Source organism: Acipenser ruthenus, chromosome 26, assembly GCF_902713425.1.
Source record: "Acipenser ruthenus chromosome 26, fAciRut3.2 maternal haplotype, whole genome shotgun sequence".
Lineage (NCBI taxonomy): Eukaryota > Metazoa > Chordata > Actinopteri > Acipenseriformes > Acipenseridae > Acipenser > Acipenser ruthenus.
This window is the reverse complement of record NC_081214.1, coordinates 25,823,700-25,967,878: the sequence shown is the minus strand read 5'-3', so window position 1 is coordinate 25,967,878 and position 144,179 is coordinate 25,823,700. Positions and strand designations below refer to the sequence as shown.

Below are 144,179 nucleotides of genomic sequence, written 5' to 3'. Positions count from 1 at the left end.
ATGCACTTTAGACACTCTTAATCCGACCTGCTGTTTATACTCTATATATCCTGGGGACTTGTGTAAAATTACCATCATTGCTGCATTCTTTTTCCACATTACCAAAGAGAAGACATAGACGTAGGAGTGCTTCACCAGCTCCTCTGAGAATACCCTAATCAATCATGCTCATCAGGGTTATTGGAGCAGCACCATCAACAGGGCTTTGGAGCACCACAGGCTCCTTGCACAGTGCATAGTTGTCCAACAGGTGGCTAAGAATGTGGTTATAGCAGCCTGCTGGTCAGTCCTAATATCATTTAATTTCCAACAAACACAGTGCAACTGCATTATTTATTATCCCCACAGCTGCTGCACAGTATATAAAACGCAACACATGTGTTATCTCACAGTGCTCTCTCGGGAGAGCTGCTCTGCGTGTGAATGGCATGTCTGAAGCAGATCCACACACCTCATGCCTTGTTTCTCTTCACTGGTGATGTCTTGTTTTGTGCTAAGGGATTCCTCCATCTACCTGCACTTAGGGGAAAGCACTTTGCACTGTCTTTTCTTATCGCCCAATCAAAGAGGTGCAATGTAAAGAAGCACGTGTCAATTTCACCACATAATGAGGAATGTAAGGCTGTGGTTTCCCCCTGGTGTTTCAACACAGAACTGCAAGTCTCCTTACCTTTCTTGTCAACTATAGTCTTGTGCAAACTACTGCACAGAGGCAGATTTACTAAGTTAAGAGCAGGGTTTTATTCAATGCACAAAGCCTGGCAGTATGAGTGAGGTTGGTTAGCAGCTTACCTCCAGGATTTTGAACTGGATTATTCAGCTGAAATGATGATGGGTAACTCTTTTCCCTCTTCTGATTTTCAGCATGAAATAAAAGCCGTATTTTGTTCCCTCGACGGCTTGCATTTCAGTTAAAGATTGTAAATGTTCCTGCTCATGATTCCCTTTCATTTTGAAAGACCTGTCAACAAGGTTTCATGTGAATAAACAAACAGCTTCTGTCATCTACTGAAAAAACCTCAATAGCATTTGCGTGCCAAGCCTATATGAATCCTGTATTTGCAAGTGTCTTGTTTTTCACAGTCTTACATTTTCAATATAAAAGAGCAGAATCACTGATACCCCTCCACAGTAATTATTAATGACACCACTGCAAAACGGGCTGCAAAATTATTTTTCACAAATCAAAGCAAACAAACAGCTGGTTGCTCAGAATAATACAAAATGAAGCTTAATGAGTCAAGTGCATAGCAGGCTTCATGAATAATAGCTGTTTCCACCACAGTAACTGAATTGAGGTTTCTTTTAGTGTTTCTTGGTTTATGATTAATACAGAGTTCAGGTGTAATATGTGCAGTGTCCCCTGGTTATTGGCATATTATCACTACCAACACATTACATGCATGTGTAACACTCATAGTCCTTATTTAAGAAACTGGAACAGCATAAACACAGCATGCAATGCATATTGATTAGTGTAGCATGCTAAATATTTAGTATCTAGTACCCTCTAGTGTTGCTTACAGAGATTGCAATCATTTTGGATGAAATGCTGTAAGTACAGTATGTTGATAAAGAAACGGGATACCAATTCATCCCCAGATACAGTACTTTTGCTTCAGCTACACGTTTAAACAGATATATCTGTGAAGTACTGGGTCTCTTTTTAAATGATATGTAAAGCACATCAAAGGTACAGTAGCTAGGCGATGCTCAGAAGCTTAACACCTTCCAATTAGACTTTTTTCAGTAGGTTAGACACGCCACAGGTTTCCATGGAGACCGTGCAAACAATGTATTTCTGAAGGAATGAGTAAACGCAGTGTGCTGTTTGCTTAGGTCTATTACTGCATGGCATGGATCATTTACTCCATAAAACAAATGTCCATGAAAGACTTGCCTGCTAGATTACTGTAGCATTCGTTACTGTAACAATGCTGAAGTTCCCTTAACTCAAATACAGCCGTATGTTAATGCAGCACAACACACGCCTTGTTGTGTGTTATCCCTTTCAAACAAAAGGTCACTTTGTAGTAAGACTATATTATTCTTCTACTTTTCAGATTTCACTACAAATGCCAGCTCCTTTTTAGATTTAGCAGATGCTGTTCACTGAAGACAATGGCCTAAAAAGAGCTGCAAATTTGAATTCATACAAAAGCCAGTGTGTGTGTGTGTGTCAGTGTGTGTGTGTCTGTGTGTGTGTGTGTGCGTGCGTGCGTGCGTGCGTGTGTGTGATAAAATGCTAAAAGAAGAAGAAACAAAAGAATAATAAGCAAGTGCTTTTAAATCTCCACAAAGGTGTGATTATTACTTGCTATGCAACAACGATCCACTAGGTGGGTGTGTAGTGCTTTGGTACAAGTTTTATTTGCAACCTTTTGAGGTAGAAGAACACAAAGTAACTCCAGCTGCTGGATTAACGCATTAAAAGTCATACACACACACAAACACACACACATATATGAAGGGTCCTTTTATCTACAGGCTAAACATCTGTATAAAACCAAACAGTTATCATATTATACCCACATGCAATTGTCTGTTTTCGGCCCATCACACTGTATGTATAATTGTAATAGCCAGGTGCATTTCCTGGCATTTACAGTCTTTTTGGAATACTGCAGCTGCAGTGTGTTGGGGATAGTAGATTATCCAGCCCTTACCAGTGCTATTATATTCCACATGAAATACAAACGCCATGCTGTTTCACTGCTGGTAGTGTCAAGAACAGACCCAGCCAACACACTGAAAGCCACTATTGTATTAGCATGCCATCTTCCTCTAATATTTCATCCCACACCCTCATGACCTTGGGACGGGAGTTTGCAATGAAACACTTGATTTTTTGGCCTCTGAACAATAAGAACACTGTAGTGCACCTTTTCACCTTTTTTTTTGCAGTTTCTCCAGCAACCCATATTGCAGACAAGCAGCTTTTCAAAACCTCTTCGCCACATGAAAGGAAATGTTGCCGACACAAACATAACCTGCACCTTTTTCCAAGGGTGGGTTCATTTGTACATTCCGCAGTCGAAACAGCAAGGAAGGACTGAAGGTAGTTGTGGTTGTGGATCATTTTTCACGTAGAAAGCGCCTCTCTCTCTCTCTCTCTCTCTCTCTCGCTGTGTCTCCTTTCTGACAGCAGAGCTAACGGTTTTTAAAACTTTCACAATGGCTACAGTATCAACTGTATGTGCATAGCCCAGAGTTGTGCACAGCTATGACCAAAGGTTTTGCATCACCCTATAGAATTAAATAAGCTTGCTTCATAAAGTCAAATTAAACCTGCTGAATAATGTTACGTTAACATATTGTATTACACACTGCTTAGTAGTTTTCCATATACTTAACAAAAAACAGACTTTTGCCCGATCATTGTGTAGTTTCTTTGATTACATACTACAGTAAATGAAGTGTTTCCTCTTCAGGTTATTTACACATTAGAAGCTTCATACATCATTCTTGATGGGGCAGGTTAAGTGCATACAGCCTGTGGTTTATTTCAAATAAAGTCCTGGAAATGACTAAGCCTGACTATACTGTGTGTCCTTCATGGAAAATAACATGCTTGCCTACTGAAATAAAATTGCCTGTACAACATTGCTTTCCCGCTTCTTTGGGGATGGATTGCATATCTTTGAGCTGATTTTCAATGATATTTCAGCAGGCTGTAGACTGTGTTCAAATGAAATGACACTTAATTTACTTCGCTACATTTTTAATTTCCCAAATGATCATGAGCCATCCACCCCTGTGCATTCTGGTTATTTCAATATTGCATTATGGAGAAAATTGCTGTTATCATTTTTTTGTCATGACAACCTGTGGGAAAGTCATACAATTGGAATATAAAGTATCAGACTCAGAATATCCAGACTCACATGGGAAGTTAGCTACATTGTATTAACTTGAGGGAATGTTAAGAGCGTGGTTGGCATGAATGCATTGGAAGCATGTGCATGTCTTTAGGCAGAAGGGACAGCTGCCTCCTATTGTCTGAGCTCACTGTGAGAGCACCTCTCTTCAGACACAGAGACGGCAGTGCCTGTATGGCCCTGAGCTGGCTGATTATGAGGAGACTGGCTGACCTTCCCTTACGGGATGCATTCTTTAGTTACAGGAGATCGCTTTCTAGACACGCCTCTCAGTGTAAAGACTCACCACTCTGACCATTAAGGTGTCAGAGTCTGCCCATTAGCACCGTCCAGGCGATACACTTTGCCAAAGGTGGGGATTTAAAGCGCACTGCCTGGGAGGCATCTGGCTTAGGTCAGCTCTGATTTCAATCACAGAGACGGGGGCGCCAGGGAGCTTTTTTAAACTGGATTAAAAGAAAATAAAATACCCACAATTTAAATTCTAAAAGGAAAATTGCTAAAAGGCAAATATATCAATATCTATGTATATCAGTTGAAAAGCATAGATGGTTTATGGAAAAGGAATTGCAAGGGACGTTGTCCATATTTTAAATTGAGTAAAACAACTCAAACAAAACAGTTATTTTAATTAAGGTTTATCGTTTAAGTAAATAATTGACTTTCCTCGATAAGTAATATAACTTCTTAACAGTGTTTATGTATTAAATTCTGATTGAAAGTAGAGAAAACTTCTGCTCTTCTGCTGAATGAAATGACTAAATGACTTTCAGCATCTATTAACTAAAAATTAGTTTGGCCCATTTCACCTTTTTTATGCCATATTAAAACACACACATTGACTTCCTATATAATACATTACTCCTAACATTGAGCTAAACCATGAAATATCATGAATAATATAAGATATAGGGTTATTAAGCAAATTGTATCTTTTATTTGTAAGAAATAGATTTTCCATATGTTCCTACATTGTAGCTTTTCTAGGAGTGAATATCATTGTGAGGACATTTTAAAAATAAAACATTTCCGACCCCACACAAATACAAGAACAAGCCCCACCCATCCACCACACACAATCTCCACCTCTATTTTTAGTTTTACATGTGGTTTTATTAAGTTCTTTAAACATTTGTTCTGAGATTAGATTATCAGTAAAAATCAGTATTTACCTAAATATCACGTCATCGAAACCCCCATTTTCATGCTGACTCATACAGCAGATTGTCTGTATTTTGGCTACCTGGTAACGAAGAAAGAAAAATAATGGTAAAGTATGAGTTGAAGGGAAACCTGAACTTTCAGGAGGAGTCAGAGACTGTAACACAGTTACAACTGACAAGGTCTTTGTGTCTCAGCTCATGTTCCGGCTCTTGGGCAGAAGAATCATGACCAGCCCCAGAGCTTCTCAATCAATACTACCGCACTGACAGCTACACAATCAGCCTGAAAGAGAGTGTCAGGGGTTAAACATGACTGGAGGGAGAGGGGTCGATACCAGGGGCTCAGCTCCGGCTGCAATCACCCCCTAAGCTGTTAACGACAGCACAAAGCCCCTGGTCCTCCAAGACTGTTTGTGCATCAGTGGAGCAGAGTCCGTGTCCTTGGATAAGCCAGGCCCTGTCCTGTCCAATAATTACATCTCTGAGTCAGGTGTGGGATAAGATAAGAACACCCCCTCTGAACAACCATGTTACCATACCTGTGGAATGCGATCTGGCAAAGTGCTGCTTCAAGAGAGAAAAGTGGATTTGGATATAGACTCAGTGTTGTATTAACCGTGGTTTCATGCTATGTATAATTAGTTTTATTTGATAATCTGAAATCATCATAGCATCATGGATGTTATAGCAAACACAAACCAAATACAAGCCTTGTATCACTTATATAAATTTACGGTGATATTCCATGGCAGAAGAATCAACAGTTGTAAAGCATAGTTAAAGCACAGGAACAAACCCCATTGATTAGATTAGCTATTGATTGTAGATTAGTGCTGTGGAGGATTATTTATTTCAGAAGGGTGAATTTGTAACTTCTAGGAAAGTACTCTTTCTATATGAAATATTTATTGCTTACAGATGCTTACTTAATACATACATGCTTAATACCCACATCAAGTATTATTATTATTATTAGGTCTCATGTTTCTGTCATATCTACTATTCCTGATAGTTCACCAGGTAGCAACTAATACTACCCTGACATTTATTAGGAAGGTGGATAAACTGTAGCTTGTCAGGGGCTGAGGAGCCTGTTGCATGAGATCACTAGAAGCAGAAAGCAATGTCCCAACTCAAAGACAATGAAGGAGTACAGTAGCTAACACAAAGCGGGAAGAATGTTGCCCATTTACTATCCAATCTAAAAAAAAAAATCAGTGGATTGCTTGTTAACTAAATAAAGTTTTTGTATTGCCTTTTTTGAGATTTCTAAGCTGTGTAAGAGCTCTCATTAAAAGCACACAATGGGGTGTTGCTAAGAAGCATAAGCTGCACAGCCCCGAAGTGAACTCTGCTGTTCGGTTGATAAATAGACAAATACCAGCGCAGTCACATTTGGCACTCGGGTGCATAAATATTCACTCCCCGATCAAGCATATGCAAGTTACAGATTGATAAATGGGTTCTGCTCTTAGCCCCCTATAATGCACAGAAAGACAGAATGAATCACTTTGAGAGTTCCTGCAGATGTGTTTGCGTAGGGTCATGATCCATGTGTGACTCATTTATTTGAACACTTTAGCAAACTCTAGTGAGTGATGTGAGGTGCTTGGTACGATGGCACGGAGTCTGTGAGAAACAATAGGTTTCGGTGGTAAGAGCCGTGATAGCTGGCATTCTGGAGCCCACGGGAAGGTAGAATCAGCAACAGCAGGTGTGGAAGAAAACCTGCCCATTACACTGCGCTAATCCGACCAGAAATACTGGTCATCAGGTGGCCAGCTGGGTAAATACTGGCTTCAAAGTGAAATCATCCAGGAGTGCAGAAGAGGAATATTATGCAGTCTTTATTGGGGGCCTGCGTGCGATTCAGATGCCTACAGCATGCATTGATGGATCCCATTGGTTCATTCATACCTTTTGAGTTGAGTGTTTGTCGGTTAATAGAAGATCATACGGCTTGTACCGTATGCTTTGCAAATCGAATCGATTTTGAATTCACACAGGAGTAAACATCTGCTTGAGGAAGACTGAACTGCACCAGCATGCATGGCAGTGGTGGCTCTCGGTTCTGGCCAGGCACTGTGGCTTTTTATTCTGCAGATCCTGGACTTTTAAAACTTAGCAGAGATGTGGTTGACCCTGGCAGTCGCTGCTCACATATAATTCAGCTCCCAGCAGAAGGTGTGCCACCATGGCAATCACAGCTGAATTAACCCCAGTTTCTTGTTCTTACCTGTAGCTGTCCCTTGGCTTTACATACTAATGACCTGGCATCTAATTCTTACAAAGCAAAAATAATAAAAAAAGCATTATCCTCTAAGAATAATAAACAGAAAAAGAAATAACTACCATGAGGGGCACTGACGTATACTGTAAGCTTTGAAGACGTTTGAATACTGCTGATACCTTATCTGAGGCAACTACAAGAAAGATTTATCTCCATGTCATTGTCTGATAAATGTATCTAGACTGACTGATTCTGTGACACATTACAAGGTCTGCTAGATAATAGGTACTCATCCCTAGATACAATCTAGAGCCTGTGACTGCACAGAACAAATACAAACACACTGGCACTGAGGCATGATAACTTATTTCTAACAGCAATACATTGAAAAAATAGTGCAAATATGGACTAATATTATTACCATATATTATGGGTCACCAAATATAATATATGATCTATAGTATGTAAACGTAAGCATAGATAAAACACTGCACTGATTAAACAACTAACACTGAACATTTAAACTACAGGATTTTTATCGCTTACACCCCAGTTTGTAAACCGCTGTACTAAAGGTATACAATTGCATTACCTTTAGCAATGGCTAGATGGAGCCAGAAACACATGCTACAAGCTGCTGCAGCTACTTCCAGTTGTTCCAGTCCAGTTGTTATTTCTTCAGATATGAAGGTAAAGTTGTAAGTGTGAGGAAATCGATACAAGCGTATATATGTAGTCTTCTACTGATCTGCTTCAAACGAACACCAAATTCTGCAAAGTATTTGAAAAGTAGCAGTGTTTCCTGTTCAGCCTAACTAAGATAGTTCTGCCTGAGGGTGGATGACATTTTTCATGAGATTTCAAGTATAACATTTTAGGGATGTTTTTCAGAATAATTGAATATTACCTGTGCAGGATAGTCTCTCTCAGACTTCTATTTGCTAATTGTTCAATATGTCTCGCTGTGTTTTATCATGTAGCTTACATTATGAAAGAGGGGGATTAATGTAGTGATGGAGAAGGGAGCCCCATCAATGGACTTTATCCTGAAGAATTCACAAATAAAAATCAGTTTTCAGCTCACAGGGCAGACTCATACCTTGTACAGAGTGCTTCTTTATTGGATTCTGCACATTAACCCCAAGATGCCCAGCCCTCTCCCTTGCTAGTCCTGAGTGCATTCTGCCTGCTAGGAAACCAGAATATGGTCTGAGAACAAACTATTTCTTATCTGAAGCAGCGGATTCACTGAGAAGCAGCTGGATATTTACATTCTCTGCTTTATTATTACCTTGTGTTTTAATGTTTAGATTGAGGGCAGCGGTTCTGGCAACCAAGATACATTTAAAGCTGAGTGTGCTTTTTATGAGACCAAAGTTAGGATCAGGATTGAATTATTTTCCAAAACTGAACTGTATATACCCTGTATGTACCATCTGTATTTTACTGATCTTAATAGCACTGCCTGTTATTCTATTCTGGAAAAGGGTTCAAAAGAATACATAAAGGGTTCATATACGGGTCTCCAATTTTCTTTTTTTTTTATGTGCGAACTTTTCTCTAGGTACAGCTTTTTTTTGAGGAACAAAAATCTTTTAATATCCTAAACCCTTTTAGTGGATGTATTGATGATCACAAAAAAAAAATACAATCTCTTGCCTCCTAGGAATTTTAAGCCATTCTGAAGCAGTGGAAGGCTGAACCAGAGGAATGCAGTCTTTGTTATGATGGCACCCAGACCTTCATGAGGGCACCCAGACCTTCATGAGGGCACCAAGACCTTCATGAGGGCTCTTAAGGAGTTGTTGCTAAACCTCCGAAGTCATCCTGTGAAGAGGTTCCCATCAGTGGACCATTTCGGGATTCAACGGAGCTGCTTTTGAAAGCACAAGCCTGGTTGACTGTTCTCCCCTGAGAAGGACATTTGCTCCTATTGGGTTTATAAAACAGGAGCCTATGTGTCACACATCAGTTAACCCAATAATGCCACAACTTAGCTTTGGTAGAGATGCAATCCGCAACACAATTTGAAATCGAATATCCGACAACAAATACTCAACCATAATCATGCATTGAGAGCACTTTATTATTCAAAAGAATGTGGGCACTCTTCAAAAAAGCTTGCAAGTACAAATGAAAATAACATGTGCACATTATACACAGCAATAGAATATATGCATTAAGAAGATTCTGCCATTCTGCCTCATCACAAAATAAATACAACTGGAGAAGCTTTAGTCGAGCACGAGGGCAATTAATAGATCAATGCATGTTTCATTGAGGCTTGCAAATTAAAAGCCAAGACGATCAATGATCAATTAATCTGTTAATGAATTTCTAATACCAGGAGGGTCAAGAAGCAACTATTTGTTCTGACCTCTAGCAGATCCAAGACCCTTTTCAATCCATTTTTTTCTCATTTGATTAACACACATCATCAGTCACTATTCAGTCGAAATAAAGTGTTCTTCTTTCAGTCAAGTGATATTGTTGTCAGCTACTGAACAGAGTCAGCCCTTTTAAAAGTGCTGGTTGAAGAATCTTCCATGAGCTGCAGTGCCCGCAGAGCTGCGGATACTGTTCCTCAGTCCGTGGATGGAAACTGGAAGGGACAGCAGCCAACGCCTGCTGAGCGGCCCTCCCTTCCTGGAGTGTTGGCTGATGCTCAGCTGTCCGACCGGGCTGCAGCTGTGGATGTGTGGGACCCACCGCGGGGGACCTCACAAGATCTAAGCAACATGGTGAGTGGACATGGGCGAGGCCCTGGAACTGCGCCGCCAACGAGGGAGGCAAGGGATCCGCAGGAGAGATGTTTGCTGTTTCTCTCTGAAAGCCAAGCCTGTGTTCCCAATCCTCTGTACTCTCCTTCCTTTATTAATGCACAGGCTGTTGAAATCACTGCTAAAGCTTTGATTGCATTCAGGGGGCTGCTTCAGCAGTATCTTCTGGTAAGTCGCCCTGGATAAGGGCGTCTGCTAAGAAATAAATAATAATAATAATAATAATATCTCTCTTGAGAGGATAACCAACTGTCTGTTCAAGAGCCAGTGATGATGCTACCAGGAAACATGTAGATGTGACCTACGGTATGTTTGCTCTGCTAGCTCAACCGAACCATTACAAACTTATTCATGGGGCTATTCTGAGGACTTCCGCCTGTGTGGCGTCACCTCTTATTCTTGGGGTACACAGTACTGAAACAGGTATGGAAATAAGAGACTCCTATCCCATTGTCTTATTTTTACTATGAATAGGACACATCTGAGCTTGTTACATACACACTGTGGCTAATCAGGCTCATAGTAAAACCTGGAATGGGTGAAACTGCTGTGCAGTAGGAGTCTTATTTTCAACCCTGCTGAAAGTCAAGCATTCTGAAGCAGTCACAAGAATAACACAAAAGACTTGCTCAGATGCCTTACCCCATATGTAATCATTAACCACAAGAAGGAAACGCTAGTCATTTAGTTGATTTAGTTTCAGTATATCGACCCAAATTTGAATTCCGCCTGGACACTGTCTTAACAGCTGTACCTGTCTTTGAATGGTATGGATTCTCAAATGTCTACTAAGCATATTGGAAAGGACAGGCTTAATGACTGCTGGAGCTAAAGGAACAGATCCAGAACACTCTAGTACGGTAAATGTCCTAACCCTGTTTAACTTGATATTTACACTCCAAGCCACATGGGTGTGGGGAGGTATTAACAGACAAACTCCCAGATAAAGATGAATTGTTGAGACACCATTACTGTATTATAGTGTAACCAGAGTCTGAATGTTACAGTTGGAGCCATGGAGCCTTCAACGGGGGATATCGGCACAGTGAAAACCAGACTGAAAACCTGCTGACGTTTCCATTTGCCCACTACTGATGACAGATTAATCACAACTGTTCATTTTTTTCATGATGTTAACACCTTTTGTTATTGCAGATATGACTAAAATGACTATTTACAGGTTTGGTTTCTTATTAAAATACTATTATGTTGTATGATTATTATGGAGTAAGGAGCAGTGTAATTAGTTGTGATTAGTCAAAAACTGTTTTACTCGATAATTGTATTCTACTGGCAATGGTAGAGAATGGTTCAGACCATGATAAAAGCAGTCCAGCTGGAATGGCCTGCAAGCTATGAGAGGGAATGGCCGCATTGGCCAAGTCAACAAACACAGATTTCCTTTCAAAACATAAATTCCTGATTTGCTTTGATTAGCACGGCCAAACTAATAACTTTGCCTAATGTAAATACAGTGAGAGTCAAGGATATTTAGAGAAGTGTGGTTCAACAGTTATATTTCTAACTCTGCCTGAACCGCCTCCTGAATCTCCAGAGCCTTGGTGGTAGAAACTTGAGAAGCATAAAGAGCCATCTCGTGCAGAAAGCCCAGCACCCATGGAAAGCTTTTAAGAGAGTCATTGCGTATGGATATTTTTTTTACAGCTGAGAGGGGAAACTTGTTTATTTGAATAACTGGTAGGATTCTTGACATAATCCTATACAATTGAAACTCTCTTCTGTTTCGAGGAAGTTTATATTGAAATGATCCCTGTAATGTACTGTAAAGAATCTCAAAATTAGTTTGTATTTAACAAAGAAATCTTTATTGTTCGGTGGTAGGGTACTTAAAAAAAAAACTCTCTCTCCCTCTCTCTCTCTCTCTCTCTCTCTCTCTCTCTCTCTCTCTCTCTCTCTCTCTCTCTCTCTTTATATATATATATATATATAAATTGCCACAGATGTCAGAAAGTAGCCTTTACCAAGGTTCCCATGAGGCCTATGGGCCTAGCCCTTCATACCCACACTGGAAGTGAGGATTATGGACCAGGCCCTGCCAATGTAAACAAGGGCAAAATGAAACGCAAACAAAACTATAGCCTTTCAATTGCGATGGGGATAAATCTCATCTTTACCTAAACAAAAGAAAATAGTAACACTTGACTAATGGCCTGCAAGGGATGATTACCGACAGCATGGCCTGCCTCCTTGAGCAGAAAGCAGGTCCTGGAAAGGAATGAAATAAAGAAATGGGATGCTCCGTTGGTTTTGTTTAAAATAATCAACCTCTTTTACCGCTCTGTTTACAGTAGGAGCTGAAGCTTCAGGCAGCAGGAAAAAGTGATTCGGCTTCACAGTAAAGATCTGCAACGAATACGATCAGTGAACCTGATTAGTGCAAGGCTTTTGAAGAACTGGAATTTTCCGTGACAAATATAAAAGGCATAACTTGCACGTTTTACAAGTATTGCCATACACAGTGAATACAGCATATACATTACCAGTCAAAAGCATTCCACTGTACAATCAGTCAAGACCAGCTCGAATAAAAGAGATAAGTAACAGAGAAAAGTCAAACAAGACTGGGAAACCCAGCAGTTGTTGCATGTCAGTATATTTACACACATAAACATACAAGGGAAAAAAGTTTGAAACATTTAAGGCATTCAATAAATTAACCACAAGCTGCTTCAGTTTGGTTGTGTTTCTCTCTTTCTAGTGCCTTTAATGCATTTATTTTGGTTTAGCTATGCCAATATTTAGTTTTTTGAGACAATGCCATCGCAATGGGAAGCAACAGCAATGTAAACACTTCTTAAGTGAATAATAAGTCATTGTTCGGAATTTATAAACATCCCAGATAAACAAGGAACTTTACATCTGGGCCATGAACTGAACCAAGGTCTCCTGTGTGTATCAGCCAGCCAGACCTCGGCTCTTCTCTCGCTGTTGTCAGCAGCCTCTTTGCTTAAACAGGCTCCTTTTTCCCCCAGAAGTTTAAGGACACAATCAAATTACCTTTTGAGCCAGAGGGAACAGTTAGCAATTTGTTGCTCTCCGAATCGCCCCCAAAAAGCAATTAAATTAGTTTTGTTTATTGCACAAATTAACAATTGCCCTCCCTCTGGCTAAAAAAGTAATTTGAATCAGGCAAGATAATTAATTTCTATACTTACAACGTATATCATTTAGGATGTGTTTTTGAAGGTTCCCTGGCATGCTGTATATGTTTTAGATTTTTAGAAACGACTACTTATACTATTGAGTTACACCCAAGAAATAATTTCATCCCAAACATGCCTGCTCATCAATAATCTCAGTTTTACTGCTGTTGCTTTTGTTGTGATATAGAATAGGTTTGATTGCACAAGCTGATTACAAAATAAAAGCTTTCTAACATATACTAACAGGTCTTTATTTTTCTGTCACTTTTTTAAGACCCTGCATTATCCAGCAACATTCATACAACGAAGACACCAACAAAACACAGTACACTGTCCAACAGATGGAAACCCTGCTATACTGTAGAGTATAAATCAGAGCAAAGCATGCAGTGCTTAGTGCTTCTGAAATCCACGGGATTAGGGTCTCTGGACCCTGAAAGCCCTATCAATCCTGTAGTGTAAGCATGGGTGTTATGCGGAGGTAACCCACTCATTCCAGCAGTGCCCTTAGACTGACCTGGAGGCATGACCTCATACTGGAGTAAGCAAGGGAGTCAGTCACTGTTTTTATACTTCATCAATCTGAGGCCTGCACAGTGCTGAACATGAATCTGTATCTCATTGTGCAGTTGACATTTGCATATGAAGCCAACACTGATCTAATATATTGTATTATTACTATTATATTAGTTGTAATACTTTTTAAAATGTATTATTAGTTATTAATAACTAATAATTTATTGAATGCCTTAAATGTTTTTTTTAATAACTAATTAATAACGGGCAGCAGTGTGGAGTAGTGGTTAGGGCTCTGGACTCTTGACCGGAGGGTTGTGGGTTCAATCCCCAGTGGGGGACACTGCTGTTGTACCCTTGAGCAAGGTACTTTACCTAGATTGCGCCAGTAAAAACCCAACTGTATAAATGGGTAATTGTATGTAAAAATAATGTGATATCTAAATAATGTATAATGTGATATCTTGTAACAATTGTAAGTTGCCCTGGATAAGGGTGTCTGCTAAGAAATAAATAAATAAAATAAATAAGTTTTGGCATGTTTTCTGTATTGACAGAAGGTCATAATGACAGCTATTAAAATAGCAATACTTGGGAACGCAACAGAGGTATATTGGCTTGACAAATTGTGATTTTTACGGTACACTGAAGAACACGGCGCAAAGCGAAATGTCTGTCTACTTGACTCATCTACTTTCTCATAGTTATATCTTAGAATTGTAATTCTGAAGTTATTGAAAACAGTGATTCTTAAAATACAGTCTGCAGCCCTTTTCAAAGTGAGGCTGTTTGAATTTGCTTCCAGTGCAGCCATGGAGCACATGCGCTGCAGAGCAGTAGACTGTGTGCTGTGCTGCTTGCACTAAGTGCTAGGGTTCAGTGGAGTCACTTACGGCAGTAATAGGATTAAATACAGTTTAGCTATTGATTCGGCACATAAGTGAGCAGAAAGCTTTTGTCCTATAAGAAATGTAAATGATTTTTACAATGCCCTCGAGGCAGGGAAAGTCCCAGCTGTGCTTTTATCTGCTGACAGACGATCATTCTTGTGGTTAGGTCCTAGCTGTTGTCTGATGCTTACAATAAGTAGGTATGTTCCACGTGGCTAGATTAAAAAAGCTTTGAACAACATGATTGCAGCAGTGCACCCGTTCCTCGTACAAATAAACTGAGGAAATGAGCAGCAATATCAGAGGTTACGGGTTTGCTGTCTCTGTGACATAATATTACAAGCTTCTGAGGCAATGAATCACTGACAAACTGATAAAAAGGCTTTGGATATATATATTCTTTTTCATAGCACACAGTGCCACCGGTGACTAGATCTTGTAACTGCACATTATTCTATTGCTGTTTTCTGTACTGTACACAGTGCCATCGGGTAGCTAATTGTTATATTTGATGCATGGATTTTAAATTGAAAATCAGGAAATGTTCTGCACGGTACGTTTTGTTTATTTATTTTTTTTAGATAAATGCAACAGTTTTATTCATGTATTTACATTATGTGTCCAAATCCAGCAAAATAAATAATTTATGGACAGGTATTACACTTGCTGGTATTGCACTCTAAGGTTTTTTTTAAAAATTTTCTGCAGATCATTTTGACAGACTACTTTGCTTCAGCCGAGTTGGACATTATGATTTATTTTTCGTATAGCCTTTCCTGTTCTAAGGTATGTCTAGCTGCAGTTTGAAATAGACATTCCCTGGCCTCAAGGGAAACTGTGTCTTTCAGCTTGACATCTGTGTAAGTTTTTAGAATTTCACCATTCTAAATCAAATATTAAAAAAAAATAAAAAAAATAAAAAAAATTAGAAATGGAGACAGAAAACGTGTGTTCAAACCTAATAAAAAGCCGTTTTGCAGTCTTGTAAATGATTCCACTGACAATGCTCTCAATTGCATGGAAAATGACTCTTCTAGCAGGTATTTCATATGCTTAATGCATGTGTACTGGTGTGGCTTAGAAGAAATGCTGGTTGCAAAACTGAGCCACTAACTCAGCCTTAGTTCTCTGTTCTGTGGTTCAATCTAATTTCCAGGAATAATAGATGACGCCCCCAGAACCCCTTTTGAAATTCAGTAAGCCCTCAGCTGAAAGAAGACGCATACAGTCCAGATGGAACACAGGCACAGAACACGGAACAGGTCATAAAACAATTCCCTATTTTTTTTTTTTTTTTTTTTTTATGAAATCCACCCCTAAATCACTATAACACATGCCATTGGCCACCCAGATTTGGAACAGTGTATGCAAGCAGAATCATCTTGAATTGAGCTGTGCAATCTCACTTAGCTTATCCTGATTAATAATGTGATTTTTATTAAAACATCAACGGCATGCATTTCAGCATTTTAAAGAAGAAGAAGAAGAAGAACGCAAACACATGCTCGATCACAGGATGATCAGTGCCCACTCTTTCTTTCAATGAAGTTATGAGCGTTCACTTACTAGCAAGATGTTCTTTAAGTTTAGATTTCTGTTACCACAGATAAGAGGGGCTCTATTTAGAGTTTCTAGTGGACTCCAAGGCACCAAGAGAAGGACATTAAGATGAAACCTCTACAGGGACTGCAGTGCAATGTTACGTTTTAATATTGTAGTAACTGCAGATATTAAAAATGCAGTGGAATTCACCTAATGAAAACTCAGCTGCTCGCACTGAACCCCGAGTGATCTGGACTCCGGATGCAGAGTCTGACTCTTTCAAAGGGACCTGGGGTTTTGGAAGTATTGGAACTCAAGAGGGGGTACATTTTCTGCCTCTTTCCTCATGTTTGCTTAAGTATCAATGTTAAACCGATACCAAAAAAGCTCTTTTTGAAGGCAGGTCTTTCTGAGGGGAAAGGTATTGGAGAAGGTGACAAGCAGAGGATGGTCTGTGGGGTGGTTTAGCTCTCTTTGTGGGAGTCTCACATTCTTTCATCAGCAGTAAGTGCATATACTGACACCTCGGTAACAAGAAGCATCCTTACACACGAAACCTAACGGATCTTGTAAAAAGGCAATTTTCGTAAAATGAATTTAGGCTAAGCACAGTTTACTGTATGGGTCCACTTTTTTGACAATACAAAAAACAGACAAGAGTTGTAATAATGGTTTTACGAGTAAGGATATAATTCTGCTTTCACCGAGTGGCTCTTACATGTCACAGGTCAAGTTATTCCATTAGAGAAGAAGTTGATTTGGAACTACTAAACAATGCGTCTTAAATGCTAGTAGCCCTAACGTTTTCCTGTGTAAACACTATACATAAAAAAATGTACATTAATCACAAACAGTCACAGTACTTTTGAAAGGATAGTGTATGCAGGTTTTGCACATGGGCAAATTTGCTGAGTTACTGACGCTTTAGCTGTGAACATCAGGTTCTTGCTAATGAGGAGCGATGTGGTTTGAAGAGAGACTTGGGTGAAGAGGCCATGGTGCTATACTGTAACAGAATCAGGACCCCTCGGAGGCTGGGGAGAGGTGAGCTGCGAGTGGGTAAGGGCAGAAGCAGGAAACCAGGATGAGGGCCGGTGTGAGAACACAAAGCAGAGGCAGCTGGAGAGACGAGGTCAGTCAGACGCTTTGAGGCGAGAGCAAAGCGGCCGCCTCATGCAGCGCGAGAAGATAATAAACATCCCCTTTAAAATAGAAGAAGCACCTCTTTCATCTTCCCAGTGGGGTCGATTCTCAACAGTAATTATATTAACCAGCCCTGGAGCCACCAGTCATAGGCAAGTAGAATTGTTACAACACTGCAGCAATCAGTGCATGAGGAACAGTGTGTCTCTCCTCTCCCAATTGTTGTGCAAGTCTTTGAATAGGATCACAGCCACTTCTCTTCCTGTTCCAGGAACGTGAAGGAGCATATAGAGGGGGTGGTTAGCTCTTATATTAACTGGCAAAAATGTGTGTGAATCAAACAGGGTAACATTACATGGAGTGTCTAATTACACTGTAATTGCACATGTAGTTATCTGGTAATTACATTAAGCAAATGCACAGCACCATATACAGTGTAATTTCCTTGTATTTACAAAATTAGGTGATGACTGCCTAAAATTTCAATTGTATCATTAAACGTGTCGTTTGATTTCAACTACACCACCATCTATATAACTACTTGGTTATTACATTGAGATTAAATGCTCAGTGTTACCTAAAAAAAGACAATCAATCTTTAGAATGAAAGCTAGCAAACACAGTGCATAAAGGAAAGTGACTGTTAAAAAAAAAGTGTTACAATGAAAAGTACAATAAAGTCACAGGATTGCTATTATACAGGATATGTATACATATCAAGCTGTGTGATCTGTGACGCCTCAGCTTGTTTCAAATAGGGTTTGTGGATGGTACTGAAGCACAGGGGGCAAATACCTCTATCCTAGAAGACCCGCAGGAATAGACAGACTGAAAGGTTAGGAGGATGCTGTAACTAAGTACTGCACTTTGCATCTGATTTAGCATGCCCAAACTTACATTTAACATTCTCAGCTGAAGCACTTTAATAGGATCTTCGGGACATGAGAATGTCCTTAAGATCAAGCATGGGGAAGGGTGTATTCTTCACACAGGGAAGTTCCTGTCAAAGACACAGATACAGCGTTTCTCAGAGGGACTCAGGAAATGAGATGAGGGAAAACCCTAAACTTAGCAGTGCCACAGCATAGAAACAAAGCTGTCCTGTCCAGGTGGTAGAGAAAAAGCCTGGCGCCTCTGTACTTATATATAAATATATATACATATATATATATGTTACAATAAGCTCCTTGCTGGTAAATCTACCTGCGGGGTAATATAAACAAGAGAGTGCAGAGATGCAAATCTGTGGAAGAATTCCAGGAATGCTGTAAACAGATACCGGGCTCTATTCAATTGATTTAAAAGGTGACAGATCTAAACACCACCACCATATAAATCATCAAAAGAAAACATCTCGATCATGAGCCTCCTTAGTGTAAAATGACAGGTTTGGTTGAACTGTAATGTTAGACCGGTGGCTGCATGCAGATTTTGATTGGTTCAATAAAACCCACTGTTGAATAATGGACCCCACTATATTTTGGAATCTAATGGAACATGACTGTGTGGTACTGTAAAGGACAGTTGGTGGCGTTCTGCATTGACATAGATTTATATTTTTAAATAACAACAGCCTATAAACATTGAGCTTGGACAAAGTGCAGCACACAGCATTCGGTATCCTGCCAGTTGACAATAAATGAATGCATCATGGATGGCTGACTGGAAGCCGTTATACTAAGCATTCATGTTTCATTTATGGCCCTCTGCAGTTTTATCTAAGTTGTAAATAGTTGTAAACACATCACACATATTGATATATATCTTGACGTTAAACATTGTTTGTTAAACATGACTAGTCTGATTTTGTTTGGTTTGATCAACAGGACAAATGAAATGATATATTTGTGTACGTACTTTTCGGTTAAGTTTAGGGCATGTGAGAGAAGAAAGGACAATAGATCAGTTAGTGTCTCAGCAGACAAGACAAGAGATCTGACAGACGTTAGGAGTGGGCTAACAGTTATCAGTCTGTTACCAGGTGCTTCCGTAGCTAAGACTACACAAACTAATGATGTTTCATCAAGAAGAGGCTCAAAAGCGAGCAGACTTCACTGCAGAATACAAACTCGAACTTCCATGAAGGAATTTGAGATGACAAACATTTAAGTGTGGTCACATATCCCCCCAGAATAATTCATCTTTCACATTGCCTTGAATCTCTAGTGGAATTCACCGATCGCAAACGTTCCACAGGCAGCAACAGCAGAACAATTCCCATGGACTAATAGGCAACCTGCAATTCTGCTTCACTGATGGATTCCTAAACTGTTTACACAGCCTGTAATGGAACCAATAAACAGGCTTTACGGATGTGGTCTTGAATCAGGATGGAACAGAATAGCAACGCTTCCAGCTAGAAGACACAACGTGATATGGGAGTTCAAAGAGGGATACAAGTAGGAGCACATCCACAAAGTGTTTTCATTCTAAGTTAGCTGTTCTCTCTGTTAGGGGTGGCCAAAACAATATGAGTGTATTATGTAATGTTTATTTCATCCAATTTAGGATTCGACCACTTTAAAGGAAAACCAATACTCAAGTGTATTTTATGTTTTAATAACGCTCAAGACTAAAATGCTGACAAGCCTTTCTGTGGTTTGTGTCTAAGATCATTTCCGTCTGGGTCTGGCTTTACCCAGGACGCATATAAGAAGTAAGCTATGATCCAGATAAATGTGTCTGTGGAGAGGGATTTCTTCAGTCCATGTGGTGTCTAGAGTACAGACCACTGAGATCTAACACTGTGATACTATGTTTAAACTTTTCATCTGCAGAAACTTATCCCAGAAGACAAAGCAGTAAGCACTGGGGCAGTGTGGCCAAGGAGTTAGAATAAAGGCCAGAAGTTTATATCTCAGCTCTGCCTCTTACATCCCATGTGAGCACATGTTTTAGGGATCACACACATCTCACCCAGAATACAGAGAACACATATTACAGGTACAGTGCCAGCGCTATGATCTTCATCCACAGGGCGTGGAATAAGTTCAAAATAGAAAGCAGTGTGAACTGAAAATGATACGCTTGAAATACTGTCCAGTTAGCCAGCTGTAACCAATGACTATGGTTCTGTGCCTAAGGAAATAATTGAAATAATTCTCTGAAAATTGATTGAAATAATTCTCTGAAAATTGATTGAAATAATTCTCTGTATTAACTTAAGCTGGCCTTATGATTCATTTAATCTTTTGAAAAGCGGACCCCTGGTATGTCTCTGTGAAGTGCTCAGTGTTCATTTTCATTCACAGTGAAGCTACTCGGAAGCAGACACAGGGGTGTCTTGATGTGTTGCAGTAAACAGACCCCTGAGAAAACCCTGAAGAGCAGACGAGCCTCAGACCAGGTGCGGGTCAGAGTTCAACCTAACCCTTACGTATTGATGTTCCTGTTTATCTGTGCACTGGACAAGGCCTTTCTTGTACTCTGGCCCAGATGTGCTGCACCACAGCCCGGTTCTAATCCTCCATCGAAGCCGACACAATGTAAATCTCCCAAGACTTGAAATCCTGTTTTATTTATGTCCTCAACAGGACTTTGTTCTCATTTTAAAGCCTGTGTCTTAATACAAGCCATATATGATATGTATATCATTTTTTTTTAAAATCTTGCTGTTTGGGGGCTGAGATAAGATAAGATTGATGCAGGAGCAGAGGGCAGGGTAGCAATCACATACCCCTTTGATGCTTCCCCGCATGACAGCTGATCTGTCTCCCATGCACTCACAGCCTGTTAACAAGGAATCTGAAATATAATTACATTTATTATTTGTCACTTTATTTAGCATAGTTGTATTTATTGTGCCTGATATATATACACAGAACTGCAGTCTGGCAAATTATTTGCACATATAAAATATGAGCCATCGGAAGCTGTAAGCATAGGAGGTTTACAGGATATATAAATAATACATTAAAAAAAAAAATGTTTCTGCTCTTCTTAAAGATGTCAGCGCTTTCTCTGGTTGACACGGGACCAATTTGAAAATGATTCATATTTCTTTGCTTTAGACGTAAAGGCATGGATCCCTGTAATAATGTAAATAATATAAATCACTAAAGTTGTCCCTGTAGGAAAATGTAAAACCGACAGTCTTGCTTTGTCAGCTGCTGTTAAAAAAAATAAACTACTTTCACTGTAAAAGATCAAAATAATTCAAATTAGCATTGCATATATAGCATTTGTGAGCTCATTAAGGAGGTTCAGAACCTTTTTGATCTCTGTTTGCTGCTGATGGCAATGAACAAGGGGCAAAGGGAAATGTGTCACGGTGTTCAGTTATATCTGGTTTGTTCTTACAGGTGAATACGCTAATATGTTGGACCATTAAAACTATATTTAGGGGTTGCTTATCATCTAATTATAGAACTGGAATTGTTAGCTATGTTGCTCAGTATATAGAACCCTCTGGGACTCAAGATATAAAAAGGATCTTTATAGAACCTAAAATGAAGGTTCCAGATACAAGACTGAAAGTTCTTTACGGAACTCAGTCAGGAACAGAGATTTCTGAAGTACCCTGTTACCTCAGTGCTTTTACACTGCAGCCTGTGTCTTTACTAATATAACTATGAAACACTCAATAATGCTGAATTAAGAAATACTGAAACAAAAGAAAATTCAGTGACAAACCTTTCGACCAGAAGTATTTTTTCAGTCTTTGTTATTGAATGGTAGTTTCGTTTAGTATTTGTTAATCATAAATAAGCACACACTCCACAGAGCTCCACTGCGGGGCCCATGCAGTCCAGTTCTACAGGTATGACTGGTATACCTTCAGAAAGTGATGCTGGGTAAGGCCTGCTGGTTTGCTAATGGACTCATTATCCACAGTCAAAGGACTGAGATTTAGTTCTCAAACAGCCTGCAATTTACTGAACTCTGAAGGTGAAAGCTAGCTGTATATCTGTCAGTATTTATCACTTGAATCATCCCCTTTTATCTCCCTCACTTTATCCAGACAATTTGACAATCTTTCTCTTGCAAACCCATGAACTTTTTTTTAAAATTGGTTAAAGAAAAGGGCTTATAACCAGGAGGTCCCCGGTTCAAATCCCACCTCAGCCACTGACTCATTGTGTGACCCTGAGCAAGTCACTTAACCTCCTTGTGCTCCGTCTTTCAGGTGAGACGTATTTGTAAGTGACTCTGCAGCTGATGCATAGTTCACACACCCTAGTCTCTGTAAGTCACTTTGGGTAAAGGCGTCTGCTAAATAAATAAATAATAATTATAATAAATTGGCCTGCTTATCATCTCTCTCTCCCCCTCTCTGAAGAGATACTTCATTCCAATTTCTTATAACGTATCTAAGGAATCTAAAGAATTATCTTTTGCTTTATGAATATTTTAATGACCTGGGGGAATATGCTGAAGCCGTGGTGATTCATAGAGATTCATATCTTTGCTAAGAGACTCGTAAAAATAATAAGAAAACAAAAATGTTTAGATCACTTTCCTACATTTTCTTTCTTTTTTTTTGCTTTACCAGTAGAGAGCAGTAGGACTGTAGTGTTAAAAAAAAACCAAACAATAATGATCAAGAAATGAGCAGCAATCAAGTTTTACACTGGTCATGTGACCTCACATGCCATATCCCTTTATATTTTAACAAGAACAAAACAAAACAACAATTAAAGCAAACTTAGATTCAAACTGAAATATTTACAAGAATATTTATCCATACATATAACACACATTGAAGAAAAAATAATGCTGTTATTTGAAGTAAATAATACATATATATATATATATATATATATATATATATATATATATATATATATATATATATATATATATAGATAGATATATATCACACATGTTTTTTAAATTGAAAACATTAATAACTCAGATTGAATGTAGTGCTTGAGAGTAGTCTGGATTTGTTTGTATTCATTTTAGAATAATCAAATGGCTGGTTTCACAGCGGCCCATTAGCACTAGTCTCGGTTTTCTCAATGTTGCCTTAGGTAAGGTAATCCAAGACTAGTGCTAAACAGGGTCTGTGAAACCAGCCGGAATTATTTTTTCCAGATAAAAATAACCCTAATGACGATTTGGAGTAAATATCTTTGAGAATAACGCCTGTATTATATAGGGTTTAAAATTGAGGCTTGATTATTTTTCTCACTAGCCTTAAAAAAGTTGATTACAGTATTTTTGCAGTTGTATTACTTTTCCCCTGGTTATTCTATGCAGTTACTGTAGTTTACCCTAGTTTGCCATGTTTATTAATATAGTATGCATCACCATACTTTGCTATCCTTAACAATGCTTACCTATGCTTGATTGTACTTTGTTGTGCTTTTACTATGGCACACTACAAGGGTCATTCTGGTTATCTCCTGGTTTTCTCCTGGGTTTCCCAGACCCTTGTGTCTGCTGGTAGCTGCAGATCTTATATCTATTCCTTCGGACAATCGCAAGGGAATAAGCAGGGATAATCTTCTCATCTCGTTTCTTCATTTGCATCCGGTACAGTTATGCTCAGTATTTCCCGCTCAAGATTAGTGAGACTTTGGAAACGATAACTTATCAGCTCTCGACAGCATGAGTTATCTTATCACAAGAATACAACAAGGTAGGGCTAATCCTTAACATTGTGTTTTGTTTAAACAGGAGAGGTCTGACGTAGTTATTAAGTTAACAGCCTTCCTTTTATAGCAGCCCCCTTAAAAAAAAACAGTAAATATTATGACCGAATTCCAAGCCTTTGCCCAGTAAAATCCACACACAAATGTCAAGATTGTTAACGTTTCAGATTCAAGTCACATTCACTGTTTTTTTCCCCAATAACTAGGAAGTGAAGCCCAAGGAGGCCTTTTAACAAATCAGACTCCTCCATTAGCGCAAAGCAGATTCCTATACATAAGGTTATCACGGATTTCACAATTTCCGTGAAATGTACCCATTGCCATGTAATATGTCGTTCCTGGTGAAAATTCTCATTTGTGAATGTATAGTGTAAATATACAATAAATACAACATGTTTGCTTGATTGATGCACCACCAGTTGCACTGCATTTAGGAACCTGGCAGCCGGTTTTGTTTGCTTCCTGTAAATGATGGAACACACACTGCATAGAGCTGAACAATGTCTTTAAAATGTCTTCAACAAAATGGCTGCAACAAAGTGTGGAAATATTTCTGCTAAAGATAGCTCTGTCTAGTACAAGAAGAGCGCATTTCACGTGTCTGTTGTTATTTTTACATGTATTTATGTTTTCAATTTGTTTAATAATTCACTGATGGTGAATGTCTTTAAAAATGTGTAAATATAGCAATGACAGCATCATATCTCAAACAGGCTGCCTGCAGGATCAGGGAGTTGTCCCTGTTTTGACACGGTATTTTAGTCACCAAATGAAAGCTACTGTTACACAGAACTACATGGGCGTGAGAGGGGAATGCTTTTGCAACCGCATTTCTGTCTGCATGGGAACATCTTGTAACATTTATTAACTGAACAGCATAAGCAAGTTGAAACTGAAAAAAAGCTTCTGGTACTCTGTGTACTTCCTGTGAAATTCACCAAAAAGCCTTGCCTCAGATACCGTACCTTCAAATGTAATTCCTGTTGTCAGTTCTGCTCACATTTTAACCTGGAGCATTTGAAGTCCCAGCTGAATTGTGCAGAGGTATTGGTTGAAGATAACAGAAACTAAGCTGCAGTGAAACAACACTGAATCCAGACAGATAGATGCAAAGAGCAGTTACACTGCTATTGAAATGCACTAACTTTAGGGTACTCCTGTTTGTCATCTTAAATTGCATACCACATTGCTTGGTGGTTCCTGTGTGAACAGCATGTAAAGTTTACATTATACCTGTTGGTAACTGCTGAAATAAAACACATCATGAACTTCATATTGTGCATTCAAAGTTTTTCTTACATCCACTTTTAAGCAGCCTAAACAGTAGAGATTATAATGCACAATATTACCTTATCATGTTCATGATAGGGTTGACCCAACAGCAAGTGGAATTTACTATAAATCATTTAAGCAGAGTCAGTGCAAAGTCTGCTGAATGATAGATATACATTCCTCTGTGTGTGTGTGTGTGTGTGTGTGTGTGTGTGTGTGAGCGTATAGCACAAATTGTTTCAGTAATGATGCAACATTATTCAATCCAGTCCTACAATCCTCACACCCATTTCTCTAAGAATAGATTAACAGAGTGCAACGAGTTAGTGACACTTTTGGGAGGTTAGTTAGTTAATGTGTTTTTAGTTAGCTAGTTAATGTGTTTACCAGACTAGGCACTGCAGTTCTCTTATATTGCTAGATTCCACATTGTATAGTATTAGCAAAATTGAATTCCTTTAACAAAGTCAGCTCAACAGAGGCTACTGAGATCACAGGCTGTGGCCAAATCGTCAGCGTTTTAAAATAAAAATGTATTCTTCAAGCTGCAAGCTTAAATTAGGACGAGGGACAAGGGACTGCTCATCAGACAAGCTGCTTGTACTGCAGTCTACATTTGCATTTCGATATTTTTGGCATTAATTTGAACTGATTTTACTGTAGCTATTTAATCGCTAACTGTGAAGAGCACTGCAAGATGAAATGCTGTTTCTGAGTTTCTCCAACATCGCTGCAAAGAAGCGTTGCTTGTTACAATCTGGTGCACAAGATACATTTTCACAGCCGTTTCAAGTTGCTCTTTAATTCGTTTGGTTTCATTTTGTTGCTTTTATTTGCCGCGTAGCTTCCTAAATGAAAAGACCCTCTCTGTGCTTCACAGGGTTATAGCCCAAACAGGTGTTACAGGTGTAAACAAGAGAACACATCAGTATTAAGAACACTGTTAAAAACAATCCGAAGGTGTTCCTTTCTCTTTAGCACTCAGCTTGGAAGTAATAGATCCCTTGGGACCTGCTAGTGCTTAGTTCAGTTAGCATTGTATCAGCAGAGCCCTGCATAGCTACTGTTTAATTATGAAACTGGTTCCAAGTGAGTTTTTCCTCCTTTGGTGCCAGAGTTAGCTAGCTGGCCTCCTGATTCTCCTGCATCTCTGCGCCCTGGTATGAACGGAGAGATATTAGCATAGCTGAAGGGATTGGGATGCTGATTATTACAGCACAAAAACACTATGCAAAGCAGTCACTTATTCCTCTGTCTTTATTGAAAGCACCACATCATACAAGCAATTCAAAAGCACTTGGAAGCAATGACAGATTATCCCTGCTTTATCTTCTGTAAGGTTTGGAGTCATAACTGCAGACTTGATAAACGTGAGTCAGCTCTGAAGCAAGCCAACCTCGACAGCAAGGCTCCCCACCCCTGATTCGAGCTGCACCACTGGGATTCAGTACTGCTTTGACCTACATAAGTAACCAAATAGCTGCTTTTTTAAAAATAGAGTTCAGTGGAAAAAAAGTGCTATTTCCTAATTTTCTGACCACAATGTTATTTTTCTTATTTTTAATCAAAAAAGGAGAGCTTAAAACTCATACAAAAACATAATGAATTATAAACATAAAACTATACATTTTTTTAAAAAAAAACCTAGACTCAGTAAATACACACACTCATTTCATAAGAAAAGGGAGCAAAAATGAGTTGGAAAAAAACCCCACTTCCATTATTCCAAGATTTTCCAGACACATACCGCTGTTTGGCAGCATACTGATTTATACTGGTTTTGACAAGTAGCAAAGGAGCAGTAGAACTTCGGAAAAGGGGTGAAAAAGAATCTCTGATGAATTCCAGAAGCTAACAAGTACATCTCTTTTACATTTCAGTCATGAAAGCCAGAGTCACCACTAGCCTGGAATAATAATGGCAGAACTCCCGCTGTCAGGGGCCATGTGCGTGGAGCGGGCCGTTGTCACAGGAACCGGCTGCAGCTTTTAGGGAATCTTTCCCTTAACTTGGTCCCAGCGGGAGACGCAGGCTGATTGATTGTGGGACTGTCACACTCAGTGAAATATGGGCTGGCACCAGGTGGTAGTAGATAGGAATCTTCATTAGTGCCCATGTACGGCATGGTTCACAGCGGGTGCTGTAATATCTCAGTAAACAAGGTTGGCAGCTTGCAAGTGATAATATTTCTCTCTCGCTGGATGGCTGGAAATTAGACTTCTCACACATCAAAATGCATTTGTTGCAAACTTCATTCATTAAAACTCCTGGCAGAATTTTTCTTTCAAGCTGAGTTTTCGTCTTTCTGATTTCAGCGTGCAAGGAAGTGCCTCAGGGAATATGACACAGGCAGTCTTTCATTATTTTCTTTTCTGGTACAGCAGGTATTGGGTTTGATTCCTGCTGCCAGTGTTGGTCGTCCTTCATCAGTATATCACTCCTCCAGAACCACACTACTGGATGCATCTCTATGTTTTGTTTTGTCTAGTCTGGGGGAGCAATATGTACAGTACATGACAGTGTGGCTCTGAGGATGTGATATGATATATCCATCGTTCCATGCACATAAGCAAATTAAACCAATTAAAAATGAACACTAAATTACATTATATTTAAGCATCTCCAATTACAATGCAATCGCATTAACATAGGTAAATGTGGTTACATTGTACATACACAAACGAATGTGTGCATACAGAGTAAATACAAAAGACGCAAGCAATATGACTACACAGCATATGTGAAATGACTATCAAAACAATATAATTACAGTGTGATTAAATTTCCCCTTGTGTAAACTGTTAATTAGATCTTTGTAGGAATAGTGATATAGGAGCTAGGATTTTATGCTAATTCACGAGAGCCTTCATGTTTGTGTAGAAGACTGCGATGGAGGATGTTAAGGTGACTTCAGGAACTGGGATTTGCAGACACTTAAGGCAGTAGACAGCATGTCTAATGAAGTCTTTGAACTCTGGCAGATCTCCTTGGTTTCCTGCAGCGAGTTCTGAAAGAATAAGTGGGTGCCGCAGCAAATGGATAAGGACGCCATGGCTCTACAGATGTGGAGCGGAAATGATTCAGAGAAACTGGCGTGACAGGGGAGTGTCCAGGGCACCCAGTTAAACACATGACAGTGGTTCATGGACGGAGGATATGCAGGACTGGACTAATAGGGTGTGAGTTACATAACTTAGGACCTGCTTTTCAAAAGCTGATCTGAGAGTTTTACTATCTTAATGGAAATTAACTCATTTTAATTTTCATGGATTCAAATAAAAATCTGTATGTTCCTGTTTTCTCAGCAAAATAACGTTGCTCTTTGAAGGAGTAGTTAGCAAGGTGTTCAAATAAAATGTTTTGTTATTTAAAAGGACAAGCTACATTATCCCTGACACCCCTGTCTGTTCAAGATTTGGGCATTTTCTGTTTGAATTGGGAACATTCAGATATCAACGCTAAAGGAGCCTATAAAACAGTAATGAATTGTAAATCAGTAAATGTGGATCTGTTCTAGCGAGAGATAGATACAAATTGTTTAATGTCAGGGGATAAGTTCTAACACCACAGTGATGTGGAATGTCGTTGCCAAAAAAAAAAAAAAGCTAGCTATCCAAATGGAAGGAAGCCTTATCGGCAGGGGTCTGAAATGGTTAGCTTGCTTGAGTAATGCGCACTGGCCCATGTTGAGGGTCCATTCTTCATAGTGAACATTTGTTACTCACAAAGAGCCTGTACCCCACACCGCATGATCATAAATCTATCCATTGTATCTGGTTCTTGGCTGTTGGCTGTTTGGTTTACAAGAAAAGGTTAGGATGACTTGGCTGATTTATAGAGACTTGAAATTAAAATCTGGAGAGGAACATTACTACCTGTGATATGAACCAGATGTAGGTCCAGATGTTTCTCACAGAAATGAGGAACTGGATTGCTTTGGCCCATTTCATTTGGTTCAGAAATAAAAAAAAGGTACATAAATACATTTTACAAAGTTTATAAGGAAGAGGCACATTTTATAAATTTAAATTGTCCCTTGCTCTGGATTTCCATAGCAGAGCAATGGGTGTGCTGTGAATTGGTTTAAGCTGAGTGCAAAGTATGCTAGATCCTGGTTTTGAATACCTGTCGCAGGCAATGAGTTACAGAGTGTCCCTGAGTAAAATAATTCAAGCTCTTTCCTTTAGAATTTTTTAACCCAATAATAAAACACAACAAGCCAGCTCAATTAATAAAGGACCCCATTCCAAAGACACACTGTTTTATAAGCAGGCTTGACTGCAGTAGCAGACTAACAAAAGAAATGTTGTGGAACGGCAGGAGGCCGTTCGGCCATCAAGACTCCTCGGAAGCACTTCAGATTTGAATAGTCACGTCGTAGTCCTTCTCTTACACGCCAACTACTAGGGGGGATGTGATTCAGGATTCAATTATTTTACCTCGTTTATAATCAAATTCCACTAAAGGTAAACACATATCCTAACTTGGTCAGATATTGAATGCCTACTCCCAAGGGTGGATTAAGCCAGCAGGGTGTGCCAAAGGTACTTTGGCATGAGGCTGTTACTTTCAGAATGCCCTAAGACCTGTCAACACGTTCTTACATTTATGAAGACACTCGTTTAAAAGATTCTGCTCAGGAATTTCTTCCACTGGATGACTAGGACATTTAGGAGTAACTAACACGTGATTTTAAAAAGTTATTTTATTCATGTTGAATTCACATGACGTAAACATTATTAATACACTGAAGATAGAAGTTAGTGTAGTGGAATTAAGACATATGAATGATATTTTTACCGGTAACATTGTGGAATAATATCCCTGGAATAATACTGCTTTGAAGAACATGGTTTGTTCAACTCTTTCTTTTACCGGTAAACAGATTCTACACAAACAAACTACCCAATGAATAGCTACCAATATAATCCATTTGTTTGCACAAGCTTTCAGAGAAGGCAGGATTGAAAAGTTCAAAGGGAGAAGTTCATGAATTCCCTCTTGACAGTGATCGATGAGGGGAAGCTTGACGGGACAAGTTCATCCTCGGCCCCGCTCTCTCCCCCTTTGTGCTGATCTGTTGTTATTTTAGGAAATCTGAGCATGTGTAGTAGCAAGTGGTCTGGATCCCAGACAGGTCATCAGTGGTCTTAAAACAAAGACAGAAGGGAACCTTTTAGCCAGCATGAATTGAAGAAAGGATGAAAAATGGACAAGGGCAGAGAAAGCGAGCCCCAAGGACTCTGGGAAGAGTCCAGCCCTTGTCAAGTGGGTAACAGGAAGTGGAAACAGAGGCAGTGACCCTTGTGGTAACAGCTGCTTTGTCGATGAAGTGCCAGTCCAGTGAGGCCATCATTGATGGGCTGCTTTGCGACAGCAGGGGTCCACATTCCTGCCAGCACAGTCGAGACACACATTATTCCAGCCAGTCTCGGCTGGAAAAAGTTTATCTGTCAACCTTTAGTCTTTAATTCTTGCAGTTGTTAGAATCAGGTGTTCATAAGTTTGGGTTTTTCAGAATGTTTATGGTAGGGTGTTTTTATTTTGGTGAAATGTTCTTTTATGAGAGATAGCAATGTATTTGCCTGCACACTGAACAATGGAGCACACTGAGCATGGTTAGTGTTTAGATTAGAATTGGATCATTAGTTTATTCAAAATATTATATTGATGGTCAAAAGGTACATTTTGTTAATTAACACCATAGGCCCCTTTTTTGAACTGTAACTTCTATTGAAATAATTTGTTGCCTAATATTTGTTTTTCCCATTTTGAAATGCATGCTGACTTTACCCAGTAGCATGTATAATAATAATAATAATAATAATAATAATAATAATAATAATAATAATAATAATAATAATGTAACTGCACATTTTTATTTAGAATTCCAGTGAGTTCCTGGGATAAACTGAAACTAGACAGCACAGTAAATAAGGAGCAGAATCCCAGTGGGGTTTGTTTGTACAAATACGTCTACACAACACAAACCACTTGACCACCTGGCTAGGCAGTGGAGAATATGGAGCTCATAAAAATAGAGAGAAAGTGCATTAAACTGCAGAGACTGTTTACCAGCAACATGTAGATAGCACTGTGACTTACTTTTTTGTTTTTAATAACTAGAAATTTTGTTCTCAAATTTTCGCATTTGTTATTTCAGAGTTAATTAAGTTTAAATATCATATGTAATTATCAGATATACACATTAAAATGAGAATGCCTGGAAAGCAAAGTGTTCTCTTAGCCGAAGTGTTCTCTAAGACAGAGCTGACCACCGGACACAATATGAATCAATCAATCAATAAATATGTATTAATTGTCATGACACACATGCCTCAGCATATCAAATGAACAGAACAAGTAAGAGAAAAGCAATAGGCAAGTGTATGTAATAATAAAGTAACAGACAAACCAACGTTAATCAACTAACTGTCAAACTAAATTAACACAGCAGCCCCACACACGTTAAAAAAATGCAGCAGCAGCTCTAGATTAATTATGAATACATGTACAGGAGCAATATTCAAGCCACGCACACAATTATTTAACAAAATGGTGAAACAACTCCAGGGCTCGAACAATCTCCAAATGTTTGTAGCAAGAGAAACAGCAGCGCATTTCTTTGTTTGTTTACATGCCATTTTGTAATGATGAGGTGCAAAACGAGGCAGAATATGATCAGAATACAACACGAGGCAATATTAAATGATGGTGGTGCTAGAAAGATTGAACAAGCCAATCAGTGTGCCTCAAAACTCTTGCGATGACAAGTCACATTTGGAAAAATGTAATAAACCATTTTGAATTTAAGTTTGATGATGATGAGTTATCAGGTTGCAAAACAGTACTGTATCAGTTGTGAATGAATCGTTACTGGTGCCAAAAAGGTGTTCTTTTAATCGAAATTCCTGTTCCTTTAGACGGAGCATTTAAAATGGGAAAAATCTGTTTCACCACAAGGGTGTTCCCTTAGCCAATGTGTTCTCTTAGGAAGTGTTCCTATACACAGAGACTACTGTAGCATCATATTATAGTGCTTGTTACCTTTTTGTCAGAATATGCATGTTTTTTTTGGTTTTCTCTTTCTTTTCATGATCTTCTTTTCTCTTTATTTCCCATGTTTTCACGGCATATAAGTCACACCTCTTCTGTAAACTCCACCATTTAATTTCCTGTTCTGGGGAATGATAGGCCTCCGAAAGGTTACAACGCTGTTACAAAACTATTAAAATCTATGTATCATGCTTCTTACTCTTCAGATCAGATTTGGGGTAATTTTATTATTTTTTAAAAGCACTAGATCAGATTTTACTTCCTCAAAAACAATCCTGACAATGTTCCAGACGGAGGATAACATTAGACTTGTACCTGCAGCCTGAATCATTGCTGCAGAGCAGAAGGTCATATAAACAGGTAATTTTTTAGGCTCATTAGTGTTCGTTAAGGTGTAGGATGACAGCAGTGGAAAGATGAAAATACATTTGCAGGTCAGATATAAAGCAGTTTTTTAGTGACCCTGAGCTATTGTGTTGTAACCTCTCCTCCTTCAACCTCGCACATTCTCACATTTCTGTCTCTCTGTCTGAGGTTTGTCCTTTACAATACATTTAGAGCCTTCAATTATTTTACCATCGTTTCTCTACCCAATTTGGAATGTCAGGATATGTTCTCTCACTGAAGCAACTTCCCACAACAGCTTAGGATAACTGAAGGTCAGTGGGCGTCCTACAAACCCATGACCAAGCCAACCGCAACTTAACATCTAGAGTAGGAGTTCTGCAGTAGATGTCAGCAAGCTACCACCCCTGGAGCACCAGGACCGGGTCTGCAGGTGTCAGCCTGAGGTCACTGGGTTCCAGGCCAGTCAGGGCCTCTGTAGACACGAAGCAGACACTAGAGCACATTGCAAATGCAAATTTAACCCCTGATGTAATATTGAAACAAATTAAATCTGGATCTTGGGTCAGTTTCAACAGCTCAGACACACTGCGGGGGAAGGCTCAGAGCAGGTACTTTTTCCCATTTTATTTTAGATCCATGAAAAGCCGAACTGAACTGTACTGAACCGTATTGACGGTTAATGAGGCCAGTCCGGGACTAACCCTCAATGCAATGACCCGTGTGGAAACGAACAGATGCTGTGTAAATGGAGTACTCGTCTAGTCATTGAGTACTGCTATTATCACAGCAGGGTAGAGCATTCCTACCACCCAGTGTGGCTTCATTATTCTGACAGGTTGAGATGTCAGGCTCCTGCCTCCTGTGAAGGAGATGCCACGGAATGCTACTGGTTTCACAACCGAGGAAATGGGAGTGCTGAGCGAAACAGTCGAGCCATGCCTCTCCCTGTGGTGGCGATGCAGCTGGAATCCTGTGTAATGCAGTAGATCAAAGCATCGCACATTTTAACACAACATAGCATTGGAGGGGACAGGCTGGGTTTGTGACCATACCTGAACACAGTGGTATGGTTTTGTGGTAAGAAATTTTTAAAATGTTTTTAAAAATTCAACAATAAGCTGAATGTGTAAGTTACATGCCAGGGAATTCAGTACAAAGTATACATATATTAATTATATATATATTTATATAATTATAATATATAAATATATATGTATTATTAATAACCATCAACAAATCTAAACAAAGGAACAATAATATATATATATATATATATATAATCACGATGAATACACTTAATACCATTTTTACTGCCATTAAAATATATACACTTGCCATCACAATTTGTTATTAGCTTAGGGACATTTTAACAGTTAATATATATTTGTTAATAAATAGCAGCAATTACAAACGTAGCATTGAAAAGATCCTTGCAAGAATAAATCTATATAATTGGTAAGATGCAACATAAGAATTCATTGATACTGTGTTTCATCTGAGTTGCTTGTAGTGTTCTTAAGTTATGTAACTTTAATTAGTGTTTTTCTTTTTTAAAGTACCAGTAAAAAGCTTTTAGAAGCAATATATACAGCATGCATCTATGTTGTTGTTATAAATTGGAATACACAGATGCAGGCCTCGTCTATTATCCAGAGCAGCTTCAGCTAAATAGTACATTTTATTCACATGCTCTATGTAATGAGTTGCATTGAGCATCTGAATAATACAGTCGTCTGTCGTGCTGATACCAGAGCCTGGGTGTATTTAAGAGCAGCTCTGTGTATTCTTCCTATTTATAGCACATCCTTTCAATATGAAAACACGCCATGAGCCAGCACTGCTAATTACTCTCAAGTGCTATTGTCTCTGTGTCCTGGTATAAATAACAGTATGAAAGCCAATGCAAATGCAGAATGGATTTGTCTTACACACTGCTATTGAACAGGCAAAGTACTGAAAACTCAAAGTACACGAAGCAAAGCTTTTTTACTGACTATTTATGCATTGCAGTATTCAGTTTTTTGTTTTTTTAATGAACAAGCCCAAGGACACACTGGGGATTGGGTTATGGTTTTGTTTGTGCAGAATTCAACCTGAGAGATTTTTTTTGTTTGTTTTTTCCTATAGCCATGTAGTGTAGTTGTTTAATGGACTGGCTTTCACTGCTGGGAGGCAGAATTAAAATCTGGCTTCAGTCACAAGTGAAATTAATGTTTATGTGTCTCTTTAGAAATCCACCACATGACTTATGTAAAGAAAAAACGATTCGGTAGTTCCACAAGGTAGTAATCAAAAAGCAGTTAGTAGAACTGATTTCAATCACATAAACAGTGACATATCTTAACAGCAGTACCCTAACATACATAATAAACCCATAAACATTGAATTTGTGCATAGTGGTCTTAACCAGCATTGTATTACTAAAACATTACCCCCGGGATCACCCTTGGGAGAGCACACCAGCAGGGCTAATGCCAGTTAATATTGTCTTAACAAATAAAGTGAATTTCCTGCCATACTGGTTTTAAAAATAGCTTTTAGCTAATTCAGGAGGCACACAGGATCACGCTTGCGCACAAACACACACAGAAGCACCCTTCCATGCACAGGCGTTCAGTTTAAGATGCTGTCTAAATAATAGGATTTGAGTCTGCATTTTCAATTGACCCAGAAGCTCTAGTACTATGATGGGTCAGGAGGCTAAACTAGGGGATAGAAGAGAACCATCAGGATTAAGTGATTTCAGTCAGGACAACGTTGCGTTAAATAAACACCTCTATTATAATACAAAATCTTTTTCCAAAAACAATGGGTGAAGAAAATAAAAATAAAAATAGTTGGAGCACAGCCTCATCCCTTGGAACAAACAATAAAATAATAAATCTATGCAACATGAGAACAAAAAATATTAGGCAGAGGAGCATCGTATACTCCCCCCCTCAGGACGAGGCTGGGAGTGAGGTGGTGGTGGCTGAGTGTGCAAAATAGGTTTATATACCTATAGGTTAATTGGAACTTGCTGGTACTAGGCTTGTAGATTAACCAATGAATGTACCAGGCACTTGTACTACAGATTTCCTGCCTGAAAACTTTGCAAGCTTTATATTACTTTACTGCATGTCAAAAGACTGAAATAAAAAAAAAATCAGGAGAGTATAAATGTCACCTGACTCAGACAGTTGTGTGTACTTTCTTATTAAAGTAAGTGTAATTTTTTTAAATACTGGCATTAGAAAAAAAAAGAAACTCAGGCAAAGCAAGCTCCAAACAGCTAATATTCTCTGTCAGTCAAACTGATTTGAAACTTGCAAAACACATCCTGAAAAAGCTCAATTAAAAGAAATGAGCTGTGAATTACCTAGCACAGAGGGAATGGCTTTGATTACTTTCACATAATAAATGACAGCGACATATCCATGGATATGATTACAAGTGAACCCTCCGTTCTTCATTTACTGCATTGAAATGTGTATTTTTGGGAGAGATGTGATAGTGTGCGTTCACTGAATTCCATTAGCTTCCCTTGCGCTCCAGGCTGGAGGATAGTAAAGGTATCAACGGCTCCTGAGACTGTCTTGAGAATGCCCAGACCAGGCTGATCCTGTATGGGTTTGAGAGCGACCAATTCGTTTAGAATTGGACATCCTTTCTAACAATGTTTTGCTTTTAGAAGAAAAAAAATCACAGAAGAGGGTGTAAAGGCAAAAACATAACAAAAAAGAGAATATCAACCACAAACTTCTCATCAGTACAGCAATTATTTTAAATCCACAGGAAAAAACTTTTGTTACAGCAATTCTCTAAATACCATACAGAGATCTCACAATTGATATACCATATTTTTTCTTTAAAACGTTTACCAGGTTGGTCTTCGTAGATGGCAGACATGATTAAAACCCAGGCCAGACACAATGATGTTCTGGTAAAGACATTACCAGGTTGGGTAGGGCTCTTCAACCTATTCAGCAGGAATCCCCACACTTTATTGGAAATTGCATCTGTGTACAGGAAGCTGAAGAGCTCCCATCCTGTCCTGAATCACTCCTTCCACCTTTTGATTAAAGGCATCCTGATTGTCATATTGCCAGCGATAAGAACTGAAGACAGCTGAGAATAACCATGGGGGGGGTGCAGCATTATTAGGCAATCAGGTAGCCCCTGTGTAAAAAGCAATGTTGTAATTCCCTGCTGCTCTACCAATGAGGGAGAAGAGAGTGTCTTGTTGTGCACATGAAAATACCAGGACACAGACTACACGTAGGGACACTGCATTTTCTACATGCACATAGAACACATGCATTTATTACAGTGAGGATGGGACTCCATGCAATGACAACGTGTGATTATTTGATCATTTAGCTTTGTTGTATATGGTTTGCCATTATGATCATATCAGTAAGAATAATAAGAAGAAGAATCAAATGGTCAAACTGCTGTTAAAGTACAGTCCCCTACTGGGTGTCCATCACCAGCTTCATTATTAGCCACAATTTATACCAGTATTTTAATTACTGTATGTGTAACTCTTTCATTTGTAGAGTTCTTCAAATGTTCATCAGTCCTTAACAGGACACTGCAGATTTACCATGGTACAGTACACTTCTATAAGGATACGGAAAGAAACATGCCTAGCTATCCCCAAGCACCTGGAAATGACCATTGTTTTGACTGTAAAAGAGATGTTAACATTGAAGACACCGTCATGCTTGCATATAAATCAGTGTCTGACTGGCGGGGTGAAATGAAACTGTCAATGTGCAGCATTGGGGGGCTTTGTGGAAGATCACAAGACTTGACCCTGTCTAGGTACAGGTATATACAGTATCTACTTCTGTCCTGCATGGGAGAAGGCATTTGTATTTGTGGAGGTCATCCTGCCAGAGTGAAGAAGGGTAAGTGTGACCCTGAAGTTACACAAGAAGAACCTGATGAGAAGGGAGTAGTCTGTATTACCTGATTTATGTTCTGAAGTCCCATGTTTTGCACTTGACAGAAAAAAGTATCTCATTGTAAGGAAATATGTATTTAAAGAATAAAATAAGATTTCTTAACATGATTAGAGAATATCTTCACTATAAATCCTACTGCTGAGTAAGTACCTGGAAATAATGATAATGCCTAAATGAAGAACCTGAAGTAAGAATATGAATAGCACTCAATGTGCGCAACTGTTCACGTCCTGCACCCCCTCATCCATATCGAGGACTCTAAGAGAACCACAAGCCTTGACTTTAACGGATGAAGCAGAAAATGCTACAATCATCCGCAAAAGTTCCCTTTTATTCAGCAGGCAAATTGAGTTCATTGGGTTCAGAAATCCGACTGCCTTGTTATTAGGAAGGTTACCAAGTAAGATCCCATTGAGATGACTATCTTCCCATTTAATGGAGTTCTGGCCAAGTGACAGCCCTCTCCTATCCCAAGCTCTCTGTCAAACATTATTTATGTGGCGTTACACATTCCTTTACAGTGCTTCAGTTTATACAAACACAAGATATGTTTAAAATAAACAAGCCTTTTATCAAATACCAGCATCAACACTGTGACCTCCCAGAGATAAATTGTATCAAAATCTTTCAGACATTGCATACATAGCCACTAAAAACCACTACGTATATAATCAAAATCAGTCGTTCCTTACAGAAAAGTACCGTCTTATCATTTGAAAAAACCTTAGCAAAGACCACTTCCTTTCCTGAAATGACAGCTGTATTCCTATACGTTATGCATATAGTACTGGGATAAGGCAACACATTGGATTGCAGCTGGTTTTCTTAGTTGTTACCATTTGTACCAGTTTGTCACAATAAAAAAAAATATATTACCACTGGTTTATACCATTGCAGCTACCCTTCTTCTACCATTGCCTCAGTATACAGAACCATGCCTAGCCTTTAAAGAGGTATAACGTTGGCATTTGCAAATGCATTTTCCTCTAAGCCTGTTTCTCTTAAGCTTTTTATTGCACACCATATTACAGTAGCATCTGAGAGCATGCATGGCAGACGCTGACATGTCTATCTGCTGCAAGATTATTAGAACAAACAAAACACCCAAACAAAATAGCTTTTCTCACGAAATGTCACGGCAGCGTTGCTTTGAAAGTTTGATTCATTATATCTTTCTTGCACACTTCACTTCCAGACATCTCCAGTAGTGAAGAAGTCCTCTCTCTGCTACTCGTCTGGCATTATGTTGCACTGGGGCAGCCCCTTATCCCAGAGTGGGAGTTTCATTAGCATTCACAGGCAGAGTCGCAGGCTCAATGAAAACGGGGCCGCTTGTGCTGGGACTGTCAATCACATCTGAAATGAATGTAGCTTTAATTAAACTGGATTAAGCACCATTCTCTTGTTTGTCCCTAATCCCCCTTCATGAGCATTCTTTCTCTCCGGTGAAAGGGACGGTTGGTTACTACATCCTAGACAATTACCCAGTTTTTTCTAGATTTGAATGAAATGTTTGACCGAATGCTTGACAGACAAGTTGTGTGGCCCAAAAAGAAAAGGTTCGCGTAAAAGAAACTTGTAATTCTATTATTTACAAAATCTCCTCCCATAGCCCTCACCCCCCTCCAGACACACACACACACACACACACTCCCTGTTAATAGGTATTCTCATCTATAGAGTGTATTTATTCAAGGATTTACCTTTCGCAAATACTGCAGTAAGTACAGTAAGCTACTGTAGAGACAGTTATACATAGATACGCAGTATTTAATCAGAGACTGATTATCTGAATTTCAAGGATGAGGATTACTTTACTTACATTTGGCTGTGCCAATGTTTGTAGCTTGTTTTATGTTTTTGCAGGCTTTTATGGTATTATTAAATAATTAGAAGGGGCTGGTGATGAAAGGAATATTGGCTAAGAAGTGTTTTGCAAATTCACAGACCCCTTAGAAAGCTCCCAAGGAGATGTATCTGAGTTCATTTAAATGACTTTTACTGATTTATAAACTTTTCTTTAAAAGTCCAGCATCATTAACCGTGTCTACATTTTATACAGACGTTAACTGAAACCAGTTCCAGTTAATTCTGTGTCTAATTCCCTTCAGGTAGGTAGACTATGTGTTTACTCAAATTTGTCATTAGCAAAATAAAATGTCAAAAAGGAGATATGCACCCAATAATGTTACCAAACCAAAACTAAACCACTTCGACTTTTAATTCAGGGGCGTGAATGAAGTATGAAGTTGTTTCTTATTAGTTTTAGATGTTTAATCCATGTTTCGTCCATTCAGAAAGAAATGGTGTTATTGGCGAGTAAAATCTAGCCCTATGTGTTAAGCCTCTATTACCACGAATGAAATTTGCTTGTCCCTTTATATGTGTATATATATATATATATATATATATATATATATATATATATATATATATATATATATATACACATGGGACCTTTACAAAACCTACAACAAGCTGTGATGTATCATTCTGTATTACAGGCTTTGTATTTGCAACAGTAATGTCTACAGATCCGGGCATTATCGATAGGTAATGATCCTATTGGGTCTGCTGGGTTAAGTACCTTCAGATTAAGCTCAACACATTAAGCTTCCCAAGTGCAGCCATTACCTAATGATAATGCCTGCCTCTACAGATGTTGTCCAAATGGTGCTTTTTGGGAATCAGACTGACAGACTGAGCTAATGTGATCCGATGCTCTGTATACTTGATCTGATTACAATCATCAACTGAAAAGCAATGTGACAGCAGTTTTAAGAGATGAGTGATGAATGCATCATTTGCATAAAAAACAATGCCACATAAAGAATATGCAGGCACGTATTGTCTGTCACAGCATCTGCAATGGGATTCGAAACATTTAGCTTCTCGATCAGTTATGTAGCAGTTCACATCAGTATGTTAAAGTTATTCTGATCTGGGGAAATGTCATTGCTGTTGACGCTAAATGGACACTCTTCTTGGGGGTCTCTTTTAATAAGCCACAGATAATATATGCATGTTGGCGGAATTATAGTGCTCCCAGCAGAATAAAATACAGTAAATCAGGCTTAATAATTATTTAGCCCTTAATTCCTCCCTAGAGAGGTGTAGTTGCTGAACATCAGCAACACTGAAACTTATCATACAGGCAAAGGGTGGACTTTTGTCTATAGTAGCAATATGAGAGTTTATTATTTGAAAGTAAGAAACAAGTCTAAAACCGTCTTTTGAGCTTGGGGATAAGCAGCACCTGAATAACTGCTCCTAAGCCCTGACAGTATTTGACATCCCCTATTGATACCTGACTCCAGAACGAAGTCGGGGCTATGCTCACTGCTCTGTGTCCACGTCCTGAACACTGTGTCCTGTGCTGGTAAATATTGAAATGTCACTGCACCAAGCTCTGTGTTCATCTTAAAACTGGAGGTGGGGGGGGGGGGGGGGGGGGGGTGTAAAGCAATAGGATTTAGACCTTTAAAATACATGAAAATTTAAATGTGTACGTGTGTGTCATTCTCTCAGTGCCCACTCGATGCTCTTTGGACCCGGTGTGGTGATTAGCAATGGTTAAATGCAAATCAAATGGTGCTGCCTGCCAGTCTGACACAGAGAGAGAGGAATAGAGTACAGTATTGCTGGTGCCAACAAGAGTGATTCTACAGCAATTTGATTAAGATGCATTGACCTGCATCGTCTGAGCCATATATAGGAGTTTACTGGGTTTGCATGACTGCTCCAGCTGGATGTTGCCTGGAAGTCTTAGGTTTGGGTCTAGTTGTATTTTTCTTCTTTACATTGTATTAAAGTAAAAACAATAAACTGTCAGAGGGGGATATGAAAAATGACTAAGCAAGTAAAAGTCAGAAAGCTGGGTTGTGGCTGTCGTAAGAATACATGGCATCTACTTGTGTCAACAAAAGTCGTACTGGAAATGTTTCAAAGCCGCAACCCCAGAAATGTCCTGCTCCAAACTAAGTGCATCTCATTAAGTTGCAGTCCGGAAGGTCTGAGATAAACTTAAGTTCCCACCCCTGTGTTGCATGCATGCTTCCCTGAATCTGACTGAAAACCCTCCTTTTACCCCTAGTATCTCTTTCATTGATTTGTGCAACTTTCACAACTGCAGTCTGGTGTTTTTCCAATTGTAAAACACCAGACTGCAGTTGTGAAAGTTGCACAAATCAATCCCGGGGTAATGCTTTTAAGCTTAAGGAGACGCCAGTGCTTATCTGTTTACCAACCTAAAGCACAGTACTGTCCAGATCACGTAGCCTCCATCTGCCCTCTTTGATGTTGGACCTCCTCAGAAGATCAGGGGTTTGAAATCAGATCTATTTTGAGACAAATCAATGCTGCAAATTCAATAAAGGTCGGTTTGGTCTGAAAAAGGGGCTAATATGTTTGGAGAGCTGGTGTAAATGGTGGCAGAAGTCAAACTTGCAAAGCAGGTTTATTTATTAAGTCATGTCCTTCATTAAATACCCCTCTTGTACTGTACTCCCCTCCAACTGACAGCTGAGATCCAAGCACTGTGTATGATCTGAGATCTGCGGCTACTGTATAAGATGTATATTTTCTTTTGATTATTTTCTTGAATGGAAAAAAGATTGCAAACACATGTATTTAAGGAATGTCAATGGAGGTCAAGCAGGGAGGAGGATAGGATCCATCCTTCATGAATAATTCTTATCCTTGCCAACATGTTTCTCCTCCGGGATTTCATAGACACATCCACAAACATGTTTCAGAGCGGTGTTGTTTAATACAATGGATTAATAGGGCACGTGGGAGCGATGGTGGAACAGCAGATTGAGGATGTTAATACCATGTCCAGGGGTCACCCTGGGATTGACCTTTATGTAAAGCTCCACTCCTTCACATTACAAATGATAAAATAAAAACATAAAACTCTACAGGTTGCAAAAAATGTGATAGGTAGCTGATTTCAATGTGAAAACAATAAGGTTGTGAAAAATATACATCCTTATTCTCTATTATAAGAATGCACCTGAAGCTCTCCTTGAGGATGCATACCGATGAAATTCTACCTTCTATTTCATTGTTTATAACATCAATAAAGGCACCAGCTGTTTGTCAACTTGATTTTTGTAGTTTTTGTCAGAGTAAACCTGAAGCTGTGCTATAGACTTTGCATGGAAGGAAGGTTACTGTTTTCATGCAGAATGTATAGTCTCTAGAACATGCATATTGTGCTTCAATACCAAAATAATCTGGTAAATGTGTCAAACACCAGAATAACCACTCTCTGTCAACTACTTGTGTTTTCAGGCTTGAACAAGGAAGATAAAATATCCTTCGAGGGGGAAGAAAAATGTCTACCGAAAATACAACGTTACTAAATATTCTGATACAGAGAATTGCTGCCATTCTCATTGTCAGCCCCAGGACGAAGCCATTCAGTGTTAATGAGGAGGAGTGGAGCAGAGTGAAGTGGACACACACACACACACCAGACACTGTAATTCTACAGACTGACCGAAACAAGAACAACGAGGGCACATCTTTATCAGTGACACAAGGTCACCATGTCCTAGTAAATGTCATACAATCAGAGACACAGACAGGCCCTCCTCCCATTGTCAACCCATTCCTCTCTGAATGATTCATCACTTTCGGGGGCACTCTCAACTTATTTATAGGGGATGAGGCGGGGGCTGTATCACATCTGCTGTTCAAACGGGTAACCAGAGGCACCGTGCAGGGGCTAGTCTGTCCTATCTGCATACCCAATCAAGCAAAACATCATGAAGATGATTTAGATACAAAGGGTTATGTCCCTATGGCGTGTTCAGCTGACAAGCTTCTGCCTGTGGCTGACAATACTCCCCCGCCCCTTACTAGCCCAAGATGTTGTTTTAAGGAGCTTTAAAAGTAATTCCCTAAAGAGATACTGCAGGATTTATTGAATGCTCCTCTGCCGATGGGAACAGCAGAATGCACTTCCTAAGTTGCCCTTGCTGTCTGAGCCAACAGTAATCATTTTTGTTCTGAAGACAGCAGTGTGTGCTCAATAATGGGCAGCGGGCCAGGCCTCTGCCACTGGTCTCCAGACGTGGGTGACACTGAAGTGTACCATCTTAGAAACAACTGTCTGCTCTTCATTCATCAGTTATCTGTATATTACCCCATACTTGGTAGTGTTTTTAATGGCCTAACCAGTGGCCAATTTGAGTTCTGCTGCCCTGAAGCAATACAAAAATACTGTGGAAACACAGTCAGTATAAATATAATATGGGGACCCTGTGGCAGCATTTAGATCTGCTGCTGTTGTTTAGGTAATAACAACAGACCCCCATAACATCATATCATACCGTCCAGACATGACCATCTGTGGAGGGACGACTTGCCACTGTGTAGCACAGGGTGCGATATGTATATATATATATATATATATATATATATATATATATATATATATATATATATATATATATATATATATATTTATTGAGGAGGGAAGTACAAACTGCAAAGCCATGGAGATCAAATTACCACAGGCTCAAGAAGTAGAAGCTGTTTCTCTCTCTCTCTCTGTCTCCCCAGGTCAGGTTTCAGCAGGCGGGTGTTTACACAAAGCTATGTGATCCCGAACCTGTCCTGACTGTGTAAACAGCTTTCAATCTCCAACCAGTGCAAATAACTGGGAAAATGCATTTGCATATATAAACTTCAGAAGGGAACGCATCCCTCCGCAGTATCTTCAATGCAGGCAGCATTAGCGGGGCTGACGATTGCTAAATCCTTCATTTCCTTTTCCTTTTACCTACTCTAGCTCTGCCTCAAACTGAGGGACAGTCCTGATACCTCAGCCGACCAGAACAATTAGGAAAGCCTGTCTTCCATTGGTTTCCTGCTTCAAATCCAGGATTAAAGGAAATCCAGATTCATTTGCTCAGTACAAACATTTTAATCCTGGTTAATAAACTGGCCTTGGGACCCAGGGTGTCAGGTCTTGCCCCCTTCACTAGTGTTATACAAATGAGATAAGTATGTCTGGAGTGCGCACAGACTGTAACCATGCTATACAGCTACTGGTTTACTTGTGGTACCTAATGGATCAAGAAAATTAGATTAGTAAGGTGCACATGCTTTTAATTTGTTAAGAGTCTGTTTATCTCCCTGCTGGAACCAAGTGGTGCCCAATTACTGGGAAGTTTCTGTAACACAATACTGTGGTGAGTGAGCAGGGCAGTGTTGCCACAGTACAGCAGCAAGAAGATTCCTTTCCCTGCAGATTGCTGGCACAGTTTATATACACAGTTTAATGGTTAACTTCTGGTAGAGTTCAACTTATTTCAAGGGGAATCTTTGTGTTGTTTTTTGTTATCCTGCAGCTTTAAATAAAAAAATTAAAAATAGTTCTGCTGTCTTAAAGTGTTGAGTACTGCACGGTTAAAAATAAAAATGCCACTTTGCAGAATGCAAACCAAATGGATCTAATAGAATGATTCACTGAGCCACTTAACAATACTGCATACAATACAAAACAATAGTGAAATAAGGTTTTACTTTAGGGCAGTGGCCCACCACTGTTAAGATCATTAAAGCATAGCCCAGTGGTGTTTTGCATCCACAGTGTAAAATATGAACCACCACCTCCAGCTAGCTTGAAGCTAGGCAAGCCTCTGCCAAGTGATCTCCTGACACTCATAGGGGGAAATTCTGAACTTGATACACTGTAGTTCTGACATGCTTGCATACCAGCTAGACATTTAATATGGCTTGGCTTTACTGAACATCCATTAATACCAGCCCAGTACTGGAAAGGGTAATATCAGGGGGCAGGGATGACTGTTATCGACACGCGAGTAAGCAGTGGTGAACAGGTTAACATCCATACAATTCAGCTCAAGGGTTTGTAATTCACAGATACATTTATTATTGTTTTTTTTGTTTCCATCCATCTGTCTCACACTATCTATATTAACAGTTGAATTAGATCCCTTATGCTAATGAAATATTTTACACAGAGTCCGGATGCGTGACACGTAATCAGACAGTTATATGAGCAGCCAGAAATAAAATGAAAATGCTGCAAGATAGGACCAAATCATAACGAATACAAAGCGTAGGCTTGTGTGGATATGTTTTTCAGTCATATTTAAAAACAGACATCTGTTTGAACTGCAAACCAATTGCACTCTGAATAAAAATCATTATTTGACATGACATGCTGTTCGACAAATCACAATGGACCTTTTTAAAGGATTTTCTGGGGTTCCCCTTACATTGGTGTTGGAGCCTGATTCCTTGCACTGTGTGTGTGTATATATATATATATATATATATATATATATATATATATATATATATATATATATATATATATATATACTGTATATAAAGAAGAAAGTTTGTCTGTCGTCTGTCTGTCTGTTCCTTTATGCATTCAGACTCCGCAGGAGCAAGTGCAACCAAACTTTGCATGGCCTCCTCTCATCCAGGGGAAGGGGTCAAGGGCTGTGTTTGAATACAAAATTTTGACCCCAGGGGTACTTTATTTAGTAACCCCGTTGCTGGATCACTACAGTAGCCATGTGTCTCAAATTAAAGAAACCCACAAAACCAAAAAAAAAAAAAGTTAAAAAAAGGGAAAGGGGTCCGAGAGCATTGTGCTACACCCAAGATCACTAACTTATAGGAAACCATAAGGCTACCGTTCCCCAATTTGTCATGCATGAAATATTGAAATATTGAATTTCCCCGGTCAAAGCCGAGTACTTCAGCTATATATATATATATATATATATATATATATATATATATATATATATATATATATATATATATATATATATATATGTCCAACAGCATAAAAGAAATACCCAGCGTGTATTGATTTTTAACTGAATTCAATGAGGCGCTTTCATCAATCAACCATACACTTTTCAGTGGCGTGGCATTCCTTCAATTTCTCAATGAAATGTGCCAGGCCATATTGAAGCCATTGGTGATCAGCAGTTTTGAACGTTTCATTACACCAACGTGTCTGGTCCAGGAGGTTACACTTATTTTTTGATTGCTCTGAGCTGCTCTAATGGTATCATTCCCTCATGTTAAGCGTGATGGGATAGCAAAGGAAATGAAGGCTTTCTTATTGCCCTGGAGCCATGCCATCCCAAAGCTGTGAGCAAACATCTGAGGTATTTCTTAAGCTTTCACTCCTGTGCATGTAAACCAGACTGCTAGCATTCTACTCTCAGAGACAGAGGAGGGCCCTATGCAACTTTAACGACTGTTTTATGGAATGCTTTGTGTGTATATGATGATCCTTTCTGGGGTGCACAGCGGGAGAAAAATACTTTTTTAGTTTAGTTGTGGTTATACCCTACTTTTACTTAGTGAGATGTTTGTTCGAAATACAGAGCTACCCCGCCCCCCGCCCCGAATAGCTATAATTTAGTACTGTAACTGCAAAAATAAACTGTTCATAATTGTATCATGAAAAGTTAATGTATTTGTTTTTTGAATGAGCAGTCTCCATGGTAATGAACTTTTCATGAGATACAATTATGAGCAGTTTATTTTTGCAGTTACAGTACTAAAAGGATAGCTGATATGGCAGGAAACACAGAAACACAAATAGGAATATGCACTCATCACACTACGTTTGTGAAATACTTGATTAGAGGTAAAATAGTTTTATTTTAAAGCACACAATTATAGTATGTATTCCAGGATGTTTGGTGGCAAGACTGACGATTGGTGATTTAAATCTTATTTTTTGGGGGGAAGTGGGAGTTTTTGTATCCGTTCTTAAATTAGAGAGCAAATGTGTGTACTTTTAGACACTGCATCAGCCTCTACTCTATACCAAGGAAAACACAGTCTCAATTGTAGCACTGAATCATTTCTCAGGGAAAGCAAATGCTGCAATGAAGTGCCACAAACATTAATCAACACAACCCTTTGCGTATTGTGTCTATTCTGATTTGAGAACTGCTAGGTATGTTAAGCTTTGTAAACATTTGCTTTGCAGTTCTTTTGTAAAATGAAATCTCTTATATTAAGGCCAGTTTGCTTATTTTATATATATATATATATATATCAAACAAAAAATAGAAAGAAAGAAACTGGTGTTAAATTCTTTGTGAATATGGCACATTTTTTATAGCATACAATTGTAGGATTTTCATCTATGCTTTATGATAATAAATTAGGCAGTTGTGGATTACAAAATGAGCTCTATCCTACGAGAAAAAGGACAAAGACTTTAAACTATCTCATGCCATCTCTGCGGTTGCCAATTATTATTCCCTATGGAGAATAATTGATCTGTCACAGAGCTCTGCAATTTCATGCCTTCATGCCAGTGACTCAAGAACTGTTTTCACTGTACAATGGGCTGATTTGCTCTTCATTTGTACCAGCCACATGTGGCAAAGCCACACAACCCTGCCCGAAGCGACTGTATGCAGGGGATAGTCCTCCTAGAACACATGACAGGAATGATAAGAAACACAAACTGTGCAACGGTGTGACTGCTAATAGACATGATTGATGATCTTGCGGAACTGATTCAGCTTTTCTGGGAGTTCAGGGTTTCTCGTTCGGTGTGACAGAGATAAATTGGTCTTTTAGGAAATCCGAAACTTTGATTCGCGGGTCGAGTTCCTGTAAGACATGCGGCTATGACAGCCCTGGTGGAGGTGACACCATCAACCTGAATGGTGTTCTTCAGCTCCGCAGCTCTGCAGCACAGAGCAGGGGCTGAAACAATTCTGCAAAGGGCTGCATTCTACTGTGAAGACTTGCCAAAGGGATGCACTTGCAAGATCATTGAAAGAGAGCAGTAAATCCATCAGAGGCTCTTTATATGCTGCATTAGTGTTTTGTATACATCGGATCCCTTTATAAAGTCCTAATGGGTGTTGGTGGCTAAGCTGTGCACTCTCAGCAAGTCTCTTAGACATACTACATATACCAGCAGAAAAGCACCCTTTGTTAGGTTAATATTAGAACAGAAATGCGATGCACGTATAGCGGGATATTGACATGGCCAACATATCCAATTGTAAAATGACAGTAAAATGTAGTACAGTATAGTAAAAGCATGCATGGCACAGCAAATCTATAGCTGAGGCCAGGCATAGCCCTTGTGATTTAAACTGCAGACAGAAAACATGGCCGCTTTGCTCGCTTCTTAAAGAATTGCTCAATAGCAGGGAAGGATAGAACGATCCCAAGGGGGTGGTGAGGCACACCGCTAATCAAGTCATATCTTTGAAATGAGAAACTAAAAGAAAGAAATGACTCAAGTTGTCTTCCTGGTTCCTGCTGTAGTTTCCCACATGTTGCTATTCCAGATGGTCTATTGTTGGATAACTTTATGAACTTGGAACCCAACCAAACCCAATAGTATCAGTCAGCTAAAGGCTGGAGGGCAGCGCATTGTTAGTGGCACGCACTCCGGAGTAGGGAGTTATAAGTATTTGCAATTATAAAAAGACAGAGGGTGTGGTAGTATTACTGGGACTTGGAAAAGTAAGATAAACAATCAAGGACTTCCTTGTACTGTAATACCACTTACAGTTCGGATTTCATGCTGACTAACTCTTTACAGGGAAAAGATAAGTCCTTGGTGTGGCTCGTTGGGGCAGTATCAAAGCATAAAGCCGCTAATTAAAGTATTGAAATAAGAACACTGATGAAACTGAATATCCATTGTGGTCAAGAATATACTTACAATTTTGTAAGTACTGCAGTGGACTTTCACAGCTGAGCAGTGAAACACATACCACTATAGATCTGGTTCCTGTGAGGTTTTAGGACACTTACATTGTATAATGCGAATAAGAAATGGTGAGGGGTGAAGCAGGCTACCTGTGACACAGGATGTGGATGGGGAAGAGGAAACCCAATGCTACCATCAAACTATCTTTAAATGACAATTTTACCCCAAACCTTAATCTTAATCCTAACCTTACAGTCAGTATTGACTCACAATGCAGAATTGCTATTAAATCCACCTGTGGGACGACTGAAAAGTTATTCTCTTTATGACAATTGTTATTCAGAGCGTGTATGTTACTGGTACCAGACAAATCGATAACCTGCAACAATACAGGTTATAGGAACTATGTGTTCAGGTTTTTGGTTGTGTTTTAAGTTAATTTTCTTAACATTTTCCCTGCACCAGCTTCTTAAAAGGCAGTACATTTTTCCCATGCTGTTGTAATTTGATATTACTCTGTATCTCATCCTCAGATATTAAGTGGACTAATCCTAGGGTTATAAACTTGAGGCTAGATAAAGCACACATTACTGCAAGTCCAGAGAGATAGTCAGCGATATTGAGAGGTGTACCCCTTACAGCCATAATTACTGTAATCTAAGGAACCAAACTTAATCAAAGGAAAACAGTACCGGTGCAGACGCGGACAAATGGGAGGACCTATCTGCTTCTGAGCTTTACAGCTAGAGCTTTTATAGAGCAACAGCTGAATTGTCAGCCCAGGTTTTCTTCTATATTGACATTGTTGCAATGAGTGTTTCAAAAGAGAGAATCTTTTGCTTGTTCTAAACCTCTTGTTTTTCTTGTCTTTATTCTGTTTGTACTGTGTATTTTACTTTGTAAATGTTTGAAATTGATTCCAATCCATTTCACTCAAAATGACAAATAAGCAAAACAACAATGGGATTGTACAGACAGATAGACAGATAGATAGATAGACAGATAGAGACAGACAGACAGACAGATAGATAGACAGATACAGATAGACAGATACAGATAGATAGATAGATAGATCGATAGATAGATAGATAGATAGATAGATAGATAGATAGACAGACACACACACACACACACACACATACACACACACACACACACACACACACACACACACACACACACTGGCTTCACTTCTTCCATCATCATTACAATAGTTCCCCATTCAGAGCATTATTTTGCTTCATTAAACCAAATGAAATCCTATCTTGCTCCTTCTGGGTATTTGGTAATGAGTGATAAAGTCCTCCCTCAAAACAGGACAGGCGCTTGTGTAGAATTGTCTCTGATGCACACAATAGCTTTGGGAATACTGCACGTGGTTGCATCAAATCCCATTAAAAAAATATCCTATTATAAAATGGATTCTATTACGCTGCTGTCACGGTGTTGTTTCATCTTTTCGGGAGGACCAACACTAGATGCCTACAATGGCTTCCTTTCATGCTGCACATTACATAGCGGGCAGCTAAAGCAAGGGCTCAGTCCTTCCTTTGCAATTCTGTTTGAAAGGATTTACAAAATATCTTCTGCCCTTTAATTATATAAGCACCGGGCATAAAGGCAAATACTGTAATAAAGGAGGTTCATTCAGCTGTCATTGCCGCATATCTGAAAATTATAGTTATTTGGTTAAAGATCAATATATGTGTGTAATAGCTTGATTGGCATATGTTAATGCAAGCTCATCATTTTAAATTGGTGGTGGTTATACAAACAGGAAGGCTTTATGATATTATGATAAAACATGTTTACAAAGGCTTTTAAAATAGATTTTATATTTTAAGAAAGTTACTATGCCAATGTTGAAAATATCAGACTGCTTATATGAAAGAATGTAAGACATCAAGTAATTAGTTAGTGTTCAATTAGAGATAGTACTTTATGTTTAATTTAAGGAAAATAAGTGGTTTTTACAGATATTTCACGAAATTTAAATCAGATATTAAGCACAAGTTTTTCTTCTTTATTCCACTGCATTTTGAGTTATTTAACACATATATATGTTTTGCAAGTCCCTTGCCCTATTCATTCCAAAGTTGTGAAGTTTGTATACTTTCATGTTCACCCCATGAAAGAAACCTGTCTAGGTCAGATGGATTTCATAGCACAGCTGACCGGGACTACACAAACGCGCATGACAATGAGCTGTGCTGTTATAACCTAAATGAAATGACCAGCGAGTAATTAATCACAGAACATAACACACCCCCCCAGCCCGTTACAGAATCACCCTGCAATGAAACTTGCATTCTCAGAGGAAATCTCTCTTTTGTTGTTTGTAAGCCATACATTTTGAGCTCTGCTGAAAACGTGTAAGTGAAGCTTATTTCAGTCAAGGTCAGTTTCACCCAGTCATGTGAGGATGAATAATCTGCCTGTTTTATTGCCGCTATCTCTGCAGTTTATCAGGACTACATGAGCTTTTATTGAATGCTTTGTATTCGTTTTTTCCAATAAGCAGTCCTCTACAAAGTTTCAATAATGTTTATTACTGGAAAATTTGAATGGAGAAATGAATAATCCAAAATGTGTTTTAAACGTGGATGTTTTTTAAACCAGTTTTGTACCATAAACAGATTTATTTTCCTCGTAAAAATGCAAACTTCACATAAAGGGATAAAATTCCTGTTAACAACTTGAGAGTGCTTAAATTACTTATAATCAACTACAGTCATCAAGGAATAATATCAATTAGTTATTTGGTTTGTTTTAAAATTTGGTGTTTAAGAAAAAAATAAAAACCAGACCAAAAAATATCTTTCCTGTTTGTCCACGTAATATTTTCAGTCTACGATCTGTATGTTTAAGGTCACTACAATTTCATTTTTCTAATGTGTGATCTTATCAGGGTTCGGTTTTAATAATAAATATCAGATGATCTCTGTTGATAGAAGTCACGGTCTGAATCCTTTCAATTAAAAATAATGACGGCAGTTTTATTTCTGGGCACTTACACTTATAACAGAGAGAACAGTGTTGCAGAAATATTTTGGAACTCTATCGTTTGAACCTTTTCCATGCTTTAAAATAATGGGGCTGGGGTATCTATAATTGTGCAATGTTGACATGGCAACACAGGCTTTATTAAATATTGATTGCAGGTTCTGTAGCGTTAGTTCAGTGACCCAAACACTGCCATCCTATTGAGTGAGTACAGCACTAATAGGGAGCAGTGTGGAGTAGTGGTTAGGGCTCTGGGCTCTTGACTGGAGAGTCGTGGGTTCAATCCCCGGTGGGGGACACTGCTGCTGTACCCTTGAGCAAGGTACTTTACCTAGATTGCTCCAGTAAAAACCCAACTGTATAAATGGGTAATTGTATGTAAAAATAATGTAAAAAATAACATGATATCTTGTAACAATTGTAAGTCGCCCTGGATAAGGGCATCTGCCAAGAAATAAATAATAATAATAATACCAAATTCATATTTATGAATGTTAGCTGAAAACATATATATGTTGATATTCATACATATAATGATATACATCTAACCTTTATGCAACTTTAATAATGAATGTGGAATTCACCATCTCTTTCGTATCAACAGCTAACACTACGAATGTGGTGGAAAAGTAGACTCTGTTCGTCAGGTTTTAAAATGAGTGTGGATGATCACGTCTTAGGCAGTGGATTACACAAAGTGTATACTGACTCTTAAATGGATATAGGGTTCCTAGTGACCCACTGAAGTCATTGACCCACTGCTGACACTGTCAGATACTGCTGACCCGGGACTAGGTCCTGACAGACCATGACAGTGAGGGAGAACTGCAGCTGCCAGTCCTTCAGCTCTCCGCATGGCATTGCGATTAGGCAGGTTGCAGGGCACCACACAGTTTGTAATATAGTTGTGTGCACACCTGTAAACGTATAGGTCCGTCATGAAAATATCAGCTATCAAGTGCTGATAAAATGTGATGATCAGTATACAGTAATGCAAAAATAAAAGGTGATCCCCTGCTCTAATTCCGTCAAAGTTGATAGCTTTGGCAGCGCCATGGTTTTCATTTAATCCTCTATGTTTTTTGTTTTGCTTCCCATAAGTGACTCACATAGAAATGAACCTGGATTCAGCTTTGCATGCTGCTAATAGTATAGCATTGGGACCCAGGTGCTAGGTTCAGCACCCTTGACACTTCCCCACTGATGAAACGGATAACACATGGATCGAGTCGCCTGGGACATTTATACTGTGTCACCCAGGTGTGAAGCCTAGCATAGTGTAGCATATCACAATATAAGCATGGTGAAAGTGTAGCTGTGTGTGATCAAAAACCTTGTAATGATGCAGAATGAAAGCCTGCTGCGGTCTTGCAAAAGTGCAACATTATTCTGCTAAACGACCAGGATAAATCATTCACATTTTCATATTGCTGTGCACAAAAAAAAAAGTATTTCTCAATATCTCAAGTAACAAGTCTTTCCACTTGCAATGTGTTTGATTGCCCAAAGCAAAGTCATATAAATCCCTCTCACATTATTCTGGATACAATTCAACAGGCAGTATTTTCCGCTTCCATTTCCAATACCTTTCCCTACACCAGTATGTCATGCAAGAATTAGGTCTAACAATGCTGAAGAGCTCAGGGGCCAGCCCTGTGCAGTGTTTTACAATTCTGCAAAGCGAGGACGCTTTCAAAGTTCAGATTCCAGGAGACTCCAACACTTCTCACATGGAGTGGGATTCCAGTCCTAACCTGTCTGGGTAAAGTGATACCCCTCCCTTCTACAGGCACAGTGGAACAATAATACAGTGAGAACAAAGAGTAGGGTTTCTGACACCATTTACATGCATTTGGGGTGTGCTTCCTAAAGCCTAGCAAGGATTGTAAAAAGATGTACTGTAAAGACTTGTGTATTGCTTTTTAATGGTTCAGAGAGTAAGGGCTTATATTAGTTTTAAAATGTTACATTTATTAAATGTATTGATTTGACAAAGCTCTGGCATGAGATAATGCATGCCATTTAGTTAAACATCAACTTTCTTAGTAAACTGCCCTAGATAGTGTATTTCATTTTTTGACAACAGCACTAATAAAATAGTTTGGTGTAATTTGGCCTGTTAATGTGTGTCAGCTATTGATTATTTTCTGACAGGTAGGGTTGCTAGAGGAAGTTCTGCATTTTTCTCTTGCGGAGAAATACATTAGGTTTAAATAGACCATTCTCTCTGAAGAGGTGTAACACAAAGTGGTGATTCGTGTATTTATTATTAAATTATTCGCTTTTATATGTTTGTTCTTGACATTTCATACTTCTTTCTGTTTCAACTGACATGAAAAGCGCTTTGAGATACTGTGGTATGAAAGGCACTATGGTATATAAATTGGAATACATTGAAATAAAATTGAAATTATATATTAAATGAACTTAGTTAACTATCATCTTATACCAGTACATTGCTCCAGTAAAGTTTTCTACATCAATATTTCTTTTTTTTTTTCCTTCTGAAAAACTCTTAGTGAAATCCATGAATGCATTTAGCCAGATTAACAATGATGACAATAACCTTTGGGAATTATGCCCTACAGTTCATAGCCACAGGATAGAAATTGTGATAAAGGCAGTTATCCTTTTCAGAAGTGCTTCTAAGCTAGAAAAAATACCCTCACAATGTAATGGAATTTTAGGTGCTACATTACATGAAGATGTTCTCACTACATTATAATTACACTGTGATAATTAAGTAATTACACATGTTTATTAACCAAATGAAAAAAAGTTGGGAGTTAGTGTCTTATTTTTACACTGTATTTACATGTGTACTTGTGTTTTTTACAATTTGATTCCTATGCAACCACACATGCAATCACAGTGTAATTCTACCACAGTTAAAACAGTTTCATTCCTGTTATGTCTGGCCCTGAGTTCAATGTTAGTTTTATGATGCACATCACAACCTGGTATCCAAACCATGAAGACCACCAACAACATCCTGTGGCTAAAACCAACAGAAAGCTTTGCGCCTGGAAAGGTACTGAAAACAATCATCACAGCAAAAGGCTGGACAGCAAACGATTGGCAGTATGTCTATGGAGAAAGTTACAAGAAGAGAAATCAGAGAGTGCTCTACTAAATGCAAATAAAGAGCAAAGCATGCCATTTTTTTTTTACTTTGTGTGTTTTTAAAAATCAGTTATTTTTACTAACCTTTGGAGCAGCTTTGTTATAAGAAATCACATTGAGCTTCACCGCGGTGGCTGTAACTCAGAGACGGATAGCTGCTAATTATTCACTGGTATGGTGCGGAATCACAGCATTACCAGCAATCGCAGAACGGGCTCCAATGGTTTTGTTAGCAGCCTGCTTGTTTGTATCTAGTGTGGATCCTCAGAGTGTTGCAATAGAACACACAAGCAGTCATGCAGTCATCAAAGCCCAATATCATGAGAGGCTTAAAAACTGCTGATAACTTTCACATCAGACATGCAGATTGCACGACAAGGGTGTAAAACAATCTCAACATGTTAAATCTAGAGAATCTAAAGCTATGTGATTAAGCTTTTTTTGTGCTGTACATTCAATCGGGGAGTCTAAGCAGCAGTGAGTGTGTCACACCTTGTGGTTTGTTCCTGTTTATACTATGAGAATTCATTGATTTTTTCTGTTGTTAAATTTCTCCAGTAAGCTTCTTAGCTAATGTTAATTTAAATGTGCATTGTTGTCTATTCTGCAGTATCAGTATGCAAAGGGTATCATTATTTTTCTGGCAATGAAAATAAAAAAAATAAAAAAACAGCCCTCAGCATTTACTGAGACGCCTGTAAAGCCAGCAATTCAGCAGTTTTAAAGAAAACATGAAAAGACATGCTGTTATGGCTCATCAGACAAGCTCCAAATCAAAAACTCAATACAAACATAATATACTGTTCTGTATTAGCACTGCAGTAGGATTTACATACCACTGCTGTCTGTTACCACTCCACAAGTTAACAGATTCATTCTACAGGTGACCATTGCTGATGGGACGAGACAGGGAAAACAACCACCCTGGTTTAATGACAAGAGAAGTAACTAGTGGTCATGGGTCAGTCCACAGAGAGCTTCTTAAATCACAGGAACAAAACCCAATTCAGCACAAGGATGAACCAGCCTCAACTCTGCCCCCTAATTCTACAGAGGGAGGTCTTCCAGGCTAGGTGAAGGTTGCATAGAAAAGCAGTGGGGGAGCCCTGCTGTGCTTTTGATGTCAAACCTGGACTGCATTAGCACAGAGGGAGTCACTTTGAAGAACCGCACACATCCCAGAACTGCCATTACCGCAAACGGCAAGTGTGCAAGCAAGTCTTGCTTGTAATCAGCATTGATTGGGAGTGTGCACATCTAACAAGAACACACAGCAACCCCTTTTCAGTCTAGTAGGGAAAGTGATATTCTATTAAAAAGAAGTCACTGGAAAATACCCACCCCTCAAAATAATTGGGCAGTAAAGTATTTGCATTTTTTTGAGAAACCAATCCAAATGCATCGAATATTACCAGTGTAGTCTCATCATAAGGCTTTCTGTGTAAATTCAATTGGAAAACTCAGCACACCCCCTCGTCTGATAACCGAACAGATGCTCTTTTTAAAGATGTTGCTGAGACCTGTGTGCCTGCAGGAGAACTGCATGCCTCACTCAATGAACACAGTATGGCTGTTCAGCATTCCACACAATGCACAGCTGCACCACACAAAGCTGAGAAAAAACACATGTGATTCAATAACTAGTTCTCCTACCTAATTCAGTTATGATGCTGCAGCAGTTAAAGCTTTGTTGTCACCTCTCTATACACTGTATGCATTGAGGTAGAAATCTTCCTAAAACGCATTTAAAGAAACTTCAGCAACATGCAACACGGGACAGGACAAAAATAGCAATGGCTGTAAAAGCCCTCTATAGCCTGCGTATGGAAGCATATAGACGCGATCACAATGCTTATCGGAAATCTAAGCTGCCTTTGGCCCATTCACCCTGCAGCCTGTTTGTCAACAAGTATGATCACAGCTGTGAAATTAATCAGGAAGTGTGATTTTATTCCCATTATGGCAACATCTCACAGCGTTTACATCCAGTTCACCTGCTATGTGGTCATGATTACCAGGGACTACAGTTAAACATATGAATGATTAAAACCTTTGCTTCTGCGGTGGGAAATAATAGCAACAATGCCAGTTGTTGTTAGATTGTGGAAATGTTTTGATTGGTTATTTTAACATAAAATAATAGATACTAGAGATTACAATAAGATTTATCTGAGTTATTTAGTCTATGTAAAGGTATTTATTTTTTTTTAAATAATGGCTAAACCTGAACATTCTATATTTACAGACTAAACTAAATAACTACAGTAAATGCCCCTTTCTTGGTGTTATTCTTCCAGGATTCTTGTTATGCAGGTAATTGCTAAAGTTGTAATGGTACTGATCTTTTGTGTTTAATATTCTCTAAACCGTTTTACGCTTTCATCTTCTCAAACCTCAGACAATTCATTAGGGTAGAGCCTAGCTACTAAAACAAGTGGATTGACATCACATATTAGAAACTGTGGCTCAGAGATTAGCAGAGACCAACACTCTTACAAAGCGTTTAGGATTTCAGTTAGAGTGTTATCAGAGTGAAGTCCGTATGCGTGACGATCTTGTACTACAGAACTATCTGACAAAGAGATACTGTCCGTTATCATAAGACACACACACAGAGATAGATGAAGTGTTTTGTCAGTGCAAAGCTTTCATAAGGAAAAAAAGATAGGATATCTAACAAGAAGCTGCTGCATGATCCTGTCGAAGTTTATTGTATTTTTATTAACCGTTCACTTTTTCCAGCACAGAATGTCCATTATTGAGGGATTTTTTTTTTTTTTTAAAACCCTTACATGCATGGTGAATTCATGTGGGGACATACAGAAGACACAAATGCATGGTAGCCTCATATGTTTATATAATAACATATATTTATTATGTGTCCAAAACGACTTCAATTGCTTGTCATCTATTTTTAATATTTCATGCATGAAAGGGTTAAATAACAGGTTAGTGTTTGAATTGGTGTAATTTGAACTAAATGGTCCCTTTATTCAATGTTTTTTTTTCCATCCTGTAAAATTGTTGTAGTAACGAAGTCAAGTTAAAAAAATAATAATAATAAAATAAAAATAAAGCAAACCAGCTGCTTCTGTGGAAACAAACCCGGGACGTTTCACTGCACATTGCTCTTTTAATTCTATACGTCTCTTATTTTCTGTTCCCATAAGATACATATCTTAGATAATGTCTGTTCTGACACGCACATTGTAGTTGAGTTACCTCTCTCTTTATACAGTTGTGTTACTGATGTGATTAAACTGAAGCTGTTCTGTAATTACATTATAGCCCAAACAGTATTAAATATATAACACTTACTCACATGTCTTCACTTCCAAAAAACAGCAAATCAACTACAACATGTTTGTCCTCGTTTTATTAATAGCCTTAGGCAACAATAAATACTGCATAACAGTTGCATCTTATTAAATACATTCCTGTACCGACAAATCTAGATATACGGAAACATTAAAAACAGATTTTAGAGAACACATTCAGCAGGAAATGTAAAATAAACGGAGGGGATCCCCACAACATATTATAAGAGCATCACAATTATTAAAGCCGGGAAAACATTCAAATCATATAACAATGTGCAATATATAGCTCAGAACAAAATAATAATAATAATAATAATAATAATAATAATAATAATAATAATAATAATAATAACCATTGAGAATACTACTAAACCAGCTATACTATTGTGTGTATTAAAATAAGTAAATAAGTACATAAATAAAGTGCATTTCAATTCTGTTTCACTTGGGACGACATTTCCTAAACTTTTGCAAAACAATGCAAATGTTACAAAAAAGTAAAAAAAAAATGAAAAAGAAAATGATTCGCAAAAAAAAAAAAAGAAACTTGAATGAACATAGGTTTGGTTTAAAAACAATTCTGCGACATTGCAAACGTTCCGCTTGAACAGAAGCTTTGCAGTTCCGATCCTCTGAACACAATATAATTAACCACTGAGTGTATTTAGCCGTGCAGTCGCTTTTAATTGGAAAGTTTGTAAGAACGGGACGAGGTGGAACAGCGCTATAGTGATTTTAATTAAAAAATGAGAGCACAGCTATCGCACCACCGTCTATTGAAAAGAGAACGAGCACCCAAGAGAATCTAAAAACAATACTCGATTACCATCAGGTTACTTGCCCTTTCAATGTGTGCAATATTACTGGTATAAACAACTACGTCAGACATCCCGAAAACGTTGTACTGATGTCGTGTGTTTACTGGTTATGGAAGCAATACTAGCAGTCTTCTGTGTTGGCGATTTAGTTTAAGTAAGGAATCTGCCAGGTTTTATAAAGACGGCTTTTTGTATAACTTGGAGCTCTTGCGATAACAGAAGTACATTCGATTCCCACAGTGATGAATGCTACAGTACCAACGGCGACAGTCTGCGAACTGTTAACTAAATCAGGGAAAAGTGGGGACCTTGTGATTATTTTAAATTGTTCTGTATGCGCTTCACTGTGGCTGAGCTGACACAGAGTCAAGCGAGGCGCGGAGAAGATGATTTATCCATAAAACCACTTGGACGGAAGACCAAACCATGGGAATATCATGCTCTCGAGTTGGGACACAGCCTCATGAACTGGATGTTAATGGCACATTTTGAATTTGATATGGTTCCAGTAAGCTAATTACGAGCTTTATAAACTCATGAGGTTTTATATTGTTTATAGTAAAAGGCCCAAACTGTATGTAATCTTCCATGTTCCCATCTACCATCTTCCATCTACCATCAATACATGATTTGATTTAACTAAATGTTTTGCTCTTTACTTTTGCGTCTCTTTGTTACCCTTTTTATTTTAAAACAAATGCTTAGGTTAATAATCAAACAAACAAACAAACAGAAGACTTATGTCACAGTATTGTTTTTTCAAGATTCCAAAATAATAACAACTCCGAGTTTCAGCCTTGAGACTGCCAGTAGATGGCGATAGTGATTCACACACACAAAAAAAACAACTTTCAGAGATTCACTTCTCCAAGTTTGTGTGTGAGACAAGAGAAAAGCGTGAGGTATGCTTTTAAATGTATAGCTTAGATACATTTACAGTTTTAATGTTCCTTAATGTTGCTTATGGAAGAATATAAGAATATTATAGGTAAAACAAAAATACATATAACCATATTGTTTATGGTAGCCTATATATATGTATATATACACACAGTAAACAGGATTGTGGATTATTGTACTGTAGGCCGATACATGTGTCAGTACTGTTGTTGTTGGACACTATAGAACAAGTTGTGTTGAAATATACACAGTGTGGTTGGTTAAGACATGTAGTTCAACACCAATGCTCTTATCCGCCACAGGTGCCCTTAGAATGTATGATACCTGCATTCTAGGTACCTGTGAAAAAAAATTAAAAAACAACAAAAAAAGTATTACCAAAATACTACATTAGTTTAAAAGGACGCCTGGACTGATGTTCCCGGTGTTTAGAGACGCAGCGTAGTCTGTTCATACTCATTACTCATTTGAAGTGTTATTTAACAGGTTTAATCGGGGTGATTCGCTGAAAACAAAGCGAGTTTGTGTTCCTTGTGTACAGGAGTTACATTTCAATTCCAGATCAAAACGATTTCACCCCACATCCAAGAGATTCTGCCGTGGGTTTTAAAAAGACATTCCATTCTTAAACCCGTCCCATTTGAACTGTATTGCCATATTGCCATTATCAGTATACAGTACTTGCGCTTTTATGCATTTCACCTAACACACAAACACTTCAATAAATAACGTGGCTTCAATACAGCTAGTGCTTCATTAATATAGTAGTCACATGTAGCTACTGCATGCAGATTCACGCCTATATTTCTCTAACACGTTATTATTTAATTACTGCATTAAAACCGCAAACTATAAAGACGGGTTTCGGAGGTTATGAAAACGTTCCTGGACAAGATGCTGTTAAAATATGTTTTTCTATGTGGAAAATGTATTTACGTAAAGGAAAACACACACGCACACACAAGCGCCTGTTAGTGTAAATAAAATAACATTTAAATCAATACATTATATTTAGATCTCTACACAATCTATTTCTTATAATCATTTGTTTTCACAAAACTTTTGACATTGATATAACGGGCTTGGTCTTAAATCTTCCACTATTATTATTATTATTATTATTATTATTATTATTATTATTATTATTATTATAAAATAACATACTGCATTAGGTTATGCATTGGTTTTGGTATATGGTCCATTCGATTTCAGTATAACTGGGAACTTTAGTTTAAGCGAAGTGAGTTTTGAGTAAAACAGTAGACTATAACTGGAAAAGGGAATAACACAACATGTCTGTTTTTAAGGGCAGTCAGGTAAAAATATATCACATTATGAATGACAACTGAGAGAAAAAAAAACTGTTTTAAACTTAAATAAGTTACGTGTGATAGGTGGCGGGCTACCGATTTACAAAGATACCTTACTCCTGCAAATCTGGCAGAAAGTGCCAACCCTAAAATTAGAATCATATGCTGCTAATTAGCGGTATAGAAACACATTTACAGACCCTGGTTTAAAAATAATACCTCGCAGAATAAATAGGCTCTCCTCTACCGGGATAGCATGCACTACTCAATGTAGCTTTGGATTTGTAATGCTGGCTTTGGGATTAGGACCCTGAGAGCTATTTTTTGATTGGTCGGGAGGCTGAGGCTGCCCTTTGCTTGCCTGAGAATCACATTACACTAGCCGCTTAAGCGAGGAGGGGCGCAGTTTGAGAGATGCTGGAAAGTATGCAGTGAGTGTATCATATTCAAGGCACAGGAGAGCGAGCACTCACCGAAACGAGTCTGTAATCCGACTGTACTGCACATCAGACTGATACAACATACAACAACTCACCGTCAGCCTTCTTAAACTGGAAAAAAAGAAAACGAAACTACAACACGGTCACTTGGAATGATGAATTTAGAAGATTTCACACACGAGTAATGCACAAAACAAGACGGAGGTATTTTTTGAGACAAAATCCAACCATAGGAGTTTAATTACACGGGGATCTGCAAGGATCTGTTGAAAAGCATCGGGGCTGTTCTGGATAGGCAGAATAATTCAGGAGAATACCTCGTTGAAGGACTTTGGACTTTTAGGAAACAGAGTACATGGACTTTTCTTGACTTGTGCATTTGTGTGTGTGTCCCGTGCTTGACACAGCGGACTGGATGTTTACCAGTTTAAAAGGAACCAATACTGCTACTGGTAGCGCCCACGGAATAAAGACGCGTTTCTAAAGAAAAGAATAAGAAAGCTGAAAGCGAGAAAGTTGTTTTGTGGTCGAAAACACCACAACTAAAATTAACAGCACTAAGCGCCTAGATAGATTACATTACCTGGGCGCTCGACCGCAGTAAAGGGACTTACAAAGAACGCATCATCAGGTACATTGACTTCTTGTGTTTTGGTAATACACTAGTCAACCGGACAGTTTTTGTTTCTTTCAATGACAGATCGAAGAGAAAATAAAGGCGTTTGGAAGACCTGTATGTAATTGCATGGTGGTGAAAGATCGATTCTGCTTTCCATACCTCACCAATCTGATGGCATTAGCTATGCCCCGTAGTTTGAACACTGAGATGAGCGATTAACTGTCAGGAAAGTACACACATGCAAAACAAGGACGCTTGGAGGTTTACGAGCATTATTCGAGGAGATCGACATCCATTTGTGATTTCGGCTTCGACCCAGCTGGAGATTTAACCGAAACAAACAGCGGGATTAACGCGATATAACTTTGTGTATCCATTCGTCGAATCGCAGTCCATTTGGAAACACACCGCAGTGAGAATGGCCGATACGAAGTGTCTCTGGAGGTATTATCTGGGGCTTTTCATTACACTGTGCAGGGTGCCCATGCCTTTAGCAAAAACCTTGGATTCCGTGTCCTGGAGCTCGCAAAACCACAAGTAAGTAGCAGGCACCTTGTTTTACAAAACATCTTTACAACCCACATATAATACGTTTTTTTGTAACACTTTTGGTACCCCAACAATGCAAAGGAAAGCCCCAAAACATCTAATACAGAGTAGAAATTTCCATTATGTCCAGTTATAATAGTGTACGCCTAGGGGTCATATGTTCAAATGTATGGCATCGACGTTCACCTTAAGCGTGGTGGATTTATATTTGAAATTTACGAAAGCGAAATGTTGTATTATCGTGATATTGCTGTTGTATCGGCGCTTCAGTGTTAATTGTTGAAGTTTTAGAAACTAAAGCTGTCAGCGTGCGTTGTTAAATTAGCGCACTCCACACCGGCTGTTGTGTCACGGCAAGACAAACCCTCATTCGTTGCAGGTAAGCGCAAACCTAGTGTCGCAGCGAGCGAGCAGCAATCCGCGCTAATGAAGATCTGCCAGGTGTACCCGCAGGACCATTTTGAAGGCTCACGCCAGCGCTTTAACACACAGGACCGGTACGTGACGGTTGCGCTACAGCGCACTACGCGTTCCATTGCGTATGCTTCTTAGCACAATAATGTGACTCTAATGCAGATAAACCGAAAACGTAGCCTGTATGTAGCCCGCTGCCTTAGTGATGGTGAACAAGCTTACCATATCATGTCGAGGTATAGAAAGCTGTGGTGTGTTGGTTGTTAAAAACTTAAAATAAACGGAATAACTGGAGAATGATTAAATACGTACACGAATAAATACATAAATAAATGAGTTCTGCATCTTAATTAGTGTAGTTGTCAAATTGGATCTTCTTCACTAGCAAATCACACACACGTACACACACACACACACACGTACACACACACACACACACACACACACACACATCAATTATTATTTTGACTTTGATCATGTATAAATGAATCTAATTTCTGCGTTCACTATAATATGCAATATGTAATATATTATTAATGAGTAACGTATTAATTATTTCAACGCTAGAATATTTTGTTATAACGCGTAACAAAGCGCAACGGAGCCTCTTAAGAACTGAGCGAATAATGTGCTTGAGATGTCGTTTAGTTGGTAAGTCTTTTAGAAGATTTTAAAATATTCGTTATCCATTTCCCATAGTCCTGTCATTTTTCATATACAGATATTCTCCTACTCTAGATGCGGGCAGGAAAGTTAGCAAGTTGCGGATTTGCAAAATTAAATATATTATAGACAAGAATATATTTTTAGATCATTTATATATATATATATATATATATATATATATATATATATATATATATATATATATATATATAAATGATCTACAAATATTTTCTGTACTTGTTGTAATTTACAAAGCACTCATAATATAGCAGAGAGAAAGAGAGAGAAAGAAAGAAAGAAAGAGAAAAAGTTGTTAACCTACAAAATAGTTTTGTTTCTAATTGGATTTTTTTTTATAGGGCTAGCTAATAAATTAATATGACATATATTCTTGCACACATGTGTATATATATAGCGCCAATTATTAATTCCATGTTATTATTATTATTATTATTATTATTATTATTATTATTATTATTATTATTATTATTATTATTATTAATAATAATAATAATAATAAAGAATTTGTTCCTTATAATGTTAACCAAAAAAAAGTCGCCCATAAATGTAGTTTATTTGGTAATGTATACGTCAGTCCTCAATAATTATTCTAACATTTCTCAGATGACTGCCGTTTTTCTCTTATTATAGTTTTTGCTCATCCCGTTGTTTTTAGCGTGTTACAATCAGTTTATAACTGTGTAAGCCAGCTCAGCACAATCGTTATTATTAATGTGATATCTTGTGACAATTGTAAGTCGCCCTGGATAAGGGCGTCTGCTAAGAAATAATAATAATAAAAAAATACTATTCCTGATCCGCCACCTAGAACGACAGTTCTTTTCAATGAAATGACCATGCTATTCAGATATCTCTCAAAAAATTACTTTAGTAATGGAAACATATACGAAGAAAGAAAGAAAGAAAGAAAGAAAGAAAGAAAGAAAGAAAGAAAGAAAGACGTTGTGTAAATATGTTAACACACCTCATGAAATGAAATGCATTTCACAGTAGTTGTAATAGATTTTTATAGGGCTAGCTGTTAAATACATACCTATATTCTTGCACACACACACACACACACACACACACACACACACACACACACACACATATATATACACACACAATAATTAATTAATACATACACAAATGTGATATTTAACTTGACTTTTAACAGACTCATATTTCTTAAAAAGAGCAAGGATTATTCTGTAAAATAAATCCCCCCCCCCCCCCCTTTTTGTAAGACTAAAGGCCTGCTGTAAGGGACGATATGTACCATGCATGCAGTGTGTATACGCCAGTGAAGTCTGTGTATATCCAACACATCTTGAAAAGTGTGTGTCATAAGCCTTGACGAGCTTGACGGCGACTCTCTGTAGAATAAGGCACAATAACAGGTGTAAGGATCCCGGCTGCTGCTGTTATACAGCAGTTGCTGCTTGTTGTTTCAAGTAGACCAGCATTCTGTTTATTTATCCCACCCAGTGCTGTGCTCTACCACGTCTCCACTCCCAAATCATCTCTAATAGATTGCAGGCCTCCGGGTAGGTCCTTAATTACTGTGAAGCAGATTACAGGTCTCTGATGAGATCCCATGCACTGCGTCCTTTCCAATCTGATTTAGAATCAATCAGTTTGATCAGAAACTTGTGTACAGCTCGGAGATTGGCCATTGTGCTCCTGTTAATAATATCTTCAACAAACTAAATTCAGAAGCTTGGTATACTGTCTGTCTGTTTGTCTATATCTATATATAAACACACCCATCATTGACTGTATCTAGTATGTCTGTTACTATATTTTAAAAATGAAGCATCCTGCCTTCTTCTTCTTCTTCTTCTTCTTCTTCTTCTTCTTCTTCTTCTTCTTCTTCTTCTTCTTCTTCCTCCTTAGCAGCATTGGTTTTAAAGCTTTGATTTGGCCTGTTTGCGGTGTGCAGCAGAGCTGTTTTCTGGAGCTTGTTTAAACTCTGAAAGCCTCAGTGTATTTATGTAGGTGTCAAAGGCAGTGCAGAGGCAGCCCACTTCATAGTTCTGTGTACTTGAAATCAGGGTGTGAACTGAAGTTGTTCTTGGGGAAGCTAAGCAAAGATAATGGTGGGTTTCACATATACTAATGGGCCTTTGGAGGTGTGTGGGTCGACGCGCCAGCCGCCACTGTGTCGATCTGTGTCTCTGAACAGACACATGGAAAAACACTAGCCCAGGTCCAGGGCTGCTAAATCACTTTCTAAAGAGGCTTTCAGCCTAATGCCTTGCACATCAGCCCGTCACGTCTCTGTAAAATGTAAATTTATTTTTGTGGCAGATTTAGCCTGTGATTTTCTCATTCTCTTGATGCCTTGCTGTGCGGGTTCAAGGTTTAAGAGCCCAAATGTTTTTCTTTGCTGTTGAACTCTTCAGCCGTGGGTTTGAACATGTTATGCATGCCAAATGTGTAGCGGGCCAGTGATAAACCCGCACTTTCAATAGGCCAAGTTATTTGGGCCATTTAGCAGCCGTAGTTTAACAGCATTGATCTGAGTGAGCAGGTACGTGCATTTATTTATATTGTACAGCCTGTGCGATTCTGCTCTGCTGCTCTTTATGTGCTTGCAAGTCAATGAGCCCAACGTGTAGAGTATGCAGCTCTGAAACATGCTGCTCCAGTCCGTGTGCGGAGTTGTGTTTCTTACTCTGTGTCAAGGTTATACAGCCTCAACCCTGATCAGGTTCTCAAAGCTGTGCTAGTGAAACTTCACGCCTCCAGACTAGTGAGCCCAAGGCTTGGGTTGGGCCGTGGAAAGGAATTTCCATCTAAAACAAACAAAAATTCTGCACAGCATGTCTCTGGGCATGGCAAACTTGGCTAAAGGACTTGAAATGGAAATTCAGCAGAGAGTACACCCAAATCCGCCTGCCATTCTGCACATCCACAAAATTGCAGGGTGTAATAGAACGAGGCCAAGTGTTATTGCAAATGTACAGTGTTCCTGTTGCAATACATTTACAAATGGCGTGTGTTGGTTTATTTTTTATTTTTACTGTACAGTGGTTTGCGATAAGTAAATAGACACTTTTTATAATTAAATAGACAGAAGGGGTGGGGTATTTCCTTATGACAACTCTATCTTGAATAACATTTTTTTATATAACTTTTGAGGGGATTGACAGTCATCTATTGCTATGCTGTATCGGAAGTGGCACCGGACCCTAAGCCAAAATGTATCAGTCTGTCATGGAGATTTACTGGATGGTGTTTTTTTTTTTTTTTTTTTTGCTGCCATCTCTCCCTCCTGGGAACAAAAGCCAATAAACAATCCAATCCTTACCAAACTGTTCAAACTCTGTGCGAGGTGCCGAGCCGGTGCTGTGAGCCTTAGGGCTCCAAATGTTCCTTTTCAGACATTTAGCATATTTACTTTTCGCCCATTAAACAAAATATTAAGGTTTAATGAAGTATGAAGTATGAAAAATGCTTTTTATCCACCGGAACAAAGAAAGAAAGAAGGAGAGAAAAAAAACAAAAAAACACTTGATTGATTTGAAACTATTGCTTTGAAATTAAGCTCTTCATATGCTGGAGGCCTGATATTAAATATGAAAAGGAGCAGGAGATGGAATGAAAAGAGAAGCAGGGTTTCATTTCAATTAAGAATAAAAGACGAAGAAGAAAATAAATATTAGCGTGGAATTATTATCAGTGCTGATCCATATAGTTTTCTTTAAAACAAAATAGGAAAAATAATTATTTAAAACATATATCTATATATCTATATCTATATCTATATATATATATATATATATATATATATATATAATATCCCAAATGGATGACATTTTTAGAGTTGATTAGCGAGTGCAGTAATTATGCTGAGTAGGTAATGTAAATGGTTAGGTACATCACATGAGACTGATTACTGATCCCCCAATTTGAAGCAGCAAATGGCAACGCTAATGGTGGTAATTTCTCTATTTGGGATAATTGTTCAAGTTAAATCGTATATATTTTTCCCCATTAGCTGCCATAGCAACAACCGGGAACATTTGTTTTTATCTCCCAAAAATAAATCCAAAATAAAATGGCCAATGGAATTTCTCTCCTGGGGAAAATAAAGTGATGAGAGGCCATGGTTGGCTTCAGTTGCGCAAACCAAACTGATTAATAATCATTATTAATCAACGTATTAATAATAACAGGGGCTCCATTTCGGAGTGTGCGACTGCTATTGTATACTCTATCTCACAGTAATAAGGGAAACCAAGGGAGGGTAGTTTAGAGCATTGGGTTTGTTTTGAATTGTCTGTAACAGCACTATGGGATTCATAGCTCCTAGGCGTTCTTATTAAATGGACTGCCTCAGTTCGGATCTCACATCATGTATAATACGTTGCAGAGTTTATTGTAATAAAGCGAGCTGGAGAGGGAGGGAGAGAAAGAGAGGGAGACAGGGGAGAGACACGCTGGCTATGCCTTCCCGATCAATGTTCTGTGATTCAAACGGACAGTTCTGGGATTGACTTTGTCACAGTTTAAATAGGTAACGTCAACCTTCAGCTCTTTAATAACCCTTCTCAGAGCACAAGGGTTATCATGGTTTACTCTCCGCAAGGGGCTCCCTCAAGAAGAAGCAGAATGGTGCTTTTGTCCTGCAGTCGCCCACCTGCCCACTTTCATTATACAGGTTCTGATCACGTTTCACACATTTTATCACACACACACCGGAGCTTAAAAGCACATCTGAATGTCTTTTCCAGGAACCGATGGAAGAGAAAGAAGCAGGCCTCTTGGCTTAAACCCGCTGCTATCCTGCCACTGGGGAGCAACTGGTTTATCTGCATGAACAGTTCTTGTACCTTCGGCTTATAGTTTAGTTGAATTTTTTTATTTTTTATAAATTGACAGAGACTGGATGATAAGGTGCATACAAACTTGTTTACAGTGCAGTCATGTACTGTACCGCTGCAGCAGCAGGAGATAAAAAAGCAGTGCTGGAAAGGTTAGGTGCGCTGCTTGTCTGTGAGAGAGCATTCATTGACTGGAGAGAAGAAATAAATGGCTACAACCGCTAACTTGTTCAGCAGCAATTAGAAAAAGCTACTTCTAGATGTAAAGCCATTACTGGTCTGACTCCTTTCCCGATTATAACATTGATTACCTTCCACCAGCTGTGAGCAAACAGACCTGGCTATGTACGGTCAAAGAATAGTCTGTGCAACAGGGAGCAGCCACCTACTCACACACACGTTGCTTTTCAGCCTTGCACCTCCCAACATTCCGCAAACGGAACACGTCCCATTAAGACCACTCAAAGTTCCATTCCTCCTTTCACATTTCTAGGAACCTGAAGTATTGTCATAGAATAAAGAATGTTGATCCAGAAAGTGACGTCGTGGTGTTTTTAATGGATAGGTGGACAGTGTTTAATAGTAAGGGAGCTGAGTAGAAGGTTAAATCCAACATTTTCCCCACAAGAAGTTTTAAAAATCGTTCCAAACAAGACAAGAAAGTCATCATTGGAGGCTGTAAAGAACATTACGAGAGAACATTTCACTAACCCTGTTAAAGGGTAGGTTGAGACCTTCCTGCAATTCATTATCAAACAACTACCTATCCCTCCTTCTAACAGACATTTTATTTTTTACTGCCATTCCAAAACAGTGCCTGTTCTCGCTATAATCTAAAGAAAAAAGAGATATTTTGTAAGGATAAATGCTTAGCACCCGATTTACTGTGCGCTGAGCTAAAATCTGTAATTATTTCACATCAGGGGGCTTTAACTAATGGCAGCTAAACCCAGGAATTTATTGTAACCAGAAGACGCTCAAATTATTATTACAGAGTGAGTAAAATGAACACTAATTTGCTACTCGTGAGATCCACCGGTACTGAGACAATCCAGACGAGTGACAATTAAACAACACTAAATGGTTTGTAATGCATTTAGAGCACATTTTGCTCTCATTTAGGAATAATAGGAAATGTTGCTTTTGTCTTATGTTTTATTTTTAAAAGAAAGATGTTTCTTGTAATCAGAGCTACAAAGGTTTGGTCAGACATGTGCAATGCGGATGGTTTAAAATGACTTTACTGCTGATATCGCTGGGAGTATGTCTTGGTGTGCAAAGACAGATCTCATTGCCAGTGAGACGTGCAAGTAAAGATGCTTTTGTACACGTTGCAGGCGGTCAGTTCCTGCCGGCGTTATACAGTACATGCAAAACTAAATGGGGCTAAAACTTGCTTTCTGCTGTAAGATTTGCAAATTTGGAACACTGCGGTCTGTTTGAATTATGGGTTTGTTATGAAGTGTACTGTACAGTTCTGTTTTCATTTTATATGAACCCTTTAGGAACATTATTCCATACTGGCAATTCCCTACTAATTACCAGTATACAATAATGTTCCGAAAGCAATAGTGTTCCGACTGGGTTCAGCAGTGTTTTTAACAGGACAGAATAACCGGGATAATAGTAATGCACTGACAGTTGTTAAGACCTGTGCCCTCGAGTAACAGCTCATCCAGTTTATTTTAGAAATCAGTTCACAGTATTATAGCCGTTTCAGTCACACAATAAATTGTGTCTGTCACGCTCCCACGGCAGTAACTTTCACCCTTCTTTTAAGCCAGCCTTGGTGAAGGATCACAGATTACAAATGCTTGTGATTGCAAGAAATGGCAGATGCTCTTATAGTGGAGTTTCTAACAAAAGGTCAGATTCCAACATGCTTTTCTTCAACCAGCAGCACGGCTGCACATTTTTGAGCGACTTGTGTTTTTTTTAAATAGACTGCAGAATTTATCCACATCTGTTCAGCTTACCAGACAGACAGGACTGTTAAGTCGTTCATATTTTTGACAGTTCTAAGCAAGTGGTAGTTGTTTGATAAATAAATGAGTCGGCATGTCATTTTAGTTTAAAAAGCGATGCCCAAAGTAGTAGACCCAGAAACAGAACACAGATAATTTTAATGGGGCCTGACAGTTATAGGACTAATCTGCAGCATGCTTGAAATGGAACTCCCGGAGACAGTACATTGTGCCCAGAGCTTTTCTTCTTTTTATTAAAATTTTTTGTACTACTGTGGTTTAAGTAGCTGTTCGGATCTCTTATATTGCGGCATAACCAGCGATGTTGAGTGGAGCGGAAATCTAGTTTGAAAGCCTGACACAATGAAGGGAGCAGGGGTGAGACCAGAACAGGAGTAGACTTTGCTGTGTGTGCATTACATCACCCTGGCTGGGATTAGAATCTGTACAATATTTAAAAGTTATGGAGAAAAAAAAAGATGCATTTTGATGATCTAAATGAAGGAGACAAAAGCTGTTCGTAGGGTGTGCTCTGGAACGGATGAAGCTGACAGCCATTCCAAAACCCATTAGAACCCATTTCTGTGAACATTTGAAATGAATCAGTGATGCACTTTCCCGCTGGCTGGACTTTGCTGAAAGTGTGTCACAGAGACAGATGGGCTGTCCCTTTCAATCCCTATTATTAATTTAAAAAAGTATGTAGCATCAAAATCTTACAGGCGCTGTATGAACTACTGTCTCAGTGCAAAACAGCCAAAACACTGTCATCTGTAAAAATGGTTACTCACTTCTCGTTAATGTACTCACTACTGGTCTGATTTTTTTTATTAAATCATCTACTGTATGTGTCAGGTGGGAGTTAATAGATTGGCATGGTCTGCAAGAATAGTGTGTCCCGTTTCCCATAACTTACCCTGGCTCCATTATAAAGTCTGCACACCAGAAATAACAAAAGGCAGTTTGCTGCGATTCTTGAAGGCTCTGAGTTTCTTTTGCTGCCCCCTCCAGCAGGTTTGATGGGCGCGTTTGGCCATTGCTATGCAAATACATATAAAAATGGGCTAAAACCCGTAGCGATGGGCGACGAAAAGCCTGGATTAAAAGTCACGCTGTTAGCGTTCTAGCCCGACTCCAGAGGATCTCTCAGCTCAAACCCCTGACAGTTGTGGCAGCTGTGAAGGAGAGCTCAATAGTGGCACACCAGGAGTGCTGAAACTGAGCCGCACGTTTTCTTTAACTGAATTGAATGAAGAAAACACAATGCACAGCTCAAGGAAAAGTGAAAGCAGTACGTATAACTGTTAATTAATAAAGACTTTATTATTATTATTATTATTATTATTATTATTATTATTATTATTATTATTATTATTAATAATAATAATAATAATAATAATAATAATAATAATAATAATAATAATAATAATGCATTAATTAAGAATAGTTTTGTTGTGCCGATCCAGATACTTTGTTCCCTGTCCAGTCCAATACGCTAAGTGCAATTTAACTGGAGTGCAATGAGAGGAAATTGCAGTCGTTAATGTCATTGTTATACTTGGTGATACTTCAGTTTGTCTCTCAATTGAGTTAGTCACAAGGCAGATGTGCTCTGGAAGAAAGCCAGCGGTTTGGGTGTCCCGTAATTGAATTATTTTGATAGCCTGGATGAGTGATGGAGTCAGATGTTCACAGATTCCTCTTTTTTGTCTCTCTGTTATTCTTTGCTCCGATCCAGGCGTTTTTAGACAATCGAAAGGCAAAAGGGCTGTAAAAGCAATCAGAGATTAGGTCTGGAAACAAAGGGTTTTGTTTTGAAAAAGCTGCGAGCAACTGGGTTAAAGTTTCAGGAAACAGTTTACAGTCAGGTACTGCCAAAGCCATGTTGAATTTCCTTTCAGTCTATTCTGTTTTAGTTGAAATGACATACCTTGAAGAAACATTATCCCCATGGGGACCTGTAGATTACCAGCCCAGGCTCTGATGTACAAAGGTCACAGCAGAAGTGTCAAAAATTCTCTGTTGATGTATCGGGCTGATTGTGTAGGGTAGTATTATTTCCTGAACTTGAAAGTGCATTGACTAGTTATGCTAGGCACTAAGAAAATGAACGCCAAAACACTAACAGTATTAATCATTAACTAGTTTATTTTTTATTTTGTTGTAAAAAAAAAAAGAACCTTTAATCTGTACCGATTAAATGATAAGGCAGAACGTTCCTAACAGTTCACAAAATTATAACTACAAAAAAGTTATGCTGTCACTCATCCCCATTGCATTATATTAAATCAGCCTTGAAAAGAGGATCTCTAGGCCAACAAACTAGACTGGAATCCTTTATTTTGCTGCCGACCTTCCCAAACCATCCCGGTTTTATAACTCTTGCATTCCAGAAGCACACATTTTACAGCTCTGCTTCCCAGAAATGTGTGCTTATAATTGCCATTACTGTGACACAGTTCAGCTGCACTGCAAATCTCCCAGTCCCATCGAGTAATGTGTGAATTTAAATCTGGTCACACTGAAAATAGGGTTTGAAGTCCCATGGAAACGATAGGCATGCAGGAACTGCGGTATGTTCTTTAGGTTTCTGCTATAAAACCACAGAAGGTGCTGCTTCTGTGGGATACAAAGATAGAATCCTGGGCTGCTGTGGGATGTGGCTAATTGTGGACAAGGAGAGACCACACAATTTGACAGAGATTAGAAATTGCGCTGGCTTGCTACAGCCCTTAGTAAAGAACTTGGATGTATTTAAAAAAAAAAAAAAAATTCTACAAAGAAATAATTGTTTTAAAGGTCTTGACTGGAATGCAGTGAAGCGAACAGACTTTTAGCTGACCATTCAGATCACATTACTGCACCTAACAATTATTTACAAAGAATTGCTCTACACTAAGCTATTTTAATCAAACACGCGCTGCCCATGGCTCGATTGATTATGGTTTTTGTTTGATTTACTGTACCTTAAAAATCAACCCCTCTGCCCTAAAACCAGATATGAGTTTCAAAAATCTAATGGGTAAGACACAATAGCACTCTGTTTTTAATACATCATTCCACAGCAGAACATGTGATATAGTTGATGAATTTGTGTTGTTTAGCTAGATTCCAGTTAAATTTGAAACATCAATTAGACCACAGAAAGGAGAGACCACCTCCCTTAGGGGACAAGTCTTTTCTGCCTGTCCTCATTATCTCACAATTCAGCTGCTGAATTGATGAAATCAGACCTGGTTTTTGGTTCCCAAGGGGGTACACTACAGGACACCTCCCTGACCTGGGACTCACAATGAGACCTTACCCATGGCCTTGAATGCTTCAATGGGCTGAGTTTTCACAGGTGGTACCAGGCTGAGTGATATGGGCCTAGGCCCCATACATACCCTTGACAATGTTTGTTGAGTCTTGATTTTCACTGACGGCATTCTAAAGATATTTAAATAATTAACCAGGGTCCTAATAATTCTTTAGACCATTTCTTCCTGTAAAGATCTTTGCAGAGGCATTCGGTTTTCAACAAATTGAGAAAACGCAACAGCGACTTCGGGCCTGTTGAATATAAGATCACATTTTCATACTTTCCTACGGCAGTCCGAAACAATATCATACTGGTAGCAGGTCTTCAGTTCCGCTTTTCTTTCCTTTTCATAGTTTTGAAATAATGCGGTTTCACTGTAGACTTGAGGGCCAACATTTCAACCCCGAGGTGACGATGCTTAATATTGGGTCTTTAATGGAGTAGGTAGCAGGCAGTCTGAAGTATCTGATAGCATTACTGTATGTGACTGTTAACCAGCTGAGAACACAAAGTGCTCTGAACTAACAAATTGCTGCTCGCAGAAAAATGCAGGGGCAAGAGGAAGAAGGGGTGACCTACATTGCAAATCACAACCCAGTTGTTTCAGGATATAGAAAATAAAAATAAAACACATTAATTGAAGCATTTTATAGTTGTAATGGAAATGGTGGGTAAGAACAAAATGGCAGTAATTTAATGACAAAAAATAATTGGTCGTAGTACAGTAAGAAGGAATTAGGCCTCTTTTGAAGCAGAAAATAGGCATCTGGTTTGATTTTTGCTTTACCTTTGTAGCCTAATATCATTGAGATAGTACTGTAATTAGCATCAAACCGTACAGCAGCAGTCCTGTCGCTCCTTGGGAAGGTTTGGCAGTGTGCATGAGTTACCCCTGAAAAGCTGGAAGACATTGTTTCCATGAGGTAAAGCCTTTCTTCAGTCTTGAAAAATTGGTTCAATTCACGTCATCTATAAGTGCTCATAAATGCGTGGTTTACGTGGGAGATAAAACCATTTCAAAACAGAAATCATTCAATGCTGTATATCAGTGTTCGGGTTGCCAGCTGCCCCACAGTCGTCTTATTACACATCGACATTTTTCCATTACAAAGTTCTGTTTGAAAAATCTGCCCCATGCTTTGTGTCTGGCTTGTACACTTGTAGTTATTTCGAAATGTCACCACTGCAAATTGAATCGAGTCTGAAATTCATCTTGAAAGGAAAAGGAATAGAGAGAACACAATATTAAAGGTGCATTGCTCTTTTTCGTTTACTTGATATGTTACAAATGTGCCCTATGCTTGGATACATACATACATACATATAACCACACATCAACATTTGATGGTGGGTAGTGCATGTGCTGTACATGCAGTTGCAGAATCTAGAAAAACAACGGCCATTAAAAATGAAAATAACAAGAACATCTGCACTGTACAGTGCTGTACTTTTAGCCCTGCTCCTTTACCTCTGGAGGCATACTTTCATATGGAGCAGGGGGTCACAGGTGGGATGAGCTTCACAGTCTCAGATGATCCCCGATGAAGATGGGGATCCCTGGTCAGATCTGCTGTGAATACTAAAACAGGGGGCGAGGAGAATCATGTGATTGTGTGCAAAGTTTCAAGCACTGCAGGCTTAGCCGCCTGGCAGCACATTTGGCTCTTGGTTAGGGATATACCGTGTCATGTGATCGGCAGACTGGCTGCAGTCAATTTCTATGATGTGCAAGTGACACAGTCGACTGAAGAATGCATTAAGATATTCTGGAACACACAGATGTGTTTTTTTTATTTATTTTTTTTTTACTCTGTAAGCAGGGCTTGGGTTTAATCATTTTAGGAATATTCTGGTAACAATGCATTTGCACAAAGCTAAGTGCCAGCAAAGCCAGAAGCAGTATTGTTGTTGTTTTTTTTCTTCAAATATATGAATAAATATTATTATTTGTTTTATTTGCCTGGTGTATAGTTATAGAAGACAGCTAGGGTTTAATATATTCCTTCTGCCGTACAAAGCGGTAAAACGCTGATTTAAGAAAGAAAGTGATTCCCTCTTTTTACATCCTACATCTCTTTGTGTGTACAACCCTGGCTGTGTAACTGCTACCTTTAGGGCTCTAAAGCTGGAAGAACTTGTTCAATAAGGCTTCCTACAGCAAAGCCCTTTGTGCAGATTAGAAATGACCGTGGCTGGAAAGGTATTCCGATGTAAATGTGACTTTTTGTTGGGGCTCCAAAGCCACCAGTAAAAGGCAGTGTTCCTCTTTAAAATTCAAGAGCACCCCTGCAGCTTTGGGCTGGGTATTGGCTTCCCTTTGATATTCCATTAGGAGGAGAATGGTGGAAGTGTGAAATGGATCGCTCTTCAAAGTGCAGCACAGACCCCGAGATTAAGAACTCCTGAAACAGTAACAGTACTGCTTCCTGACAAAGATGGAGAAAATAATTGGATTTGACTTTGCTTTAGAGCCCAGTACTGCAGCGTCTTCTGTCAATACACAGCCCAGAACGCCTTAGCCTTTAAGATCGGGTCCGTATATGTGCGTTTGCGGCAGCTTCTGAACTTCAAAACAATGTAGCGGCTGTGTCCTCACAACGAGGTATCAGGCCTCTTGTGTTATGGTCAAGCGCTCAGGAACGATCGGTGTCCTAAGTCACATTTCAGAGCAGGAGCGCAGCTGTTACCACAAAGGGCAGCGCTGGCTGTGTGCAGGAGCTCAGGTGTCAGCGTTAAGAAGGTCCGTGCAGATGAAGGGGAAAGATCACTTACAGTTGGTGTTAATAGTGAAAATACAGATTTACTAATGACATTGCTGTGCCTTGGTTCCAAAGCGTTTCACCATCTGTTGTAGAAAGATGTACAGTATATGTATATATATATATATATATATATATATATATATATATATATATATATATATATATATATATATATATATATTATTAAGGCTACTATGTGCGTCACCTGAAGTGGTGCTGTAGTTGCTGCGCTACGTTTAGTTATTGTGTTTAGTTTAAGAGCAGCAATAGCAAGGAGCAATGTAATTAGGTAGCATTTCTTTTGTTGAGTTCCAATTTAATCTCGGATCTGGTATTTAGCAGGTGCATATTTCAACAGTAAATATTTAAATGAAAATCCTTTCTAGCAGTTAAATTAAGACGTACATACAGAGGCTGGAAGACATAAATATTAATGACACATGGAGTTGTTTGTATACTTTAAAGCTATTACGTTTCAGTTCTGTATTGCTGCCTGGACTTTTTAAAGGTGAATGACTGGTCTGCTGTATTCAAGGGAGACTCTGCTAGTATTAACTTGCTACATGATTCGAAGCGTTATAAACATGCTAATTATCATTAAAAAAAATTTGATTACTCCAGGGCCTATCTTTATTAATACCTATAAAGCTGTGCCAATTAAAAAAAGGGTATCTTTCTCTGTCTGGACCTGTTTTGAGCCCATGGGGGTATCCAGCACCTTTAGAATACAGAAACTGAATGGCGACACCCAAATACCTCCCCTTCTATTCTCTCTGTTTTGAAGCTTTAGTTCGACTTGAAGCCCCTATTCTAAAACCAGACCCAGGAACAAGAAAAACTGTTAAGAAGGTCAAAGTGTGCTGGTAGTTTTTATTGCCTGGCACTTCCTGGCCAAATGGTCTGTTTCTGTAGAGGGTGGGTACCGCATTAGCATTTAGATAGAGGGGGCTGGGCCCAAACCTCTTGTTAACCAGAACAAAGGGTAAAAGGATTGTTTCTGTGGCCGGGTCTCAGCACTTGAAGACAGCATGGTTTTTGAAAAGAAAATGAACATCCTTCCTGAACCCTATCCCCCTGCCTGAGCACTCAATAACCTTTTTATTGCACTGACATTTACCAACATTCAAATACAGTTTGGGCTCTTATATCCTTAAACGTTGGCATTGTCATCAACGCGCCATATCATGTAAACCAAGGATATTGTGTTCTGAGAAAATAAGCGTTTTAAGGTTTTTGAAATAAGAAGCCCTTTTGTTTAGTTCAGCACTCATCTTTTGGCCTTTAGGGGTTCTCACTGTCTTTCTGAAGTCTTGGTGAGTTTAGTTTGCTTGCATGTGATCAGCCTAAGGGGTTCTGGAAGAGCTCCTGGTACAGAACCCATGTTGCTGACATCTTCTTCAGCCAGGTGTTTCATCAGCCTGTATTGACACCATGCTCTCCCCTATTCACATCACAGAACAGGAGCTGTGTCATTGAAGCAGGAACCAACATGAGGCTCCAGAAAGTGTCTTGGGGGCTAATTAAACGTATCTTTCATGATTATTAAATAATAGCCCTTTCTCACTCTGCAGTGGGTACCCATGACAACTCTTTTATTAGCTTTTGTTTTTCCGTGCTCATCAGTGAAATCATATCCCAGACTTGTGCATTTCCAGTCTCCGAGGGATTCCGGTGTCATGTTGGGACAGGTAGCATTCTTCATCAAACGGAGATTATGGATGCTAAGCTGTTTAAGACTAAGCTGTCTCCAGCTCTTTTGTAGTGTCTGTGCCACAGTTAAAATGCTCTACCCCCTGTCAGCCTCCCTCCCTGGGTGCTAAGTACCAGATGCCACCAGCCATTCAAGCACAACCTGTGCTAGCAAAGAAGCAGGGTTATACTTGTGTGCCACAAGCACTGCCCATTGGGAATAATACACTGTTAGAATTTAGAGTAGTATAGGGTTGCAGTCCAGTTTAATAAAATAAACAGGCTTTTCATTTGGTTACAGGGAAGAATAGCAATGATTAATGTTTTACTTAGGCATTATAGAATCGGTCCTTCCCCCTTTCTGTTTATTCAAATCCTTGGAAAGGTACTGTAGAGGAAGATTGGGACAATGCACTGAATGCTGTTTTCCAATGCAGCAGCAACATGGCATCTTGCATATTCATTCATTAATGAAGGTTTGAGTGAATGTTGCTAGGCAACTTGAATAATCTGTGCATGAATACCAGGCACCATTTCGAATCGATTTATACCCCGTCAGGAACAGCACCAAACGCAACCAACTTTCTACTTTTTAAAACTTGTTTCAATGTAACCCAATTTGAGCCGCTGCTGCCCATTTAGCAGCTCATTAAAGGGATCTTTATTTTATTATACCAGCTTAGATGTGCGGCTTAGTTTATGCTGCTCTAAAGCGGATTAGTTTTATCTTAGATGCAGTTGTTGAAGCTAATTGCAATAGCGTTTATTCATCTCATGTGACTGGAATCCAAACAGACGGCATACATCAGCATGCTGGTTATAATAACCAGTGCCACTTGGATGAATTACAGGCAGCGGTATATCTAAAAAGCGAATCCCTCCATAGAAATGACGGTTGTTGTTCGAGGTTCCAAATGTGTATTTCTTAATGCAAACAGGCCCTGCAGGGGTGCACAGTTTGGGTCCTCGCGGTCCGGATGCCCTCCTGGTTTTATAGGAGCTCATTTGAATGTTCTGTATAGCAGGTTAGCAGCTGTTTGCCCCCTTTAAAGGTTGATTGTGGAATTGGTTTCTCGTTCTCTTTTAGTGTTGACTTTTCCCTGTGCTGTCCTCCACACAGGCAGGGAGGAAGGCTGTGTAACTCAGGACAGAGATAGAGGAATGCTAGTGTTGAATGTAGCAGTGCAGAAAAGAACAATATGATGTGTGACAGCACATATAATACCAAACCAAGATAAATATTGAACACCACACTTGTTATTTTTTCCCCTTTCATTTGTTCAGGGGGTGACTGATGAAAATGTCAAGATTTATTTCATATTCTTTCATATCTACGATGCTTTGCCTTTTTGTTATGGGAATCGTCCTAGTCCTATGTGTTCTTGAGAGTTATTACCAGCTAAGGCATTCTCGTGGTTTGCAGGCATGAGAAAGATAAATGGTCGTGCCTTCTAGGGTTTGAACCATCTGATTACTGCACCGAACTAAGCAGCGCAACAGAGAGATAGAAAAGGAGTAGCAGGGGAGCGATGATGAGGGGTTGTTTTGTGAAAAAAATCAGGAAGTGGTAGTCATGGAGATTTGTATTACATTTCCGAGGCAGTGGACAGAAATGCATTCAGTCCTTGTACCTGTTGATGTAAGAAATGTAATCAGTACAGCTTGCTGGACTCTAAACCTCAGCTGCCGTTTCTTTCTCTTTCTAATTATATAAGGGTGTTTTATTTCCTCAACTGCATTCAGACAGTAATCTGAGCAGAAAAGCTTGCCTTTTAACTCAGTAGCTAATGCTTCCAGAATTTTGGCAAGTGCTGTCACATTATAAAAGCTTGGCTTATTTTTGCTTGTGTATTAATTTAGAATTAAACCAATCTGCGTCCAAGCATTTTGAGCAGATGCTAAAAATGTGTTGCTGGAGAGGGTAAAATCATTTTTGTGCAGCTAACATCCTGAGTGCCTTGGTGTGCTCAGCTGGAGCCAGCTCTTCATTTGTTATTTTGCTTACCAGATTTAGCTATATGTAGCCACGTAGAAAGTGAAATGGAATTAAACATGTGCTGAGGGCGCATGTGGTGAGTTACTCCATGTCTGCAGTGTCCCTTGGCATGCTGGGTAGGTGGTAGCTTCAGCACGCTCAGGCCACTGTGACTAAAGTCCTGTCTGTCTGAATGGGAAACAGAAAACGACTGGCTAAAGCAATTCCCTCTGGTTCTTATTTGTACTGATAACCGTATGTACTGTATGCAAACATCCCTTCTCTGTGCAGATTTCATGCTTGCCTTCCATTACCCAATTCTGCATTAGCATTCTGCATGACAACCAGATTCATTAACATGCAAAGAAGATAAATCCAATTCATTCCGTTTATCATTATTTTTTCGGGTTCCACGCAGTTTAATTCAGAGGCGTTTTAAATCCGTTTGAGGCTGGAGAGGGTGACACAGCAATCAGCCCCTCCTCCCACTAGAAACACAAGTGATGGGATAAAAAGATAAGCCCGCCTTCCCCCCCTTCCCCCATACTCAAAACTACATTTGTTTAGATGATAGACTCATCAGTCTGCTGTAGCAGCGGCGTTGATTAATTGCAGAGAGCTTGCACAGCCCGTCGATCACTCAGCATTAATGAGATGCAACAGGGAGCCGAACAAGCACTTTTCATTACGCGCCAGTGGTTACTACTACTGTAAACCTGTGTTCACAAACACAAAGCCCCTCTTGCCAAGCGCCCTCAGAAAGGGACAGCTGTTTGTGTGTTTGTGAAAGGCATAAAGCCCTCGGAAGCTTGCTTCGCGGTTTGCTTTGCAGCATAGCCAGATCTTGTGGCTGTAGGTTGATTGATCGGTTGTTAATAGCTGTCATTGTGGGTCGCTACCTAGCGATGGCAGTAGCTGTCGACAAGGGCTGAACCCAGTAATGTCCAAAGTTGTAGCGGGAGAAATAATATTTCAGCTTACAGAATGTTGGAGCCAGTCCCAAAAGTATACTGCATATGTTTTAAGAATGGTGTCTAGTTGCTGTCCTTTAACATTTTCTCCAAGGGAAAGTTGGAGGTTTCTAGGTTAAGTGTAACAAAAGTAAATACGTGGAAACAACATAAAACTGGCTTATTCTGTTTAAGAGTGAGGGGATGGCAGGGGGATGCCTACCAAGTCTCCTCCAAGGCAGGGTAGTACTGCTGAGCACCTAGCGCCATCAATCACAGGCAGCCCGAGACAATCGGAAGAGTCAGTGTAGCTAGGAACCAGTGTGGCAGCTGGCGAAGTGATACAAGATAAATATTGGGCTGTACATTCCTTCTAGCTCCTCCCAGCTTTCTCCTCTCACTTTGTGACACATTAATAATGAAAGTGTTTAAAACGTGGAGGCCCGCTATCCTTTCCACTTATACACCAACAGATTTAACTGTCAAAATATGAAATACTGCTTTTGAACAGTGAATATCTCATGTTTCATTTTTGTTTTTGGCCTACGTTGTGTTTTAATGAATGATTGGCTGTTAAGGATTAATACAAAAAGGAGCTCCTTATGTGCATGTTAGTGGTCCTTAAATAATCGGATAAAAGCTTTCTATACAATCTCTTCCCAAATTCAAAACGCATACTTACATTTGTCACTGCAGCCTTAACCAGACTTTAAAAGTCTAGTCTCAAGAACTCAATTCTGACTTTAATCCCTTCTCTATGTGAACAAAAACACTACATAGTGATTAAAAGAAAAGGTAGACGACTCTTTAAATGAAATTGGTCTTAATACTGAATTACACATTCTTCTCAGTTAAGTTTGTCTGAGAAACAGGAAATTAAAACTTCAGAATCTTGTTTTCAGAAACTTTCCCCAGGATTAAAGATGACTAAGAATGTACCTGCAAAGAGAAACTCTAATCATGTGTGTAGGGGCAGCTAACACAGAGACTGCAAACTCCCTCCTTGAAGGAACAAAGAATTGTTAGGGGCTCACTGCCATGCCTCTGACCTCTGGGACAAATCCATCAGCCACATACAACATAGATATTAATGCAGCTCGGCTCTCATTATCTTCTTCAAGGTAACCAATTATTATATTTCTCATTCCGACATGGATCGAACGAGGGTGGACTGAATTATAATTAGACTTTTATATTTCATTTGGAATTAGCACAGAACAATGTGAAGTACAGTACTGTGTCTATGCTTGTCTGAAGTTAAATGAAGACTTTAAAGCTTAAAAGAAACAATCTTCATTTACTCAACGTTCACGTTTCCCCCAATCGACAGCCCATTCACGTTTAACTAAAGCTAATACAAAGGCCCTTCCTTCCACAGTTAAAACGTAGCGTTTTTCATCACATCATTATCTCTTGCCGGTTGCACTGAAATATCCTCATTAGGAGTATATATTGTCGTCGGCAGCCACAGCCAGAGGAAACCGAGTCTCGGGGGGTGTGCTGGCATGCAGCAGCTTTTCAGCACCGACTGCCAGGCCATCAGGGGAACGTGCAGGGTCTGGATTTTCAGCAGGCCAAGAAGAGCCCATCTGCGTTTCTGTTTGTTTGAGTATCTGAAGGGAGACGGGTTGGTTTGCAGCGGTCAGTACTTGAGAAGAATGGACTCCAGTGTCCTTCCAGCCTAGGGAGCCAGCTGTGCTTCTAACTGCATCTCTGCTTTGTGCTACAGTGATCACTGTCCCATTAAAACCCCAAATCTCAGATTAGTGTCGTGAAAATTGTGGTCAGGTATTTAGTTTTATTCTTTTACTATTATTTTTTTGTTCCTGTAAGAAAATGGCAATGAAGCAATGTGGGTTGTCTGTTTAAACTGTGTCTGTTCGCCTGTCTGGCTTTCTGCCTTTTCAATGTCCAACCAGTGTGTGTGCTTGCGTGTAGGTACTGAGTGTGAAGGAATGTTATACAACTATACTATGTATGCTTGCGTGTGTAAGTCCCACTTGTACACTGTTAGAAGTTTGGGCATGCAGTGGGATCCTTTGTCTTAAGGCATGGCTTATAATGATGACACGCCTGGTAAGAGCAAACAGTAATCAGAGGGCTCGAGAAGAATGTGAAATATTGCAAAAGCCAAAGGAATTTTTCATCTTAATGACAGCATGATTAAACTTTGGTGTGGACCATTTTGTTTTACAATCTTAATTCACAGGATACAGAAGGCATCATTTCTGTTTTGGCCTCCTTCCCTGGATTTCCATTATGTCTTCTCCACTGAGCATTGCATTGTAGTTCTTTCTCAATTAGCCGTTGGGAATTTGCTTTTACTGAGCTGGTCACCGAGGAGCACAGACAGAATTCCAGCCACTTGTCCGAGCTCCCAGCCTTTTCAAGAATCTCCAGAATTTACGAAGACAATTGGAATCATTAGGTAATTCACAAAGCCAGTCCTTGGCTCCAATCTTGACTGCCAGAGCTGGTACTTAAAACAAGGTCCTTGATCTGAAGAGTCAGAGCCCTGTTACAACTACAGTATCCTAATAACCTGTCTCGCTGCCCTGGAGAGGAGGGTGGCAGCCGAGGCACTGCAGAGGAAACGGGGTTCAGCAGCTGAAGCCTGAAACTTGCACTGCTCTGCCAGCTTGCTATTGGGCTTGATAACAGGTTTACTAACCTGGTTTTCTTGTCCTAAACGAGGATCACAGCTTATCTTTAGAAACTGGCTAGAGGACATGTGATGCAGTCTGTTCTCGGAAGACCCATCTTTTCATTGTGAAAAACGAATTCCCCCCCCCCCCCCCCACCCCCACCCCCAAAAACAAAACAAAACAAAACAAAACAAAACAAAACAATAAAGTTAAATAAATAAATAAGTAAATAAATGCTACTTTTATTTTCCTGGTATACAAACCACAATGTATTTGATTACAGCTTTATTGTGGTCATTCCCCAGTGTATAACATTAGGATAAAGACCCTAGCAGTAACCAGAGCAGATTGTTTTGTTTGACTGGCTGCTCTGTGCTGTGAGTACAATGTTATTCTGTGTTACACACACATTTTTGCTTTAAATGTTTGTCTGGGGAAAAAAAAAACAAAAAAACGTAATTGTCATATACATGAAAACTAAACATAATGAACGTGACTGACTTCTGCTAACTTGTTTGTATAAATTAGAATTGCAAGAACAGTGTCAGCCGAGCTGTTTTTGGTTATTGGTTTGTAATTCTTGCAATGCTGCCAGACACATACTCCCTTTACTTTTTTCCCCTCTTTGTTTTTGGGTACTGACTGACTAACTCATTAAAGTCTGAGTTCACATGACATGAACTCTCCAAGAGTATTTTTTTCCAGTTCATTATTATTACCAAAAATGAAAAGAAATTCCAACACTCGCCAACCGGCACAGCCCACAGACATCAATCCAGTGGGGCTAAATTAGCTTGTCTATAGGAAAGACGTTATTCATTTTAATTGAGATAGGACCTGTTCACGCTGTTTTCTCAACGCAAAAATACATTTATTACAACTCGCCCCATATGGGTTTTTTGTTTATTCAGTAGTAGCAGTGTGCTTGTCAGGGGAAGTCCCTCGGCTTACAAAACCGATTTGAATATTTCCTTACCTCATCGCCAGCATGGGGCTCATTGAGAGAGGTATGAATGGTGACAGTTGAGGGGCCCAAGCTTGCCGAGCCTGCCAGTACACCCTGCAGTTCTATTGTCTCATCCCCCTAGTGCAGGGGCAATGCCAAATCACAGGCTTATATTGTTTCTAGGAATGCTCTAGGGAAGGGGACGCCCTTCGTGAGCATTTCTTTCTTTTTTTATTCCTCAGAAAAAAAACAAAAAACCTCCAAGCGTATTTTTAGAAATAAATGAATGAACTGCATTTGCATTGGGCTAAATAATGAGTACATACTGTCTGTAACTGCCTTTATTCCAGTTGATCCGAATCCAGGAAGAATGGAGGAGACGGGGTGTAGATTAGTAACCCGTCTCCTGTTTTGCAGTGTGGTGGTGTTGAACTGTGGGATGCACAGTAGAGTTTATCAGTGCTGGTGTTGAAACAGGCTGCAAAGTCAACGTAATGATGATAAAGACATGGTTGTGTTCTTCTAGTCACATGTCTTTGTAGTGTGGCAGTCACACACTTTTAATCTGAGCTTGAGAAAATAGCAGGACAGCCGCCTTCTCTGCTCCTCTGCTCTCCTTATTTGTCAAAGCAACCTGATACTGATACGGAACAGCAGCTCACACACCCTGACAGTTTTGAACATGTTCTTCACTGCTTCCTCGAGGCATTGGCTTTTCAAATCAGCTTCTCTGACACCTACTCAGGCTAAAGGCGGTTAGATTCACTGATCAGACATTCCTGGTCTTCAAGACGGTGCCAGTAGCTTTTTAACATGACTCACTGGTACACTTGCAAACTTAATTGTTAACTGTTCAAATTAAACAGGTTTTTTTTCTTGGTTTGTTAAGTTGGATGCAGCTTCAAGGTGAGTTTTTTTTTTCTCTTTGTCAGTCATTGTTTTGAATCATTCAGCACAGATGCTGAACAATGCAATGGGTAAAACTAAAGAAACACGTTTAATTAATTCAAAGAATGAAATGAAAGGAGGAGGCCTGCTACTGTATGCGCATGTGGTATTGAATCAAACTAATACGACAGTAACACTTCAAACCAGAATTCCCTCGTCAGCCTCAGTCTTCAGTGTGTCAGTGTACCAGGGAACTGTATGGGGGTGAATCGGCTTACAGGACCGAAACATCGAGAGCATGATCCACTGTACAATTAACTGCAGCTGTTAGCACAGCACAGAGACAACTGGGAGTACAGCGGCACACTCCCAGTAGGAAAGTTCATCTTGGGTATCGTACTTTGGATTGTGTCACAGAGATACAGTTGCCTGCCTGGTGGATTTTATAAGGGGGTGAACGCTAATTGCTTCCCTATTGCTTTGCTTTGGTATGGCTCACATCTGTCATAGTACTTGGAGCCAAAAACTCATTATCGCAAAACACTTTACAAAAGGCTTGGGAAACCAGACTAATAAATTCACTATGTGTGTCTAAAAAATACATAAATGACTAAAATAAGATATTTGCTCCCTTGTTATTAAGCTCACTTTGGTGCTTGAAGTTTGCTCACTATTTAAATGTTATGCTTTTTTTAATTATTTATATTTATTTTATAATATTGTTTAACATTTATTAATTTGTTTACACTACAGTCTTTATTAAATTGATTTTTTTTTTTTACATTTATTTCCAGAAGGCCAGATATTCCAGGTGCATAGGCCTAGGGTTAAACTGAAACCTTTAGAGAGGTAAAATTAAACCCACTACATTGAAATCTGTTTTGTTGTCTCAGGCAAAAAAAAAAAAAACAGAAAAAACAGGCGAACAAGCCCAGTGTTTCCATGGCAACCTGTTTATGCCTCACTGGTGCATCTTGTAAATCCAATTGGAGAGCGAATGAAGCCTTGTCTTCTCTGAGGCCTGAATGGGCCTGAAAGTGAAAAACCAGGCTTAAAGTGTGTTGGAGGCCTAAATAAGTGAAGAGGTGGGAACAAAAGACCCCGAGTTTCTTCTTATCTCTCCGAGTTTATTAATGGGGCCCCTTAACCCCAGACAATTGAGGTGGGCTTGCTCAGAAGGACGAGGCCTTCACCCATATTGCTTCAGTCCGGTTCCAGCACCTGGCAAATTTTACATAATTTAATTAATGACCTTTTCCTCACAGTGGGAAAGTTTTTTGCATTTGCATTTTATTAGATTATATCTTCACACTTGTACTAACACCGTTTTAGTTCAGCAGGGATTCAGCATTCAGAACAAAAGTAAAAAAAGAAAAATCTTCTACTAATTATGCTCACTGCTTACTAATGCCACATGCTTCAGTGAAAAATGAATGTGTCAAAATGCCTACACTTTAGAGTTAAACAATTTGGAATATGTTAAAAAAAACCATCAACAACACTTATTTCACACCATTTTAAATACTATTTAATGCTCAACTAAACAATGCTATTGTGCAGTCCCTTTATAACTTAATATTTCTGACACATTATTGTCAGCATTATGTGCCGCATTATAATGTATTATTTGTTTTATTTCTTTGTATTTATTTCAGTGTCCTGTTGCCTTCAAGTCAAGTTGGTGGGCATTAACATGTTATTATCTTGCATTTATTAAAGCTTAGTGATCACCTCATCGGTTTAAAGAACAAGCCCAGTTTTAATGCCGGTTGGTGTAATGTGAAAATCATTAACTCAAAGTGCTGTGATTCCTCTTGCTTGTAATGACTGCAGATTATTGAACTTTAAGGAGATGAGGCTCAGGTTGAAGGTTACAATCACCATATGCCACCCAGATTGAAGAGATCTGCCCAGACCACTGAGATTATTCACTTGTATGCACGGTGCAGATGTGGTGCAGTGCTTTTATTAGACAAAATGTCCTGTTGGGCAATGCTAGCTTTGAGCTTATTCCACTGGCAGTATGAAAATATATAGGCATGCTGTAAAGTTATGAATGTGTGATTTGAAGCTAAATTAAATAGTTACATTTTTTACTTTTATATATGAAATAAAGATACAGGTGGTATTTTTTTAAACCAAGAATGAGCTGTAAGTATCTTGTTTGCCTGAACGTCCTGTAACACTTTGTGCTATTCTTTATACGTCATTCTAAACCCTTGTAAATGAATTATGACTTTAGAAAAGAGAATGTGCCCTTATTGTAACCTGCTTCATCTGTGCTAGTGATCCCTATCAGAACAGTTCTGCATCCCTGACCATGGGCTCCCCAGTGATTTAAAGGGCTATATTCTGATTGTACAGGGAAGTGTGGGGAACCCTCCCCTCCCCCAATCATAATCTAAACTGCACGGGGGCATGTCAGCAGTTTTGGAGGGGGGTCTTTTTAATAGGTCAAGACCAAGGCCGTGCGATTTGAGTCACGTATGTATTTTCTTAAAGGAAGGGCTCTGAAATATACATGCATTTCTCTTAAGAGCCCAAATCAACCCAGCCTTGTAGCTGGTGGTTTTCCAAGCACAGTGGATATCTGCTAAGGGAATACATTGCATATATGATTATAAGCTGCATTTTATTTTGTGTCCCCAGTGGTGAGATTTGTCTTACTGTAACTCTAATATATATTTACGATGAATGTACTTTGAGAGCAGCACTAGAATGTCTTTTGCAGAAAGCCCCCTCTATGCCACCTCTCCTCCTTCATCCGCTGAATAGAAAGTGCAATTGAAAGACATGAAAGTTTGTGTTAGATGACTCGGAGAATGAGAGCTCAGCAGAAGCACATGGCAGATGAATATGTTAATTATCCTCATTAATATGCATCACTTTCCAAAACTCACATAATACCCTGCCGTTTCAGCCGGTTTTCTTTTATAAAAAAAAAAAAATAAATAACATTTCTATTGATATTTAACAACACACTGACTAATTGAGTTATGTATCTGTGTTGGTAAAATGAGGCTGTGAATTCTCTTCTTAACCTAAACAGAATAATTTACCCATGCCTTGGTAGTTTCATAATATTTAGTATTCTATAAAAACGACGGGATAGCTGCAGTAAGGTTGCCTGCATGTTTTTTTTTTTTTTTTTTTTTTAACTCACTGCTACATAAGGAATTGCCTGCACTGAATAATTGCACACACAAGGATATGTCTGTTGTATTAGCTTAGCTTTAAATACTGATTTTCTTTTCTGCAAAATAATGAGGCCTCATAAAACATGAAGTAAAAAGAGCTAATAAATGAGTTCTCTGTTCCTCTCGTAACAACAACCCCGCCCCCCAAGTCCCAAAACCACACACATTACAACATGAAGTACAAGTCTCGCATGATTACACTAGAGGGAGCCAGCGAGCATAAACAGTGATGCACTGACTGTGCTATCCAGCACACAGACTGAGCAGTGGGAGGTGTGGTCAGTCTTCAGCTCCAACTTCATTTCATATCACAGTGTTTGTTTAAAACTCCTTCTGGAAGCCTCTCAGGTGCCCTGAACCGGATGTAAGCTGTGTACAGTGGTTGGGAAGGGCTTGTGGTGTCAGCATTCAGCAAGATGTTAAACCTTTCAAACAGTTTTGGGCTGTTTTCTGTTTCATAATGCATGCAAAAATGACTATCAGGCACTGCTGATGCTGAAGGAAGCTGGCACATTCAGTTTACCTTTTGAGTTGCAGCTGCTTGCAAGAAGATCCATTATGTTTTATGAATATAATTATTTTGTATTGTATGGAAGCAGAAATCTAAAATAAAATCATGTTTTTTTTTTTTAATTGCAAGCCTGAAAGGCAGTGGTACCGCAGTTTAACAGTATAAACCTCTGGCAGTATTATGTTATGTGGTAAACTTGTGGTTCCAGAGAGTTTGACAACACAGCCGTAGTATTTGCACAACTTTGAGGAATCGGTTTTCAAGACTGGCTCTCCCCTCTTCACCTTTCCCATCAGAAACAACTCACGAAACAAGAAGCAAACTCCACTGTCACCCGATATCCCTGCTAAGAAACCCTAGGATCAGGGCTTTGCAATGCGAACAGGTTTGGGGACACACAGAGGGCTCTGTGTTCTCCACGGCGGGCCGGAGAAGAGATTAATCCTGGGGCTGGTTTTTGTTTCACCAGCACTGCACGTCTGTCCCCCCCTCCCTCGTTCCAGAGAGAGTATACCTGCATTCGAAAGATTATCACAGAAAGCCATTATAAAGTAAAGTTTTGTTTTTTTTCAGGTTAATACAGTATCACATACAGTTAATACAGTAATACAGTACACCCCCCTAGGAACCTCCCCATTTCCTAATGATGTCTCAAGCTTTCACTCTTCACAACTTTTGCCATTGATTTGATTTAATCACAGCCTTTGTCTGCTTTACGGAACATTTATCATTTTTCCATGAAAGGGAACACAAAGAGAGGAATTTTAAAGAGATAGAAATATATCTTGCGCAATGCAGTTTTCTCTCTGGCAGGTAATGCTGCTTGTTGTTTTCAATTAAATTTGTCCCGTGTAATCCTAGTCTTTCTCTCTTAACTAACCCCTTGTCCTGTGCAAATCCTATGCATTGAGACCCCAAATACCTTTCATTCCTGAAGCACTCTTACAATCAGGAGAAACCAGAGCAGGGAGGAAAAAAAAACAAAAACTGTTGACACTTTTCAACAACAACTTCCGTTATTATCGGAGAAAGCACTTTGGGTGGGGCACCAACTGTAGATCTTACTTTAAAGACTATATGATTAAGAATTCAGTTTATTTCAGTAACAGTGGTTAATTTATATAGAAAAACTAAAAACATCAATCTGTGCCAAAACTCTTTTAAACGTAATGCTGCCCTGACAAAGTTCTAAATATTTAACGGCTGTTGTCACAACTGAAATATTGTTGCTTATGACTTGGCATTATCCATGCGTTCAACCAGGTTTTTAAAACCGGAGTACACAAAGCTGAAATGTGTGATTTTTGAATCCTCAATACCCTGTTCCAACTTCTGCCGCAGTAAGAGAAGTCATATATAATAATGAGTTGTACCAACAAAAATCTGTCAGATAGAATCTTTCTGGGCTGCTAAGTGGTGGCGTCAGACATCCTAAATGCCGGGTTTCTACTAAATACTCAAAAACTGTCATTGTGACTGGCTCCCAGGGGCATCTAAAGTTTCTAAAACAAAAATAGTTAGGAACTGGTTGGGACGTTTGACAAAAAAATCTGGTAACATACATACATTTATTAACCGTAAAATTCTGCACAAAACCAACACTGAACTGGTGCATGCTGACTCAAAGCCCTTTGACGTTTGGTATTTTTTTAGATGCTACCAGGAGTTGTAAATAAGCATGAACTGAAGGTAAGAAGCTGTCACCTTATAGGATGAAAAAAAGTGTTTGAGTGAAAAGTGCTGAAAGACACATCTCTATCATCCCAGCCTCCAGACTTTATCCAGATATACAGAGAGGAGTCCATCTTTACACTGGGTGAACTGGTTAAGCCCTCTTAGCATCTCTGATGGAGCATTCGTTAAGCTGTTTGAAGATGCATGTCAGCCAGACACACCAGTCTGCACAGTTCGGAAATGTTAGGATCAGAAATGATTCGCTTGTCTACGTCAGGATGCTTTAATATGGCTTATGATAACCTCAGTCTAGTTAAATGGCATAGTATTTACAATAATCCCCTTTTTTTAAACTGCTGTCTTTGAATGTCGACAGTTTAAAATAGTCCAGGTATATATATACAGGTGTTATTTTTTGTAGCGAAGCCACCTGCCAGAATAAAATACTGACTTGATAGTCAGAAATGCAGATGACAGCAATTTGAGTTCTGAGTTTTGGTTGTTGGTGTTGTTCTGCAGGAAAACTCTGCTTTAGGGAGATCCAATTGAATGTGCAGCAGTGGCAGGTCTTGTGGGAAGAGGGATTATGAAGAAGTCTTTTGTCCAAGATTTTTCTCATTGGACTGAGCAGATTGCATTAAAGAATGAACTAAAATGATACACAGTACAGAATACAGCATGGAGCACCATTTATTTTTAATGCATGCATGTTTATTGTATACCTTGCTGTTCAGATCCCATTTTTATTTACGCATCTTTACACTCGTTTGGTTTCCGCTGTGCAGGATAAAATATACAATCGGGGATCGCAGCAGGTTTTCATTGCTAACCTTTTAAGTGAAAGATGTTTTTTAAACATCAAGGTTTCTAGTGAAGTTAGACTGCCTAGCAGGAGATCAAATGAAAAACTTTGGTCTCAAGCCTACAAAGATGTAATCACGGATAAGGGCAAACGCTGGATCAATTTCTTTAGCTTGGAGTGCGGCGCCAAAGATTTAGCGGGCCAGTCTGCAGCACAGGAGTTCTTGCAGGCACTCACTGAGGTGGCTTTTTTTCTGAGACCAGTACGCCCCCGAAGTCAGTGGGAGCCAGATTGTAAAAATCCATTTGGCAATACTGAAAGCATCATAAGGTATTTATTGCTATCCAGTGGCGGCCCCGTTTTGTTTTAGATGTGGGAGACTGGTGCCTGTCAGCAATAGGTGTGTGAATCAGGGCGAAGAGAAAGTTATTTTCATTAGTGATACACGCGCTAGCGATCTTGGCAAAGACGTGGCATGTTGTCGACTTTGCTGCCGATGATGTTACAACAGTATTAGTTTTGAGTTTAGATTATCTAGGAAAGCGGAGGATGAGGTCCCGTGGTGTCAGCTGGTAATGTTAAACTCACTGGACAGGATCGTGAGAATCACAAACACTGAGGAAAGTTACAGTCAGGTGGTTTCCTTGATTCTGTAGCAGACAGAACAACACAAGGATGGAGCGTCAAATAAATACCTCACTGGGGCCTCGTAAATCTTATCTCTGACACTTCTGAAAATAGGAAACAGATTTGAGTTCCTCCTTTTAAATGTATTATTGCAGTCTGTTTTTTTTACATTGAAGGATTTCGTTTAAATGAAGCCTTGCTTTGACGGACCTGGCAGCAGTAACCGGGCGTCAGATGTGATTAATGGCATTTTAGAAGCCTTTTAAATGGAAGGTGTTTCGGGGTCTTGTATAGAATAGCCACATCCCTAGAGGCACAGGTCACACAAGCTTGCTAACGCACCATTATTAAAGATGCTCCTGTTTCCCAGATGATTGTTTAAACATCGTTATTATACAGAGACAGCTTGAATCACCTGAACTCAAACAATGCCAAAGTATTATCCTACAAAAACTAGACTTATTATAAAGTACAAATGGTAAACAGCTATTTTAAATCCTTAAATAAAATGCACTAGAGCATACTATCGTGAATTTGAGAGAAATGCACCAAAATTATTTTAAAGGTGAAGCATGGGTTTCCATCTGATTTGTAGGGCAATCTTTTCATCATCTGTATCTCCTGAAAACACAGCAATTAAGGGTAATCAGGAGGAAAGCAGGGTTTGCCTGAAAAAGATCTGATTTCCCAATAACATCTGGCCGGGTATTATTTTCTTCATCTAATAGTGAGATGTAACAACACTTCTTGTTTTTCATGTCAAACTAAAATGTTATTCATGCTGTATAATGAATGGTTGTTGATGTGATAAAAAAAAAAAATCAGTCATGCCGGTAACATAACTGTTTAGCCAAGGAGCCTGAGCTCTCGTGACCTGGAAATTCCAGAAGCAAAACATTTTTAAAAGAAAAGAGTCTGCTGTAAACTCGAGGAGGAAAAATAATATTCATTTAGTTTAATTTACCAAAAAAGTACCTTAATTGGCACATTTGTTTGCAAATGTCACCAGTAAGAAAAATGAGGTACATTTGCAAAGAGCTAAAGAGTCTATATTGGTGTGCAAGATGTTTTATTGCTGCCCTAATGCCATTGCCCATTGCTATGTTCATTTCATAATGGAAGATTCTTTCTCTTGATGTGAACTTCAAGGGCCCCATGCTTCATAAACCGCAAATTAATCCCTAGTTTAAGTCGTTGGGTAAACTGTCCTTCTTAATTTCGTTCATCAATCAAAGTTTGACTACCAAAACACCAGTATCCTGTGTCGGTTTATGCTGGCAGGCGTGTATTGCGTTACATCTTGGAACCAGATACTCTGAAGAGAAGGCCATGCATTTAAATTAAATTTGAAGCAATTAAGGGTCTAGTAAATTATGCACACTCAGCAAGTTATGTGGAGGGAATCGTAATAGCGCCTTGCTGGTATCAGGCAGTCTTCTGAAATGTGCAATTTCCTAGGCAGCGGGAGGCCTAGTAACTAAACACAACACATTTTTTAGATATTCTCTGTTCACACTTTAATATATGAGGAACAAAATGATGAACAGCCTTTGTGTTTTACGCATAACCCTAGATACAGTACAGCATCATGAGTGATAGACTGGTTTTCATGGTAAGAGAAGACGTCTGGTAGTGTACAGGAATGATGGGTAAGAAACAGCTAGTTGCATGTGACTAGTCCAATAGACAGAAGGACATTTTGTATTTGTTATTTTATTTTTATATAAAATACTGTTTCTGTTCCTGTAGCAAACGTCAGACTAAACCTTCACCCCTCTTTGTATCTTGCAGGTTCCAGCCTGGAAAGGGCCTGGTCATTTACCCTGAGATCGGGGACAAGCTAGACATTATCTGCCCGAAGGCTGATGCGGGGCGGCCGTATGAGTTTTACAAGCTGTACCTGGTGAAGAAGGAGCAGGCAGAGTCCTGCAGCACAGTCATGGACCCCAATGTGCTGGTTACGTGCAACAAACCCGAGCAAGACATCAAATTCACCATCAAGTTCCAGGAGTTCAGCCCCAACTACATGGGCCTGGAGTTCCAGAGGAATATAAACTATTACATCACGTGTAAGTTGTTTGTTTCTTTATTCACGCTGGAGGCTAGTGTTGCTGCCCGAGGCTGGTTCACCTGCTGCTAAACTAATGACAACACCTGTTCCAGTTTCTGCTAAAGCTTTCTAAGAATTTCATAATAAAACTGAAATACATTTCATTTTAATGTAATACAGTTGCATTATTATATTTCCCCTAAAGGCTGTGGTGTGCAGAGCATCCCCTATTGGATATCCAGAGGAAAACACACATAGGATAAATTTAAATATAAGTTCAAGTATATTCTCTCTAAAATGTGTCAGCTGATAATTATAAATTAGGACAGTTTGAATGTGAGCTAGAGGTTTGGGCATTGAAACGGCAGTGGATACAATGGCTGCCACGCTTCATTATTTCATGGATGAAATGTTGAATTAATGGAATCTGTTGTGCAGAATGCATTATGCTTTGGGCACCTTGCTTTAAAAGAGAGCAGGTGTGTATAGCTTGCAGCGTGTGTCCCTCAGTGCAGAAGTCCTGAATGCGTACTGCTCCTAACCGTAACCCCACTGCCCCGCTCCCATAAAGGGAGTCATTGCTTTAAAGACTGCTGCTTCTTTCTTCTTAGAGAAATCGTTTCTGTCAGGGTCGGTCAGCTGCAATAATACCATACCGTACCAGCAGAGAGGTCAGCACAAGTCAAACAGGCTTCATTTATTATGTTGCACATCACTGAGTCCTCTCCATTGGCTGTGTCACCTGCATACAGCCAGTTGTTTTCAAGAATATAAAGCTGGGGGCTTGTCTTGGTAATGTCTACCCTTTAGATCTGAAGTGTGTCATCGTGATCAGTACAGTGTAATATGATTTGCGTGTCTCCAGAGCTTTTTTGTTGCACTGTCTGGAGTGCAGCCTCAGCCTGTTTCTTATGGGATACTGAAATATTTATCGCTATTGATGGAATTGTTTTCCGCACTACTTGAACCGTCCAAAATGCAGATGCTTCTGTAGCAGTTGTCCAGAGCAGCAAGCGCTTATTCTCTGAATGCTGCTTTCATAAGCGATCTGCCCAGTCCTTGCCACAACAAAGGTCCCTTAATTACAGCATGTGCAAATGAATCGCAGAAGGTATGATATGCCCATTGAATTTTAAGGGGAAAAGGTCCGCTAATGCTGTGCCACCAACTTAATGACAACGAACGAGAGTCTCAGGTCCCTCGAGACTGATTAGCTGTGTGCCTCAATTTGAGTTGCAAATCACTCTGCTAATTCAGGTATTCTGGAAATCAAAGCCAGGATCATTCATTTAGAACATTAGCCCACTGCTTTGTCACAGCAGACCTAAAGACCTATCTGGTTTTAAAAGGGCTTTTCAGGGCACTAAATTCTTTGAGGACGTAAGTGTGAGAGCTCCACTGCTTTGCATCTGCTGTAGTATGGCTGTCATGCAAAGAATAATTAAATGAAGCTGCTTTTGTCTATCGTTTTCTGGGGCTGTTCGGTAGGGGTGTTTTTTTTAAATTTTCTTCAGTGTTTTGTACAGTCTAAATTATTAATAAGTTGGTCACTTTTTTCATGCCAATTTGGATTTTAAGCATTTGGGTTTGCATAAATCGGCATGCATTGTTTCATTTTGGGCATTGTAAAAATATGATGACAAATGTGCCGTCACTTGATATTGTTGAAAGCTGAAGTTAGGGGGTCAGGTTTAGGCTGTAATGTTTGCACAGAGTATTGTTTCCTTGTCTTAAGGCACTGTTTTGATCAAGTTCAAATGAAACGAGTTGCCCCGAGGCTGCTCTTTGGATCTGACTTTATTATCTGGATGCAGAGTAGGTGCCACATGTTATATGTTTCTTCAAACTCCCACCAGCAGCACTCTGAATGCAACCGCAAGTAGGTCTACAAAATGTGATCAAAAATGATAGGCGTCCCACTGAGGAGTGCATTAACTGTCAGCGCTGCTCCTAGCATTACAAATGGGAAAATATAACACTTAAAAGAGACTGCAGTCTGATATTGTGCCGCTCTACAAAGTTGCTCCACAGAATTCTATGGCAAACTGTTGCGGTACTCCATTAAAAAAAGCATATACCTGCACCGAAAATACCTGCCCCCTCCCTCCCCCACTGTGTGCTCATCTCAGACTGGCTCCAAGGATCAGTGAACCTCGACTGGAGATTGAACTGATAACCTTCCAGTCGAAATACTAGCCGCTGCACTGTTTAGTGAGAGACCACCACGCGAAAGCAAATACAAACCAGAACCTGCATTTCATGTTCAGGAAGCTTGTCTTATTGGAATGCATCACTTTGTACTGGTTCTGCTGCCCTATATTTTAAAGCAGTGGCTGTTTTGTTTGTTAGTTAGTTTAACGCGTTGGCTTGTCCGACACAGACTTTTTTACTTACTCTGTGAGTCACGTATCTGCTTTTGGAGTTTTGCCTGTTGATTTCCTGTAAGGCTGCCAGGGATAATGATGGTGCCTGGTGACAGCTGCCAGTCATGGTGGCGGAATCCAATTGATTTCTTTGATTCTGAGGCAACTGTATTGCTCTGGGAGTTTACTGCTGAGGTTTGGGAGTGGGATATGGAAGTTTACTGCTGAGGTTTGGGAGTGGGATACGGAAGTTGCATGATTTCCAGGTCAGAGATTCATCATTGAACATGCTGTCAGAATCACACTCACAAGAGATTGCTGTTAAAGCTGATGAATGAAGGACTAATTAGATGTTGCTATTATTATTATATTTTAATCTTAGTAAAATCTCACCAAAACATCTACCCATCTATCTTTCGGTTCCAGCAACCTAATTATGATCTGGAAGACTGCTTGCCTGTCAGCATAACAAAGACAAAATAAAATAAAGGGCTCACAGCTCTAATAAGCTTGATACATCAATAGACCTTGAATTGATAGCCCGCCAACGCTCTGTAATGGAATAGAAGCAACAAAAAAAGTTCTCATTTTAAATGTGCATGCATTGTGCAAGCTAGCACTGAAGATTAAAATGTACCAACAGCAGTGTAAAGACTGTTTTAGGAAGTTATAGTGTCTTGTTAGTGTAGGTGTAAGAAGATTACACTGACCGACAGCCAAGCTCAAATTACAGAGATTTGCATAGTAAAATGTGCCGTTTTTTCTTGGCTGCTTTGCAAATATTTTTTTGAAAGCTTGCCTCCAGTAATTACTGAAAAATAATAAAAACATATTTTTAAAAGATGCATGCAATGCCAAAGAATTAATCTAAATTGTTAATCTAACCAACTGGCTTTGTTCCTCCTACTGTATAAATACAATGTCGCATAACAGTATATCAGTAAAGGTTAATTCAATCTTAATCCAGTCCAGGGAATAGAGGTCCATTACAACAAAATGCTTATCAGATTGTGCATTGTTCAGCACAGATATTACTTACTCCTAATGTATATTTCTCTGAGCTCACCACACATGTGACATCACTTAGCATGAAGTATTCCACGTACAAGCACTATTTTAAATAGCTGCTGTGCTGAAAGAAAACATCATTTTACTGCTGCTTGTTCAATCTTTTATAAGAAACACGTACACAGGGACCCACGTGCATTATTATAACAGACTCTCATTCAGGGAGTTTGTTTGCTAAATCATTCCAGCAACATATTGCCTGTGCAGTTAATAACTAAAAAGAGTAGCTAAGAAGCAGTGTAATAGTTCCTTAGGACCACACACGCTATTCTTTCCTACCTCACTGCATTTGGATTACAATGGACTCTAATGTTTCACTGGTTGAGCGCCATCCAGCATAACATCGGAGGTGCAACTGTGACCCGGAGAGGACAGCCGAAAGCCCTGAACAATGTCGGCAAGCCAGATGCTGAGGCTGGGCCACTGGACCATGGCGACACCAAGCACTCCTCATGCTTTTGTTGGCACTCCGCCCCACCCCCCACCCCTCTATAACAGGACACATTTGCAGATGCTTTGTATCACTGGCTAAGCTTGTAATGAGCACACAGGTCAAAGCCCTAAGTAGTTTCCATTAGATTTTTTTAAGGTTTTGCTACTTTAAAACTTTGAAGACACCCTCCTTTCAAAACTGTTCTGTACCTTAAAGTGCCTCCTCCCTTTAAATTCCTTTAAACCCAAACCTTTTACCTCAATCAGTTGCTTCAGATTCTGGTTAACAGCTTAGCAGCCCTTTTAAGATCATAAATAATTAATAGCAGTAGGAAGTCTAAAAAGCCATGCAATATGTTATCCACAAACATGGGTCTGTGGAACGTATTCAAACAGCACATTGCACACCCTGGTTGAAGTCGACCATTGTTTTTTGGGTCGAGTGAGATGTCTGGTTCTGTCACGTCCATGAATGCCACATCACTTTAATTGGCCGGCATACAAGGCAGTCTCAGGAATGCAAACCTAAGTGGAGATACTGTGTAGTGTGGAGATCTTCAAACAGCTGACTCTAATCTTAGGTATAATGCAGTCATAGAATTATGTCATTCATCATCGACAACTGAAGCCCCCCCACTACAACCCCCATACAGCATGTCAGGATTCTACTGTCTGTACGGTATGTAGTGGAAAGGCATGTAGTGGAAAATTATGAAAAAAAAAAATAGTTCTTGATCATGGGAGGGTTAATGTCCTGTGACGGCCATCTCAGGTGTGTAGGAAGTGCAGTTATTGGACTGCTCCGTCTGGAGAGAGGGAGTGCAGGGCCGGGCCTCCCTCCATCCCCTCCACAGCGGCTTATGTGGCACGTGGGAGTTGAAGAGCCAGTCAAATTAAAACAAAAACATCTGATTTCAATCTAGACCATGTAACACAGGCTTTGAAGCACAGCAGCTCAAGCCACAACATTTGGACCTTTCTCATACACTGCCACCGCGAAGGAGGAATGAAAACTGTCGGGTTATTTTTTCATCTTCGGTCGTCAAGTTGGAGAGCACACTGGGTCCTCCGCCCCCTCTGGCTAGCAGCAAGAGATACCAGCACTGTCGTGTCAGCTGGGATTGTTTAATGCTTTATGGGGACATTTAACTTTTTAGCCAGCAACTCCCGACTACAGCGAGCGAGAACGCTTGCCAAAATAAAAATAAAAAAATCAATAAATTAAAAATGAGGCTTCATGAATCATGAGCCAAAGATGGAAATAATTGTGGTTCCGCAAAAAAATACGAGTCTAGATATTCTTCTGTTGACTGTGGAATCAGGTTCCGTGGCATCAGTTTGAGTTTTTAATGGTCCATGTACTTTCAACTAGACCATTAACAGCAATCTCCATGAACACATATCACTTACTTTCATTTCTTGTACCCTTAAAAAAAAAAAAAAAACACTTAAACCAAAAAACTCATATTTTCCAAAAAGTTGCATGCAGCTAGCTAGCAATTATGTTTACCATTGTGTCTGGCAAGCACAAAATCTTATGTTGCTCTAGATCCCTGTAAAATGAATGGATGGTGCTGATGACCCAACTGTAGCTGCTTGAATTGGTAAATTGATCCATGTTCTCCCAGTGATTTGTGAGAATAGGAAGGGGGTGCTGCTGTTACCTGGGATGGTCCTCCAATTGCAAATATTCTGTAATGATAAAGTGTAGTTCAGCAGTAGCGGTTGTGTATATGTATAGTCACTGCAACATACCGAAGTGTGTCCCATGGGTAAAGGCATATTGTCGTTCTGCCCGTTTAAGAATTGATTACTGATCAGAAATGAAAAATTGATTCAGCACTGGTGTTTCCAATGGGCCCAGAAGATTACAGTGTTTGTCTTGTCTGTCTTGTAAATGGTAATCCCGAACTGACAGTTCCGTGAATGGAATCACTGTTAAAGCAGTTTGTAGTTGCCAGATTTTCTCAGAAGAGGATGTTGTGGCAAAAAAATGCTGTGTCGTATTTATGGGAATACGCATGTTTACAGTAAATTAAAAACAGCGGCCAAGTTAAAGGGACAGTACAGCTTTTAGTAGCAAAAAATAAATACAAATAGACGAAAGGGAAGAGGGCTATAGTGTGTCATACTAAGTATCGGATAGGCACTTCTACTATAAAGAGATGCGAATGCACCCCTACATAAAGTATAGAATGTACTGGAAGTAATTGATTTCAGCCACATGGAGACACTTGGAGACAGCTTTCTCATAAGAATAATGATGTGGCAGTGATTCATCCAACAGAGAGCCCAGATGCAAGGGTTTAAAATCCATTGAAATGAATACATGATTTCATTGGGAGTGTATCTTGAGGCTTGGCATGTTAGATAGTGTTGCCCGCATTGCTCCCCTAAATGACAGCGAAGGAAAAAAAAGAAAAAAAAAAGCTTGGTATCATCTCATCCCAGCTTGATAAAAAAAAAACCTACCCATACTGTTTTTATGGCAGATTATTATAGATTTGAACACATAATAAAATAAGACTTCCAATATAGTTGCTAAGCCAAAAAAACAAAGTGCAGTAGCTGCCACAGCTTGTATAAGATTGTTACAATGTGCAGCGAAGTATGCATGGTGACAGTGCAAGAATTCTGCGTGTGCCTGTGCTTCTGTGTGTTTCTGCACATGTCTTTACAACCGCACAAATTTTATTTTTGTGATTCTGTAAAACAGTCAGAAGCTGGATTAATATTCCTCTTGCGTGCTTAACACAATTAAACAAACAGGCGGGGGTGGGGTGGGAATGTGATGACACATGCTAATTGGTGGGTTCTGCTGAAAAACGTGCATACAAATGTGAATATAGTTCTTAAGACAAGATACAGTACTGGGAAGTCTAGACACATATTCCTCGAGGCAGAGAAATTCCTACATTTTAACAATGTAATTGAATATATACATCAACCATTTAATTGCATTCAGTGTCACTTGTTCAGAAGCAAAAGATTTATTGTGGTCTTCCACTGGAAAAAAAAAAATACATTAGGGACAAACAGTGTCAGGAAAGACTGCTGAAAGTGTCAAAGGGTTACAGGGTTTGTTGGTTTATAATGAAGACCAGGACAGTAGACTTTGATTCTAGTTGCATTGCTGTGAAATAGGTTGGTGCATTTGTAAACTCATTTACCAGACGTCCCACACACATTTCAGCACATTTCAAAGCCAGTTTTATTAGTGTTCGTAGCAGATGGCAGACTGTGGTTGCGCCTCAAGTTATGGTTCCGTCCTTTGCTGTTATAGTGTCTGCAAACCCAGACACAGTGAAATATTGGTAAATCTGTGTTTATGAATATGTACTGTAGTACTTCATAGTACACCAGCAACACTCTGAGGTCAGTCTATATTCCCGTTAGTAGTGATTCAGCTGGTTACAGGAGGCAGCTTGAGGGATGGATGTTTATGAAGTGAAGTGTAACAATTAGGAAATCTGGGGGCTTCAAGATCCACTTGTAGCCAAAAGTTTGAAGTATTTCCTCTTTCATTCTTCTCTCCCAATGCAGTATACTTTATTCTGTAACAGCTCTGTTTTGGGTATATTAAGAAGCATTTTTACTGTATGTTTTTGAAACAACAGTTTTAATTTGGGCGTATTGAGACTGACGAGCATACGCTTTTGATTTTTACTTTTAATTGTAAACATCAATTTCATGAAGCATTTGTGCCAGAGGTATTTGCAAGAAAAAAAAAAAGTTTTGCACTTCCATTGTTTTCCCTGCCTCAGATCCTTTTATCTGTATCTAACACTGACCTCTTTCATAGCTCAGGGGTCTTAGCAAGGGCCTAGTCAGCAAAAATGTTTTGACATTTCATGCTTGTAATGCAGCTCTTAAGGGAGATAAAAGACAGGATAAGGAGAAGTTCAGACTTTGCATCCCTCTGTCCCCTTCCCTCCAGCGGGGAGAAAAACCATCAACGTTCATCCATTCAGATCGCAGGGAGCACAGCAGGGGCATGAATGAAGGGCAGAAATCCTGCAAAACCTGCTGTCTCCATTTATTAAAGCATGGACGTTTCCTTCAGAAGATAAGAGAATAATGCAGAGCTCACCCCACTGCATGTGTGTAAGCTATGTCAAATGTGACAGCGGCAGCCAGGCCAGGTCTGTTAATCCGTTCAGCTTTCATGCAACAGTCGAATTGCCCTGCTTCTGAGACGGCTTTCCTTGATAACTAGGTTTCACTTATTTTACTTCTAAAGATTTAACCCTTTGTGATGCCAATGAAAACGAATACGACTCTCACTTTTTTACAGTTTGTTGACTTGTTTTTTATTATGAATACTTACGATGACTGAAGCCTCAGTTTGTAACTCTCTTCTGTAATCTTCTGGGGCTTTCCCATATGGCACCCTTGAGGTTTTGTTTTGTGCTGTGTCACGACAGGGCTCCCCTAAGAGTATCAGTCAGCCTCTTCTGTACCTCAAGCATGTAAACAAGTTTGAAGGCATCTCCCCAAGGATGCTCTTCATGCATCGAGAGTGCAGGCGTGATGGTGGCAGCTTAATACTCCACGGCACTAAGCCTTGGCCTGTCACTGTTCTCAGAGCTGGCCCTGATTTAAACTCTAGCATTTTTGATGGGAATGCAGCAAATTGGTAGATCTTCTTCATTTTGGATTAGGGGACTGTTTTTTTTTGTTGATGCAGTTGGAGGCAGACTGTCTCTGTTCCAGGAGGTGCGAGAGGAGACCAGTGCTGATGGAAAAGGCGCGGGGGGGAAGGGGGGGTGTTAAGAAATATTTTTGTGTCACTTTTAAATGAATACTAAAAAATGAGAGAAAAAAAACCCATAAAAAAGACTTATTATAACTCTATTAGTACAGAGATGTAATTTAAAGCCCCAGAAGGGGTGAGCTCCTCTTTGAAATCCTGCTGAGAATGCCCCTCTCCCCTGGGAGAAGGGCTGCAGCACGTCCTGTGAAGCATGTTCAAATGTAATGATCATTTTCTCAGATGCAGTGTAATGAGCCTGGTCTTTGATCTAGTCTCTTTCCAGAGTGCTGGTACAAACGGGTCTAATTGAGTCCCAATTACAGCAGACTGCCTCCGGTCCTGTGAACACATTCTATCCCCAGAGGACATTCAAGACCAAGCTGTGATTTGGCACAGTGGCACAGTACAATATCTGGGTGACTGAAGCATTTAAAATGGCCAAGTACATTAGTTCAACCGGATGCTTGCAGTTTAGGGAAGAAAACAAATGAATCAGTAAGCCCTGAAGTGGGATACAATGCACTACAATGGCATTTCACACAGCTGTGCTCCAGAGAGCTTTACACTAGTCTAAATGCTGCTTAACAAATTACTAGACAGGTACTATCACACCGAGAACTTGCAGCACCACATTTCAAATTATTCTTTTTTGTGCACGTCTTTCAGCACAAACCGGCTTTGTGATGAAAATGCATTTTATGGCAGCAGCTTTCATAACTCACCAACAGACTAGTTTTGTTAATCCCCACTGTATAGGGTGTTGATGGAGGAAGCGCTCTGTGTCGTAATAGTTATTTTAAAACCCCAATCACATCTTGTCTGCTTGCAAACAGTAGTTTTCTCAGTGGGATTTTGAGAGTGTTTCAGCAGACCCCTGTGTGTACAGTGTTGCCTTGCTTGTGAGGGAAATAAAAGTGTCAGCATTTTAGGAATAGGACGGGATTGAAAACGTCTTGGACCTTTTGCGCACACGCTCTGGACCGGAACGCTTTTTACTATTTTATTTCTCCCTGGAGTTTGCCCTGTTAATGGGATTAACAGGGCTTTTAGGCGATAAAATCATTTAAACATTTGAAACCAGGGGTAGTAATGGAATAAAAAAAAAGAAAAGCAAGCCTTGATGGGTTTCTAATACTGAAGGGTCTGCAATAAAACACAGTGCTGGAGCAGTAGCTCTCAGTGACGAAAGGGATTGCACTGCGTTGCTGTCTGCTCAAGCAGCAGGAGAAGTTAATTAGTCCACATGCTGTGTTACTCTTGTCCAACATGAGGACTTCCTGTACGGTAACCCTGAGCATGATGTCATTTCCCTGTAGAGCTGGAAACCACACTTGCAGAGGAAGAGTGTTAAATAAGTTTATTCTAATGACCTCAAAATCGCAAGGATGGGAATAACAGAAAGATAATGATTCATTTAAGCTTTAATATGCTACTTCTTCTGCTGAGCTTTCAGGAAAAGACTGACCTTTTAGGTTATGTCTTACATTAAAATGACAGGGAATGGTTTAAATTACTGCTGAGCCGTCACGCACTTTATGTAGAATGGGACTTCACAGGTCTTAGCGAGGTTTATTGGGGATCGCATTCACTATCCCAGCTTCTGAATTGCACTGGTGTGCAATAACACTTCCCTCAACGGGAATGCTGCCGTTTATCAAGAATTATTCAAAAGGTATCATTTATGTATTTATGCATTTTCAGAAGGTACTCTGAGGGGGTCACAAAACAGCATACTAAGTGACTGAGCAAACAGCAGTGGGACTCCAGCCTTTCTTAGGCCAGTGTGTGCTGTGCTTACAATCCTTTACAAATGGAAAATGTACTGAATGCAATAAACAGTTTCAGTGGGTTCCTCTCGGCAGGCTGCAAACTGCAACGATCTGATAACTCAGCTATTCTATAAAAACATTTTTTATATCTATTTCTTTCTTTTCTGTTGTCTGTTTAGACTGGCTGAGTGTATCTGCTTTAAGGTGGGGAATTCTGAGTGAATGCCTGTCAAATTCTTGGTGGATTTATTAGTTACCATTATAAAAGTCCATAAAATTCCACATCCTGGTTCCTTTTACAAAAATATGAGCTACACGTGTCAGTTCCTGTTACAGATTGCAGAACATGGGGGGGGGATTAAGCTTCCAAAATTAGCTACAAATAAATACTTACAACTCATACACAAATCGCAAATGCCTGTTTCTTTGATATAAAAAAAAGGCTATTTGAGTGTAACAGGTATGATTAATTACTTGGATTGATTCCAGTTTGCCTGAATAAGAAAGCTTTTGGCCAGCCAAGGCATAATCATATAATACTTATAATTGTGTTACGTGACAAACCATCTTAAAAATAAATAAATAAATAAATAAATAAATAAATAAATAGAGGCGTTTTTTAAAAATCGAAAATAAGCAACGTTAATCTAAATGCAATGTTATAATGCTTGGGGTTGTTGAATCTATAGTATACCTGCCAGTAGGGATTATAGTCTGTTAAATGGTGTGATCTCGAAGCTTATCAGTACCTGAGCTATTTGCGTCATGCGGTCCATGTCACAGTTTACTTATCATTTGCATAGATTGCGTTAATTTTAACAGGTTTTAACAGCGTTATACAGAGCGTGAATTGAACAGAAAATCTGAAATTATATGCTGTACGGTAATCTCTTTTAGACGTGGAAACAAATCTCAGATTGTGCGGTAATGCTATGCATCTAACAAACTGAATAGCAATTTCTTTCTTTCTTTCTTTCTTTCTTTCTTTCTTTCTTTATTCACAGAGGAGATGCCATCACTAGTTCACAGTTACTGTTTTGCAGAAATCTATTTCAGCTGCCAGAGCCCATCTATAAATTCCAGTGGCATCTATTGGATTTCTTTTGTTTGGTCCAGTTTGCTGTCACTCTCATGCAACATTGATGGTGTCACTTTAAAACAGCGCGAGTTAAAACACAGTTTTTCACAGTTCAGTATCCATCACTTTCACATAAATAAAATATAAGTGTTATAGTCAGGGGCTGAGTCCAGGTGCCTGCGATTTGTCTTTGGAAATCAGCAAAGTCAATTTATTCAATGGGCTCCCCCCTGAGATCAAGGCATTGATTGTGTTAGCCATCAAAACCACTTTGTCCCAATTTAAATGTCAAATCCCACATCTTCAGCACAGTATCACAGATCTTAAACAAGCAACAATGTTTATGTTTTGTATGGTTTAAAATGTAATATAAACACTGATTACGTGAAAAGTAGTTAAAATAAAGCATCACACTATACTTTTAACAAACATGGTCCATAATTCAATAACTAAGCAGGAAATGGGTGTAGCTAAGATATAATAGTGTGCTTTTTTAATGCTTCACATGCAGTTATAGACAGCACTGGCGTTTGTAGATGAAATGTCTCCTATCTGGCACTAACTTGCAATCTTGTCCTGCTAACTTTTGTATGTACTTGCTGTAAGGGTTCAGAGAATCAGAGTAATGTGGACTGGGGGATTGATTATCTCAATTTTAGCACCGGTTGCACACGGCAAGATGTCATTTATCTTTTTGAGCATCGTGGTGATGCGACGTACTGAATTTCATGATCCTGTTTTATGCAAACTGATGTCTTCATGCAACACTTGAAGCAACAGCTGAGCACAACATCTCATTTCCTCTGTTGGGGGACAAAAACTGGTGCATTGATACGTTAGAAAGCATGCACAGAAACAAACACAAAGATATTCAGCAAGGCGTTTATAAAATGTAATGGACGTGGAACAAACCTGGGATTCTCAGAAGAGCCCATGCTCTATAGAAGCCAAACATATAAGCTGTGGACATGAAAACAATCAAGCACACCAAGTAACAACAAGGGCAGCATAACAGTGTTTAATAACACAGAGAAATCTTTAAAACGGTAAAGAAAGTAACCTGTGTATAGAGTAAATGCAGGGGAAAGAAATCGCAAAGTACAAGCAGAGCAAAAAAAAAAAAAAGTGTAATTTCGATTTGCTAGCAGGGGTGCAAATTGCCATTAATTTCATCAATTTCAAATCCATTCATGAACGTTTAAAGTGTAAAAGCTGATTAGACACTGTAAATACAATATGTGCACAAGCAAACTCTTGGAGGCATTGTTTAGATAAGCAAACATCATAATTAATGATTTACTACCCCTGTTCATAGGTAACCTTAGCAACTTACAAGCATTCCAGGCAATATAGTATACAAAGGATGGCATTACATGTGTAAAGCAGCATTACTTTTAAATCTTAATTATATTCTGCTGCATTTTTCGATAACCAATTTGCGGGTGGGTGGGGTGGGGGGGGATTTTGAAGAGAGAGTATTTAGTTGGGGAATAAGAAACAAAATTCCTCTGGACTTTGAAGTTTGACTAAAGGGAATGTCATACTGTATGCACACATAGTGAATAATGGGTTTTGTGTAAAACAGCCCTTTTGTGTGCAACCTTTTTGCATTCATTCCAGAAAAAACATAATAATACTGTTCATACCGTTTAAGAAAAAAAACAAACAAAAAAAACATTATTCTACTAAGAGACAGAAAAGCAATTTATAAACCTCATTGGAACCACCATCTCCTGAAAGGCCTCAATTTAATGTCATATTTTACACATTGCCAGATGTACTGTCCCAGGGGTTAAGATTATTTTTGTGTAATCTTTTTACCAGCAATACTTTAGAAAGACATTTCTTTGACAGGAGCCAAGGAAGTACAGTATTTAGGATCCGTGTGTGACTGTTGCACTGTTTCTGGTGTGATGGTTGATGATTCTGGTGTTTTCTGTTTGTTTTGGTTTGTTGTTTATGTGTACATATATGTACAAGGTTATCTTGCTGGATTCTGGAAAGGTTATCTCTTTTAAAATCATATATGGGTTTCCCTGGTAGACTTCAAAACAACCAGTTTTAATGGTTGACCTATATTAACTCTTACTGGATTGATCTAAGTGTTGGAAGAAAATTACATTTATGTGATTGAATATCTATCTACTAATGATTTTACTTTAGTTATTGAATTAGATCAGCAAACTACTTTAACAATTACATACATGTGCAAGCATCTGTCTGACACACTAACAGATTGATGCACTAATATATCTGGTGTCAAAAACAGGTTTGTGTTATTTAAATGATTTATTCCAAACACTCAATAACAGACATTTATCTTGAATGATCTGTCCCTGTGGTGTAATGGACACTGGACCAGGAAAAGCTTAAAAAAAAGTTTGGTAATATAAAAATACTTTTAGCTTTAGAAGTTTTAGCTTTTTTGGAAATGTCTCTGGCTTTACTTATCAAAACTGGAACCCGTGACCCGTGAGGAATGGGGCTGTAACAAATGTCTGTTCCCAGAATGCAGTCTGTCAACAGTCCCAGCAGCCCCTCTGGGTTCTTTCTTTACACTCTCGCTGTGCCGCATAAGGAAATCAAATACTCCCTGTTGGTATGGAGATGCCAGCGGAGGTTCATTTGGAAGGAGCGGCATCTCCACTGTCCCTCCTGGCTGGAATGGTTTTGGTGTCAGTTTTCTTTAGTGCCGGGGGGCGGACAAAAGCACCCCTCTAAGGCTCTTTCTGGGAGTTTTGTTCCAACAGAACTGTTAAGAACAAAAGGTTTTATTTAACATTTGCATACTGTTTTTTTTCTTCTCTTAAAGAACTGAAATCTATTTCAATACTTCTTTTTACCACATGCCTGTTACTGTAGCTAAAGCCTCTACAGGATATTGAAGAACACCTTTGTCAAAGGGCACTGTAATAACCGTACAAAGGCTTTTTTCTGCTTCCGTATTGGGGATGGAATTGGACTTTAATACGCCCTCCCATCGGTTTAAGTCGCCCAGCTCCCATGGTGCAGCTGGCTCTCAGGATTTAAAGGTTGCCCTTAATATCATTGTTGGAGCTGAAGTCGGCCCTAATCTCCTGCAGCTCTAAAATCCCTGCACTAACCCCTCAGCTTAATTTGGCAGCAGATTGGACAACTGTTTCTGATCTGATGGGGCAGCCACGGAATGGAAAATCCCCTCCTGAACCTCACGTCTGCAGGCCACCGCTCGATCAGAATAACATATTCTTCCTGCAAACAGTATTTGCAGATGGATGGGCTTAGGAGAGCTCTGTATGTACTGTGGGTCTTTATTGTGACATATCAGTTTTAGCTGCTGCACATGAGCACTGATCAACAAAAAAAAAATAGAATCTATCACCATAAGCTGCTCTGTACGATACATTCTACGTTCGATTATTCCCCTGCTGTAATGATTTTCATCCGAGTGTTTATGGAGTATTTTGATGCCAAGGTTTTAATGTGTCCGGAAAAAAAAAAAAAAAGCATTTGGCAGGCCTTTTATATGCAGCTGAAAAGCTTGTAAATTTGATCCACTGTGTCTTTGCATCCCACATCTTTTTCATTTCATTTATTTATTTATGTATTTATTTTAATTTTGAGTTTAGCAAGTGGCCATCTTTTTTGTTTTTGCAAGTTGCATTCCTGTGGGATGGATTTACAGCTTGAGTCCCGTCTAGACAAAAATACTAATAACGAATGGGTTCAAAGACTTTGTTTGGCCCACCAGAGTACCTTTTTATGGGTGCTTTGTGCACTTTCCACACACAGTGACCCCAGTGGGTGTCAGTCGCTATATTTAGTTAAATTGCCTGGTTTTTGCAAGTGGCACAGAAACAACATCAGGAGCGAATGGAGAACATGCGATTCAGAGAGACACAAATACAAACAACAAATTAGTAGAACAACGATCTGTTACATGAATACGAATTAGTGAATGCAAACAATTTGAAAATATGCAATTGTGTAATTGTTAAAAAAGAAAAAGCCTCCTGCGTTTGGCCTGTACCTGTTGTCGGGGCTTCTCCGAAAGTTTAGCCCAGAGGACAGAACTCCCACTCAGTCAGCATAGCCTTGTCTCTCAGCACCTCAGGTACTTCGCACAGCATTTGTTTAATGGTGTTTGCTTTGTAGCTGTCAAAACTGTTTGCCTGGCCGTTCAGGTGGATAGGTCACAAAAGGACTTGTTGCCACTAAACTGGAATGCTATGTTTATGTTCAGACAGTTTGACAATGAATGTTCTTTGACAGAAGTGGCCCAGCCGTACTGCAGCGCTCTATGGATTACTTTTTTTTTTTCACATCAAAGCCCTCTGGGGGAAAAAAAAAGTGTATTCTGGAATTTCAAAAGCATCCTATCAAAAACACATCAGTGTTGGGTTTTAAAAGTGTTAGCTTAGACATGGGGGTTACATTTTTTGATGTCCGACATCAATGGCTGAGGATAATTGCAGAAGTTTGAAGTCGGGAAATCTGTAAAAGTACACATTGGCTTTGAGACTTTTTATTATCAGATAAATTGAAATTTCAAAAAGGATTTGATAGCTAGCTCGCTGTTGTGTGCCTATGCAACTTGTTCACAGGAGTTTGCCAAGCCCTTTATACTAATGATCTTTATTTAAAATAAATGGTTGGTCACCAATGGATTCAACTTAATTAAACAGGAAAATGCAACACAGGTGTGTATTTCAGCCTTTGCATGTAACACACGGGATGAGTGTTATGGACCGTGTTTTCAAACTGTCAGAATTGTGCTATTATGCTGTGTTTCTCTTAGATCAATGGAGCTATTCATTATGTTAGACTACATTTCAAACAAGAATGTTTCTATTATTTCAAATTATTGTGATACCTGCTGTAGAACAGAAAGTTACATGCAAAAATCCACATCTATGCTGTGCACTGGACACACAGAGAATCCTATGTATAGATAACACTGTTTCTTGTTTTACACACACTCACACTCACATATTGCCCTTTCAATGTAATTTCAGCATCTTCCCAACACGTTCACATTTGTTTTATTGGGTTGTTAGTAGGATAATAAACTTTAAAACTGCGTTATTGACTTTTGCAGGCCAAATCGATGAAAACAGGAGTTACGGTGATAGGGGAAAAATAAACATAATCAGCAAAGCTGTGAAAACCAATGTGATTGTGGCCGTCAATTACCTCTTTAAGTGTGGAATTTAAATTAATATGTGCGGAGCTCAACGTGAAGCACATATTTATCACAAAGTACATCAGTGCAAGTGATAAAAGCTGCTGGTCTTTGCGGTTTGCGGTTTATGTTTTTCACCTGCTATCCGTGTGGTCCCCAGCATTCACAGTATTTAAGAATTCACTGCTGATCACCTGAGGAGGATTAGCGATGTCCTGGGTTTGAAGTGCAGAGCGGTACAGTAATCCAGATATTAATCATTTTAAGAGAGAGGGAGAACAGAATTCACCTTGCAGGAAACCCTTTCCTTTCAAAGCTGACTTTGACATTTAAAGATGTGTCTCCAAATTTCACAGAAAAACTGCAATAAAAAAATACATGCCTGTCTCGAGACACTTCTGTTTCAAAGGTGAAAACGGTGTGTCTTAGATACAGTAGAAAAAAAAAATACTCTATCCATAATTCATATCATATTCACAGAGATGCCTTTTATTTTTCTCTGCTTGCTAGATGTAAACAGAATGAGACGAACTTGATCTGAAATCAATACATTCATTTGGGTATTTGAGAGATTCATATTTCCATTAAGCATGCAAATTAGAAGAAACCACAGGAAATTATGTCAGCAGATAGTTTTACGTTTATTTTAATTTTTTTTTTTCAATAGCCAAGAAGACCGAATCGTGGTGTCATTATCTAAGTATGTGCTCTGGACTAAGAACGCAGGCTGCAGCTTCACGCAGGGTGGGTCCACTGAGTAGAAAACAAACCCACAGCCTGGAGTCAACATGTTTGCAGATTCAGATTAACTGCTCTATAAATGCACGTATTTAAAGCATTTGGGGAAAATGAATTGTTTGACTTACTGTCATATATTTAAAAAAATTCATGCATTATGCGAAAAGGGACAAGCCACAAATTGTAATTCAAGACATGGTAATAACAACGATCTGCCTGTATATACGTGCATTTCTAAGAGGGCTAGGGTGGAAGCGCACGCTACTTTACGCGCATTTACAGACTCTGCATTATATTGGGGAGCTATACTTGCTTGTTGAGGTCGGCAAAGGCTTTTACAGGGCGTCGTTTTCAGTAGTTTGAGGCCTAACAAGCTGTTAAGTGAGTGTCTGAACTTTTACAAGAGCTCCACATTTCCTTCAATGTAGCAGCGTGCCAGGGGTAATACAAGAGGATTTAAAGTGGTGGGGTGAAGCGGGCCACGGTGGAAAAGAGCTTGAGGGTCCACCAGATCGAAATGGAAACAAGACTACTAAGCTTCCATTCATTGTGGGCTGTGTTATAGGTAATTACAGAGAGTGATAAAGGGGGTAGTTTGCCTTAAGGGATGCTACTGTACTTAGCCAAAAGCCATCATTAACAGAAAAGAGTTAAAAGCCAAGTGTATTTGATTTTCTGACACCTGATAATGCCGCCTGAGTTGTACAAACAGCCCTTCCACACAGTGCTCTGGGCCCTGGGGCCACATTGCAGTGGTATTGGTCAAAGGGGAGAATTAACAGGCCAACCAACAGCAGATGGGGATGAAATGCTAGGACATAAAACAATCCCCTTGGAAGTATTCTTTATCAAACAACAAAGAAGATATTTTACGCACCCCAGGGAATAAGCGAAAAGCTGCTGGAATCACACTCTGCTCAAGTTGTGTGTGCATTTTATAACATGCAGATATATGCAATTGGAAGACAAAGAAGTGTCGTACAATGTTAAGAATACTTGCAAGCTGTTAAATTAAATTAACGAGTTCAGAAAAAGCGATTTAATAAGTTATTTTTGTATTTATGCCATTGGTATTCATATGCGCTAGCAGTGGAGTCCCCCTTGTCACAAGAGCAATATCAAGACCCTTAACAGCCTGTCCTTATGACGAGGGATCCCGGAGTCCTGCTGTTTTTCCAGGTGAAAAAAGGAACTCAGTGTTGCTCAGGCTCAGGCTCACAGCAGACCGGGTATCTCGGAGCCTCTGCCCTTGTTGTTTTTGACACAGGATCTTCTTTATATTTTGTGCACGGCCGGTGACAGCAGGTGTGGAGAGATGGGATGCTGCTGACTTCTCCCTTGGACTTTCTTCATATCCTGTGTCAAAGACGACTGCTGGTTCAAAGCTGGCCTTTGTGGGTCTTCACAGAAATGTCTTAGCCTTTAGGGGCATGGTGAGGGTGGGGGTGGATGGGACAAGAATTCTCCACTTGACAGAACTGTGCAGATGATGACCAGTTTGACAGGTTGACTTCAATGTAATATAATTTAATTTATTTTACCCTTGAAGATAAAAATAAAGAAAGGATTGCCGTTTCAAGTATGTCCAATGCCAAAAACAAACAAAAATAATGTGCTGAGGTAGAGGGGGCTATTTGAGAGTTTGGGGTTGGCAAGCCTCCATTACTGTTTTTTTATTTTCAAGTGGGATCCCAAACGCCTGAAAAGCAGACTTCCAAATGAGATGTGAAATGAGTCCGATTTGTAATGTGGCAATGCGGGGAGGCACGACGTGATAGATTTGTGAATTTATTTTGTATTTCTTATTAACAGACTGCACTGGCAGAGTCAATGATGTCTAATAAATGAAAGCAATGCAACACAAGGCTCCTCAGTCTCCTTCGTGCCCACAGAGGTCTGATTCAATAGAGTCATCTTGAATCGTCCTGCTGCTTTCTAGTACCGTGCCACATTCACTGTTTGCATGGCAGCTCGGCCGAAGATTGGCACCTTTCCCAGAACGATGCATCTTAATAGTGGTGACATCACCCGGGCAGCAGACCCACTCCCACTCAACACCCGCCTCCCTGCTAATAGACCGTAAGGGTCCATTCGACAAACTAAAACATGATTTGTTCTTCGGGTAATTGCTCTTGGCTATTGATTTTTACTTTTTCCTTCTGCAGCTGCCGCCATAGTGATTGAAAACGATTTGCTTTTATTCATGTTTCTTCCCCTAGGTAGCTTTGCAAGAAGAAGTGGCAATAATAGAGTATACAGGGTTTAAAATTACAAAGAAATAAAAAGAAATGCGATATATATTGGGGAGGCAGCACATGACCACTGTATTACATATTTAGCTTTTATTGCTTCGTCAAACCAGCGAAGGAGAATCTGTCTCTTTTACTTTCACCCTGCATTTGGGTACTGCAGGTAGTTGTTTTGTTTCTTGGAATTAAATAACTTGGGGATAAAAGGCAGCCACCTTGGTCTGTGCAAGGAAGTGTAACCCTAAAATAGGAGTCCAACAAGTGACTCCACCTTGGGAGTTGATTGCGTGGTAAAATGTGTTCATTCTTAACCATGCATGCCACTTTACTGGTTCATTAAGCATGTGAGTGGGGAGCCCCACAGAACCTGTCCTTCCAGGTCAGTCCTGCTATGAGGGATGAGCTCTTTGCAAAGTGTTTGTTTAGTGCTGATGTGTTGCAACCTACACCATGTGTTTTGCACCTGGTACAGCTTCTCAGCACTGGCTGCTAGGCTCTTGGTATTGCAGCCGGACAGTTTCATTATCATACTATGTTAGGCGACTAATAACATGCTTTTCCAAGGAGGATACCAACATTCCTCCTCATCCCCGATGTTTATTTTACTCCCTGATGTAAGCGGAGGAAGTGCCTGTTCCAGTAGCTTCCTGTTTCCAAAACACAGCAGACATCTTTCACGATGCAGTGCGAGCGAGCGTGGAAACGACAGTTTGATCCGAATCCAAAGTAACTCATTTGAATAGAAACCACACCAGAAAAAATGTTTTGGTTAGCAGTCCATGTGGCAGACATAGCGTCTGCTGTTTGACGAATTTTCATCCGCTTACAGTACAAATCTGCTTCACTTAATCAACTTCAGGTGGAGCTTTACTAAACTTTCTGTTCTTTGTGATGGGAGGGTGGATAAGGATGCCTATCTGGGATTGCCATGGTTTGCAGATAGTGGATAACATTGGGTGCCAGTGTTATGCTGTATCTGATCTTCCTAGGGTGGTATAAACAGGATACAGAACATTGTTGTTAGATGAAATAGCATGCCACAGTGCAATGTCCCATAATTAAACATGTCAAGGAAAAAGGCAAGAGCTTCAGGGATATGCTTGAAGTGTTTTTTTTTTGTTGTTTTTTCTTTTTAAGCTAGCGGCCTTAATAAACCTGAAAATCAAGAATAATTGCTTGTGGATCGAAATTCCCATGTCTCTTCTTGTCTTTTGTAAAACATGCTTTTTTTCTTCAAAGACCAGTTTCAGTGATAATGCCCTTGAAAATGGCAATAAATGAACTAGTTTGATTAAAGAATACTTGGGGAGTGGGGATTGGGGGGCGGGGGGGTCGCATAGAAAGAGTAAAGTTGGGTTAACAAGCAAACAATTCTACTCAAGGCACTTGCGTTATCCCTGGATGTGCACGGAGAGTTTTATTCTCATGGCTCCCAGCCTTTGTGCAGTGGCTTGGCTTAAAGAGAGAGCTTTGATTCTCATGGAGTACAATCTAATTAGGTGACCACTTTCCTAAATGAGAACTCAGCTGCAACAACTTAATGGGGGGAGGGGGCTGGATAAGTTAATAAGACTGTGTGCATGGTTCAGATAGAGACTGGGAAAGCAGTGGGGTTTGAGGTGGGGGGGGATACTGATAGTTTGAAAATAGCTTGTGCTCTTTTCAAACTATCAGTATCAAACCCCACCGCTGTCACAATATCGATCTGTGGTCTTGATATTTCAGTTTACTAACACGGGAACACTATTTCATTACAGCTACATCCAATGGGACAGCAGAAGGACTGGAGAACAGAGAAGGCGGAGTCTGCAACACTCGCTCAATGAAGATTATCATGAAAGTTGGGCAAGGTAAGCCACTCTATTGATATAGTAATAATAGACAAACCTCTAGGGTTGGATTGTTTTTGTTGCTTGTATAGTAAAATCCAATTTTATGGTAGCCATATATCATTTTCATAAAGTAATACCTGTGAACAGACATATACAGCTACATGGTAAAAGCTTTCCATTACTGCAGGTGCTTGCAATATTTAAAAGCCGCTGACTGGGGCTGGAAGTGTTGCAGATAAGTGGGACAGCCGTGGCTTCACTTGAACCGATTGTTCATAATCTAAATTGCTCCTGGCCATGGGATTTATAGTGGATACTCGGCAGCCAATAGTAGGATATGGAAAATGGCCCACTGGATGACATCATAGCTCATAAAATATTTCAGACATTACTTTGTATTCTATTTATAAGCACCCACAGTAAAAGCTTTGGATTTCATTTTTTAATTGTATATGAGTAGGGAAGTGTCCTTCAAGGTAAAGGTAGGGATCCAACATTTTATTTAAGTTTCTGTGTTTTTTTTTTTTATGATTCACCAGACAGATGGGACCCGTCTGTTTCATATTACAAAAAAAGAAACAGAAATAGACAGCACTTCTGTTAACAGAGCAGACCCCCCAGCACCGTTACCTCACACACACACTCTTCATGCTGGAGTGTTGGGAGACAGAGCAGGTCCAGGCTTCACTTTAAATTACACAACCCCTCATTCAGCATTCTCTCATCTCTGATTGCCAAGCAGGCCTGTAGTGGTGCTTGGAAGCAGGGGATATTACCAAGAGCTGCTATTGAAGTCAATAGAAATCTGTAGGGCGGAGAGAGGAGGGGGTGTTTGTGTGCTAATCCTTGACTATATCCCTCATCATTGTCATCCGGCAGGAAATAAATGATATGGAAACGGCACTCAGGAGGCTGATATAATGTGCTGTCTCTGATCGCAAAGAAACAAAAGCTTCAGTTGTAAAATTTCTATCTATTTAGAACTGTTCAGAACAGACTCCAGAGCCAGGCTGACACATTTGTGTATGTTGTGTGGATGAGATATGGAGGGGTTGCGATATCGGACTGTATGTAGGAATATGATGATTCCATCGACTGCCAGAAGTGCTGGGAATCAGACTCATCCTAACAGACGGCCCTCCCTAATCCCAGAGAGGATTCTGTAGATCAGAGTCACGCTAGCATCCTGCCTTCACAATCTAGCTGCGCACACGCATTCTCAAGGATGGCCCAAACAGAAACCAAAAGGCTTTAAATTGCACACCTGGTCTGACCGGAGAGCAGAACAGCAGATAACATTGTCAGTTATCTGAAAGCGGCTGATAACCCCGGACCTCTTCGTTTATTCAGATATGAAAGCCGGGTAATTATTAGCCCGGGTTGTCTGTCCCGCTCCAACGAGTGTAAATACAAGTGAGTGACAAAATGTTTGTTTTAAAAATAATTCTCAGAGTATTTCTTTGTGCTGGGAAAATGACGTAACATGCAGGCAGTGTCGTGGCAAACTGATAAAGGTTCCATATCTCCTTTTGATCTCCAACCATGTCAAAAACAATGCTGACCTCAGTCCTTTAAAGACCAAGTGAGATTGCCAGTTGATGCTTTTAGATGTCGCTGCTTTGTTATGTAAGGAGATGAATGACAAACAGCAAATCTGCTGATATGGAAAACCTTCATAGATATTTTAAAATGTTATGTTTCGGGTGCTGTACAGTGATTAGAAATGCTAGCGTTTGGTAGCACAGGCTGCTGATTGATTAAACCAACAGAAAAGTTGTGTTTTTATATTGGTTACCACAGCAGTCGCATTTCTTGTTTAGCAACCATCCCACAAAAAAAAAATAATAATAATTACCCTCAAAATTAAAACAAGCAGATTGAACCAGTAGTAAAATTAGGTCATTTAACAAATAAATAGAAACACTGCAAAAGGCTGATTACTTCAGTATGTCAAGCAAAACAACTGTTTTGTTAACAAAAGCGCCACATTTACTAACAAATGGTTGTTTGGTTAGCTTTTAAAGTTTTTTTTTGTTCCAAAGCTTTCAAAATAACATTGAGCCTTGTAGCCCTGCAGATGTTCAGGGACACTGGACTAAAGAATTGTGTCTTTCACTCAAACAGTCTGTGAGGTAGCTATCCTGTGTAAACTAACATCAAAAATACAAAACTGATCATTGCTGTATTAGCCTCTTAGTATTGGACTTTCAAATTAACTTTGTAAATATGCCTAAAACAGTTAATACCCTGGACATACATATATATATATATATATATATAGATAGATAGATATTGCCCCCTCTTTAATGAAAACTGTCTGGTCTTTACTTTCAAGTACCTTCCTTGGAGAAAGCATATCTCTTATATATAGAGACAAACCTGCATGGAAAATGTGTATATCGTATTGGAATGTGCCGTGTGTTCTTCCCATTGCGATATATATAGATAGTATATTTGCTGTAATTACACACCGTTATCAGCACCTGGTTGAGACTTGGCTGTAACCATTGCTCTGTGAAAAGCTTAACATCAGTTTGTATAGTTTTAGCTTTCTTTAGAAGTTCAGGCCTTTTCCTGTCGCAGACAGTACATGCTGTGCCTTGCACAATGAGTACTTTGCTTTGTGGATTCGTGCAGTCAGACTGGAGAAGATATGTTTGTGGCAGCACTTATTCAGCCAAGTTCAAATACTTATATCCTTTTAATGTTTCCAACTCATTATGTAGCGTTTTTGGCCTTCCATTTCCCGTCATTATCCGAGAACAAACATTAAAAATCTAAGAAAACAAAAATTACATTGTTTTTTTCGGGAGCAAACTTTATTTCAGCTCTCCGCAAACAAAATTATAAAGAAAAAACAGCCATGCTGGTGCGCATGGGTGCAGTATGTGTTGCTGTCCCTAGCACACAGTCCTTCATGTGTTTGAATACATTGCTACTGTGGTGCTTTGAGATGAAAATCCCTTGGTGCGGCGAAATTCTTGACGTTAGTTAGACAACAAGGCATTCAATTAAAGAATATCCTGCAGTATGTGCTCTTAAATGTCATGCACGGAATGGAGTGTACAGGGAAATCCATACTCAGCACATTATATTCAAGATTCGCTTCCTTTTTGTATGGCACACAAACCCAATAAAGCCCTGAACATTGACTTAGAAGGTCCTCCAGAGAAATAGAACAGTAAAATATGCCTACGTTAACTATGCATGATTTTATTGCATTTCTTTTCTGATGTCATAAATGGCTCCTTCAAAACCTGACTACAATACCTCAGTGTGTCTTATCATAACAAATTTGAATAATGTGACAGGTAGGAACAAAGCGAGGTGAAGAGCAATTCTCCACCTTGCATGTATTACTGTCTGTATTGCATTGCGTTTGTTTATACCATTGTGTGAAGAAAGCATTTAAGATCGCAATGCAAACATCTATTGAACTTATAATATGCCTATACTTGCTAAAACTGTTCTTATATCAACTGTATTAAGTAAAGTGTACCTCCAGAGGGTTATGTATGAATGAAGAGACTTAAAGTACAATATAGTGTGTGGTTAAAACTCCTCACACAAGATTATAGTATTTAAACACCCATTTCACACATTCTTCTTGAGATTCGGTTTATCCCTTTAAAACCTTAAACTGCTATTAAGAGGCAAGTGCTGCCGTCAGGTTTTGCTCCAGAAACGTGGTTGCTACCGAGATTTCATTTAACGTTTTCTGATGGTAATTAACGTTTTCGTTGAGACAGCAGAATCGAGATTAAACCTGTTTTTTTGTTTTGTTCTAACTTTCCAGATCCAAACACAGTGGTACCAGAACCGCCAGTAACAGTAAAGCCCATCAAAGAGATTGACAACTCGATAAAGGCTATCACCACAAGCCCAGCCAGGAAAAACAGGCCGGATGAAGATCAAGGCAGTGCAGGTAAGAAACCTATCTGAACACAGGCCAAGGAGCAGCTGAAGCACTTCTTGTTCTTGGCTCATTCATTTGGGCGTCGCTCTGTGGACTGGAAGCAGCTTTACAGTTTCATTTTACAATTGAATTTTGAAATTGAAAGACCAGGTGTATTGATGCTGCCATCCCTCTTACTGGCTGGTTTCTACTCCACTGTGATTGGGTCCCTGGAAATCGCAGGTCTGTTGACAAGGAATGAGTTTGTTACTGGAATTCGTAGTTTTTAAAAGAGTTTCGAATGTAGGAATTGGTTTGTTTGTATGTATGCGTTCAGCGATTTTAATAATGCCTCACTTTTAAAAGTAGCTAAGTAATAGAACTGTAGATAAAAGTGCTTTTGAAAAAGTAGTAAAAATAAATAAATAAATAAATAAATAAAGCATTCTTACACCAATGAAATGTTTATTATTATACTGCAGAGTTATACATGACCAGAACTGAGTTGTGAAATATATATATATATATATATATATATATATATATATATATATATATATATATATATATCTATATATATATATATCTATATCACAACTCAAGTTGTATATAACTTGTGGTGGTAAAAAAACGAAGTGTCAGTCAAGGTTTTAATTATTCCGAATGCTAATGCAGATTGATGTGGTGCTCAAGGGTGGTAATGAAAAATGTAAATTGTAACTGAGATACAGTGATAGCGCAGTGAATATGTTTGTCAGAGCCTATTAAAACCAGTCAGTGGGGCTGCAAGGAAAAGAGGGATTTCAAGCATTACCATATTGGGTATATTCATTTGTATTTATTTTGCTCAGGTTTCAACCACCAGGGAACTTTTTTTTTTTTGTCAAGTTAAGCAGAAAAGTGTCAGAGTTTATAAAGTTTTTAAAAGTCATTTTTTCCTCCGAGTCCGTCGCCTGCTGAGGGAGAAAATAAAATCAGATGTGCAAGAAGTGAATTCTGTCCTTGGCTGAGGCCATGCCAAGACTCCCATGGAGTCTTTTCCTTTAAACATAGAAAAAAAAACTCTGCTTTATGCTTCATCCGTTTGTTTTATTTCCTTTATATATATATTTATTTTTGTTTGTTTTAATGTAGTGCTGTGCCGTAAGCACCTGTAAGGCAGGTTGCTAAATCATCTCATCGCGGAACTCACCCCTGTGTGCAATGTAACCTTTGCTTTGGAAACAAAACCACTACTGTATCTCACAGCTCCAGAGTTTATTTAAAACTCATCACGTGATAAATCTTTAGAGCTTAACGTAAAAGTCACCAAAAAGTGAGCCCTGCACTTCAAAGGCAGCGGGAGCAGGGAGATTAAAAAGCACCCCAGCAGTGGTGTGTTTAAGCACCACATCGTGAAACCTGAACACACTTTCCCAAAGCAATTCCAAAAGCATTCTTTAAATCGTCTGGCTTGTTTCTACAAGTAAAACATAAATTAATCAAGATTTCTACAGAGAGTTGGCAGGCTTCAATGCATTCAACAAGAATTCCAATTTACACTACAGAAATCAATACAAAAAAAATCTGTTGTGAGAAAGATACACATATCTTATATATCTTTTACTTCTCTATTCTTTGTATATATACTGGCGTTCTCTGTTTAATTCCAATGTTGATGTCCTCTGTTTACTCCCGCAGAGGAGTGCTTTATAGCTCATCCTTTTGTCATTAATCAGAGACCTTGCAGCCCTTATTACAGGGGGATTGCATTGGTCAGGAAGCAGTGTCATTGCATTCACAGTGAGAGGGGATAAAGTGAAATAGAAATAGTAAGAAAAGCTGGAATTGAAAGTGAGCCACGCAGGAAATGGGCCTCTCAGCCTAATTGGAATCAGTCTTTAGTCTCTACATCTAATGAGAGACTAGCGCTTTTTACCATGACCAGCATACAATATAATTTAAAGCCAGTTTCATTCCATGCTCTATACATAGCTCTGCATCATATACATATACATAACGAAATGTACATACCGTGTATTCCATGCTCATAGGAGTATTGAGGAAAGTTTCAACACACAGGGACAAACTGTATAAAAAAACAACTTCTATTTGCAAGCCCCACAATTAAATGACTGAGTTGTTTATATTTGGTAAATTCCTGATATTAATGAACGAGTGAACAGCTTTGAAATCTAGTCCATAGATGTGATATCATTGTCATAGTATTCTGTCCAAATCCATTCTTGCAAGATTTGCATTAGAAATATAATGCAACAGTCACTGGCATGTCAAAGCTGGCTCAGTACTGTGCTAACTTCTGATCCATTTCCTCTTCACAGGTACAAACAACCAGTATGGGGAAAACAAGACCCCTCCCGAGGATGGGATCTTTGGCTCCAGGCCAGCTCTTTTCACTGCCATCGGAGCGGGCTGTGTCATCTTCCTCCTGATCATCATCTTCCTGGTCATCCTCCTGATAAAGATCAAGAAACGGCACAGGAAGCACACCCAGCAGCGATCTGCGGCCCTGTCCCTCAGCACACTGGCCAGCCCCAAGATCACTGGCAATGCTGGCTCTGAGCCCAGTGACATTATCATCCCCTTACGGACTACAGAAAATAACTACTGCCCGCATTATGAGAAGGTCAGCGGAGACTACGGCCACCCGGTCTATATAGTCCAGGAGATGCCACCGCAGAGCCCTGCCAACATCTACTACAAAGTGTGAAGGCCTGGGAAACAGCAAGACGAAAGAACGGAAGACAAGGATTTAGGACATTTTGCTTTAGAGAATTCGTGCCTACATTTTACTACCTAGACCTTCTGTTGTCGGTATAGAGACTTTTTTTTAATACTGTGTTTAAAACAGTGACACAAGGAAGCAAAACAAGAACAAAAGAACGAGGGATGACGGAGAAGGTCTTAATGGAGACTGTAGTCAAGATAATTTCGTCTGTAGGCCAAAGGCAGGTTATGTGGGCCTTTCTCATCTTCTCTTCCTCTTGTTTCTCACTGTCCCTTTGGATATACAGTATAGAGCCACATATCCTCTTTATTCAGCTGTTTTACCCTCGGAAATGAAAGAGGCTGGATCATAAGACGACTAGGCCTTGATGCTGAGAAGCCTTTATTCTTGCTCCTAAAGATATGAGATAGAACAAGGTACCTGAAAAACTTAAAACGGTGGTTTGTCTGTCGTGCAAGGACGTTGTACCTGACTTGAAGCCTTTTCAGAGCGCTCAGGTGACCGGATGACGAACAGTACACATAACATTTTTATTTCACACCATGATGTTTACCTTGTTTATAATCATCAATATTATTATTATTATTATTTTTTTTGCCACCTGATTCTCATTTATAAGCTGATCAGGCTTTCCTTTTAGTTTTGTTTCAGTTCTGGTATAAAATATATAAAGTTAAGTTTATTTTTCTCAGAAAAAAACTAAGCCACCAGTCAGCCAGCTGCAATCTAGGACATACAGTGACTGTGGATTTGGCCTTCTTTCCAAAGGCCTGGCCTGATCCTGTATGTAGACAGCTGTGGAGTGTCATGGGAAATATGAAACATGTGTTAGGAGAATCTCAGAAAATATCATGATTTTCAAAAAAAAGAAAAATCTGCAATGGTTTCTTGGTGGTTCTTTTTTTTAAATGGAAGCATTGTGGCCATATAGCTTATGAAAGAAAAAGCTAAGTTTCTAGCAAAGGTGGACAAAATACACAGTGCTTTTCAGCTATGTTGTACTATGTAGGGCAAAATAAAACATTACGATGGAATGTGAATAAGACAGCAGGGGAACTGTCTTGTATATCTCACGTGAGTTAGATTTTGAGCGGTTCTGTATGTTAATTATTCAGTTTTATCACAGAGCTAGCCAGATATGGAAGCTGTTTTGTACTCGGTTGCCTCCATGTATAAATTGATGGTTGTTCAAGCATTATCGCCTCTAATTCCTTAACCGTAAACAGGTTATTAAACCATTAAAAAAAAAGTATGCCCCCAAAGTGGAAGCATACATTCGATCAGCCATGACATGACAACCTCGTTTTAGACATGAAAGTATATATTTTTTTTACCTTGATTTAAGGCAGGTCTAAAATGTTAATGTAATGCATTGGCAAGAGGTTCCATACTATCAGGTTGTTTTTTTACAACACAATCTGCTCTTAAAATATGTCGCTCTAATGAACTGCTTTCTGTAGACACCTGCTATTTTTATTTTGCTCTTACTAGGACCAGCTGGCAACTAAAACAGAAAAATGACCTCCCACCTCCAGAGTCTCTATCAGTTTGTTTTTAACCTAGCTGCAAGCAAGCAGCAGTGTTTTTAAAAGATGTATTTTGAATAACAATATTTTGGTGATGCATCATAGAATCAGTGTCCGGAGATAATATAGGCTGAACATACTTAAATGCCTGTTGGAGGGGATTTGTTCCAGTAACAGACGTAGGCTGTAGTCAGGGGAAGCACATATTTCTTGCAGAGATAAAGATTAGGACAGAAGTGCATACTTTTTTTCTGGTTAAGCAATGTTTGACTTTAGTATACAAACGTGTTTGTTTATGTGCTTATAAGGCTGCAGAGGGGCCGACTTCAATGCTAAACCTACAATGATGATTAAGCCCTAAACACAACAGTGAAACCCTTTTAAATGGTTAGGAATTACAAAGCCGTATGGGATAGGCAAACATAGGAGAGCCACATTCAAAGGAAGCAGTGCCTCTTTTATGAAGTGTGAACTTTATTAAAACTGACAAACTTCATGTAATTCTATAATATAGATGTATTTAGGGAGTGCCATGGGACTGGTGTAAGCACTAGCCAAGCCTGGGGGGGTGTACGTTAATTGTGGAGACCGGAAATAAATCAATTAACAGAACAAACGAGGCCAACATTGCAAAATCAAAACATGACAACATAAAAACTATGGTTCCGTAGACAAATGCAAACAGGAACAGATTAAATGAAAAAATAAAGTATATTATTAAGTAAATTACATTTTGTGTTAAGTGTTGTAATTTTAATTTTAATTTGTTTTAATGTTTTATATAATTTGTATTTTTTTTATTTTTTTGGCCTATATTGTAAATGACTTGATTCACAAACAGTCAAAAATAAATAAAAATATAAATTAAAAAGAAAACAGTGTACATATGTGAAAATAAAATGAAATTTAAAAGTTAAATTTATTCGCACCCCATTTATGAAAATATAAAAAAATAGATGTTTTTGTTCCTTTTGTTTTTCATTGCAGATTTTCTTTGTAAATATTTTTTTTTTTTTGAAAAGACGTTTTGTATAAACTTTTGAATTATTTTATTGTTTGCTTTTTGTTAGAAAAAAAAATTATGAAAAAAAAAACTCTTAGAACGGGTGTAAAACATCATATATATACTCTGAAGTGCCAGATACAGTAATGAAAATGAAAAAAAAAAAAAAAAAAAACTGACTGTGGGGTTCACTACAAGAGAACGGTTTGACATTTCAGTTCCGGGACACATTCAGCACACTAGCGTTTTTATATCGGGGCAAACAAATCAATTCAAATAATCCTATTCCATGTTTTTCTACATCTTGTATTTTATGAAAAAGAAATGCGTCCTGTGAAGCCCCTTGACATCTCTGAGAAGAGAATGTAGTGAATCTTTAAGTGAAGTGACTGACCAGCACAGACTCCCAGTTGCCTTGTGTCGCAAGCTGACTGTTAGGGGTAAAGAACTGAATTTATACCGTGAAACTGACCTAACCATTCCCAGATTCAGATTTACCCAAAGATGTACACCGCCTTCCCGTGTCACATGTCATCATGCAGCAACAACAGGTATAGCACGGCTTTAGAACCATTCAGTAACATGGCCTTGACAGACAATAACATGCCCTGTCGCTGAGCTGTAGTCCTAAATTAATTATTTGTTACAGCAGGGAAAGGGTTATTTCACTGTCCAGTGATCTATGTAATGGGACCAGAGAATTGTGTTGTTAGGGCAGAGCCCCTGCTATCAGAAGGACTCTTAAGGTCATGAGAAAGACCCTTCTTTATTTCTGAAATAACTGAGCTCTATCTTGCAGTATAGGCACACACACACCCGCCCCACAATGCCTGTAATGGTGTGATTCAGCTGGTCTCCTGACCCATTGGATTACCACAATGTTATTACAAGTTCCCTTCAATGGGTGAGTGACTCTGACCTCAAAGTCACGGAGCATTTAGCTCTGCCCCTATCCCCGTGACCTATGGTGGCAAATGGAATAGATTTAGAATGAAGACGGTTTGGAACAATGGCAAGCACTCCTTGTGAAGATGGTTAGGATAGATGAACGCACTTTGTACTTCACCATAGAAATCCCAGGCACTGTGTTCCTATGGCCTGCTGTAGCTTCATTTCTGCAAAGCAAACACTTGTTTTTTAAAACCATGATTTCTTTGATACACAGAGTAATACAATCAACTCTCATACAGGGCTGGGCTGGTTGTTCACTTCTCCTGGGCCAAGCCACGCCCCATAGTATGGTATATGATTTCTGTGCATACTGAATACACAGTATTATTATGTTCAATGTACATGTGTACAGACCCAGTGGATTTGTGTTTCTTTGTATTTGCTCCATAAATGTCTGTTCATTTTTTGCCTTTCACAATGCAGCTTTTACCCCAGTACAACATAACCAGTAACAATGGAATCTGCGTTCCATGAGCCAAGTTTGAAAACCTGATATTGCATATTGATAAATAAATTTTTCCTGTGGAAATCTGTGTCGGGATCTTTGTATTTATTTTTTTTCTTTAAAACTGCTGTTGTCAAACAGGTAGGGGGGGCTGTAACAATAAAGGCATTATCATTAACCCTTTCATGCATGGCAACAGATTAAAAAAAAACTCTCTTCTGGTCTTTATATGGGGACATATGGAAGACACAAATGCATGATGACTTCATATGACAATGCTGTTCTTCCCAATATAAAGCAATAGGGAAACAGCTTAAAAATGTCTGAAAAAAATATTTTTTAGCTGTTTTCAATATTTCGTGCATGAAAGGGTTAATTGATTCCGAGCTAAATTAGGGCGTGGGAACCGTAGGCTAACTGTAGGCTTTAACATGAGAGTCCATTGGCTAACCTGCGTCAGAGGTGAAAGTAATGGCCAGGGTCTATGTAATTGAATTGTTCACACACAGTGCTGAAACAGGCAGTCTGCAGCTGTTCTTTCAACTCTAAAGCTCTTTTTGGCACAGACTCTGCAGCTTTGAACATTTAAAACAGAGAAAGCATTTTGTGCAATGAAGTTTATATGCCACCTGTATAGGTCAGTTACATTTTCTCATGGTACACGTAGAAATTATCAATAACCTGCATTTAATATTACAAAAACAGTAAGAAACAACACAGGTAAACTAGTGAGTTTTTTTTTTTTTTTTTAAGTTGCAGATTCTAACATTGGAATAGTAAGTTTAAATATTGTTCCATATGTATCAGATATGTCACACAGAGCTGCTATGTATGCAGGTAAACATATTGTATGTTGTATATAATAAAACAAATACTTAAGACTATTCCATATGGAGAAAATCTATAGAAACCACAATGAAGCTGCTTTCAGTAGTTGAATGTTCCATGATAGACATGTGTTCCACATTGTAGCGGTCTAGGTATGCATTGATTCTTTTAGGAGTTTGAAAGTATAGCCTCCAACAAAAGCCTGTTAATGTGATTTATTATTACATTACGTGCATCTAATGATCAATAGATCAAATTGGAATCAGATTTTTGAGACTCAGTTGGGGTCCGTCCTTCTGAATTGTATGTGAAGCTTAGACTGTAGTACTGTATCCCCATTGACGGCTGGAAGTATCATCTTTAAACACATTGCTTGGCGTTTATTATACCACTGCTGTACACAACAGCCTGTCGCATATGGTAGATGAGTCTTGAAGAAGTTGGATTCCAGTAAAGTACTAATTGAAGGACAGTTCTCTTATGGCAGTGTCACTCTGTTTGCCACTAGCAGGTACTCTCGGGGTTCCTGAAAACATGGTGGGTTCCTGAAAACGCGCTCGTATGTCAGCGCGTCTGTCTCTTAATCAGTGAACTGATAATAAGATATGAAATCTAGGGGAGAGCAATACAGTGTTTGTTTGCGTTTGAATATATTTGCCAGTGATAGGGCATATCTATAAAGATAACCCTTTTTAAGAATTTAGAAACTATTGTTTCACCCGTCTGTCTTTTTATGTATCCATCTGTCCATTGGTCATCATTTGTTTGGCTCTCAATTAATCCCTTCCCTTTCGAATGCTCACTGCCCCCTCTGGATGGGCCCATCAGAGCAGGGCACTCCAGGAGTTTTTTCTGAATTGTTGGGCCACAATTGGCAGCCAACCTTCACAGTAAATGATGTCTTTGTCTAAGCAATACTGCTTTTGACCTCACATTACAGAAAACATATTGGAATGATGTTCTTTTTTGACTCACATTTGCTGTTTTTTTGACTCACACTGTAAGTTGGCGCCTACAAAGTTAACATTCAACAGGTCCTTACAGCTCGAAAAACCACAACAGTGCCCCTAATATACTGAACATATAGACAGGGTTTATTATTAAAGATTTGACATGCATATTTAGTTAAAGATTACTCAGTGGAAAAATAAAGATCAAAGCATATTCTCTACATGAGCAAATATCATGTGCACAAGGATTTTTCTGTGTAATACGTTCAAAACTTTGTTCACCGCACCGGTTCCAAAATAATGGTTCTTGGGTGACTATGCATGCATTTTTGTTTGTGAAATATATACAGTATATAATATTGTATGGCTAATCCAAACAAGGAGTGGTGCAGCCAAGGAAAGCTGAAATGACTTACCCAGTATTGCACAAGATTCTGTTTGGAGCTGGAAGTACATAAATATCTGGTTTCAACAATCCGTATTAGCACTAGTGTTGGTTAGTAAAAAGTTTACACCACGTTTATTTTTAATATGAATATATATATATATATATATATATATATATATATATATATATATATATATATATATATATATATATATATATATGATTATATTTCAGAACCTAGGGGGTTCATTTTTTTCTGAAAATGTGTTCTAAGTCTAGTTTTAAACGTTTAATTAAACAAAGAAAAAAAAAAAAGCTCTGCAGACTGAACACTAGCCATTAAGCTCAGTGAACCTGTCTCAATATATTTTTATTTTGTTGAGGTAACCAAGATTATGAATAAATCAACACTGTATCTCCGGGTGCAGAATGTCTGTTTCTTGACAAAACAAAACAGCATCATCTGATTCAATGACAGAGGTCTAAAAGAGGTCTAAAAAGGACACGATGTAAAGAAAATGAAAACCTTTCCAGACTGCCAGTGCTGAAGACTTTTACAGAAACTGCTTTAACAAAACTCTTCGGGGGGAAAAACAAACAAACAACAAACACTTAGAAGTGTTTCTCTGAATACAGGGGCGGCTTTTATTTAAGGTGACTTTATTTTGCCATCAATAAGAGCAACTACTGGTGCAAACTTTGTTTAAACTTAATAATCATGCCCCAAGATGTGTGGCTTGAAATCTAAAAAGATCTTCTTGTTTACTTAGTTAAATGAATGTGATCACCTGGAATAATCAATTTGTTGTCAGAACTCCTTCAGAAGCTAAATAAATAAATGTATTATCTCGTAAGGGCCAGTACTGTGCCTTCTGGTGAATTTGAAAGCACAAAAAGTGAAAGCGTTTATAAGGAAAGAGGCTGTTGATTCAATATGAACTGCTCTAATAATATAAATGGACCTCTGCCTCAATCAGAGCTTTTCCTACAGCTATGAATGTGGGTTGTTTCGATCTTTGAAGCAGGCTGGAAAGCACAATAGCCTAGACTGACAAAGATCTGTTTTTCCAGACTGGTTTGCTTGCTTAAGAATTTTGTAAAGGACTTTCTCCATTGCCCTAAGCTAAAGATCCAGACGGTCAGAATTCTTCTTCTTCTTATTTTTTGTTTTTGTTTGGTGATTTTAATATCCTGAACTTATCCTGAAGGTTCAGACATCCTCAGCTCTATATCTCTAGCTCAAATGGGTCCTTGGTGCATGGGTATTGTTTTTTTTTGTTTTTTTCATGTGTAATCTTCCCAAGATTTATGCAAACTGGATCTGGACCAGATGTTTCTGTTGCTTCATAAGTTAATAGTCTATGATATTTTATATTGCTCTCCAAAATGCTTACTCATTTACTATAATTGTTGCTTTGTTTAAATTAAGTGGCTACTTAAAACCAAGTTGTGGCTGCTCTCAAAACCGTGCTAAAATGCAGGATTAAAATGTGAACCCAGCCTATCTGCGTTTGTCAGCACCATTAACACCAGACCGCAATATCTCAACAGTCAAAGTGATGGTGTTGAAAGTGTCTACTTAAACAATACAAGAGCTTTCCTTTCATCTTCAGGGAGTCAGTCCTGACCTGTAACCAGTGCTCCCATTTCAGCTTGGGGGAGCATGCACATTTCATGGATGACGCGGTGTGGAACTTTACAAACATCTAAAAATGCAGTAAAGGTCTTGAAATCTTGAGTCTTATTCTTTAGTAGCTATCTTCAGTGCCCTTTTCATAGCCCTGATTAGTATTGTGCAGTTGAAGATGTATGTCTAATGCATTTTCCTCTTTTGATCTCTGAAGGGAACACACTATAAAGCACGCCTCTCTGCCATGCTGGTCCACACTAAAGTCCTCTGAGCTCCAGTTAACACATGCTGATGCTCTGCCTTCCTGCTTTATTGAAAATCACAGTTACATATCAATGGACCCTCAAGCCATCTCTAAGAGCATTGACGGTCCTCAGTATGAAAAAATCACTATCACCAGAACATAACCAAATATCGTAAACCAGCATTTACTTAAAACAGAGCATTGCAAACTGTGGTTAGTATGGCATAATATAGCTAATCTGTACCTTTCTATTTCTTTGTTTTGAAGTATGGGAAACTGATAATATGTAACCATTAAGGGTTTAAAACGTACTGGTAATATATTTCTTCTTACCCAGGTGTTTTGGAATGTTATTTTTTCGGCTCTTTTATTGAAACAGCACAGTCTCGCTACAATATTTCTAACTATATGCATTTGGCAGGCGTCAACTGAGCCCATCAGGACTTGATTAGAATAACGTGTGTCACCTGTGTTAGGCTTGCATTGAAAGCCTTGCTTTCGTTTTACATCACAGACACTTTAAACTTCATGCTTTTGTATTTCTTTCTAGGCATCGTTCAGTCCCATAAACATGAAAAGGGCTGTCCACAAATAAAGGACAATGCACAACAGGGACCTGTTGCAAGTGTACCCCTTTGAAGTTTACTCTTCTTTTATGAAATGGATGAAAGCTTGACTGCAGCACGTCAGTAATGACGGATATTACTGGGAATCAACCAGCAGACAAAGTGAAACCAGGTGAGATGTTTTGTGACTCGTGAATTAGAATTTGGAATATAAAGTTATCTGCAAAACAGACTTGTCTTGTCTTTTAGGCTGCAGTCAGATTGACAGCATGGGGATTTTTGTTTGTATACAGGGGCCTTAGATCTTGTAGGTCTATGGCGACTTGGTTCTGCAAAATGGAGCATGTACTTTTGTGTTAATGGCTTTCACATGACTGATTAATTGCTATGCAAATAACATCCCTGACAAGTGCAGCATTGCAGTGCACTTAGACAAGTACTATACCTGGTTTCATAACATCACACTTAATGGCAGTTAAAATAAGAACTATTCATTTTTCATAAATATGGCATTATAATATGACCCAGTGAGATTCTAATCACAGATCAGACCGTACAGCATCAATTATATGTCAGAACTCATGTACCATACCGAGTAGGTTTAAAATAAATAATGGAGCATATATGCAGGAAGCATGTTTCTTTAAGGGTTACATTAATACTATGCTGTTGCAATTATTTCGTGATTCATACATAATCATTTTAATACGTAGCGGTACCAGCGTCTAGTCTAAGTAGTGTATTCATTTGATGTGGGCTCCTGGGGTGAACTTGCAAGTGTGTCACATTCAAGTTGACTGCACTGCCTTTCTAATACACTGTTGTAAAAAAAAATAATGAAATCCTGTCGAGTCATCCAGTTATTGTAACATGAAACTGCGATGCTAATTCAAATCACATTGTTTCAGTGGTATGGTGGCCAGCAGTCTTTACATTTCCAGCTCTAATATCATTCCAGATTTGTACAGTTCATGATTCAATGCACACTACATGGGACACATCAAAGAGTAATCTAAAGGTTTGGTCTAGCAAGCAAGCTCACTGCACTAGCCACCACTTCAGGGGTTGGCCACCGTAGCTCTTCCAGTGAATTCCATTGCAGGGCTTTGTGTCAATAGCTTGCATTATAATATTGGTCCTGCTAAAGATGAATCCAATAATTAAGACCCTGTTTGAAGCAAAGTCTTGAAATATAATGGAGTGGGACAGCCAACATATCCTTGCACTAGTCTATTGCCACACCTGAACCTGCAGATGTATTTCTCTCTCCCAACTAGTACTGCTGGCCAGTCAATGCATGCATTGCTCTAATTACAACTTGAACACGGCACAGTGACCCAGATTAATTTGCATCCACCAATGGCACAATGTGCTGCTATTCAGAAGAGCAAATCTCTGGCCCATACTTTGCGTGTGAGTTGTCCAAGTGATGGTGATGGAAACAGACTTGCATGGTTTAATTTGGGGATTATCAAAGACTCTCCAATGTGATTAATCAACAAGGCTGTAGTGTCTAAAGACGGATAGGTTCAGCAGTCAGCATATCCAGAGACAAGATCAATCCAACATGGCTGGTGAAAAAAAAAAAAATCTTGAGAATGGCTTGCTGTGAATTACAGCATGTCATATTCTGTGTTGGGTGCCATGTGCAATGTAAGTCATTTGGCGGTTGGACTCCAAAGGGCTGCTCACAGAGTTCACAGAAGCCCACAGAAATACAGTAGGCATTCCTGCCCAACCATCTCTTTGAAAAGTAAATCTTTCATGTTGAGGCCTCTGGTTTATTAGTTCTCGGGTCCAAATCCATGCTCCAGAGTCAGCCAACACTTGCGGCCCTGGATAAACAAGGGAGAGTGTGGTATACCCTAGGTTAGAGAAACAAACACATTTTCCACATGTCGGGACGCAATGTCCTCTCTAGCCTAAATCAACTTCATGAAATGCAATTAAAAACATTATGCAATTTAAGAGAACCACTCAGCCTGTTTGTAATTAACATGGAGGATGACCCTAGCAAAACTGGAGGACAAGATGACACCACCTAAATAATGCGCTACCATCACGTGTTGAAAATGTGATTGTGGTTCCAACTCATGCTGGTCACTCATTTTTGCCTGCTGAGCTATGGAAAGTTTTTTTTTTTTTATTGTCTGTTTATGATGAGCATAGAAAGGCATGCTGGGTTACCTAGCATGTGTAGCTTGGGTAAATCAGTTGTCTGCATACTATGCTACATAATCACACAGCAGACAGGAATTCTCCCAACACAACCCATTCACATCTTCATTTGATAAAGGGCAGAAGCTCAGAAGCACAATTATTATACCATGCTATTATGAATTAGCAATTTCAGTGCTGAGGTGATGGCAACAAGTTTGCCTAAAGGTTTTACTGATTACACTATATATGATATATACCCTAACCTCTAAAGAGCATTGCATTTTCGTTTTCACACACACAGACTTTGTTTATAGTCGGGGTCTGTAGTATGTGGATGTGTGCTTTTTTAATGAGTTGCAGTGAATTTATTTTGTGTCTTTGTTGAGGAAACACATCCTCAATGAGACGAAAACTTTTTTTTTTTTTTTTTGTTTTTTTTCCATATTTATGAAATGCACACCCACATGCAGATGCAAAGAGCTACCATTCATAATATAATTATGTGGCATGTGTCCTGGATTTTGTTACCGCTGCTTTGTTAACTGTGCATTGTCAATTTTGTGGTCACTGTGCCTATTCACATTGGGCATGACTGAGTGTGGCAGAGATTAAAAACTCTTAACCATGACAAGTAAAATGGTACCTCTAAATCAATGGCAAGCACTGTAAATACGTTAAATAAAATAGATGTGGTATGTATTGTGTAGTCACTGCTGTTTAAAATAATCGTACATAGGCTGGCATTGGTGTATCATCTGAATAACAAATATTTTATTGTTATTTTGTAATGATTTCCCCGGCCTTATTATTATTATTATTATTTTCTTAGCAGATGCCCTTATCCAGGGTGACTTACAATTGTTACAAGATATCACATTATTTTTACATACAATTACCCATTTTACAGTTGGGTTTTTACTGGAGCAATGTAGGTAAAGTACCTTGCTCAAGGGTACAAGCAGCAGTGTCCCCACCGGGGATTGAACCCACAACCCTCCAGTCAAGAGTCCAGAGCCCTAACCACTACTCCACACTACTACTGAAGATCATTTAAAATAACTGGACCACCCCAGCAATACAAGCTAACGGATATCCATTGGAATTTGCGGCCATTATTTTTAAAGTGTTACCTTAGAATTACGACAGACTATAATGTGTGGTCCTTGATAAATTAAAGGGGTGGTTTGCCTGATCTACATTTTCCTAATATTACATTCTGTACATGTTTAATATCCCATGATGTGTGCTTTCCATTATTCTCTATTGTTTGGTTTCTGCTTAGATAATTATTGAACTATTCCAGCAACATGATTTCCTAGAAAGATTTTCCATCTGCTTCCTCGCAGAGGGGCCAGAAACTACAGTTACACACTGAGCAAATCCCTGGTTTCTAAAACTGCCTCACTCTCCTCAGAAATACAAAAGGTTGAAAAGGGTAATGTTTTCTTTTTCAGGAATATCCTGCAAATGAGGTCAATAACGTTCAAAGCATAACCAACAACAGAGAACAGCTGAGAACATAACTACAGCAATGGCATTGATATTAAATATTCCAAAAATGGTATAAAATATATCTTCAATGCTTTTTTTTTTACATAAGACATTTACATTTACTCTTTCATGACACACATCTGCTTCGAAAACCTCCTTGTTCCCTGGTTCCAGGTGCCGTCTGTTCCTGATGTGCACACTGGTCTCCTTAAACCACTGAAACTAATGCTCATCAACTGCTGCATGCATCTTATTCAGCATTCGTTTTATAACTAAATAAATATTAGGTCTATTACGTGGTTATCTAATGTATTTACTTTTTTGCTGCGAGAGGACTGCAGCTTTCTCCGGGAGACAAGATGCTTCAGCTTCGCCTCAGCCCCGCTCCGGCAGCCGAACCTGGGGCGAGCCCATTCCCTCTTCCTCTCGCCCGACCCGCTCTCCTTCACGCACTTGGTTTGCTTGTCTGTCGCTTTGAACTGAACTCCCGACCGCCGTTTAGCCAGGCTATTTATAGTTTAAAAAATGCTAATTAAAATGATCCACGAGTGTAAATGCACAGTAATTAGAGACACTCCATGTAAAGTGTTACCTTGCATTTTGCTATATATATGCGATTAATAGATACTTATCGGACCCGTCATTGAACAGCTGCTTGGAGCCGTTAGTCCTGACTAAAGGCTTGTCTGATTGCTGCTGCAGACAGTAAGCAGCTTTGGGCCTCGAAGGCTCTCAAGTAGAACGAGAATGAAGAGTTTCTTTTGTAACAGCATGCTTCGTGGTGGCACGGCTCTGGATCCTGGCTTCCAGCCCACTCAACCTTACCTGATCTAACTGCTGCCCTTTGGGAGCTGCTGATGTGGCTCAAGTAAAGCTGTCATAATTAAAGGTTAAGTAGGTCACCATAGCAACTGGTGCAGGTCTATGTAGAGACTCGATATGACACCATTCTACCTGCAATAAAACACAAAAGGTACAAGAAGGACTTTTGTTGTCAAGAAGAGGTAGAGATTTTTTATATAGTAGACAGAAAATAGCAACATTTTATAAACATATCAGGCCCGATAAACACCAGGCTCTCCGGGAAAGACACTAGGACCTTGTGTACAGTTCTGCAGATATGATGTAATGCCTATGAAACATATTTTTGAAGTTGTTTTGCTTCGTAACTTTATTTTGAAATTCAGTTTTAAAAGCTCTCTTCCTCTATCCATACTATTATATATTCCTGTTTATGATTAATGATTAATTAATTTTGACTGAGAGTTGAATATGAATCAGTAAGGAATGTCTCATCAATAGGTCTTTACAATGTATAGGAGATTACAGCAATTGAATTATGGCTGCAATACATTGCCTGTGTTTTGTAGTGGGTGGGTGTTTCTCTTCCTTTCTGTAGAATCACAGGAAGTCATGAGGCATCCTTTCTGTACACATTCGGCTGTCTGTACGGGAATATAGCAGACCGAGGTTTTGTGATGTCAGTTTTCATTACGCTTCCTTACAGTTGACAGAACCCAAATAGCCTCAGCTCAGGACAAATAACGGAAATGCATGTCGCAGCGCTTGTGAAGAAGGCAGGCAGGCAGGGGCAAATAAAAATGAAGTAAAATACAGCCATCAATGAGCTGTGAGACGGGGGATTAGGAAGCCTTTCAGTGAGCCTTCGATCTGTGCTATGAATTAGGAATCATTCAAAAATGGGTTAATCTCGCAGCCCTTCATGGCATAGCAGCCTTGTACAATTTGCAGTTTCTTACAGCGCTGTAGGGCATTATGATTCATTGTGGTGGCTGGATGGGTCTTTTTTTTATTAACAGTCACAGCGAGTTACCAGAGGGACCTTGAGTGATCATCGCTGGTTCACAGCTACAATATGTCCCCTGGCATGTTATTGCAGTGATCTGAATTTATCATTTCACATCTAGCGCTGCTCCCTCTCTGCCAGTTATGTAAGAATGCCTACCTTGATGCTTGCTAGAAAGTGAAACTGTGTCAAATTTCCTTCTGCAGTCATGTTTTGTTGAAAAACACATTTTCACACCTCCGTTTGTGGTTGTCTACTCAATGTGGAGTATAAAGTCTGGGTGGCAGTCATTCAGGCCAATTGGAAATGTGGTGAAAGTTTTGTTTATTGGACCACAATCCAGCTAAATCTTCTTTTGATATTACCGTCTGAATCCCTGTCTGTAATCTTGGAAGCATTATCACTATATAACATGGTTAAAATCGAATTAATGTAAGACAAATGGGACAAAACTGTTGCCGAGTGATTCTGGAAAAAAAAAAAAAAAAAAACAGTACTGCTGGATAGTAAGCTACTGTACATAAATTACTCTTTGCTTCTAAATGTCCACTCTTTTAGTTTTATTACATTTGCATCCTTGTAAATCCTTGTACGTAACTCTTCTACATACAGTAAATGCCAGTCCTGCCTAAACAGAGACAGGTATATTACCTACTCCTTGATCCAGCTGTAATTTGCCAATCAAAAACAATATTTATTGGAGATCATAAATCTTGAAACGGTAAAGAGAAAAAAAACAAAACATTTTTGGCAGCACTAAAAATGTCACAGTGGGTATACTCCCGCTCTGAGTTTTTAATTGTTGTTATTGTTATCCTCTGGCACCCTCATAAATAATACTAATTTCACTAATGGTAGTCATTTATAGTCTAATTTCACCTATAAATATCTGACCCTAAATCACTAGCTGATGTGTGCCTCAACAAAGCAGCTGCTGTCTTCATAACCAGTAAGGCGGCACTCATGTTAGCAATATATTGCCCAGCGCCAGGCCTGTGTCAATAAGGAATTAATCCTGTGTCAAGGGTGTGGGTGTACGGAACATTAATTAGACAAACATGGGCCACATTTACTCATAAATTGACACAGCATAATTAGTCTATTATTCCCTGGCCTTCCCTGACGAGTGACAGATCATGTGCTCTTGTGTAAACATTTGTTATTTTCAGGGCAAAAGCTTTCTAACCCAAAAGGTTCAGCAAGTATATATATATATATATATATATATATATATATATATATATATATATATATATATATATATATACACCACACATTTCCTTACCTGACAACATTCCCAGAAAATAGAATCAATGCAAAATTTTATTTTACAAGGTAATTAAGCATTTTTATTAACTCTTTTGACCCTGATACTAAAGATTTCTCACTGTGAAAATAGATACCGTACACATATACATTATTAGTAGACAATGTTAGAGAAAGAATGTCTTTGTGGTTTTAATCTTCTTAATTTGCAAATGCACGCACACTGCCATTACCTGGGGCTGCTGTAGGTGGTACAACAGGCTAAAAATGGCTATACAGCTTTTCAACGTCAAAGCCCTAAGTTGTAATACAGCTCAAGTGTCCAGGGTTCAATAAACAGTAACTATAAAATCAGATTCAAAAACATCTTAATTCATGGTGGAGTTTCCAGTCACTCAGACCTCTTTATTTCTTTTGAGTTGGATTTTTGCCTTGCTTGAAAAAGAGTACAGTCGCTCTGAGGAGTGGTGACAAGTTGTGTGACGTCATTACTTGATACCCTTTGAAACTCTTTGAATTTAACAGCTGTTATGATAGTTTGCCAAAGAGCGGTTTAAATAGCACAGACTGTGAAATCTCTATTGACAATGGTAACAATTATAAGTATGGCTGCTGTGAAATTTGTACTGACCCTAGGCAACATCATTGAATTCAGCACTTAGGAAAATATAAATCCATGTTTAGGGTCGGACAGAAAAGTTAAAAGAAGCAAACAAAAAAGAGAACCTTCATTTTGTCCCTGACTGCTAAACCACAATAATAAGAATAATCCCCGCCCTCCATGAAGCTTATGCCCTTCGTATAAAACTTTACAGTTACTTATAAATTCTTTGGTGCGCCATGTGTTTTTGGTTAACACAATAGTATGAAAATGCCAAAGAATACAAGACCTGTTGTTAAGAAATCTTGCCATATTACCATCTGAACTCCATTAAATATTCTTTGACATTCACTTGAAACAGAATCTTATATTTCTTTTATCAGTATTTTAATGGAAATGCATATATCAAAGGTCACCTGCTGTTTTGAACATGACCTTATAACGCCGCGGCTTTAGCCTTTAAAGGTAAATGCAAAGACATCTGGTTGGCAATATATAAGCCTGTCTGCCCCCTGCCATTTTACTGTCTAAACATGGATTCATTCCCCGCTGGGTAGTCCAAGTGCAAAAATGAAAAGGGGTTTCCTGTAAAGTTTTGAAAAAATACATTCACATCTAGATTTGAATTTCAATATTACATAGGCAATCTTATACAGTTCTATCAAACTTCTCAAAGTGAAGTAGTGTCAGCTATGCTATACATCCATACATGTGCAATACATGGCCATATGGATCTTGGTGAAGATCAGATTGCTTCTGATGATACCTCAAACTCCATATATACGTGAACAAATACATCTTGAATTTAGGATTCAGTTTCATTAAAAAGTGTAATAGCTGTGCTTTCTGGGATGCGGTACTGTAGGCAGATGGATCTTACATGCTTGCGTGTTTTTTTTTCTTCTTTAATTTTTTTTTTTTCATGATCCCCTGAGGGTTGATTTTGTTTACAGCAGTTTTGCTTGCATACTAACTGCCAAAACGGGTATTAACTGAGAGAAAAGAAAAAACAAAACAACATGTGGACACACAAAGAATGCTTGGAAAATCATTTCTCTGACCTAAAAACAATGCGGTCTTCCAATTTAATTTGACGCGGTCCTAAGCTGCTTTATTTAATAAAAGAACAACAGTTACATTGATTGCATTTTAAAGAATAGCACGCAGTGGAATAACAGTACTGATGTAAGATAAAAATACTGTACTTTTTAAAATTAGTTCAAGTTGTCTAAGCTAGTTCTAATGTGCAAAAAAGTTGGCACAAACAAAGCCAATACACAATACAAGGGAAACTGCAATACCTGGACCCACTCTACTCTTGAGTACAGGGCTTTAGTTGAGTGGAAAGAGTCACTTAAACAAACACAGAGCCATTGAAAGAAATTGAAATTATTATAGTTAAGACCAAGGGTTGCCAGACTACAACTGGTTCTTCACATCTACGCCCTCCTGAACTGAATAACTGTAGTTAATGGTTACCCAAGAGTAAGCAAACAGTGATGAGATGCTTATCTGTTGCTTTAAGGCTCATCAAGTGTTATCCACACCTATAACACACTACCTCTCTCTGCTGATTCCTGGAATTCTAAGCATTTGTGAATTTCCATCCAGCTCCAATCTTTACAGACGCGCCAGATGGAATATTGTGCAGTAAGCAGATGCAGAGATGAATGAAGAAGCAATTATATTCTTTTTCTTTTCATTTGCTTTAGCAACCGTACATTGTGCTGTATGAGCAACTCCTTATTAGCAAAACAGAACGATGGAACGGTATAATCTCACTCCCCCACCACAGCCGTCAAGTGTCTACTGCACTACCCCACATGGCAGCTGATTTCAAATCTCATCCCAGAGACCAGACAGTTTTAAGAAGTAGGCTGGCAGCACTAAAATTACCAGTAATTAAAGGACTGTATCAGCGTACTGCATCTACGCAGACCGGGCCCAAGTTCTACAAAGATGCCAGTGTTCTTGTTTTTATATACAAGCCTTGTAGAACATAGTGTTCAAAGACCACAACAAGATAAGTGGTTTTAGGTGGGGCCTGAGAGCACTAGTCTCATAACATCCCCATATGTTCTGCATTCATAGTCTATATTCATGGTTCAAAATAGGTTTCCATTTATATACAGCTGTGGCGAGTATTCAAGTAGCCTTCCTGGAAAGTTGGTAGACTTGCCTTCTACAGAGGTAATTATGTTGTATAAACATGGCCTGCAGCCGAGTAACTCTGTGCTTTAGGTGGTAGCCCTATGTTACAAAAGCAGACAGCTTTATGGTGTGGTGTTTAGAAACCAGCATGTAACCGGGGGTTGGGGGGGCTGGTAATACCAGGGTTCATCCAGAGGGTCCTGTAGGAGTCATAAACAGTCCTGGTGAGTGCAGGCTCTGCCAAGAACAACAAGGAACGACGGAACCGCAGATCAAGCCACAGTGACTGCAGCATCCCTGACTGGATGGCAAGGAGCTGTATTTAAAGGGAAAGTTTCAAAATGCTAACAGTAATATAGTACTAGACCACTTCCACCCCATATTAGACCCACCTGTTTACTACAGCACCGTACTGTCTGAAAGGAACCACAGAGGACATGCACAATATGTAAAATATACAAAATACTGAGAATTACATTTAGCCATTTTACTTATGCACGCTATTAAAAAGCGAGATGGCACACTTTTTCCACATCCCATAAAGATGGTTTGCTCTGCACAAACTGCGTGCTGAGTCAGTTTAAAAGGCTGGTTCAAAAAGGCTGGAGAAGCACGGTATGGAGCGCATCTGCTGGTATACTTTAATACTACTAATTCACTTCCTATCAATTCCCCATGACCACCCAGATACATTAGTTGTGCCACGACTCTTCTTGAGACCTGGTAGTTTTATGAGGTGACAGGCTTTGTAACGCTATAGAAGTGCATTTTGTTGTTGTTGTTGTTATTATTATTATTTATTTATTAGCAGACACCCTTACCCAGGGTGACTTACAGTTGTATACAAAATAAAATACATGTCAAGAATTACAGTACAATGAAGAGCAAAATACAAAATACAATGACTTCAGTCCTAATAACAGCAAATACAAAACACAGTACGATTTGATATCGGGGCAATTCAAGAGCAGATAACAGTGTTGATAGTTACGTCAGGGTTAGATATGAGTGCAAGTGAAATACAAAATACTACAGATTGGATTAAGTGCAGGATTAAATACAGTAAAATAGGCAGCAGATAAGTGCAAGTTAAAGTGCATTGAAGACAGAGTGCTATATTGTCCAGAAGGGAAGAGCTGAGTTTTACAGGTGTTGTCTGAAGAGGTGTTGCTGACTTTTTTCTTAAGTGTCGAGAGAGATGTCTCGACATGATAAGACCTCCTGCTTCAGCAGTTGTTTACTTTCGACAGCACAAAGTTAAAGCACAGAATCCCCAATTACAACTTCGGACACCCCCAAAACAAGTAGTCGAGAAGGGATGCATTATGACATATCGTCATTGCGTTGGGAGGGGAGCCGACGATTGCGAACTGGAATTTTAATATCTCACATCTCATAAAGCAGGGTAGTCTCTTAAAATGTCACTACGGCTCTACAGTAACCACTTATGCAGGATTTATGATTAAGCTAATCCTGCTGATGGAAATGCTCTGTGATGGCCTAAGTGAGTGGCAGAAAAAAAATACAAAAAATCTGTGGTCTCCTTTCCTGAAATAACTTACGAGAACCAGGGTAAAAATATTTGCAAAAAATTAACAAATTCCTTCTGAAACACTAGCACAGTGTTCTAGGTCACTGTTGGCTTGATATACTGAACTATTAGTCCATCCATGCGGCCTTCCTGACCTCTTCAACCAGGACAGTGCAAAATGTGTTCTTAAAGTTTTCACCTTCAATATGGTGCTAGAGAGAACACTTCTAACAACACCATCTGTACCCAAATATTTGACATATTTCTAATGAATGGCCATAGAATAATAATGGTTCATAATGATTGGTTCAAAGTGAAACCCCATAGAAACAACAGCAATTAATGGAGTTTGAGCAACATGACATTCTTTTTTATAATAAGTATCTTCTTCTCGTAGACTTTGACTTCGTTTTTAGTCTAAAACTTATCCTTTAGGTTTACAATTATTTTCAATGTGCCAGTGTTCAAACTGCAGAGTAAAATCCACAAAGTTTTGAAAATCAAGTTAAGAGAATGTAAATGGGGTGTAATTACAGCTTATGTAAAGCTCAGCAAAGCCTTTACTACCATATATAATGGCAGGAATGCATCTGTAATATGTGTTTGTGTACATTCCAGTGATTAACAAAATAAGACGTGTGCTCTATAGCTACCCTGCTCATTTAAGTACAATCTTAAAATCCCCGTTTTAAATACATTTTTTGAGACTAGTTGCACTTTGCTTAAACCATGAAGATCAGATCCCCAAAACCATACAAACTTGTGTCCACAAGAGTTGTGAAAACCATCAGTAAACCAATGAGCTGTTTGGTTTGGTTGGAAGACCCACACCCAGTTGAGTATGATAGCAACAGTCATACACGATGCTTCATGCAGCACGCTTTGTCCAACATGCATAGTTCTTCTAAATTCTGAACAGACAGTTTTTCAATCAGCATACAGAACACCGTTTTGATTTGTGGCTTCACACATATCTACGTGTGCTGCATCGCAGTCATTGCAGAGTGAAATTGCAGTTGTACTGTAGTAGCCTGCTCATTGCCCTTACATAGATTTAGTTTGTCAGATGCATTATCAGAATGGTTTGCTAAATCCTTTGAAACGCAGCAGTTTCAAGCCTGTGCTGTATCACGGACCTTGAAAAAGTTTGATTGATTTGTCTGGAATTTCCTCAGCTACATCTCATAACAGCCCAGCAGCGAGACATTGGGAAGGTGTCTTTGTGGTGCCAAAATTAACACTTTTGATCCTTTAAACACTGTCAAATGTTATGCTTGCAAATTCCAAAACTTAGCTTTAGATATAAAACAACTCCTGTATTTAGCCTTTTGATATTAGATAAGAACGTAAAGCAATAATAATAATAATAAAA

The 144,179-nt window shown here is 39.1% G+C and overlaps 1 protein-coding gene across 1 annotated transcript; it reads left to right on the top strand.

Moving 5' to 3' along the window:
• The first annotated feature begins 61,982 nt into the window (after positions 1 to 61,982).
• On the top strand, positions 61,983 to 127,278 carry LOC131701655 (ephrin-B1-like). The gene is made up of 5 exons (XM_059000786.1): positions 61,983 to 63,298; positions 94,945 to 95,222; positions 116,572 to 116,664; positions 120,443 to 120,571; positions 122,863 to 127,278. The coding sequence occupies exons 1-5, from the start codon at positions 63,180 to 63,182 to the stop codon at positions 123,249 to 123,251; spliced, it is 1,008 nt and encodes a 335-aa protein (XP_058856769.1). The 5' UTR covers positions 61,983 to 63,179; the 3' UTR covers positions 123,252 to 127,278.
• The last annotated feature ends 16,901 nt before the right edge of the window (positions 127,279 to 144,179 follow it).

Coding starts and splice junctions, on each gene's coding strand:
- LOC131701655 (XM_059000786.1), top strand. CDS start 63,180: ATGGCCGATACGAAGTGTCTCTGGAGGTATTATCTGGGGCTTTTCATT. Junction 116,665..120,442: donor TATCATGAAAGTTGGGCAAG/GTAAGCCACTCT, acceptor CTAACTTTCCAG/ATCCAAACACAGTGGTACCA. Junction 120,572..122,862: donor TGAAGATCAAGGCAGTGCAG/GTAAGAAACCTA, acceptor TCCTCTTCACAG/GTACAAACAACCAGTATGGG.